Below are 141,546 nucleotides of genomic sequence, written 5' to 3'. Positions count from 1 at the left end.
TTGTGCCCTTTTTCTGGCCACCCACACACCATAGAAGGTAATTATAATTATCTTAAAACTACCATACACAATGAAAGAATATGCACAGTTTAATGACTGAAGAGATTGTTTGACTTTTCTAAAAACTCCACACTGCACATAAAACATATTTATACAATTAACAAAGTTACCTTTTCAGTCAGTTATTTTGATTTTATATTTCAATTGCACTATATGTTTTTGCACCTAGAACCGATTGTTCACTTGTTTAATATGTAAACACTCATCAGCTTCTACACTCCCTCACACTCAAAATAATGTACATGGAACCATTTATGCAACCTCGCACTAATAGGGAGCACTTATACATATTACAATATACAGTGTTTTACACAATAAAACAGAAGTAGAAGATTGCAGAATGCTATTTTCTCTTCTAAATTATATAATCTTTACAATACTACCTCTCCATTTATTTAGTACTGTTTTTAAAAAGCATCCTAGTAACAAACCATGTCATACTTTACATAAACCACTTATTAGCCTATTTTTCTATTTCAAATTTTCATTTTGTATGTTTATATTCAATACGAATTTTACACATATATTTTAAAACTTTGCTTCTAACAACATTAAGTAAGCATTCTTTGAACCCTTTGGCAATCTAGCTTGGTGTGTGACTATAGAGTCTTTACAAACAAGCCAATCTACTTCTGTACGCACTCATGTCGTTAAATGTCCAGATTAAATGGATGTCTCCTCAGGAAAAATAATAGCTCACTTTTTAAAAATGTTCTTACTAACAGAAACTTGACTATTTACAAAATTAATTATTGATGTGTCAATTTTCCTACTATCTACATTGTATCTTTGAAACATAATCAATACATACTTATTAAAAACTAGATTTAGCAGTGTTGATTGGAGTTTACAACCACAGTCATTGCATTGCATGTCATGGAATGATTTAGTTACAAGATTTTTCACTTTTCTGATCAGGCACATGCAGATACACAAATGGTTCACAAAGATCTAGAGTAGAATACCCTTTCTTGTATTTTGGACACATATGATTCCACTCGTAACAAATTCCTCCATACCTATCTACATTAACAGTGTCTTTAACTAATATCTCAAAGACATTTATTAAAAATGATTAACTATCCTCCTGTGTATTTTGAGAAAATTGTTGATTTCCACTTGCAACAGCTACTACATTTCGGATTGACATTGCTGAATGTAAACTGTGTGGATTTTCATCTACAGACATTTTAAGAAATTAAAGTTCAACACATAGCTGCTTCTCTGCTGTTAAAGCTATTTCTTGAATCAATGGTGTCATTTGAAACAACATACACAAAGCTGCATTAAATTGCTTTCAACTCCTATTTCATTACTTAAGCTGCAATGAGAGCATGTTACAGTTGAACGACTCTCCAACTCCATTAAATTCCATTGTTTTTTAGTCTTACAAGTACTGATTTCATTTGAATGTGCTTTCACTGACTCCTTACGTTTCCCGGATGAGTGCTTCACAGGTGCAGGTATAAGGTTCAGGTGAGGAGCATACAGTACACGCAACCTATTATATTCTTCAATGCAAGAAATGTCAGCTGTCACTTTGCTTTCATCAAAATGTATTAAAAATAAACCTATATTTTTCAGACGTGACAAAGCTACATATGACATTCCTTCTTTAAACACTGTAGGACCAATGTCAATAAGTGTTGCTTCTAATGACAACCCTTGTGGTTTATGAATAGTTATTGCATAAGCAGAGCACAATGGAAACTGTGCTCTTTTCACAAAGGTATCCTTAAAAAGCATGAAATGCGCAGAGCTCAGAGAAATCAAGTGAGTTCCTTCTACATGATCAAACTTAACTTCAACATGTTCAATACTTGTACTGTGAGGAAACGTGAAATGCAATCACTCTTCTCATCGCTCAATTGACTAGACTAATTCCTACATTCAAATTCCTCTTCAACATTACTCGTGCATTGATGCACAGTTTTAAAACTTCGAGACCTGCTGTTTTAGAAATGGAATTCTCTAGTTGACCTAATCAAGCTTTTGCTCTCTTATCCAACTCTAAAGGCATAACATGACCATCTAAAACATCACATGATTTTGGGGCCGATTCATGGAACAAATGTGCGCCAAAAATCGTGGCGCAAGCTGGTGCAAGCGTGAAAAAGCAAGCGCATGTTTTCCCCGGGATGTGCGCCAAATCCGTGCGTGGTGCACATGGGCGCACACGTCACTGCAACATCCAGAACGTCATGCACGACGTGCACAGCGAAAGCGCACACCGTTGGCGCACACACCAAAAAGGGGGCGGAACACGGGCGGAACGTACGGAATGGGTAACAATGCGTGAAAAAGAAGGCTTAAGTGGGGAAGTACTGCAGGGAAATACACGGAACGCCCACACGCATGCGAACAACACGTATTCATGGGATCGCATACGGGAACCCCGCGCACAGCAAAAGATGTGCACAGGCCTAAACACGTCCGCCACATGAAGACAGGCGGTAGCCTCCCTGCGCAGTACAAAAGTGTGCACAAACCACAAACACGTATATACAGCTAGGATGAATGTCCCATTCTGTGTCCCCCTAGGAGAAATGACATGTCCCGCAACGCACAGGCATCCCATAAAAGCAAGAAAAAGAGATAAGCGACCCCTGTAGCCCATGTGCATGTAAAAAAACACACGCAGTACGCTGTGGCAGCCAGGAACCCAAAAAATATGTACGTGATCAACACGCAGGCTAGTATGGCCGGAAAAAAAGGGGTACGTGACAAACCGCATTGGGAAAAATAGCGTGTGCGACTTTCCGCCTGCCTTGCATGTAGCAGAAGAACGCGTAGCCAACACCCAAATGCCAAAAGATGAAGTACACACTATAGCCGCTGTGAAGTAATCGCGTGTGAACCGCAGCGCCTGGAAAAAACACACCGCTTTCCACGAAAAGCACGTACAGAGCGATGGAAACCCAGGTGGGACCATCAACCCATGCCAGGGGAATGCCCACGTGTGTCACGTCGCAGACGCGCTTAGGGGCCTTTCCTCAAATTACACGCTGACGTGCAGTTTTTTCACATGCCAAATCACTCCGTATCAAGCTGGCCACGCGACAACACATGGAAAACCACGCTCCTGCCCAGAAAGACGATTTACTGCCCCCCTAGAGCCCCGAGCCCGCTCCCACCTGCCATCTGCTGCTGCCTGCCTGCCTGCTGGCCACGTTCCCTGCAATTTGGTGCCTGCACGTCAGCCATCTGCAGGGGTACAGTTGCTGTGACCACCCCTGCTGGAACAGTAGACTCCCGACTGAAGTTCCATCATTCCACAGCCCAGCACCAGGACCTAGTTGCCCACCCACACCTGCCTAAGGGTTGCCATGTCGGGGGAAACGCCATCAGAGACCACTGGCAACCCCCAGCCAGAGAGGCAGAGGGCTACCAGCTTCAGTGCCGCAGAAGTTGGTATCCTCGTGGAGCAAGTCTTGGTGCATTATGATGCCCTCTTCGGAAGAGCACGCGCCGACAATGAAGGACGGAAGAGGATCTGGAAGGACATTGTGGCTGCCATTCAGAGGCAGACCCGTCTGGAGTCGAGCGGTAAGTGTCCATGGGTACTGATTGGACGCAGTGCATGTTGAGGTGTGCCAGGAGTGTGCAGCTTGGACATATGTCTGGAAAGCCCCATGTATGGATGTGTATGTGCAGGGACATGAGCCTGCCGCATTTGAGTCCAGTCATGTGTGAGTCCCAACATGCATGTGTTCAAATGCATGATGCACTGATGCATGTGGGGATGCACACCTGTTTGCATTTCTGTGTATGTACTGTGGCTTGGTTGTGGTGTGACACATGGATGCTGGTTCCATCTTCATGTACGTGCATGGCATACATGTGTATGTTTTACATGTGTGCAAATGTGATACACCATGGATGCATGTGACACATACATGTAGGAGTCTGATTGGCAGATGTGACATAGTTGACGATGATTTCACTGTGACAGGTAGTGGAGATGTACAGATGCATGTATGTCTGGTGGCATGTCTGCATGTATTCGGCACTCCCCGTGTTGTATGTGACGTCAGGCTAATCTTCAGATGCTCATGCTGTTGTATGTGTATGGATGTTGCTGCCTGCTGCAACATTCCTGTTAATTTGCGCATGTGTGTGGGTTCAAATGATATGTGTGTTGGGGAGTGTGATGCCATCTGTGAAGTTTGACACTGCCACTCATGTGCAACTGTTGTGTGTATCAGACCATTGCACAGTGCCCTGATGCCTGTGTTCTGTCTCTCCCTGTCTACAGCGTCAACTGATGAAGAGGGCAGAGATGGTGCTGTGGAGAACAGCGGCAGGGATCCTACCGCCAGCCGGAGACACAATGCCCAGCTCCCCTCCTGGGTTGTCAGCTCTTCGGGGAGTGAGGAGTCAGTTGCCGCGTCAGGCCGCAGCTGCCGAGGGTAGGTCCAAGAGGCGGAGGTTGGAGGTGGACTCCTCGGCAGCAGAAGGGGCAGCTGAGACCCCACAGGGGCCTATGGAGGAAGATGGCATGGAGTCATCCAGGTTGGTGGGTGGTTTGGTTGAGGAGGGGGCCGTGAAGGGCCCATGCACGGGGCCTGGAGGGGGGATTCCACTTGTGCTAGTGGTGCAGTCCAGGGGCAGGGACAGGAGGCAGCACAGGCGGCCACGGAGGTGCCTGTGTATAATCCTGTCCCCGATCCTGTGACTGCGTCATCCGGCACCAGCAGGATGCCTTCGTCCAGACCGGTTTTCAGGTAGGGGATGCGCACACAACTGGCCTTCCTCTCCCTGCGGACGTGGCAATCCGGGACCGTGTGCAGCCTGTCCTGGCTGGGGTGGTGTTGCGTCAACATGGCATTCGGGATGACGTGCAGGGTTCCCGTGTGGAAAATGCATATTATTTTGGATGCCTCGTTGACCGCATCAACCTACTAGGATGGGTCACCAGTGCTGGGTTCCTCCGTGTGCTGGACCTTCTACCGGCCCTCTCCTCAACTGACCCCCCTATGCACCAGTTGTCCTCCGTGCCATCTTCCTGCCCACGTATCACCTGGGAACCCTGTGGAGCTGCCCCTGACCCAACGGCCAGGCTGGTGGAGGACACATCCCTGCCACCGTCGGGAGTCGGAGGTCCAGCAGGGGTGGCCACCCCAACAACTGGACCCCAGCAGGAGGAGGACGTGCAGGCATGGACAGGCAGGGCACATGCACGGCAGCAGCATGCTCGAGGTGGGAGCGATGATGGCTCGGGCCATCAATATCACAGGGGCAGGCATCGATCAGAGGGCAGGAGGACCCTGGATTGGGAGTGTCTTCCGTGTGGCAGCGGTTGGGCCGGCAAATAGATGCGGAACGGCGGCGGACGGAAGAGGCACGGCTCACTATGGTCATGGCGGAGAACTACATGCGCAGGGCGTTGAGGCGGGCTGAGTGCCTCGAGGCAACTCGCAGGGAGTTGGAGGAGGCCATGGCTGCATCCCTGTGAGACCTCGGGGCCAGGGAAGAGGCCCGCCTCCAGGACGTTGAAGAGGAGTTCGATGATGCCCTGGCCTGGGACATCAACAAGTGAGCCGTTGGACTTGCCCGCCGCCTTTGTACATAGTTCTTTAGGGTTAGGTTTCCTTTGTTTTTTCGTTATTTTGGAGTCCATGGACTTTGCTCCAATTTATGTACATAGTTATTTTTACAGGATTTTTGGTAAGTTTAATTTTGTTTGGGCATCATGGACCCTTCTGACTTTCACAGACTTGTACATACTTTAGTTATTTTGTCATCCCATGGATCAATGTTTTATTTTTATTTTTTCATGTACTTTATTTGGACATTTGAAATGGATCACTTCCCTTTTTTCCTTTTGTGGATTTTTGGCTTACATTGGATTTTTTTTTTTTGGATTCAATCGTTTCTTAATTTACAAGTTTGATATTTCTTTGTTTTTTCATTACGTATTTTAATACAAATCATATTTCTTCATTATTGGTGTTGTTTACTCTCATTGGTTTTGTGCATGTCTCAATGAGCATTGCCTCAGTCATATGTTGCCACTGTGTGGCTCTGTTGTACATTTATGCATGGCCATGGTGGTTCTTTTGAGGCTCTCATGGCATGTGTAATTTGGGAGTGGGGGCAGTGGATGCTTGCGTGCTTGTACTGGGGGGCAGGGGGGATTTGTGTAGGCATTAGGCTCATGGGTCTCTTTTGTTAGAACATGGTGTTTGGTGGCCACGTATCGGGGCCTGCTGGCAGGTGCCTGTCAATGGTGGGTGGGTCTGGGACATGAGTGGGGGCCTGCTGGCAGGTGCCTGTCAAGGGTGGGTGGGTGGCAGGGGGACATGGGTCGGGGCCTGCTGGCAGGTTCCCGTCAATGGTGGGTGGGTGGCAGGGGGGACATGAGTCGGGGCCTGCTTGCAGGTGCCCGTCATTGGTGGGTGGGGGACATGAGTCACATGAGTCGGGGCTCACAGGTGCATGGTGCCATGTGGGCTGCCTACAGGGCATGGTCAGGGGTGTAGGGTACTCCCCTGTGGTGTGGGCTGCCTACAGGGCATGGTCAGGGGTGTAGGGTAGTCCCCTGTGGTGTGGGCTGCCTACAGGGCATGGTCAGAGGTATAGGGTACTCCCCTGTGGTGTGGGCTGCCTACAGAAAACCCCAAAACTAGGCCACTCCCTTGTGGCGTCGGTCTGCCCATGGGAAAATGTAACAGTCTGGGGCAGAAGTATATTATGTCACAGAAAAGGGGGGGAACTGTTAAATAGAAGGTTGGTCACTAGGTCAAATCATTCAAATCAAGTCTCCTAGTGCAACCCAATCGAATTGAATTCATATCCCCTCATATGAAGAACAACACAATGTCAGCCATTGAGGTGTAGAAACTATGTCATATCTTATTTTTGAACACAATGAAATACAAAAAGTCAAACAATGTGAAAATCAAACCAAGCAAATATGTGCGACAAATATCAACCCAAACTCATGTGGGCACTTGGACACATATACAAAAGCATAAAAGCAAAAGGAAACATTTTTGTGATTCAAGAAAATAATAACGTCATTCATAAGAAAAAGAAAAAAGAGAAGACATAATCATACATGTTGCTTGAAATCATCATCGGCTATAAATTGGCTGTTCTTGACAGAAAGATGCACGTAGCCTAAAGCTTATGTCTATGAAGTATGTTCAATTCCCAATTTAAACAGGAAGTTTCTTTAACCCAAACGTCGTTCTAAATTCAAATGAAAGAGGTTAAAAATGGAGAGAAAAAAATAAATCAGTCCTCTTTGATGTACCAGAGTCAAGATAATTCTTGACCTGTTAGCGGGTCTGCCAACGCAGGAGGGATGCCAAAAAAGGAAAATCCTTCAATTGTTTGGACCCGTTGTCATTAATGGCCCAAACTTATATTAAGGTCTAATCCAAGGATCTTCAGTCCCTTCTCATAACCATACGTTTCAGCGGTATGAACAAAAGAGTTCCTGTCCTTTGACAGGAAGATACGCCTTCATCAGGGCAGTGGTAAACAGGACCCTGTGAATGTGGAAAAAAGACAGAGAAAGAAGAAAAGCATGGTGAGAGGGTGTGGATAGCGGATGTAAATCACTGCTTACCTGGAAGCGGGTTAACCTGTGTGGGGGATATGAGAATGTACAAATTCAAGGATGTAAAAAAATCTCTATTTGTATCATGCTAGTTGGGACAACTGAAAAGCTATATGTAAATTCCCTGGGAAGTGATATACTAACAACATGCAATGAATACCACCCAGCGGGAAAACAATTCCTAGCTGATAGAGCCCTTGTCTAGTGCGACCACAGGAACTCCAGGTCGGCCCCCTTGACGGGTTGTCACATGTGGGTGGTTACCACATCAATTGTTGTGAACTAATCGAGTCGGCAGGTGCAAAAGGGCGAGTGGTATCTCACCTTCAAAGATATGAATATCCAAATGTCCGCATATGATGCAGCAAGGATTGCTGATATTGTGATAAGTGTTTCAAGGGCGTTGAAAAGTAGAGCCGTCAATCAAAGCCAGCAATTGTACACAGTCTAAGGTGCCTAAAATTGAATAATATCAATATAAATGGCCTATGAAGTAAAAAAACTGGGTGATACCCATATTTGGTGATGATAAAATGCCAAAGTACCTGTCTAACAGAGGAGAGGTTGTATCACGACGGTCGCCTGCTTTGTGTCGTGCGGCGTCACAATCGGGATCAGGTTTGGTGGTGGGCTCAGTCTGCTCTCAAAGAGATGTACCTGAGTGAAGGGGTTTAACACGAAAGATACGTTATAAAATGGTGGCCTGCAGTCTACCCCTGTCCCCGGCAAAGGGATGCAGGTATAATCATCATGTAAATGCGTCCGGATGTGCCAGATGCAAAATATGTACGTCTGTGCTCCTAAGCTATATGGTAACGAAAATAGCTGTGCGAGGGCAACCAATCGCAGAGCAAAGCCCAGAGGTCAGGTGTCTAGAGACCCGTACTCTGGAGCGATTCACTGCGAGACATAGTAACAGCTGAGAATGTCAACACACCACACGTAGAGCATGTACCTTCAAGTTCAAAGAAAGTCTCTGGCTGGAAAGACGCGCTGCCACGAAATTACGGCATATCCTGGTATGCGGAAGTAAATGAAGGGGTTGCTGAGGTGACGAGGTCACGTGTGGATGACGTGGTGCCAAGCGATTGATGGGCATAGGCAAGGATGCAGGCAGAGCCAGGGAAGCCCTGTGTCATCAAGTCATGGTGTCCCTACGAATGCGGAAGTGTACGGAGGGTTGCTGTGGTGACGAGATACAAAGGTGCAGGCAAAATGTAGAGCAATGGATGCATGTGGAAGAATGCCGGCATGTGGGCGTGTGCCCCTGCGGATTGAGCGCAATATAATGTATAATGCATATAGCATATAGCATCCGGGCCCGCCGAGCGGCCCTGAGGTCCGGCCGTGCCTCTAGTGGGGGGCCAGGGCACCAGTCTGAGTCTGTAGGGGAGTCGTACGACAGACCCTTGGTAAGGTGCTTGTGGCGGGTGAGCCCAAATAGGGCCCCTGATTGCCACAAGAAAACATGGGGCCATATCTCAAATTCTATGTGAGAAAGTGGCAGATTGAGAGAGTGAGCACCTGTAGAGTGTCTCAAGATGATGGTGTGTGATCGCCAGAGGTACCCAGTAATGGAGGTCAATGTCATACAGCGCAAAGTGCATTTTGGGCCACTTGATGGGTGATCTCAGGATACCTCCCCTGGGGGAGGGGCAACGTGGATGCTCTGGGGCACCAATGCATGTGGCACAGTCGGTGTAAAAACCAGCGCCCAGAAGCCCGTAACAATAGGGGCTGTTTGTGAATGAGTCACATGTTGGGCAGGTGAGCCCCTTGTCTGTTCCCAAAGGGAGAATTGTTCATTCAGTCCATTTTCAATAGAGTCTAGTCTGTGGATCCATCTCTTTTCCATATTGATTAATCTGTTCTGTATGTTGGGGCCCATTTGGATTTTATCCAGAACCTACCAAAATATATCATCCGGTGTGTGATGTTTGTTCAGGAAGTGTGTTACCAAGGGGGCTGTAGCTTTTTTGCATCGGATTCTGGGCTGTCTACAGGGCATGGTCAGGGGTGAAGGGTAGTCCCCTGTGGTGTGGGCTGCCTGCAGGGCATGGGGAGGGGGGAAAGGGCACACCCAGGAGAGCCCACAATGCCAAATCGCATGTTAATCTCCCTATGCACCCCCCAGAATACACGTACCACGCTCGCGCTAGGCCTATTGCATGTTAAACTCCACGCGCACCCCCGGAATATGCGCAGGCAGCCCATCCACCCTCCCCATGCCCCGCAGGCAGCCCACACCACAAGGGGGACTTTTTCCACGCAATTTACCTGGCGCGAGTGGGGATGTGTATTCCGAAGGCTGCGTGGGGAGTTTTACACACGATAGGCCTGGCGCAAGCAGGGTACGTGTATTCCGGGGGGTGCGCAGGGAGTTTTACATGCGATTTCGCTGGCGCGAGCGGGGTACGTGTATTCTGAGGGGTGCGTGGGGATTTTTACATGCGATTTTGTTGGTGCGAGTGGGGTACGTGTATTCCCGAGGGGTGCGCGGGGAGTTTACGCACGATAAGCCTGGCGCGTGCGGGGTACGTGTATTCTGGGGGGTGCTTGGGGAGTTCTACACGCGATAGGCCTGGCGTGAGCGGGGTATGTGTATTCTGGGGGGTGGGGGGAGTTTTACATGCGTTTTCGTGGTTGGTGGGCTGTATGCTGGTCCACTGGCCTTTGCGCCATGTACTGGATTTGTGCAATGTTTTTGGCGCATAGGGCAGGGTTGGGGGCGTAACTGGCGCTGCTGCAGGGTCGCTGCGCCCCTCTGCGCCACGGCTGCTTATGGATGTATAAATTCATGAATACGCTGTGCGCCTAAATGGGTTTTGGCGCACGCGGCTGGAACAGACTGCCTCATGCACACTCTGTGCGCCAGCCGCGTGCGCCACTTATGCGCCGAATTCTATGAATTACCCCCCATATCTCTACCATATTGTGCTTCTCTGATAGTATAATTGTAGAGTCAAACTTGTTACACTCTGCAAGTGTGCACATCAAAGCAACACAACATTTTTTCTTTCCTTAGGAGTCAACATAACATCAGCCGGACTGCAATCTACATGAAACATGTTAGAAATCAGTCTTCCCTTTAAGACTGCTTTCACATTTTTTTCAAGAACACCTATACGAATCTTATTAAGCATTTCTGCATACTCTAAGGGCCCGATTCATAGAATTCTGCGCAGAAAAGGTTCAAGCACTTCGCGCCGAGAAGGAGCGTGCACCAGCCGTGGCGCAGAGAAACAATTGCGCGGCACGTGTATTCATGGATTTCCCAAGGCATCAGTAGCTGTGGCGCAAGGAACACTAAGCTGCACCAGTAACGCCCCAACACGCCCCCACGTGCAGTAAAATACAAGTGAAATGCCTAACACAGGTCTAGCCCCCGTGCCTTCCCTAGACCAACATACAGCCGCTTCAGCGAAATCGCGTGAAATCTTCTCGCGTACTCCGGACGCACACCAGCCAAATCGCATGAAAACTAATTGAGTACTCCGGACGCGCTCCTGACAAATCGTGTGAAAGGTCAGCTCATACCCCTGCCGTACCCTAATTGCTCCAACAACCCACGATACCTGCACAAATCCACTGGAAGCAGACCCCTCCTGGGAAACCGACACCCCAGCCCCCATCACCCCAGCCTGCATGCATGCCCCTCCACATGGGACACCCCCAGCCCCCATCACCCGTGATGCCACCCTGCAGGCAGCCCACACCACATGGGATCCCCAAGCCTCCATCACCCGTGACACCACCCTGCAGGCAGCCCACACCACATGGGACCCCCCCTGAGTCCCCATCACCCGTGACGCCACCCTGCAGGCAGCCCACGCCACATGGGAGCACCCAGCCCCCATCACCCGTGACCTCACCCTGCCGGCAGACCCCACCACATGGGATTCCCCACCCCCATCACCCGTGACGCCAATCTGCAGGCAGCCCACACCACATGGAACCCCCCCAGCCCCATCACCCATAACACCACTCTGCAGACAGCCCACACCATATGGGAGCCCCCATCCCCCGTGACGCCACTCTGCCGGAAGCCTCCTCCACACCGGACATCACCTGCATGCTGGATGTTGACATTGTGACACATGTTCACTTCATCGATGGCGTGTCGAGCACCTTGACTGCCGTGTAGTGACACCACCCTGAACCTCCTGTTAAAAAAATACCCTACAAACAGATCCAAATGCATACACCTGGGCCACATCCTTGAGTGTGGCAGCTATTCAAATACAATTGCTGTCTGCAACCATCTCCCAACATACACATCACACAATTGAATGGTAAAGTGAGGCCCTGCAGTCCATGTGACAAAGTCATGTGAATAATCCCCATGTTGAAATAGTCAAACACTGACAGAATCCTAAGCACCCTCAATGTGTATCACATGAACAGACACTGCCCAGGCGTGTCACAGCCTGAGCCTCAATGAGGTGACATTACCAGAACAGATAACCTAATAACACATCTGTGAAGGACATGACATCTGATCAAATTACATGTCATTCATAATGCGCATATACACAAGTATAAGAAGTCGTTAAGAATCCGGGGATGTGGAACACAGTGACGACAGAGACACTGAAGTTGGTAGGGCAGGTGACATTGAGATGGGGCCAGTGCATAGGAAGTGTTGAAGGAGAAAATGGGTTTGGGGGAGGGTGCAGTGCCGTAAATGTGAAGGACATCATAACAAATAGAACAATGAAGAAAATAAAGAAACAGCCGCCAGATGGTGTCAAGTCCAATCCTAAGTGCAGACAGCAGGTGTGAAGTGCAGGTAGGTGGCTGTTGGCATACAGAAAAACAGTCCAGGTTTGGGGGATACTAGTGCGGGTGTGCAAGTGGCGTGCGAGGGGACCTTTGCCCAAGTTCAGAGGGCAGTCACGTGAGCATTGCTTGCAGATTCAGACAGTAGTTCAGCAGGGCAGTGGAGTACCAAAAGCACAAGCAAAGAGGAATGACTCAAGTTCTGAATGAGTACATAAGTGGCAATCATTGGTCTGCCGATTTGTAAAAACATAGAAATGGCAAAAGTGACTGCCAGTGCAAGATGCCCAACAACAGCAGAGACAATGACAGCACAAACAGATGCCGGTGAAGGGCAAAGCACAAAATATGTGCGTCACACTACATCAAGCTAATTCAGCAGCAATAACGTGACTGTTTTACACTCCCATCAGTCACCCCATCCACCACCCCACAAACACACTGTGGACCAATACACAGTGATGCTGCTCATGTGAAAGCCAATGACACTTGACCGTGCACACCCAAACTCCCCCTTCACACCCACCCACTGGTCATGTGCATATGCCCCACGCAAATGTATACCAAACATAACACATGCATGCAAGGAAGCACACACATGACCAACTATCGTCATTACCAGTGACACCAAACTGAGTAACAAAGACACAAACTGGATAAAAAATAGTCAGAGAAACAATGACTGTGCGTAAACCAAATTAAATATATTCTCCAGTTGTATTTTGGTCATACACGCTGCAAATGAATCAAAATATATACAAGAATAAATCAAAATAATGTTAAAATGTTCAAAACAAACTTCTGAATATGTACATGAAAAACTCAAAAGAAAGGAAAATAGTCTACGTCCATTAAAGTCTTTATCAAATACAAGGAAAAAGAGGAAAATAACCATTTCCGCATGGTCAACACAAAAATTACAAACTCAAGTAAACTATGTACAAATAAAAATGGAGCAAAGTCCAGTTTGTACTCCAAATCATAAAAAAATATAAAGGCAAAATCAAACATGAACTACTATGTACATAATTTGGAGTAAAGTCCAAAAACTCCAAATTAAAAAGAAAACAAACGGAAACCTATGCCTAATTAACTATTTACAAAGGCAGCAGGCTAGTCCTTCTCCTCACCATGCTCCCTAAATGTTTTGGCCAGGGCATCATCGAACACGGCGTCCAATTCCTCTAGGTGGGCCTCCGCTCTCTCCTCGAGGACTTGCAGGGACTCCAACATGGTCCTCCATCCCCTCCCACTCCCTGCAAGTCTCCTCGAGAACCTCAGTCCGCCTCTCTGCCTGAGACAGTGAAATCTCTGCCCTGGCCATGGTGAGTTTTGCCTCCTGTGCCCGCTGCCACTCTGCCCCGGTTTGCCACCCCATACGCTCCAACACGGAAGACATCCTTTGGCGAAGGTCCACGTTTGCATCCTGCCCGATACCTGCCTCCCTGAGATGGAATGCCCCGAGTACTGTAGCCTCCTACTCCGAGCCTGCTGCTGCCAAATCGCCCGGTGCCTGCTCCTTAAGGACAGCCTCCAGGCTGTTGACATCACCCGGGGCCGTCGTGCACTTGCCCTGCTACTTGGTACCTGCTCTCCCTCCATTGCCACAGCTCCTGGTGTCGGCTAGATCGGCGTGGTGACCACCTCAGCTGATCCTACTTCTACTGACTCTGGCAGGGATGTGATCTCCACCAGACAGGCCGCCAGGTGTGGGACAGGTACACAGGGGGCCCTGGTGCTATTTGGGCCAGAAGGTGCCAGGGAGGACGACTGGTGCACAGAGGAGGAAGACAAGGAGGGTGTTACAGAAGTGGCCAGCCCACGCACCCAATTCGAGACCAGGAACTGAGCTAGCCAGTTCAGGAGATGCCAGACCTCATTGTGATGATGCGCAAGCCCACCACCGTAAGCCTGCCCATCATCACGATTGGTGGCTGTAAGCCTCGTGACACCGGCTAGCACCGGTTCCACCCTGTCTCGAATGGTGAGATCCGCAGGCATTGGGGTTTCAGTTTGTGTGGAAACATCTGCCACCTGCGGATGGGTCCGGCCTGGGGCTTGCTTGGAGGTGCATACTGGTGCAGGCGCAGGCCCAGGGGCGGAATTAGGCACAGGCACCTCCATGGCGACCTGCACTGCCTCCTGCCCCTGAGTCTGGACTGCACCAGTCACACCCACCTCATCACCCCCGCCGGACTCCATGGATTGGGCTGATGCGGCCTCCTCCCCCACCAATCTCGATGCCTCCCCATCATCTTCCGTAGCGGATTGGCCTTGTGTGGCCTCACCTGTCGCTCCCGCTGCTGAGGAGTCCCCGTCCACCTTCGCCCTCTTGGACCTCCCCTCAGCAGCTGCGGCCGATGTATCTGATGTGGCACCAGTCTCCTCGCTCCCCGATGTTGAAATTACATGGGGGTGTGACTGGGCCTTGCGTCTCTGCCTGGTGGACCATCCCTGCTGCCTTGCTCCACAGCACCTTCTCCACCCTTTCTTCCAACGGCACTGTGGATAAGGAGACATAGAACACAAACATCAGGGTACTGTACCTATGTGTGTTTGAATCAAAACATATACACATAAAGTACACTGCCAAAGGTCACAACCTACATCACCCTCCACAACACACAGGTACATGCAATGTAAATACATGAACATACATGTCTGTCCTTCACAACAGACAATCACATCCTTGGACATGCCACTGTCAGCACCTACGAATTGTGAATGCTACACACACATGCGTCATGGCCCATACACGTCATTCACACACATCACCTGACAGTCCTGAAGTTGTGCACTAAGCTATCACATCAGAGTCCCCTCAACATCAATCAAGCAAAAAGAGCAGTGCACACATTCAAATGCACCAGTTACATCCATCCTGGAGTGTTGGCCAGTCACACCTCAGACACATACACATGTTCACCATGCCTTTTCATGATGTTGACGACAACACCCATATGTCACACCTCTCACATGGCCACGTATCAGACACATGTAAGCAACCATGTTCACGTTGTCATATGCTGCATCACAACACACGTTGCAAAAGTGAAACCATTGGAATCAAGCATGCTTCATAGAACACATGCAGCACTGTCTGGGACATGCACACAGACATCCGTAAAAGAGGCATACTTGCCACAAGGCCAAGGTGCACACTCCCACCACACATCAAAATGCACATGCACTGTGGAGGACAACAACACATGGACAGTTACCAGTCGACTTCAGACGTTGCTGCAAATCGATGATCTTGGCGTGCATGTTCATGGGGTTCAACCGGCTCCAGCACCCCCCTTAGTCTAGACCAGCCTTGAGGAAGCGCCAGGCCTTATTGCGGGTCCTGGATTTCAGGTCCTCCCAGCGCTTGTGCATGTGGTTGAAATCCCGGCGTGCCACCCCCTCTGCATTGATGGCACTCACGATCTGGTCCCAGATCACCTTCCGTCCTTCTGTGCCAACTTGCGTTGGTCCGTGGAAGAGGGCATCATAATGACTTGCTCCACCAGGATGTCAACTTCTTTGGCACTGAAGCTGACAGGCCTCTGCCTCGCTGCCGGGGGTTGCCACTTGCCTCAGAAGATGTTTGTCCAGATATGGCAACACCAGTGGCAGGTGTGGGTGGGCAAGGTGGTCCTGGGGCTGGGCTGTGGAGTGGTGGTCTGGCACGTTGGGAGTCTTCTGGATCAGCAGAGGTGGTCACAGATCCGACGGCAGAAGCACTGGCAATGGCTGTACAGCAGGCACTAAAATTGCAGGGCACGTGGGCAGCAGGCACACACAGTGGGCAGGCAGCAGCAGATAGCTCGTAGGTGGCAGCTCAGGGCAGTTGGAGGCAGGTAAATTGACTGGTAGGGAGGAGCGTAGGTCTTCCTTGTTACTCGCGCGGGCAGCCGGAAACAGTGTGACTCTGCATGTGCGAAAACAGTGCATTAGCATGAAATCAGAGGGAAGGGCCTAATCGCGTAAGTTACGTGACACGCGCTGAACGTTGGGTGTTGGCGTACAGTATACAGATAAAGCAGTGCATAGGAGACATCACACGCGTGTGCGAGTTACAGCGGGTGGACGTGTGGACTTCACCGATAATAGCGTTTCCACGCAATCTCTTCACTACTGCGACAGTGCAAGCTTTTTCTTTTGGTGGGGGATTTGCCTCAGCGCACAGGCACATGTACTTTTCCCTTTTTGGTGAGACTAACGGTGAGTCGTCTATGCATTTTGCATACTGTTGGTGCTCCTGTGTGTCGCTTACCCCTATTCTTAACATCACAGTACCTTACATGTTCTTTGCGTATTAATTTATTGGGTTGCTGTGTGCCACAGCGTACTGCGTAACATTTGTTCTTTTCACGTGGGCTACCAAGGGGTCGCGTACGTGTATTTTTCTTTTTTGGGATGCCTGTGCATTACGCGTCCCGTTTTTTTCCCCAAGGGGTTGCATTGAAACTTACTGGAGCACACTGGTACGTTTAACATCACGTACACTGCCCCCTCACTGAAATTGCCCAGGGAAATTGATAGCGGCGCCTCCCATTGCACCAATCCATCAGTGCCATGAGTGGGAGGGCAACCAGTGGGAAGGGTGGCAGAGGTGGCGGAGGTGGCTGAGGTGTCTGAGGTGTCAGAGGTACCTGGGACTGTGCAGGGAGAGACATGCCCCCCACCCAACAGGGTCAGGGAGATGCAGCTGATGCTGACGTCCCCAGCACCCGGGGTCCTGGAGCAGCAGGGTCATCTGCTGTCTACACCAGCCAGGGTCAGGAAGCTGCAGGGGCAGCTGCAGCACCCACCACCCAAGCTCAGGGTCACCCAGCCAAGCCTGTAGTGGTCACGGCCCTGGTCCAGCCAGACGCAGGGGCAGATGTTGTTACCAAGGGAAAGGGACGTGCAGTGAAACGACCTGATACCAGCACCCAGGTACGGCTACCTGCAATGCAAACTACTGTCCCAGCATCATTGTGTGATGCCATAGCCCCGTCCACCAGTGCTCCAGCCCCTACTGACCCAAGTGGTCCCAGTCACACAGGGTCTGCACGACCTTGCAAGAAGGTGAAGCATGCAGTAGCAGGACAGGCTCAAACCCAAGGCACGGCACAGAGACCCATACGTCAAGGAAGAGGAGCTTCAATGATGAAGAACTCCAGATCCTCGTGGACTACGTGCGGGAACACGAACTTGACCTGCTCGTGCAGGGAGCAAGCACACATACGCCTGCTCAGCGTATGGCCCACTGGCAGCGTGTCACAGATAGAATCAACATCTTGGGCAATGAGAGGCGCACCGCTCCTGAGGTAGTGAAGCATTGGAATGACCTCCGGTGCAGAGCTAAAGAGAACCTGGGTGCCATCTTCGCCTCTACTCTGGTGACTGGAGGTGGGTCACCATGAGAGGACGATGAACTCACTCCACATGAAGAGGCCATCAGTGATATGATTGATGTGTATCAGATCCAAGGTGTTGGAGACCTGCCAATTTATGAGGAACTGTCCAGTGAGTGGTGAAGTGTGTGCATTCAGGACATGTGTACGTTGATTGAATGAAGTGTTACGATTGTCTGGCACTTATGTCTGCATTTGCATGACTGCCATGGGTGAACCATGTCATGGTGGACTGACATGGCCTTGTTGTCCTGCAGACTGCATACAAACAATGTGCTACACACCGTGACAATCCTCATCACCACACCTGCTCCCTCCTTTCCTGCCACTCTCTGTCCAGCCTCTCGTGGTCCTCTTCTGGCTCCAACCTGTGATGGCAGATGGCCTGCGATAATCTTCCACTCCACACTCTCCTTCTCTCCTCACATCTCTGACCTCTCTAAGAGGTCACCCTACCAGCTGCACCTCCTTAGAGGTTTCCGCAAAGCAATGAAAACCATCCTCTTCTCATAAGGTCCTTCGTAGCGGCATGAATACCAACCATAGGACCCACTGCTTAATCTGTATTGACCAATCAAATAAGCTGTAATTATACCTATGTCTGTGTTTGTATGCAATGTGCCATTTACTGCTACCACGTCTGTACCCCTGTAACTAAGCTCATGCAAGTAACAGCGCCTCAATGCCCTTGGGCTGCTTGCGCGCTATATAAATATAAATAAATAAATAAATTAGAGGTATTCTTCCTTTCCTCTCCTTCGCCCAGCAGCTCACTGTCTCCAGAGGACTGGTCATTCATATGCCGGCCTACTGCAACGGCCTCTACCAAGATTTCTGTGCTTCTACTCTCTTCCCTCTGCAACTCATCCAGTACAGGCCTGTGAGAATTTTCCTTTTGTCTTTGGGCCAGGTATTGTATCTCCCCAGGACTGTGATGATGGCACTGGCACCCAGTGGCTACGACTGTTTAGTTCCAAACCCTGTGCATTGTCCACAAGGCCTTGTGGATCCTGGGGCCACAATTCCTTCTACTCTATCTTTCATATTCACTCCCTATTCATGGTCTTATATCATCCCTCTCCTACTCCCTCCGGGTCAGTAGCTTCTCCTCGCAGTGAGTTGGTGGTTAATGTCCATCTTCGGCTGGGGCCTCCCTGTAGTACAGCCTCCCTGTCTCAATGGAACTGGAGGTGAACGTTCTCCGGGTCTGTAGGCACATCTGATGCTTCCTCATGTGTTGTGCTTTCTCTCTTCCTTTCTCCTGCTGGAGTCCTGGATGACTGAGAGAATGCACTAGTCACCTGGCCACACTCTGATCTCTGACACGGTCCTCTGAGCCACCAGTTGAACCCATGCATTTCCTCCCGGGAATCCCCTGCACTTGGGGGCTCTTTACTGTATCCCTACAACCCACTACCAGCACTTGATACCTGATGTCTGCACTTACCCTTCCACTGCCATCTACCCGCAACATGTATATTACTGGTTAGATGGTTGTATTTTAATGTGAGGCTGTTGACTGTTCCCATGTACTGCACTGCCCCCTCACACTTCCAACCCCAGTTCTCCCCTTCAAGGTGCCTATTCACTTGCGTGATGTCAATGTGACCTGGCCTCATTGAATCGTTGTGTCTGGCTTCACTCTATTCCACCACCCTAGCATCGTTGCACCTTGGGACACTTGTGTGTTTTGAATTTGTGAATTCCATGTAATCTCATGTCACAACCATTGCACATGGCTCTGGGACAGTAGTCATCAAGTTCCATCTGATGCTGTTTGACAGTTCACGCATGGCTATGCTATGTGGCATCTGTGTATTTGCATCAGTGATGTTGGTGACTGAACTATGCCAGTCATGTGCTTGTTTGTGAAGCAGGTGCTATGCACCATGCACTACATGTGTTGTTGAACCCTTAAACACACATCCGTGGCTGCTTTCATGCTACCCATCCCTTCGATTGACACGGGAGTTTGTGCGGTGAGTGACAGGACATGTTAATGTGTTGCAGGACAACATTGTGATACCTATGTGTGTGGGCTATGCTATTTACATGTGTCTTCATGTTTTTTTCTGTCCGTGTGCAGGTGATGAGGCACTGGATGCAGAGGAGGAGGTGGAGGAGAAACAGGATACTGAGCCGCCACCGAGCATCAGTGGAGGACGTGGTGTGGCAGCCCATGAAGATCCACTGATGCTACAATCCATCCAGGCCCTGACTCCGTATGAGTCAACCTCTGATGAAACCTGTGGCTCTGGTGGTGAACCGAAATTTGATTCCTCTGTGTTGTCGCAGGTGAGTGCATCAACTGTGGGTGCTGTTGTATGACAAACTTCTCCAGGGGGGGAAGACCCCTCACAGGGCCAGTCAGTGTTGGTACGTCCGTCTGTGGTGGTTATGGGTGCAGTATCATGCTCCACAGTATTGGCCTCTGGTTCTGGGACAGCTGATCAAGGGAGGGATGCGGTCCTGCAGCCACAGACACCGGTAGTACATCAGGGGCCAGGTTTCCTTGGGCCAGGCAGGCGTGGGGTCCACCAACGCGGTGGCCGTGTGGCAGCTGGCGATACTGTGTGGGAGCAGTCCATATATATACTGTTGCACAACAACATGGGGCTTCATATGAGATGTTGGCTCAGGGCATGGATAGGATGGCCAATTCCATGATCTCCCCAGAAAGACAGGTGGAGCTCCAGCAGCAGGCATTGCGGTCCACATGCCGCTCACACAGGCTGCACATGGAGGCCAGCAAGAGGAGCCGACGGGCAGAACTGAGGGCTCTGCGCGCATCCATGGCTTGAGAGGGTCAGGCTCACAGGGACGCCCTGAGGGAAGAGTATAGGTCCCTCCGAACTACACTGGCTGCACTCGAGGCAGCCCACAGTAGATGGCCAGAGCAGCAGATGCAACAGTTTACTCATACCATCTCAGAAGAACTCTGTGCATCCCTTGAGGTGTTGCATGCGGACCTCAGAGCCATCATGTTGGCAATGCATTCATCTCAGTACCAAATTGCCACTGCCATGGAGAACCAGGCCAGGGCTATGCGTGGTGAACCTCCCTTACCACTACCACCTTCTGCTGCTACACCGGAAGGGGGCGACAGCTCTCCTGATCCATGCTAGCCGTGCGGCCCATGAACCCATGGAGGGGTTTTATTTTTTCTTCTCAACATCCACACATGTGGGTGTTCACATGCACCCTGCCCCTCCACCCTCCTGAGTGGGCACCCCCTGCCCCCGGTCCACCATGTGCATTTTTGATTTTTGTAAACTTTTTTTCACCTTGTGAACCTTGGTGACTTTACTGCCTATTTTACCCTGTTTATTTTGGTTGCCATTCTTGTGTCCTCACTTGTGCATATGTTAGTCCTTTGTTCCGAGTTAGACTGCCGGGGTTCCCAGCAGGCGAGCTCTGTACAGTCCCTTCGCTTGTCTTACCTGTGGTCTGTTGTGAATTTATGTGACAGTGTGTTGCTTTGTGTGGCATCCGAGGGCATCCACTGTAGGTTCCGGCTGGACCCATACCGGCTTGCCTCGTGTTTGTATACTCCTTGTTTGTGCCTTAGGGTCCAGACACATTAGCCACTCCTGCTTCCCCTTTCCATGGGCTTGCAAGGAGTGCAGCGTGTAAAACTAACTTACACAGGGGCATTGGGCTTCCATTATATCTGTGGGCAGTCTCAAGTCCAACCTGTGTATACACCCCTAGTGGGATTCATCATTGTTTGTCCACTGCATGGTTGCCATCCTTTTTTGGTCGGACATTGAGATCCATCCTTTGTTCATGTTGCTTCTTCATTTATTACCTTGGCTATGTCCAGTATTGTTTGCCTTCTTTATGTATGCGCTTACCTGACCCCTTTAGTTAGCAGAGCCGCACAAATACTGCAAGGGTGCCTTGTGCAAGATACGACACATTGAGGCACTTGTGCTAATATGATGATTCACTGTCAGACAGATAAACTGTTGGGATTCTGTGTTTGTGTTATGTTGTACTGGCCAATTGATGTTCCTGTGTACATTATTATTTTGATGTGTGAGTTTGTTCTTTCTGAACTAGTTCCATTGATTGTTCAGTGCTTTGGAACAGTAGTGCTATGTGTTGGCCATGTATTTGTCTCTTTTGACATTGCATGCCATGCCATGGTATGGCAGCCAGGTTCAATGAAGTGTGGGAGTGTTTAGGTGACATGACGGCATTAAGATGTGTACTTAGGCATTATGTTAGTGGCATACTCCATCTTCCATGTGTTTGTTTTGTGCCCAACTGATTGAATTGGTTTAAGTTCTAAGGGATGCACACAATGTGGCACTTCCAAGGACAGATTCTCAAGGTGGTAAATTTGCGACAGATGATTGTCCCTTTGTCATCATCGAATGTCACCTGGTATGTGCCAGGGCTGTGTGCATTCTGCAGGGTTTGAATTTTAGGTGAAAAATGGTGCCACAAGCTGGGTACTGGAAGCATCGCCACGTGCCCATTCCCCTCCCATGCGCAGCCACTGTGCATGTGGTTGGGGATGTGGGGGCACCATCATGTCCACCAGTACGCCACGCCATATTGCAACGTTGTGCAGGAAACACGCTGCCACAATGATCCTGCACACTACTGGTGGTGCATATAGTAGCTCACCACCATAGTGGTCAAGGAAGCAGAAGCGTGACTTGAGCACTCAGAATGTGCGCTCCACTATGGCGCGAGTTGCAATATGGGCTGCATTGTATCTTACCTGGGGTGGGGTTCCGTTTTGGCGTCATCATGTAGGTGCTCAGAGGGTAGGCACTGTCCCCTCTGGAGGTGACCTGGTTTGTCATTGGTATGGTTTTGTCTGTGTGTGACATGCATGCATTTGCAGGGCCATTTGTACTCACCAATGAGCCATGTGTTGCCGTGCCTCCTAGTTTCCAGAGCCCGGTGTAGGGGTGCCATTCTGAATATGAAACTATCATGGGTGGACCCTGGATAGTTGGCATATACAGAGGTAATGATTCCCTTGGCATCACATACAACCTGCACGTTGATGGAATGCCAGTGCTTGCGATTGCGATAGATGTGCTCTGTGGCCCTATCATTTGTGCAATCAATGGCACCAAGCACTTTGGGGAAGTGCGCCACCCTGTAAAAGTCCTGGACCACGGCCTGCCTTTCTGCGGGTGTTCTGGACATGTATATGTGCCTGCGGACTGAGGGGCGTGCAGTCATGATGGCCAACACCTGGTGTAGGCAGCGTGACTGCGTGGGCTGTGAAATGCCCCCACTTATGGCAGTTGGCTGCTGAAATGACCCAGTAGCCAAAAAATGCAGTACATTGGGAGCACGGGGTGGGTGATGTGAGGTCATCTTCCCACTCCCTGACCAGGTCTAGAGGAGGAGCCATGTAGCCCCACCTCAATCGACCCGCCCCTTTTACCTGTATGCTGGAAACTAGAGTATGTGACGTATACAGAACAGCTGAATCAACAAAGAGCAGAGAATGGACTCAGTCGAGTACCAGTGAAAGGGCCAGTACCCATTGAGAAAACCATATCTGCATACAAAGAAATATGATGGCCATTTCAATGAAATCCCTGAAGAAGCAGACCCAATAAGCGGCAAGGATGAATGGTAGTATCACTAACCATTTCTAGTATATTTTACATGGAGCTGAAGATGAAGTACATAAAAGAGATGTAATGAACAGAGAATGCAAATATTCTATAAAGCATCAAAAAAGTAATAAGGATAAGTGACATCTTGGGCTCAAGGTGAAGAAGCTTATGCCACAGAAACGGATGAAGATATCAATTCATCGAAAGTGCCAAGGCAAGACAGCAAATTCCAGGAGGATTGCATAATGCTGATGTATTAAAGATTACTTTTTTTTCCTTAGACAATAAAGATGGGCAGCACTAATAGTAATTTTGTGATACCTGATGTAGAAAGACATCCACGTTGTCCATGGAATAGATGTTGTACATAAACATACCTTTGCCTCATTTATGGTTGCATTTTGTTCATAATCATACTGCTTTCACTTACAGTTTGCACATCTTACTATTGTGATGTACCTGGAGCCAAGACTCCAGTGAATCATCCTGAGAAAGAGGAAGGAGCAATTGTGGCAACTACTAGGCACCCAAGACCCTATGTAGTTATTCCTGTTCCAAAGAAAGATGACCCATTACCTGAGTCTGAGATAAGTGCCTGTGGAAATCAGGACAGTAGCCGATGTGGAGTTTTTGCAGACCTTTATTACACACTGGTTAAATGTAATGTCTTAACCACGGTGATTGGACTCCAGGTTGTCCCACAGTTACTTCACTGTGAGTAAAAGGCACCAGGAGTTCCTCTCCCCTTGAAGTGTCTCCTGTTCTCACGGACCCGGATAGGCCCACCAGTTGCTCTCACTCTCCTCTCCTTCTCCCTGCAAAAAGCAACCAAACTGCCATTAGGCCAGTCCCCTTTATACCCGGTGCTTGGAGGGAAAGAGGGCCAATCAGGGACAACTTCCCTCCCCCCCTTTCTGATTGGTGGGGACCCTAGGCACCCACCCTCTATGAGTAGAGCTGCCTCCTTTCCCTTGGCTGCCTGGTCCCGGCCTCCCCTCCCTGTTGGCAGCCACTCCCTGGTCGCTATCCCACCTGGGTCGTGTCTGACACACGCCCTCTCCATAGGCCCCGCCCCCCCAACATGGTGTCTCTCTTGAGGCATGCTCCCCGGAGGCTCGTCCTGCTCGAGGCCCTATGTTGCTGCTAGGGGTCTGCCCTGCTCGAGGTAAGGAGGGGGTCTGGTTTGCCCCCACTGTCTGGTTCCTGACCACGTGCACGGCGCTCCTCCGACGCCAACCGGTCGGCACGAGCCGGGCTCTCGACTTCCCAAGCCCCGCCGCCGCTCGCCGCCGGAGGCCGCCGATGCACGCCGTGTTCCCGGGTTGCTCAGCCGCAGCGCTAGTGGCCCGGGCCGTCGTGGGCGTACGCGGCGCTGCGGCTGCAACGCCGGCACCGCCGCGGAACGCCGGCAAGGCGTTCCCGTCGACAGGGACACCTCCCCGGTGCCCCCCATCAGCGCGACTCCTGTCAGCATTTGCGCCGCACACGCCCGCGGTACAGCGGGCTCCTCTGCCCGGGCATCCCACATTCCGTCGGCCACCCTGCTCACATCCTCACAGTGCCATTAGCAATCATTCACATGCAAGAAAGGTTGTAGAAATTCTGTTTGGACACAAAAAGCAGGCTTGGCAAGATGGGCAAGATAAGAGGTTGCCAGACAATGTGCCTATACAGATAATGCATGCAAAAACACCTGATCCTGTTACAAATGACCCAAAGGTAATTCCCAGAAGACAGACACACACATGTAGATTTTGCGAGACGTTTTCATGCCCAAATGGTATGATGAGAGGATGAAACTTTCTGAACTTTCTCCTATCCAGGGAACACATGTAGATTTACCCCGTCCACTGATAGATGTATGATTAATCCCGAAAGAAGAAGTTATGCTGGTACACTTCATGATATGATTATAGAGGGCCACATGAGGAGAATGAGAACTAAAACAAACGCTCAAGAATATGATTTCGAGCTAAATGATTATTTGGACAGTACGGCACATTTGGGAAACAAAACATGGTACCAGCATATTAAAGAAGTAGGAAGAAGGACCTCGAATGAGGAATGCTTTGTGTGTGCACTCCTGCCATACAGTATGGGAAAGTCTAAAATCTTCATAGCTTTCGAAATAGATGTCCAGACAGCTCATTGTCTTTCACACATAGCGCTTTGCAAAACCAGAGGCCAGTCATGGGTCGAGATGCCAATCTCAAATGGGCAACTGAATGGACAGATCAGATGAAGATGACCATGTGCAGGATACCAAAACAAGAAACGGAGCCCATACTAAGAATCATGTGATCAGATATGAGAAGCCTGGAGTAAAAGGAGCTGGAATCAGATGGGAAGTTAACAAGAAATTGGAGGTTGCAGGAAAATCTGCAGAGGATATTCGAAGGTGGAAGAATAGAGGCAAAATGCAGATCTGGGGATCTGTGTTATCACCAGATGGATGGGAAGAAAGAGTGGTCATTTATAGAGCCTGGGTGATCATTGGATGTTATAAACCGGTCATTGACATTGTGCAGAATGGCTGCAAGCCATTATGGCCAAGACTTGCTAAACTACTGACTTGGGTCAAAGACAGAGGAGGACCCCTGCAGATAGTGCCATTGGAAAGTACAAAGCTGTGCTTCTGAAATAATGGCACAAGAAAAGTTGGAGAAAATAAGAATTGTGGTTGAATCCAGGAATCATACATGGTACAGCAGTGATCATGGATCATTATTGACTTGTGCAGCTAGAGCCTATATCAGATTGCCTGCAGATTGGGGAGCAATATGCACACTGGTGAATGTCGCTGTTCCAGCATTGGTGATTCCAAAGAGTGATTTGCACATTGACAATTTCCCGAAAGCAGATGAGCATCTGAGGAAGAATACATCTGTGGAGCTGATAAAGAGGATGAAGAGAGAGAACTATTTTTCAGCTAAATCAATAGAAGCTTTCGATGCCATACCATACAAGCATAGGCTGTTTAGCCAGACCTTCTCTGTGTTTACGTTGATCTTCATGCCAGCTATCCAGGTTGGAGCAAACACTAAGTGGCTACAAATCACCAGATGGGAATTGCTGCAGACAATTAACACTACAATAAAGGGATTCAATATGATCAGAGAAGAGATGAGAGACAGAAGATTGATGACTCTTCAGAACAGATGGGTTCTGGATATGATTACAGCAATGGATGGAGGTGTTTGTGCAAAAATCGGAGAAACATGTTGCACATTTATACCTTCTCATGATGACGAGAATGGAACATTGACAGAGGCCATAGACATGCTGACAAAACTCCATGGTGTTACGCTCACCTGGTCTCTGCGGGGACATTGGGGCACGGTTGCAGCCCTCCCTGGAAGTGGATCACACTTATCTGGCTTCTTCATGCAAATATGCTGTGGGCTGCGACAATTGGTGGCACTGCTCCTGCGTGGATATGAAAAAACGTGAGGATGCTGCTCTGTGAATGTTCTCTCTCTCAAACCCTTCTTCCCAAAGTGTGGTGAGCATATGCCGACCCATATAGGCTCACCTGTTGATTAATGATAATGAGCTCTCTGTCCTGCTACTCTCTGCAGTGGCACTTTTTGATGGGGCCGAGTTCCTTCACGTGGTAGCCCAGTCCAGCTGCGACTATGCCACTTCTTATGGTAAGTGTCTTTCAGTTTTATTGTCTCTTTTCGCTATTGAAACGTTTTGTACTGTTAATGCCTCTCTTCTGATTTCTTCCTGCATGTAGAATTGCGGCCCAGCAGCGGTCTTGAAGCTCGAGGCAAGCCGGGTGGAAGAGGAGAGGATCTGCGATGGTCCAGCAACAGGTAAGTGGAGATTTAAGGTTTAGCGTGAGGTTTTGATGGAGGCATGACCTTATACTGAATGTCTTTAATGTCTAACCTTGTCTTTCGTATCTCTTGCAGGTGCCGTCTTCATGGATGAGGATCACGTCGTGCTGCGGGCTGAAGCTGGAATACTGGATGCCAGGTTAGAAGAGACGCACGTGCAGGCGATAACAGGTAGGTAAGTATGAATCTGGAGTGTAAGAGGTGAATCTGCAGTCAGGTGGCGATGAGCGTTACGCTGCATGCAAGTGCAGAATAACACAAAGCGTTCGCATGAAGGCTGGCTGAGTTTATATAGTCGAGTTCTTAGCCACACCCACTAGCCCTGGCTTACCGGCCACACCCTGCCAATCCCAGAAGATGCTACATGTGTAACCCAGTTTCCAGCAGCCACGCCCAAACAGAATGCATGTGAAAGTTACTGTGATCCTGAATAAAGCACTCCTGCACCAAATCAACGTCTCAGTTTACATTTGTTCATGAGCCTGACACCAAAGGACTGAGTCCAGCTGGGCCCCCTGTGCTTGATTGTCCCCAGGGGATGAATAAAAGCTGTGTTTCTCCTTGCCCCCATTCCCTGATGATGCAGGATCTGTGTTCTTGGGCCAGTGGCCATGACACATGGCCAGATGATAGATGACGTAGAAGACATTGCTGATGACAGCTGGTTTGGATCACTCTTCTCTTGGGCTCCACAATGGATGGCAGACATTTTCAAGTTCCTTGGAGCCCTGATAGTGATGATATTGCTTGGATTCTGTGTTATCAAGATAATAATCTCACAATGCAAGAAGATAGCCAAGAAAGCCATAGGGATGAAGATTATGATCGATGTTGAATCAGGATGGAAGCCCAAAGACCTGACAGATGAAGAGATCAGAGACTTTGTGAAGGCATGTATTCATGCACCTGAGGGGACAAAGTTCCTGTATCCGAAGAATCATAAGAAATATGTGGGAAGATGGATCTACTGTAGTCCAAGTGGACAATGCCAGGTCATGACATGGAATAAAGATGAGCATGTGAAAACAGCAGGATGCCTGAAGGGAGTCATAAAGATATGGGTCCCAAAAAAATTGTTCTTCAGGCCAAGCTGCCTGGATGTGAAGGATGATGTGGGAGTGGTCAATGAATCGCCCAGAGGGGGTGAGTGTAGAGGAGGAGCCAAGTGCCCCCACCTCAATTGACACGCCACTTTTATATATATGCTGGAAACCAGAATATGTGACGTATACAGAACAGCTGAATCAACAAAGAGCAGAGTATGGACTCAGTCCAGTACCAGTAAAAGGGCCAGTACCTAAGAGAATTTGGGAGCCAAAGTACCCATTGAGAAAACCATATCTGCATACAAAGAAATATGATGGCCATTTGAATGAAATCCCTGAAGAAGCAGAGCGGCAAGGATGAATGGTAGTATCACTAACCATTGCTAGTATATGTTAAATGAAGATAAAGTACATAACATAAAAGAGATGCAGTGAACAGAGAATGCAAATATTCTATAAGGCATCAAGAAAGTAATAAGGATAAGTGACCTCTTGGGCTCAAGATGAAGAAGCTTATGCCACAGAAACAGATGAAGATATCAAGTCATTTTACATGTGTACAGTTGCAGAAGAAACGCAAGCAGCAAAGTAATCGTGAAGCTAGCTCTAAGCTTATAGTAAATAGACTGTGGAAAGCGCCAACGTATACATACATAGGATTGAGAAAATCATGGATGTTTCCACTATACGTATTATAGCAGGTTGGACAGTAGTAAAAGGCCTCATTTCAGTGTTTCACAGTAAAAAGCAAATTGAATTTCAAGCAGAATATCAGCAAAAGTGAGGCTGAGTGAGCCAAGAAGCCAAGGTCTTATCAAAACTGGAGTGAACTGACTTTGGATACAAAATCGTGTGACACTCCTGTTCAGAAGGCATGAATGTAACAAGGAAGACGTCAGAGGTCTATTAGAAAATAATATTAAATGCATGAAAAGGCTTGAATCCATGGTCTCTAGTCACATGGAAGCATGACGTTGGGTGAACGAGATGGTCACACTTACGCACAAAGGCAGACTATGCTTCTTACTCCCTAATTTTCTCAGAGCTAAGAAAACTCTCAAGGATGAATTTCAAAGGCCTAATTGACAGTAGACCACTGAGGTGATGATAGAGTGATATGCTAATTGGTGGGAAGCTAAAGTTAAGGCAACCTCACAGGCATCTGGATGGCCAGCCTGCAGGCTGCTAACGTAGGTGGAAAAGTACTGAAGAAGGATAGATGCCAAACAATTGTAGAGGACCTGCGTATTTAGGGGCCCTATAGTGTGTAAACCAATGGGACGTCGTGTATTTAGTGACGTTCATAGTGGTCATTTCTTAGGGAGAGCTTAGTTTCCCCAGCTGATGTTGAATAACCAATAACATAGTTACACTTTTTTAGACTAGTATGGATTATATACTTAGATGTTTACTCAGAACCAATAGCCCTTACTTATAAGTTTTTGTAGTTTGCCACGTAGGCTGACGTTAATACACATGTGATTTAGATGTCAATGATGACGCATTTTGCTTATAAAAGTACGGTTTAAAAAAAAAAAGTACTTTGAGTTTAAAGATCGAACGATTGCATTGATGTACGTTATGCTCCCTGTTTTAGATAATTGACATTAAAACAGTCTTCCTTTTGTCAACTTCCTGAGTCGGCTCCATTATTGATGTATGAGTAAGGTCTGCATCCCCATCCATCTCAAGGGTAATTGCTACTCATGAAAGGGGCTGGACTATCCAGTTCACTGGTCTAATATGATACGAGGTGGAAACCTATATCTGCCATAGATCTGGTCATCAGGCATCCCAAAAAGGCTGGTCCAGGTTAAAGAAATACGGGTCCCGGCTATCCTCCTCCTACGGTGTCCCACGATCACTGCTACGAAAAATAGTACATTCATCGTAGCTGTATACACACTTTGCTCTTCGTGTGGCCTTTTTATGCATTGTTTTTCGTGCGCGGTGACGCTTATGCCTACTTTCACGTGGCAGATGTGTTTCTGTATTTGCGCGTCTTTCTCCGTGCGCCGGTGAGCCCTGTTCGATTCCATGAATTTGTGTTGTTAGTGTGCGTGTGGGCGTTGTGAGTATTTTACTGTGGTACTTCCCACGTTATGCCCACATTTTCGCTTGTTGTTCCCCATTCCAACTGTTCCTCCCCCTTTTTGAGTAACTGCACAAGAAGGTACGCACCTTTGCTTGGAGTCACACGCAAGGCGTTCGTAGTGGCACAGTGACGTGTTGGACCCGCGCGGATTCCTCGCAAGTCTCCGGTAAGCCCCGCGCATTGTGTTCCATTAATCGACAAACGTGCGCTTGCGTGCGTTTTGCACGCAAGCACCCCTTTTTCGGTGCAATTGAATTCCATGAATCAGGCACTAAGTCTCCAGGTTGCCTTATATTAATGGTAAATTCCTGGAATTCAAAACAATTCCAAAGGTTTAAATGACCAATACTTCCTATACTTTTTTGAGCATCCTTAGATTGCAGCATTCTAAAAATGGGTTGACCTTTCAAAGGAGTTAATTGTAACAAGTCTCCAAAAACAAGTACATGTTTACCTCCAAACAAAATGTTGTAGTCAGTCTTCAAAACCTCTTACATTCGCAAGTGAATGAAAGATAGCATCAAGTTAGACACCATACGTACTTCATTTACAATCAAGATTTTTAATTTTCTAACACCTATTCCTACTTCTGGTGCTGCACTTGATACAAGTTTCCGATATTCTAGTTTGTTGTCATGCTCCACTGGTAACATTAACAAAAAGTCCTCATTACTTTCCAACCGTTATGGTTACAAACTGTAGCACGGTATTGGAGAACAATGTATCAACGATTCATCAATCGTGTACTGACCAAAATCTTTCACATACACACTCACTCCCTATCGGGAAAACACCCTGTCCCTGTCTTGCATTAAGCTGTTCTTAGGCATCAAGTCCGTAATATGTCTATTCACCAGGGATGTGGGAGAGAATAAAACTATCCCTGATACATCTTGATTCATACTTATAACATGTATGTAAAAATCAGATAAGGTCTACAAACTGCCTAGAGTGGCTCTTCAGAGATTCCAGTTGTACTATATACTGTATCTCTCACTAAGTACCTGTGGCTTAGTTTAACTACTGGATTTTGTAGTCTCTGTTTTAATAGCCAGCTAGTTAGACACCATGCCATGGACTTAATGCCTTTTTCTGATTGAGGATATACAAAATGGGCTCTGCAAAAACAGGGCACCATAGCTTTAAATTAGAGTTCAATAATTGTGGTTTCAAACAGTTTTTTTCTTTGCTGTAAGTGTCCTTATTGTCTCTTGGTGGAAATCTTGTAGGCATGAGACGACTCATGCCTTATGGGGTCGACCGGTTTCAACGATCAAGTAACTAGGATCGTCTTCTTCAGGACCAATTGTTGTATCTGGTGAAAGGTATTCAATCTGGAGAACATTGTCTTGATAGGTCTCCACTGGTTGCACACCTCCGCTTCCTATATAGGAAACCAAAAGGGTGGGTTCAAAGGAATGTACTTCTGTCCTAGATATCGGGTGTTCACATACCCCAGAGATCTTGTGTATGTATTTTAAAAAACCTTAATTCTTAGGGTCAGTGCAAAGCTAAAGAGACCCAAAGTGTGGATTCCTATATGGGCACTGTTCACATGCAGGACTGGGACGGTGGGAAAGGTTGGGAAGGGGCTGAGTAATCAGACAGTATTGTAACTGCACAGTGCATATTATCCAATAATCTGCCGTTAATCAATCGGGAATTGCTGCCCCTGTGTGTTTGCTGGTGATGATACCATATCTATGTATCGTGCTCATGTGCCCCACATATTGCTGTGAAGTATAAAAGAGTCCTAATACTGACCTTAGCTTTAGGAATCAAAAGAGAGAGGGAGAGAGAGACGATGGGGGGGGGATGTAGTTGGTCCTTATTCTGTCCCTATCATTCTGTCAGAACTATGTCTCTATGACGATAACAAGTATAAATGCAGAGTATTACTCCTTAAGCTCATTGTAACTTGTACGATATTATCATAATTTACACAATGTTATAATTATTATTATTTGAGAACTAAAGATGGTCTCCTACCTGCATGCACATCTCAGCACTGCTCGCTGCAAAGTGGAGCGCCGAAACACCCAGAAATGGCAACCGCTTCAATTTGTGATAATATCGTCTAGTCGTGAGCGTAATTTCTGTAACAAAAGGGCGCAAGCTGTAGTTGCTAGTCTAACTACTATGCAGGTAACTCACAATCCTCATGGGATTCACGTCTGATATTGCTTATGATCTAGCTTTACCTTGCACCTCGTATTCTAATCGCGTGCTCTCATCTGTGTGGCAGGTGTTGTGGGCAGCCTCTCTATGGTGATGGTTGACCAGAGTGTCTCCCTTAAGTATAGCGTCAGTTACAATACATGACAAAGAGGAATCTGTTACATTTTGGATCATAGCTCTTATTGCATTAATTAAAAAAAGTTTTCCTGTTCCTGCTCATCCACTAACATACAACAATACAGGTTTGTATTGCACACAAGAGCATTCACGCTTGTCTTGCAGTAAACCATGTAAGAACCTATCTTTAATTTTATCATAAACTTCTTTTTGCTCTATATTAAGTTTACGGACAATTTAATCACAATTCACATCTGCAACTTTACTTTGTTGCATTGCAATTTCTACTTCCTCCATTGCAAGCTCAACATCAGTTTGAATCATTGGCTCACCAAGAACATTTTGATTTCCTGCTGCAGAATCTTGACTGCCCTTGTGAAAACAGAAACAAAATATCGAGGCTGAGTACCCCAAAAGGAAATACACCAAACACAGGTTTCAGAGGAACATACAAAGTACTTTATTCTCAATCGAATACAAATACAAAACAGTCAGATAGCTATCGGCCCTCAGTACAACACAACAAACTCCAGCGTGGTTCAGTGTGTTCAGTGAGAGACTGTACATTAGAATGTATTCGCTTTTTATACATTTTGTGAACGCTATGGCCAACCCCTCTTCGGGTTAATATTCTACTTTATATGTTACCAATTCTAGGGTTCGTTGCCGAGTCTCAAATAACCGCATCTAACTGGTTCGTTCTTTATTACATGTAACAATAAGCGTATGCATTAACTGTGTATTCTAAGTTTTGTATTGCAGGTCTTCTTAAACATTAATACAATATAGTAAAACAGATGTTCTTTGTCCAATGTGTAAATATATTATCATAATACATACTCGTGGATTGGTTTACTTGCACAAGTAATCCTTTTGCACATAGGTCAACGTAGGACGAGGTCTCAGTTCATGACCTCAACAAGTAGCCTGCAGGCAGATTACACATTAGCGATGTACAGAGGTCAAGACGGCCATGTTGTATTTTGCAATGACATCGTCCACCATTTTAGCTCACAGGGTGACTATTCCACATAAATCCTAAAATGGCGGTTTGACCTAAAATGGCGGCCTACATAGATTAAAGGTCAGGACCTTGTAACACAGATCTCGCAAATGACTTTCGAGCAGCTTGGCGTAGGACAATATTAATTTATTTATTACAATAGGAGGCACGATATACTTTTTATTCCGACACCCTCAGGAGTCTCTTTTGTCAATTCAGCTGTCAAAAGTTCTGCTTGACGTAGTTCTTTCTACAGTAAGTCCAAATACTGCTTACATTTTGGATATGTAATTAAGCATTTTTAGCAAAACATTTTTTTTGAAAAGTTTCAAAACTTCTAAGTAAATCACTTGCTGCACGCCATGGGAAGAACAACTGCAAAATAAAAAAATTAAATAGTTCCTTTTTTTCTGCACTTTGGCAAGACAGTTTCATGTGGTTAATGAGACTTGCCTTTTCATGTCTCATTAGTCAACCACTACATCCATGTACTTTAAACCATCCTCTGTCACTGTTTGCTTAAATATTTCGATATGAGTAGCATTGTGCTACTTCATATAAACAAAGATCCTCCAACAATTCACATCGATTTGGATAATATGTATTAATTAAGGTGGTTTTCAAAATCTCTATACTGTCAGGTGCTGATTCAGCTAACTGCTCAATTTCAGTCAAAGGCTCCCATACCCAATTTCTAGTACTAGCTGGTTCAAGACTTAACTAAACTGCATTAACGCTACATCCATATAGAGGCAAACTAGTTTACCGATCTGCAGCTTCATAGCTACCACACTCTCTTTGTGAAAGCATCTTCAAACCAAAGCTTACAAGATCCTGACTGAGACTTTTATCTGATGATAAATCTGCCCATACTTCAGCTGCATTGCTCTTTTCTGCTTTTGTCATGTACGCTGTAACATAACGAGCAACAGCTGTGAATTATCAGCAAAAAACTGTACATCAGTATTTGCATTCCATACCTGAGCAATGACAGGATTGTAATCATTAATAAATTGGCATTCCTTATTTATTTTTAAATGATAGGTATTTCTCTGTGACTTACCAGCAACATGGCGTCGAACAGATGACATTAAACTATTCACTCGAGCAACTAGTGTCACAAGCCTTGGAAACCCAAATCTGCACCTAGTGTAGGACTTGTCTTTACATTTGTATTTTCTTTGACAGTACTTTCCACATGAATGCTTTTGAAACCTTTCCACCTTGTTCTGTAGATCAGCATTCACATGCTGAGCTGGAATAGAACAAGTAACATATTTTTCAATGAACTCCATCACACAGCCATCACTTTCCATACCAAACTGAGGAGCATCTTTAATCCGCAACAGCATATGTATATGTGGAACCCCAAGTGCCTGGTATTTATTCCTCCAAAAGAAATGTTCTACAGGGCCAAGTGGACCATTGTATTTATTACATATAAAGTGTAACATGGCAAAAAATCTTTGATGAAAAAACCGCGATACACTTACAGGGTCCATAGAACACAATTCTCCTGGTGTCTTGTGTTCTGTGTTGTCTTTCTCTGTATTAGTTGCCAGAATCCACTCTGCAAGATCATCCCAACCATACTCAGTGCAACTTAAAGTCACAAACCAGGTTAGAGATCCCAGGTTTCTGATCATGCATCTAACCTCGGAGTGTCTCTTATACCAATATTCTTTAGGTCCTCTCATTGTAGCAAGAATATTGATAGGTTTGCCCTCTAAAACTTAATTTTATACTTTTTTTACCTGTTGCAGAATCTCGCATGCAGAAAGATTTTTAAATCTAGTTCCGGTCTGAAGTGTATGAGCAATATAATGTTGAAAATTTACATTCATACAATAAGTGAAAAAATATATTCAACCATAGTGCTGAATCGTGAATCTTCTGAATACATTCTTGTACAACGATAATCTGAAGCAGAGATTCAAACCTTGCGATCCTCCAATCTCCCGCCAGCACCAGTTGGAAAAAGAATAGGAAAACAATAGGCTTCTAATGTCTTTTTCCAATTGGTGCACCTTTCGTTGCTTTCATTTGATTCCACTCTAAACTGTCGCCCATGACTTCACTTGAGTGTAGACAATGAATAGTGTAATTTTCATAAAAACGATTCCCTTCTACAACAGATAGACACTGAAACTGACCTTCACTGCTCTTGTTTGTTGACTCAATAGACAAGTATGGTACAGTCAGACTGCCTTTGTATAAATCATTGTGCTCCCATAGAACCACCAATGTGTTTTTCATTTTCTCAAGATCGATAAGCTGGTGCCAAATTCTCCTATCTTTAGTGGCAACACTATTTTTACTAAAACAAACAAAGAATCTGCCATGTCATGCTTCAGTCCTAGAGTATTAACCCTTTCTTCTAAATTCCGGGGTAAATACATAACGTTGCCTCTCACACCATGTACTAATGACTTCTTAGGCAGATTTGACATCTTAGTTTGCAATCTAAAAATAATTTGAAAAGGATGAACAGTTTGCAATGCAAACACTTCAAACATGTTACATTTTTGAAGCACAAGAGGGATAACAGGCACTACCATATCATTTATAACACTTCTCTGCGGAATATGTGTTTGATTATAAAATCCAACACACTGTCTGCAAACATAAAGTGCCTCACTTGTGTGAAATCGTTCTTCTACAAACAAACGTAGATAAAGTTATTTCCAAACATCTTCTACAGTGTGTTTCATTTTGTTCTCAATGCACACTAGTTGCACTTGAGACTTATAAAAAGTGTGTCAACAAGATACAAAAACAATGTCAGGTCTTTCAGTAGAAGACAACTCAAACATTGCAAAACTTCTTTTATACTGTTGAAAAATCTGATCCTTTGAAAGCATAGGATCATCACTTTCACTTCCTGTAAGTGTTTCATCTACGTACACATAGGGCCTCATCACAACTTTGGCGGTAACCCTTAAATCCGGTGGTTGCGCTATTACCGCCGGATTTAAGGGTCCGCCAAATCAGGACTTCGGCGGATTTCGCCCCAGCTCTTGGCTGGGGGGAAATACGCTGAAAATTCGTGCTACTACCGCCGGCAGGAAATCCGCCGACGGTAAGAGCGCACATTTTCCCATTGAGCCCAATGGGGAATGGGGCATTCCCGAATGGGCTCAATGGGGAATTACATTACCGCCGGCGTTACTGCCAAAGCCGTGATCAGGCCCATGCTCTTTTAAATGCATCATTATTACCATTTGCATCGTAGAAACTAAATTTTCTGCAGTTCCGGTCAAAAGTATTTGATTTAAAACTGCAAGAGACATACTTGGTGTTTTGCACTCATAACTAGAAGGTACCTCATTTTAGTATGATGTTTAGCCAGCATCCAAATATGATGAAACTGACTCTTACATCTACTTTTATCAAGACAAGCTAGAGAGTGGCCCAAAAGTCCTGTTTTTTCACGAACTTTACAGTCATTTATTCTTTGTAGCAGCTTCATATGTCTGTGAACATTATCATATTTGTGCAATACTTGCAAAAATCTTTTTAAAACTTTACAAGAAAACCTATCATTATTGCACGACAAATTGTAAGCCCATACCTCACAATCCTTTTTTAGTTTCATTTTTGACTGACCTACAGTTTCCATTTCCACATTATTACACTGTATGATTTCTTTTTTTTTAGAAATCACACCATTTCGGACTTCATGGCTTCGTCCACTCCCATCAATAGCTGGTGGAACATTCTTTCCTTGAATGTAACTCTCCTCATTAAATAATCTTTCAGTATGAGAAGTGTGTTTCCACTTGCCACCAAAGATGTCACAAAAGTCATGTGTAAGCACATGAAATTTTTGTATATTTGTATAGAATGGTATAGTCACTTTATGCAATTTCTTAAGTTTATTTAATACGAAAATGTAAAAAAAAAATAATTCATATGAAAAGCTTTCTTTATGATTACTTCTACTTTTTTCTTTTGCAAAAGACTTTTTACCGCATATCTAGATTTTGGTTTCACGCTTCTCCAAAGATTGGTAAAAATGCAGGTGTGATGCATTTTCCTATATATGCCCTTATTCCTCTGTTTCGAATTCATAGCACATTCGCTACCTTTTTTTCTAAAAAAATCTTTTTTTTTTACTAGCTACTAACACATTTGAATTTTTTTTTTTTACTTTCAATAAAAACATTATCGGTTCCAGCAAAACTTTGTGTTGGCATAACTCTTATTTCAACTTCAACATTTTAAAAACTATCCTCAACACTCGAAATTGTAACATTATCTACAGGATTTGTATCAACAGATTTAAAAACGCTACTTACAAATGATACTGTTTAACTCTACTTCCCCGCAGTCAACCCTTTCTTATAGCTCGTTGTTGTTTTCTTGATGGCATCTTACAAGGAAAGCAATATTAAAAACAATTGAAATTATTACGTTCAAGCGTTGTGTTTCTTTATATTTTCAATATAAAATATACGTTTCAAGCCCAGGCTAACAGGTGGAGATGAACTTTAACAGCCCCCAAACCAGGATTTGTAAGGCCAAGCGAAACAAGACACTCACTCAAAGCTGCAGAACAGAAAAGCCTGTGTCTGCCCAAGTGTAATAGTTATTCGCACCCTGGGAATTTTTCTGGGTGCAGATCATTTTCTTTTTTTTTTTATTCCTCACAAGATATATACTAAAGTGAGTATACCCCCCACCAGAAAAAAGTATACCACCACGATTTAAATTAAAAAGACACTTGTTCTCTTTTCAGGTGACAGCAAACATAAAACGTTTCAATGGCTAAGTCCCCTAGAAGCGCCATAAAATGCATCACAAACCTCTACTTAACAGCTAAACACCAACTCCAAGTACACAGCATTAAGTATATTAGTGTTCACATAACTAGGCCCTACCACATCCTTGCTTCTCCCAGCACCCATTTAATTATTCCTCCTTAGCAATACTCAACAAAAAACATGCACAATTAACTGTTTCCTGATTCCACCCATTTCAGCATAATAACACAATAGCCTATTGCACTATTCTGCCTTTTCCCCACAAACTAATAACTACTACTGCTAATCAACAAAAGATATCAGCATGTATGTCCTCCCTTCACTGGCCATCACCACGCTACTAAGGTTTCAATGGCCATATGCCCTAACTAGCCCCAGAAAGCTTTAACAAACCTCATCAATAATACTGTTTTCCCCAACTCATTATGCACCCCCTGTTAGGGAGAATTCTCATTTTATGGCTAATTTCCCTTACCTAGTGAGTCCCCCAGCAGCTTTGCTGGATTTCTGGAGTTAGTTTTTCCACTTGGTAAGAGTGTACCCCTTTTCTCCACTCTTACCTGTGTTTTGCCATGTGTATTTCATCTGTTTTTGTGATTGTGGACTCTGGAGTACACCACTTCAGTAGCCCATTCTTTTGCGTGTTACACAGCACCTTCAGTGCAGTGACACAGGGTTGTCTTTTAGACTTCCCACCGACTCCATTTCTGAGGCTGACTACTGTCCCCCGGAAAAGGGTAAAGTTGCCATTAACTTTACTAAGTCAAATTAACCACAGATCCAGTACACCCCATCTTACATGGAGTACTGGAAGGGTTAACTCTCAGCCCTTTTTAATCTGTACCTCCTAGAGCATTGTTTCGCTCTTTTCACATTTAGACTTGGCTGGTGGCAGTGGTATCTACCCTAATTTTCTACCGCCGTTATCTTATATTACCGTGGTAATATTGTAGGCTATTGTATTAGCCTCGAACTTAAACCCTCTTGACCAGATGCTTTTTCTTTTGGCTCCGGTGCGGTTTATTCGCCATTTCTTTTTGTTAAACTCCTTCTTGTGTTTTACTTTGCGCGGCAAACCAGGTTTGCCTTCTTTGTTCACTGTCTTTTGGCGGGCTTCTGCCAAGAAGCCCTCCTCCAGGCGCCTGGGTGTCTAGCCGGGCTGAATGTGAGGGAGGGGTGTAGTCGCCCCCTGCACAGGGTATCCTAGGAAACCCAAATCGCACTTTGCCATGACTGGCTGAGGTGGTTGTCCGGCCCGGGCAACCCCCCTGCTGGGTGATTGACAGCCAGGCTGTGTGAATGGGGGATTTTCGCATAAAAGGCAGGTCTCTTGGGCTGGAAGTCAGAGAGTCGCCACTGGAACTACAAGGAACCGAAGCGAAGCGGAGGAGAGGTCGACTACTGCAACTATCCACTCCCGGTGAAGCCCTGCTGCAGTCCTGAGCTATCTACCCTTCAACGACTAAGAGAAGATCCAGTCCGGAGTCTTCTTCCCTTGAGGCTGGTGGGGATAACCAGCTTGTCTTCTTCAGTCAGAGGAATCCCTTCATGGTCCAAATCACTGCACACTGCCGTAGTGGTCCGGATAGCCACCTGAAGAGCCTCTCCTGTTTTTAAGGAGTGCAACTTTTATTCATCGTAGCTGTGCCGGCCTCATCCCTGCGTGGTGCAGACCCCCTCATCGACCTTCTTCGTGCCGAAGCTCCAGGAATCGTGGGTCTGCAGGAAACTACCAGGAACAACTGCCTTGGCACCAGCTTCATCGTTTGAGAAAGGTACTGTGTCCTGTTTGAGGAATTTGGGTGAATCCCTATTTCTCTTCCTTAAGGCTTGTCCCTAATCTTCCCTCCTTCTTATAACTTTTGCTTCCGAACATTGACAATATCAAAGTACTCTTGGCTACGTTGAATCGTGAACTGTCCGACTGTGTGATCATCGACAACAGGAACCCGGTTCAACTTGACACTGGCTCCGGCCCTTTGACTCTTGAATTCCTGTCTATGAGTGTTCTTTGATTCTGTCTGCCTAACTAATTTATTGCCTATGATTTTTGCCCCCAACTCTCTCTGGGTATCTCAGGTGCTAAGTGTGTTTTTGCCCCGGTAGCATTTCTTGTCACGGATACACGTTTATTTAGTAGACTGAACTGTCAAAAAGTGATTGCAATCATATTAATGGTAATGTGTCTTGTTTCATAACACCGGTCCATTCAAACACAGGATACTTACCTTGATCTATACCATACAAAGTGAATTGGTTAGCTGTAGTGTATTTTACGTGTGGTTTTGAATTTAATAGAAGTGTCGTGTTTATAACACATGGTTTAAAAATAAATGTACTTATTTTTTTCTACCTGAAACCTTGAGTCAGTGTTTGCTTGAGTCACAGTCATTGTTGTCCCTTTGTGTAATCTCTGCTACTGCTCATATAGTCTTGCGATAAGCCTGGCTGCTCCGCTACTGCTACCACTCTAACATAGTAGTACAGGATTGTACCAAAGGTAAAACTTGTATTGCCACCTGTAGTCTTAATTGTGTGTAGTGGTCCCTAAGGGCACTGCACAGGATTCTGCCTAACACCCCCATTAGTATGACATCTTATACACCACATTACCCATTTCTTAGATACCATAATAATTCAACAGCCACACCACATCCATAAAAAAAGGATTAGATATATTGAAACCCAATACATGCCATAAGAGAGAAAACAGCATTTGGAAAAAACAGAATTTAGATAACTTGACACAACAGCTCCAGGAAAATCAGCCATTTAGCCTACCTGCAATGCCAAAATTAGCACATTAAACCACCAAAATAACCCCCACCACTAAGGAGGTGGGCATGACTGCCACATGCTCTGAAAGGAAGCGAAGATACATCCACTTGACCCGCTGTGGACATGACAAGCCTACCTGCACCTCAGAGAAGACTCAGAGTACAATACAACCCGGTAGAACCCTCCTGCTATGCCTACTGATTAAAGGCATAATACCATTCATCCAACAGATGGCCCTGCAAGTAAGGAAGAGAACATGATGGCCACACATACCCAGGGTCACACTGCCCCCATAGGGACAAACAGAGTAAAGAAATCAAGAAACCGTATTAGCTGTACCAGCCCACCATCATCTACATACTCCAACTCATTGAGAGCGAGACCTTGAATGCAAAGAAATATACACACTGCCATGTCACACCATTTGAAGTTGGTAGCTACACGCCATTGTTTTAAACTGACTCCTCCCAATACACTGTTGGCATGGTTCATGACCTGATACAGCCAAACAGCCCGAGTCATGGAATTATTTGTGTGAAAAAAGCAGATTTGCGCGCCTTTCTGCCTGAAAATCCCCATACTTCAAACAGGGATTTTCGATTTACACATACTGACAAAGGTGGTAATAGCTCCCCTACACCATGCAACAGCACACATGGCTACCCACAATCTCAGGGGCAACAGATGATATAAAAAGATGATTTCACATCATTGACCAGTTCCCAAACACCAATGGTTTCCTGAACTGCACACATGTGCGATATGCCCTGTGTGTCACCCATTGTGAGGAAGCATGTCTTCCAGAACTATAAACCATAGCAAACCCTAAATGTACAGATTACATGTGATGCAGACATGACCCGCACACCCTGTTTCACCAGGACCCAAGGTCCACACAGGACTTCATGGTACTGTGAAACAGTACCCTTTATGCATTTATGGCCAGACACATGGGCCAACTGGCATGTCTCCTTGGTAAGTGAAACATAGAGAGTGACAAGGGAGTGACTCAGAGGTTCAAGATGAGTGCCTGCTAAAGGTGGAGGGCTCACGTGGCACTGCCTGTGACAGCGGGAGTGATGGGACAAGTCTGATTGGAGGTGGACAGTTATCATATGACCCACAATTATCAAATGAATCCCAAAGTACAGCCCAAATGATATGATATAATAAGTCATTTATCACACACCTGTACACAAGTATTTCTAGGCGTGACAAGACAAGGGAGGGAAGACAGAGGGAAGACAAAACAAATGGTCTCACTAGGCCTTGTGTCATTCAGATCATACACGTGCAAGAATGAAAAGTGCAAACAGAAAAGGAGGGAGGAAGTGCAAAGGAGAGGGGAAAGGGAAACAGGGCACAAATGCTCTGAGCAAGTGCTGCCAGGGCAGTGCGGCTCTGTGTAGTGCAAGGAGACTACTGACTGCGTATCCTGTTTCAACTACGCTGGTATTATTCTCATGAATGCTGTCACCTGTTTATGAAGAGAGGTGAAAACAATGTACTCAGTGCTTTACTCAAAGATGATGGTGATAAAATATCTGTAGAAAATCAATCCGGTAAATACTAATACCATATGTGCTAAAGAGAGTTGTACTGGATGATTAGATCTTTGCCACCACACATGCAGTAACCGTAATTACTGGATGTAAAAACACAACAAAATTACATTTGAGAAAAACAGTAATGTATAATTGCTTCCAGTAATGCTCGTACCAGAAGCAGAAACACCACATATGCTGAAGTAGACACCTCAGAGGGCAGCCAGCAATCCATCAATAATAACAGCCAGGGAAAGCATCCATTTTTCAGGATGATCTGCTTAGATGCCTGTGATTAGCAAGTGTACATTAAACAAGAACTCTTTAGGGTGACAGTTATGGTTAAAGCCTCTATGCCCATCGTACGCACCCATGTTCCACACTGATAAATACAGTATAAAGAAGTTTTTGTTTGTACAACATATTAGGCCCTACCACACTCTTGCTTCTTCCAGCACCCATTTAATTACTCCCCCTTAGCCATCCTCAACAAAAAGCATACACAATTAACTACCTCACCTGATACCACCGATTTCAGCATAATAACACAATAGACTAATGCACCATCCTGCCTTTCCCCTACAAACAAAAACTATTACTGCTAATAAACAAAAGGAAATCAGCATGTATGTTCTCCCTTCACTGTCTATCCCCACTCTACTAAAGCCATATGCCCTAACAAGCCCCAGAAACCTTTCTCAACAACCCTCATCAATAATACTGTTTCCCCAACCCACTCTGCAACCCCATTAATTTGACATCTTATACACCACATTACCCATTTCTTTGATACCATAATAATTCGACATTCACACCACGTCCAGAAACAAAGGGTGTGATATGTTGAAATCCAATACATACCATAACAGAGAAAACAGTATGTAGATAGATAACCTGACACAAGAGATGCTGGAAATAAGCCATTTGGTCTACCTGCAATGCCAAATATAGCACATTGAACCACCAAAATAACCTCCAACACTAAGGAGGTGGGCATTACTGCCACATGCTCTGAAAGGAAACAGAGGTGCACCTAGCCATTAACTTTGCCATCTTCTAATATATCTGTGCTTGGGACCATACATTTTTCAATGATAAACCTAAATGAAAAGTGAGCTAATCTTATACACCACACTACCCATTTCCTACAGAACATAACAATTCTTAATAAAGCAAACATGTAATACAAGCAATACATACATACACCATTCATCACAAAGGTATCAGAGGAAAAAGCTGAAAAATAATGCACTAGCACGGAGTTACTCCACCCAGCTCCAATTTTCACACCTAACAACCCTTTGCTTAAGGACTGTAGGTCAACTCCAGATAGACAACATTCAGTCTAATGCTACTCACATAACTGTGCTCTGTCACAACCTTCACCCTCCTAACACCCATTTAATCAGTCCTTCTTAGTCATCCTCATTCAATAACATGTAAAGTCAAATGCCTCACCTGTTTCCATCTAGTCAACTATCATTGGGGTAATAGCCAGACCCACTATCCTAGATTTCACATACAAACCAATCATTAATACTACTAATCAACAAAACATATCATGTATGTCCTCCCTTCACTGCCCATCTCCACTGCACTAAACTTGCAATGGCCATGTGACCTAAGCAGACCCAGAAAACCTTGTCAGCAAACCTCATCCATACTACTGTTTTCCCCAACCCACTTTGCACCCCGATTCATTGTTTATCTCCCTATGTCAGTGCATTGCATAATAACATATTGCTTACATAGCATGAAACACAAATAGATTCCTGTACTTCCAAAGCACACCGTTTGCAGGCAAATTGGAAAAATGACAACTATGTTTGTTCATTATTACTTCTAAATTACTACCAACAATTACATGACAGTGAAAATCCTGCAGTAAAAAAAAAAAGTCCCATATACTATGAAACCCTACCCACTTAGCCACTATAACTTCACCTTCTTCACTTCGTAATTTCACACTTCAACAATTCTAACACAGTAGAAAATCATCAATATGGGGTCACTAAAAACAGCTTAATATCCAACTGCGAAGCACACACACAGCCCCATTAGTTGTCAAGGTTAGAGTTATGCTGCTTGGTTCACACTTGGATTTCTTATGCACCCACATTCATATCACATGTCACTGAGAAACAACCTTTATTTGCAAATATATTTTCTGGCAAACATAAGCATAGCATACCATGTCATACTGCTTCATCACTCTCCTAAAAACACTGAAGTAAAATATAGAAAACCCTACTTTGCAAACAATACTTATAAACTTGATCAAATGAGACACCTAAACATACTTCAATTATCTTACAAAATACAATAATTCAAACTGTACATAAAATATATAAAAACACACTATCACTCACCTTCAGCCGCTCCAAATAATGAATAGATCTTCACCAGAGCCAAACACAGAACATGTGCACACTCTGAGCTCTCGAATCATACTGTCAAAAGTTCACACAAATGTCACTTTCATAGCTTTCACAAATCAATAGCAAAAAAGGGGACTGTAGAAAGCAAACAAGTGAAATGACAAACACATTTCTATTACAAGCTATATCAATCAATAAACCCCAACACAATCCTTCAAAGAAAACTTTATACAGTATTTAGACACTACATTAAAAAAAACGTTTATTTATTTTCTAATTTTTCCCAATAAAATAACTGCCGAAAACCCACCTATAAGTGTGGCTACACAAACGTTTTCGTAATTTGCTCAAAACACATATTACAAAGATTTCAAAATCAATTCACATTAGCCTTCAGGTGAGAACATGCAAACAGAAACACATGTACAAATCTGAGCTAAAACATCCACAATATAACATGATCACTGCACAAAAATACAATGGCTATAGGCGCGGGTATAGTGACGGATCCATACTCATGGCTATCAAAGACCGGCAAAAGACCGCCAAAAAACAAGACGTGCAGTTGGCCCATTCATAGCCGCGAATCGTGTCAACTGCCAGTAGTCATGGCTACCCGTACCGTTTTTACAGATTCAAAAAGACATATTGCCAAGCTGTAACAATTCAAACAACATAAGGGTACATATGAGAGCATGGAATCAGAAACACGTGAAATTGTGTGGTGTAAAATCAGTGGAACAACATGATCAATGCATAGAAATTGGAATGGTTATACCCGCGACTAAAGTGCGATATTGATAGACGCGACTGCACCTGCCAAAAATACACAACGTGCCATTTGCTTACTCGTACCTGAAGCTATAACCTACATTGTGGTTCGTACCCACGGCTATCAAAGACTGCCAAAAAACACATCTGATTTGCCCATTCACAGCCGTGAAACGCATCAACCACCGTTCGTACCCGCGTCTATAACACACCTGACGGGACACGATGTTTCATTGGCTGCTATCGTAACCATGACTATTTAAAAACCAAAAAAAGGCATCAAAGGTATTTTCCTTTTCCAATATACTTTAAAAGTTCTCTGCGTGGTTCTTAAAAGAGCCTTTGGGTTCTTTCACCAACATATCACCAACGCTTTCAATCAGAGAAATACTCTTCACCTCTATGATGATTGAAAACATTTTGAAAAATTTGTCTGTGCTATTTCTTTAGATAATTAATTTTTTTTCCAAAGAGAAAAAAACCTGTGCTCCCCCCAAAAATATTTCTCCACAATCGCAGCCTATAACTCTCAGTTCAAACACTGCATCTAAAATAATATTATAAAACCAAAAAAACGTGTAAGCTAATGCTTTGAGAACTCATCACCTGTGTCCTCGGCCACACTATTAACTCCATTCTAAAAAAAAGAATTCCACAAACTTCTGAAAAAAGAGATTCCTTTCCTTCTGAAATTGGCTCCATGTTTCAAATATCAAATGAAACAATAAATATACTCCAAAAACAGCACTATTTCCGAAGGGTGCACCTCACCCTCAAAAAATGAAAATGTACTATGTACAAAAACTCCTAATATAATAATGCAATTTTATCTACAATTTTATTGGCAAATATAAAAATCACTCAAAAAGCATACATTATCTCAAAGGCTCAATACAATTGAACATCATCTGTGGTACTTGAAATCCTGTTGGCAGCCACCCACCACATACACACAATGAGCAACCAATCACAAAGCAAACACAAACATTCCACCTTCTCTCCTCATTAATCTTCTTGCATTCCAAATTCAAACTCTTAACTGACAAGAAGTGATTGTCCATACCAATATAACAATGGAACAATACATGGAATGGCTTGAGGAGAATTACCCTACAGAGGAAGAGATTAGAAAAGAAGACACTCAAAGCAATGCTCCAGAAGAAAATACACCACAATTAGGATTTTGTAAGTACATTCTGTATATTCAAGTAAAATGAGAATAATAATTCCATTTAACGCAACAAATATCTGTCATCAAACTATCAAATGTGTATACAACCAACACACATATTTTGAAAGTGTATTATATCTTCAATTGTTTAAAAGTATTTCAAATATTTTCAAACAGATAAAGAAGTGATTCAAGTCTCTAGAAAATTCGAAAAGGAAGCACCACAACAAGGACCCACAAATCTGAGTATGGATTCCTTGACAGAATTAAAAGAACTAATGATGAATATTCAAAAAGAGATGCAATCAATGAAAAAGGACATTGAACATTGAAAACTAATCATGGGAAGTAAAAATCCAGAAACTGTGGCTACAGAACAAGCTATATCATGTATTCTAACTAAAAATGAAAGAAAACCCACAACCACATTTCCTCCCAAATAAACCTGTTTTCAACAAACTGTGTTTGAATATTTATTTACCCTTTTCAAGTATGTACATATATATGCATTATTATTGATTTTAAAGTATTTCAAATGGTACACTGTTTGCAAACACTACAATCAATACATAATCCGGCTACCAAAAAATCAAATTTCACCCCAAATCTTAAAACTGTGTAAAACACAGTAAAAAGAGGGTGCGTCAAGAATGCACTTTTCACGCATTACGGTTATAGCCACGGGTATGCGTCATCAAAATAGCACCTAGGACACACCCGGTCGTTGCTGCTGTTACCTGCGTCTCCAAATGCCAATGGCTCATGCGGCTGGATGGTAGCCGCGGCCATACATCTATGTTTAAAAAATATATATAATATCCTTCTATCTGAAAAAAAGAAATAGAATCAGTTCATTGACCCACACACTTTAATAAACACAATTTAATACACACATTTTTATGACCCTCATATTTTATATGCAGTGCACCAAATGCACTACATAAAAGATACAACATTAGTGCATAGTACACTGTTGTTCTCTTTGCACATACTAATCATTTGGTCATTGGAAGAAATAAATCCAACCTGGATTAAAAAAAACCATACAAAATTATAAAAAACTGTAAGAAAATACCACTACTAAAAACTAACAGGGATATATAAACTGGGTGAAAATAAACAAAGATCATTATACTAGCTGCATGCAGGAAAAAGGATGGGAAGGTCAAGTAAACTTGTAGAACAAGAGAAGATAAGTTATAATAAGTATTTGGGGAACAAGAGAATATAGGGTATGATTACAAGTCACCAAACAGATCATTGGTCAAACTACTTTTCCTTTTTTTTAAAACTTCCATTTTTTACAGCATTGTCTTTTTTCACTTGTCTTTTTGAAAGTTTAACTTTTTCCTTCCTACTAAGACATTCCAACATGCCGGGACATGAGAGCTCAAGTAGTGACGACATCATCATTTGGGTCGACAATCCTTCACCACCAAGGAAGAAGTACAAAAAAATGAAAAAAAACAGCTGACAGTTGGCGCTTCTTCAAAATGAAAGAACACTGCTCCAGAAAAGAGCCACAGTAGGCACTGTGCACCTTCTGCAATAAAACTCTGTGGACCTTCAGATGTTCCATCTCAAAGCCTGGGGACATCTATTATGATTAACCATTTAGTGCAAATCCATTGGAGTGAGGTTGATGATGACTATCGCAAAGCACATGAACATCACAAAAGAAAAATGTATGGGGCCCATTCCTTGCATAGAAGGCGATCAGCGCCACCTACGTAACCTTCATCCACCAGTGCATCAACAACTCCAACTGCAAACGAAGCCTCTACATCAGCAGTGGTATCCAGTACACAAACTCCTCTCTTACCGACACCCAATCTAACCATGATGAAAGTCATTTGTACAAAATGCTGCGACTACGTAGTTAAGGAAGATGCCACATCTAGCGAATGCCAGAATGTAATCCCAGAACACCAGATTACCTGTCATAGTTAATTTTTTTTAAAGTGGCAATTTATTCCTCCCTCCTTTTTTCTGAACTTCAGCAGCGGTATTATAACCAAGTGCGCATTTACCAGGTGCACTGCCTCATAACTCTTCCCAGATTCAGTGATGAAAGTCCTGTGTGGGTGATGCCTCGAATAAGTAGCCAAGGGAGATGCCACATTTAAGGAATGGGAGAGATTCCACTCCATGTGAACAATCATGATAAATAATGCAAAGGTCACTAAGCAAGATTTCCATACATCTCCTGTTTCCATCTGAAGCAGTATATATATTCTACAAAAAGAAGGTATGCTAACAGGTGTCTAAAACCCGACAAATTACTATGACAATGGGTATATCTTTTACCCCAAAATCCACACATGAACGTTAAAACGTTTTTTAATTAAACATATAAATGCTAGTACTCATAAAATGATCACATTACATAAAGCTGCATAAAAACATATAACAAATATTACGCAAAAAAACACAAGAAGGTACAAACAATGTGGGCTAAATCTCTTGATCACTAGATCAACGCCATGTGATACTTCACATTGGAGTTGTTTTCCTTTTTTACAATAATCTTGTTATTGTTTTCTAGACCCAATTTACACAAGTTTCTGTCCCTAAAACACAGATAAATGTAGGACATTCATCAGGGGTATTTTGTTGCTTGTGTTGTATAATAGTGATTAGGTCTTCTTTCCTATCACTCCTTCTTTGTCAAGTACGTTCAATGATTTACGAACCCTGTGGGTTAAAGACACTCTATTAGAACTTTTCTTCACAAATATCTACTATCACCAAAATCTTATAATTGGACCTTTATAGTAGTGCCCCGGATCCACCAAGGGGGCTAGGTATGTCTCTCTCTTACATACCTTATGGACTGTGGTAGAAGTATTCCACAGTCGGTAATGTACCACCGAATGGTAAAAGGGAGAAGGATTTCCTTTTCTTGGGGAATATCTCTCCAAATATCTTCTATTCTAAAAGAGGTAAGTACAAAGGATACTGTTTTAGAATAGTATACATATGTTGCATTCTAGGAATTCTTTGGACAAAGAGGGTCCTCTTACCTGTGAGGAATAGAGGTAAATGCTGTATTCCCTTCAATGTAAACACTACACCCGTCGTGCAGTAAATTGGTCAGAGGGCAGCTAAAGAGAAAATGAGAGGACAAAAACCTAACTAAGTATATGGTTTCATGACCAATACATATAACATATATTGTACACATGGAAGTGTAGTAATAAAGGCCACACAACTTACTATAAAATTGCTCATTTGTTCAAGTCTCTGACCTGGATCTTCAATAATTCTGAGAACTTGCATTAGATGAAGGAAGGTATCTGTCCTGGTGTTAATCTATAGAGATAGGACATAGATTTCATTCAAAACAGGATATACACTGAAGCTGTACAGCTTAATACCATCACTGGGGCATTAAGACCCTAACAAGTTATTGAAAAAAACCTGCTGAAATTCCAAACTTACCCAAGTTTGCACAATCAGTTAATGGCAAATGTTCTGGGGCTGTGAAACACGTACTGGCTGCCAAAAAACCAAAATGGCCGCTATTAATGGATGCACGCACATTTGCGTTTATGCGATGACGTCATCACGTCACTACCCGATGACATCATCGCGTCACCACACGATGACATCATCACACCGCAACGTGGCGACGCCATGACATCATCACGCGCATTAATGCCGCATAGGGATATGGAAAATGTAGTTGCCTGAATTTGGGGCGTAAAGAGGAAAAAGTAGTTGCCTGAATTAGAGCACAAAGAGACAAAAGGCATGCATTTTTAAATAAGGTAATGATGGTAAACATGATGTCAGAAATTAAGCCTGCAAATTATTCAACCAAACTCAGGAAAACTAATGTATATCATATACATAGTGAAATCACATAGAAACCCATGTACTGCCACTGCCCACAAACTTAATCAAGTTGATACAATCAATGGTTGCCCATTATGGACATATTTCAAAACAGAGAAGACACTTTGTACAAATGTATTCAAAGGCAGGCATGTCGCACAGTCACTGAGATTTAACAGACAGTATCATGTCTAGTATGGATGGCTATCTCAACATCAGGGAAAACCATAACGGGTATGATATAGCATATTTAGACCAATGCTCTTAGTCCAACACAACAAAAGATCAAATATCAAATATGTCGCCCAGTATAGACGGTTAGATGGAATAAAGAAATACATCTTCCATGTGCTTATCTCTGGAGATACCATATTATGTGTCAAACAGTATGTTACATTTAGTAATATCAGAAATGCAGGCGGTTTTTTCTATCCCCTCTAGGCATTATATCATACAATACCTTTGTTGTGTCAACTTTGTTGTCAGTTACATTATGTGACATTAACGGGTAGATTGAGCAATGAAAGAATGCATCCCATCTAGGCATTGTGCCATTCGATATTCTCGTTGAGCCCATGGATATGGCTCTGGGTCAGGAAAATAAGTTTCTGTTCAAGGCTTAGTAATTTTTTATTTATTTGTTTTTGCGTTTTTCCTCTCACATGTTTCAAGATGGTCCAATTGAAATCACTATGTTTGTTTTCCAAAAAATGTTTAACTAATGGTGCTTGATCCACCTTGTTTTTTAGGCAACTTTTGTGCTCCATCATTCTCGTTTTACATTTTCTGATTGTTTTACCAATGTAAATATATTGACACAGACATCTGATTACATATACTACATTTTCCGTATTACAATTTGTGTGTTCTGTGATGTTCCATTCTCTTTCTAGACCTAAATCTACTGTTGTGGTTTTTCTGGTTTGTGCGCACATAGTACAATTTCCACACGGATGGTGCCCTGACACTGGTGGTAAACCCCATAATCTTGTCTGGCGGGATTTCTTTTCTTTGGTGCTCCCAATGTCATTTCTCATCAATAAATTGCTTATTGTGGTACTCTTTTCAAATGAGGGGTTTCTCACATTCTTTGCTCATGACTTTGTTCCAGTTCCTGTTTATAATACCCTTGATCTTATAGGATAAGTTACTAAAGGTATTCACAAATACCAGCGGAGTCTCCTTATTGTCTCGGTTTCTATGCAGTTGTTGATCTAAAAGAGCCTCCCTGTTATTATTGAATGCCCTTTTTGCTGCATCATTCACTAGACGTTTGGGATAACCTCGCTTAGTCAGTTTCTCGATTAGTTTATTGGCCCCATCCTCATAGGCTTCGTTTGTACTGCTGTTTTTCTTGATATGCAAAAACTGACCAAAAGGTAAATTAGTCTTGACATGTTGAGCATGGTGGCTATTAAAATGGAGGAGAGCATTTCTGTCAGTGTCTTTGGTGTAGGGTTTGATGAGCAAAATACCTTGATGATGATATATAGATATGTCTAAAAAATTCACTAAGGTGTTACTCATATTCATTGTAAATTTGAGATATCTATTTTCTTCATTCAGCCAGGTGTTAAATTGGTTAGCTTCATCCCTACTTCCCTTCCAAATTACGAAGATATCATCTATATCTTCTAACCAACATAGAATGTTATCTTGGTACGGATTTAAGTTGCGGTAGATGACAGTCTCTTCAAACATAGTGGGCCTCATTACGAGTTGCCCGGTAAAACTGGGTTCATTACCGGCATGCGGGAATGAGCGGGTCCGTGCTCGTATGAACCCGCTAATAGCGGGTGATTACGAGTGCGCGAGCACGTGCGTTACCCCATGCCGGTAGTGGCAAAACCGCCATGCCGGTAACGGGCCACCAACCCCCCTATACCGGCATTGCGGGTACCGCCCATTCCGTAACCGCGTCATAACAACCACTAAACACTGGCACAGTATTACCGTGGTCGCAAAAAAGGACCCGGAAATTACATCATCGCGCCGTAACGGGAAATGAGCCGGCGGCCATCTTTAAAAACACAATCCATTGCCATCCTCCATAACCACCACTACACTCATGTTGTTGTGTGCCACAACTGAAGCAGGATGTCGAAGGCCACCAGTAAATCCTCCCAAAGGAAGAGGAAGCAGCGTTTTTCTGATGCTGAACTGACTATGCTTGCTAACACCCTCGAACAGCATGCAGACACAATCAGGAGCACAGACCTCAAGCATGTGGCACAAACCAAAAAAAAAACAGGTCTGGCAGGAGGTCGCTCAGAGGGTGTCGGCAGTGGGGAGCACCCCAAGGAGTGTACGTGACTGCCGGAAGCGCTGGGACCACCTTCGCCTCCGGGTCAGGAAGATCCTGGCGGAGAACAGGAGGGCTGCAATGGCGACAGGCGGTGGCCCACACTCCCCTGTGAAGCTCACCGCATGGGAGGAGACCGCAAGTGCATTCATTGACCCGGAATCCATAGAGGGAATAGGAGACCAGGAGTTTGGCGCTGCAACTACCACAGAGGAAGGTGAGTGAACCATCACATCCACGTATACCAAAACATGATGTGGCACAAGTGATGTGGAAGTTAGACTAGGCAAGGCAATGCATGTTCCAAGGCTACATCAACACATCCATAGAATAATGAGTGCCACACCCTGCACCACACGCATGCTGAGTGAAAATCCAAATCCCAACAGAGGTGCAACATGACCCACCCATGCCCATGGGACCCACCACACAGACACCAAACCAATGCTATGCCACCAGCCATGCATTGATTGCCAACATGTCCCCTCAGTACACCCAATGCCACACACCAGAAATGAAATGATGCCTGAATGTATGAACATATCACACCACAATACATCATAGCTGCCATTTGACAACATCAATGATGACCTGCATCTCTTCTATCTCCCAGGCACCGATGAGGAAGGTGGAGCACAGGACAGGGGTGCGAGTACATCCAGTGCACGCAAAGGGACCAGGGCCATCGCCACCCCCCGTCCAAGAAAATGCCTGCAGCAACACCCAGTGTGCCACGCAAGGCATCAACCCTGCAGGGGGCACCTGCAGCGACAGAACAGCAGCAGGCACCCACAACAGTGGGAGCCATTCTGCCAGCCACCACGGACGTTGTGTCCACAGAGGTGGATGATGAGGCTGGAATCATGCCTGGAATACCCACCCCAAGCCCCATTGCCAGCCCCCACCCACCTGCGGAGTCTGAGAGCCTGGACGATCCGTGTCTCCATGGCTCGGACCTTGGAGAATCAGACATTGGGATCTTCCAGGACAGTGCCCAGGACGAGGAGCCCACGCAGGTGCCTTCCACCACCCTGCCAGCCACCACCCTGCCAGCCACCAGTACACCTGCGGCCGACACCTCTTTCGAGGCTCGCCTGGCAAGGGTAGAGGCCCGCCAAGAGTCAATGCTACAAATCATGCATCGACAGGTCGACGCTGGGAATGAGGCCATGAGGGCCATAGCCACGGCCATTGCAGCCAATACAGCTGCTGTGGAGGCATCTACGTGTGCATTCAGGGAGTGCATGGGGTCACTGACACAGGCCCTTCTTGCCAACATCCCGCAAATGCAGCGTCAACACCTTGGCCCAGCCATGGGACTGACAATAGACACCTCCACTACAACAACCCCTTCCACCTGGGTGCAATCGAGCCCTGTGCGGTTAATGCGCAGGAGCGCACAGCGCTCGGCCATGGCACCCCCAGACCCAAAAGTTTCAAAGAAATAACAGTATGGCCAATGACAATGTGAAGAACTACATTGGTGAAGGGAACACTGTTTGTTGCACACATGGGGACATTTGGGATCTGTGGGGTGGGTGAGGTAGTTTGTTGGGGTATTTTCTGGGGTTTGTGGGGTGGGTGAGGGAGTTTGTTGGGGGGGTCTGGGAGGGGGGAGTGGGCACATTTTTGCAGTTTTAAATAATACACAAGTTGTGAGAAGAAAAATCCATGGCTGGACATTGTTATGTTTCGTGTGCATCCATTTAATGTGTTACGGTGTTCAGTGCCCAACTCCCAACATTCCCTGTGTGCATGTTCATATTGGCCCAGTGTCTGACTGACACAAGTCTTTCCTAGTTCCTGTGTTTCAGAGGTATACTTGAATTTGTGCTTGCCGTACAGCATGGCCATCCCGTGCATCACGTACTGGCAGTGGGGTTACTTCACCTCCGTCTCCGTCCTCATCATCCTCACCCGGCCCATGTATGTCAATGTCAGGTGACAATGGTACATTTCTCCGGACGCATATGTCGTGCAGCATGACACAGGCCATGGTGATCTTTGCCACCTTCTCAGGCCTATATAGGAGTGCCCCACCAGACCTGCTGAGGCAGCGGAACCGCCACTTCGACAGGCCAAAGGTCTGCTCAATGACAACACGGGTACGGGTGTGCACACGATTGTACTCCTCCTCATGGCCATTCTGCGGGTTAGGCACAGGGGTGTGTAGCCACGGCCTCAAGGGATATCTTCCATCACCAGCAAGCAGATTCAAATAGGTGTGTGTCACTCTGAACTCCCGTAATTCAGGGAGCACAGTCATGCCGCCAGCTATTTGGTGTGGCCATGCACATGTCCCTGTAAGCATGAAAAAATGTTATCTAGGTGCAATCTGTACTGTCATGAGGTGTGGTAGTCTGGTTGGCATTCAATAGATGATGCAGGGTGTAATCATGCATGCGGAGGCAGATATGCTGTGGTAGTGCAACAATGTTTTGACTCCAATTCATGCTGTTCATTATTTACTATGCATGGTCACACTGCCCACATAGCCACACTTGCCGTCCTGTTCATTCATGCATTGCTTGCCATAACCATGGTGGCCTGGTTGTGCCTCTTACTTGTTCTCATTGATATGCATTATTTGTGATATGTGGCCCAGTGAAGTGTCATGTACTGTTTGACTGGTTCAGGTCAGGAGTGTTTGGCTCTGCATGCATTCTCCAATCACCAGCTATTCCGACCCAGGTGCAGTATTGCCCTCCTCATGCATCCCCACACATCAGTACCCCAAGGCACTGCCATGGGACGGTTGTGCAACTCACCAAGCAGCCAGGCACGTGGTCCGGCACGTCGCTCCATTTGATGGGGTACCGTGGATTTACCTAGTAACATGGCATCATGTGTTGATCCAGGAAATCGGGCGCAGCAATGGGTGATGGTCTTCCTGGAGTCACATACCATTTGCACATTGATGGAGTGGTGTTGTTTGCGATTGCGGTACAAGGCCTCTATGGCATGGGGGACTATAAATTCCATGTGGGTGCAGTCGATGGCACCAACACAATTGGGCATGCCTGCCAGTGCATGGGAGCCTACTTTGGTTTCGGCTATCTCCTGGGCAGTCCGTGGTAGGGATATGTGGGTGCTTGCGTGCTTCAGGAGGGCATCCAGCACTTGGTTCAGCATGCGTGAAAATAGTGGTTGTGAAATGCCATGCAGCTGGCCCACTGTGTGTTGGTAGGTGCCTGTGGCCAGGAAGTGTGGCACAGATACCACCTTTAATAGTGGGGGGATGGCAGTGCATATTTGTATGTGGCTGGCAATGTCGTTCTGTATCATGTGCACTATGGTGGTGATGGTGTCACGGTCTAACCGGTACAGGGTGTGGATCTGCTCAGGGGTAGGGTTGAATGGGCTGGGTCTGGTGCGAGGTATTGCTGGCTGCCTACGAGGCTCTGATGGCTGCGCTGGTGGTAATGGATGGGCCTGTCTCAACCTCCTTCTCCTCCGGTGTCTCCTCTGTGCTGCCTGTTCTTGCTGCTGTTGTTGTTGTTGTTGTTGTTGCAGTTGTTGTATCAGTATAGGCAGGTACTCCTGCGCCATGTTTGAAAATGCTAGTGGTGGCATTTTGGTGTAGGAAGGGGTGTGGTGTTTAGTTGTGCTCCTTTTATACTGGGCAACTCTGCATTGCCTACACTGGGGGGCGGGGTTGTGGTGTGTGGGTGTGCTCAGTTCATACTGGCACAGCCTCCTTTGACTCCACCTGTGGGGATTGTGTGCACCTGTGGCAGCTGCCTTGTATCTTGCTTGCTGTTTGCGGGTGGTCTGAGATGCCTGTATGGCCGGCATCGTGCAGGCCATGATGACCGGCTTCGCGATGCCGATATTTGCATGTATGCGTGGGTTGGAATTACCCCCTATTACCGGCATGCCGGTATTTGCTCCCTGAAGGGGTGCGTGTACGCTCCTATGCCGCTATTAGTGGCACCGTTGTTTGGTATGCCGCTAATACCGGGTTTGCGGGTTGGAATGCTACGGAACGGTAAATGATGCCGGTATTTACATACCAGCATCGTTTTTCCCTTACCGGCAGATCTCGTTATGAGGGCCATTGACATACAGGTTAGCTAAGTTGGGTGCCATAGCGGCTCCCATAGCTGTACCTTCCACTTGTATATCGAATTGGCCCATAAACTGAAACAAATTGTTTGTGAGTGCCATCTCTGTGCACCATTTGATGAATGAATTGGGGACAGGATGATCATCTTCCCTTCGCAAAAGTGTTTCTTCGACCACCTCCAGGGTGGTTCGTTGAGGTATATTTGTGTATAAGGCTTGTATGTCTAAGCACAACATTAAATTTACATCAGGATTAAAAATATTCCCCTTGATCCTGTTGATGGCATCAGTAGTGTCTTTGACGTAGCTCTTCATAGTGGGTATGAACGGTCTTAGATACAAGTCAACGTACTTAGATAGGGGCTCCAAAAGGGAGTTAATTCCCGAGACGATGGGTCTTCCCGGGGGATTTTCCAAACTCTTATGAATCTTAGGTAGAGTATAAAAAATTGGTACTCTGCCATTTCCTCTCATAAGGTATTCTCCTTCTGTTTTTAGAATAGAAGATATTTGGAGAGATATTCCCCAAGAAAAGGAAATCCTTCTCCCTTTTACCATTCGGTGGTGCATTACCGACTGTGGAACACTTCTACCACAGTCCATAAGGTATGTAAGAGAGAGACATACCTAGCCCCCTTGGTGGATCGGGGGCACTACTATAAAGGTCTAATTATAAGATTTTAGTGATAGTAGATATTTGTGAATAAAAGTTCTAATAGAGTGTCTTTAACCCACAGGGTTCGTAAATCATTGAACGTACTTGACAAAGAAGGAGTGATAGGAAAGAAGACCTAATCACTATTATACAACACAAGCAACAGAATACCCCTGATGAATGTCCTACATTTATCTGTGTTTTAGGGACAGAAACTTGTGCAAGTTGGGTCTAGAAAACAATAAAAAGATTACTGTAAAAAAGGAAAACAACTCCAATTTGAAGTATCACATGGCGTTGATCTAGTGATCAAGAGATTTAACCCACATTGTTTGTACCTTCTTGTGTTTTTTTGCGTAATATTTGTTATATGTTTTTATGGAGTTTTATGTAATGTGATCATTTTATGAGTACTAGCATTTATATGTTTAATAAAAAAACGTTTTAACGTTCATGTGTGAATTTTGGGGTAAAAGATATACCCATTGTCATAGTAATTTATTGGGTTTTAGACACCTGTTAGCATACCTTCTTTTTGTAGAATGTATCGCTTATCCGTGTGGTAAGAAGTGTATGACCCCCCTAATACATGGTTTATGCCGTTTGAGAAATGTGTCCATCTGAAGCAGTGCCACTTTTTTTTGCATATAGGTTGACCTTTCACAGGAGTTAACTGTACAACATCTAGTGCAAATCCACTGGGATGATGACAACAACGGAGCTGCGGGAAAATAGAAAAATAAGCACATTACAAACATGAACTTGCAAAACACCAGCAATTGAACTACCTCAAAAAACACTCCAAACACCTACAAGCACTGCATACCTCAAAATACATAAAATGTACAAGAACAGCAAATGAAGAAAATAATAATGAACACCATCTGATAGCAATGGTCACTACATTTAACACACACACACACACTGCAAATAAACCTTCAAATGTGTAAATAAAGACTAACACTTTCATATCAGCCACACTACTGCCATGTGTACAGTCAGAGTTCAGGAATGAAAAGGACAAAACTTCAGGAAATGGTGGCTTTTATACTTTCCAAAACAAACATTAAAAAAGAGGACTATATACCCATGAAACTATTGAGATGGCGGACACATTTTCACCACAACCTATCACTAAGCCCTACACAAATGCAAAAGTAACAACAGCCAATAACAAACAATGAAACTGACACAACCCCATTTTTACTCCACCTAGCATCTTTCATAGCCGCGGCTATTCGTTGCGGATACAGATCCTGATTTGTACCCATGGCTACACGCATATTTTCCTGCAGGCCCCAAATCAAACTAAATTGGCCATCAAACCCTCAAATCAACTAAGTGAACACCTAAGTACATAAAATAAGACCCAGAAATATAATTATAAACTATATCATCCACATGAACATTTGATTATTGCACAGAAAATGCATATTTATAGACACAACTTTAAATATACCCACGGCTCCAGCCGCAATGAAGGAAATGCAGAATAGTACTGACGCTTCTACGCACATGCTTTTTATAGACGCAGCAATATAAGAGCCCCATAGATGTCCACTGTAACCACGACTATTTGCAAAAACTGCGAATTCAAAATTGAATTTCCACTGCACCAAACTCCACAACTGTCCCCAACATGCCTACCAGCACCACCTCCACTCCTCGTGGTCCTCCTCCACTCCCCTAGTCTCGTACAATCCCCCAAAACACTAAATGCATATAAGATGCCACCCCACCCAAAATTTGGAAAGTTGCGCTGCCACACTTCCACAGACACACAACGTGTCACTTTCCGCAAATATAGCCGCGGCTACAATGGGGGAGGTGTGTGTATGTGTGAGAGGATCTACCCACGATTAGCAATGCTGCACGCTGAGCGGCTGTTGGTTAGCTGCGAATACTAACAATAGCACCATCGACCAATTAGAAAGTACAACACCCACACATCATACATACCCTGCTCATACAAACTACTAGAAATTAAACTAGGAATAATTTTCCTGGAAACAGAGAAATACTGTAGATATCATGACTAGTTTAAAAACTGTATGACTGATCAAAGACAGTTGGCTGTTTTGGTTGCTGGCTTTTTGTGAGAAACTAAATATTAACATGGACCTAGTTTTGAGAGATTTTACAATTAAATGGTTTGGATTGCGGGGAATGCGTTGGTTCCAGGTTTATCCAAAATGGTTTAGACTGAGTAGTACAGAGCACCCAGATGTCGTACTAATTCATTGTGGAGGCAATTATTTGGGAAATGTACGAGGGGGGACCCTTAGTTTAATGATGAAACAAGACATGGGAAAAATAATGGAACTATTTCCTCACACTATCTTTATCGTTTCCAATCTCACTCAGAGGTAAAAATGGAGATGGACCACCAGATTTAATGGTAAAATTGAGAAGGCTCTGAGCGCCCAGGGATACGACGTGGACAAGAACAACAGCAGAGTCAAGCTTGCCGTCAAGAGCCTGGTGAGCAAAGGAGCCCTAGCCCAGCTCAAGGGCACCGGTGCCTCTGGATCCTTCAAGCTCAACAAGAAGCAGTCGCAGGGCAAGGAGAAGGCGGCCAAGAAAGCGGCGGTGAAGAGCAAGACGCCCGCAGCAAAGAAGCCTGCCGGTGCTGCCAAGAAACCCAAAAAGGCTCCCGCCGGAGTCAAGAAGAGTCCCAAGAAGGTGAAGAAACCAGCAGGAGCCAAGAGCCCTAAAAAGCCCAAAGCTGCTCCAGCCAAGAAGGCCGCCAAGAGCCCCGCAAAAGCCAAAGCCGTGAAGGCGAAAGCGGCAAAGAAGAGCCCAGCCAAGGTCGTGAAGCCCAAGGCCGTCAAACCCAAAGCGGCAAAGCCCAAAAAGGCTGCACCCAAGAAGAAGTAGAGGCTTTCGCCGAGACCCTTCAAAAAACACACACAAAAAAACACAAAGGCTCTTTTAAGAGCCGCCCACAGCATCTGAAAAGCGAGCTAGCTCATGCCTCTTGCCAGACGCGTACTGCGATATACAACGGCATGTTTGAAAGCCAACATGTACCGGGCCCCGCGGCGAGAGTCTCCACTCGCTTCGGACGCCATGCGTGACCGTGGCCAGTGCGCCCCCACCTATAAGCCCCCACCAGTTGAGACATAAGGGCATCGTGTGCACAGATATTGAGGCATGTGATCTGGCACAACCCCCCCACCACCTCCTCCTCCTCCTCCTCCTCCTCCTCCTCCTCCTCCCCCCCCCCCCCGCCCCTCCCCTCATCATAACCGCAGTGTTTCGAGGCGCTGCCATTGGGCTGGCCGCCGGCAAAGATGATGATGGTAGTGTGAAATGTCAGCGCGGGGGGCGGGGGGGCAGACTTCAGAGGCTGATTTGCCACTCTCGCTTGCCACCGGTCTGAAGGCTGGTGGGAGGTTGAATTGGGGCACGCAAGGGCTGGGTGGTGGGGCTATTTTATCTGTCCACAGCGACTTATGAAAGGCTGAGCACAACCCACGGCAATCTCTTTTTGCTTCCTGTTTATTGTTGGGCCAGCCAGCCAATCGAAGGCTTCCCATTCCTGCGTCACCGCTTCATAGCCATACCTTCGGACAGCGACCAATCACAGCACAACGCGGGCTTTTTTCAAACCTGCGCCTGTTATCGCCTCAGCCAATGAGAGGAGAGCTTGGTCTTTATATACCAGCTCCCCGCCAGAGGAGCCCCATTGTATCTCGTAGAGAGAAAGCAGATCTAGCAGCGCTGCCATGGCCCGTACTAAGCAGACCGCCCGCAAGTCCACAGGAGGCAAGGCGCCTCGCAAGCAGCTGGCCACCAAGGCTGCCCGGAAGAGCGCCCCCGCCACTGGCGGCGTCAAGAAACCTCACCGCTACCGACCCGGCACTGTGGCTCTGAGGGAGATCCGCCGCTACCAGAAATCCACCGAGCTGCTCATCCGAAAGCTGCCCTTCCAGCGCCTGGTGCGAGAAATCGCCCAGGACTTCAAGACCGACCTGCGCTTCCAGAGCTCGGCCGTCATGGCCCTGCAGGAGGCCAGCGAGGCCTACCTGGTTGGGCTCTTTGAGGACACCAACCTCTGCGCCATCCACGCCAAGCGGGTCACCATCATGCCCAAGGACATCCAGCTGGCCCGCCGCATCCGGGGCGAGAGGGCTTGAGGCACACGGCAGCACCGCAACAACCGCAGAAAACACCACAAAGGCTCTTTTAAGAGCCGCCACATTGTCACAGACGAGCTGCTCCTATCCGCCCCTGCTCTTCGCTTGGCTACGCTCGTAGCTCGGGCGAGCTTTTGGCTTCAGAGGCAAAAGCCAAACATCCATTTGGCCCCATAGTTCACAGGGCTTTTCCGTGGCATGGAAGGTCCTCCAGTGTTGGGTGACGGAGGGGGGGATTTGAGGTATGCCCAAGATGCATTACTTATTCACCTGCCGGGCACACCCGGGGTCCCCCCCCCCACGGTAGCCGCAGGCCTTATTTACGCACCATGCCAGGTTTGCGCCCGTGGGCAGCGGTCCTCTTGAGTGCTCGGAAGAGAGTGCAGGGTGCCCTGACTCTGAAGCGCTTGGGAGCAGCTCCTTTTCTGATCAGTGTTTGCAACGCGCCGTGGGGGCAAGTGGGGAGGCGGGGGATGCCGCCGACGGCATGGTGCCTGCCCCTAAACCATCAGAAGCGGCAGCTGGCTGTGAGTTCTTTGTTTGGCAGGCTCTCCCACCTACGCTACCCCGCCCAGAGACCAACGGCTAGTAAGCGCGGTCATTTCGAAACGCTGCCGTCTCCCCGCCCACCCGGCCCTGCGCAGACCGTGCTGCGCACGACTGCCAGCAGCCCTCCCTCTGGTCCGCCATGGGTGCATATAAGGAGCGGCTCAGGCGCTGAACCCGTCATTCTCCGCTCGCTTGTGAAGAAGAGAAGAGTCAGCATGTCTGGACGCGGCAAAGGAGGGAAAGGGCTCGGCAAAGGCGGCGCCAAGAGGCACAGGAAAGTGCTGCGAGACAACATCCAGGGCATCACCAAGCCCGCCATCCGCCGCCTGGCCCGCCGTGGCGGAGTCAAGCGCATCTCCGGCCTCATCTACGAGGAGACCCGGGGCGTGCTGAAGGTCTTCCTGGAGAACGTGATCCGGGATGCCGTCACCTACACCGAGCACGCCAAGAGGAAGACGGTCACCGCCATGGATGTGGTCTATGCCCTGAAGCGCCAGGGACGCACCCTCTACGGATTCGGGGGCTGAGCAGACCCCCACCCCCCACCGGACCCCACCTCTCGTTCCGACACCACAACACCAAAGGCTCTTTTAAGAGCCGCCCACACCCTCCCCGACCGAGCTGCTCATCTGCACTCTGCTTAAGCACCATACTCTGGCCCGCCTGAGCCAAAGTAGAGGGGCGTGCAAGGTTTATGTTTTGACTAGCAAGCCAGCGCCTTGAAAAAAAACCTCAGGCGAGTCTTGCACACTGATTTTATGAATGTCGCTTGTGTGTGAATGAAGAAAGAGATCAGAGCAAGCACATGGCGTTTTTGTGTCCTACTTGACAATTCTTTCTTTGCGCCCAGAATGTACCTGCAGGAGAAGGCAAAATCCTATGCCGAAGGTAAGGTCTTTCACACGGCTGTGCCTTCTGCCCCCGTGGCTATGAGGAGCGCTGGCTCTTGCCTAGAATGGGCCTGGCTACCAGTCGCGCCTTGAAACACTTGTGTATAGGCGCCTTTATAAATGCCATATGTCCTATCATATCATATCGGGGTCGGGGCCAAGCCGGCCCGAATCCCCTCCAGTGCGCTAGGGCTTCTCGCTCTCGCCGAGGGGCAGGCTTTCCGATTGATTTACCCTTTGAACGCATTCGGGGTTGACCACAGCGCCGCCCTTTAACGCAAGGGGGCAACTGCACTCGGGGTTTGTGTATCCAGAAGGGAGAGCCAGGTGTCTGTGTCCTGCTCAGTTTGCCCCTCTACCCATTCTCCTGAGCGTGTGAATGGGGTGAGCGTTGCCGGAGGCCTCTGCGCGCGTCATGCTGGTCAGAGAGTTGCTGGTTAGTTAGTTAGTTAGTGAGGCACGCAAAGCGTCAAGGCCCACCATGGCCTCCTCCCCACACTCCTACCTACCACTGGCCTCTGCAGAGAGCTGCCCGTCTCACTTCCTTGCTTTGCCACTGCCAAGCCCTCTCACTGAGATAGATAGATACATTGTACACCATGTTGGGAGAGTGGCAGATGAGGGGAGGGACCTGTCTGGGGATTCCACTCATTACCCTAAGGGAAGTGCAAGGGTTCCTGGGAGGCATGCATGAACCGTTTGACTCCAAGAAAGGAAGGCCTGGCCGAGATATGAAACCCAGAGTGGCCCATTTCACCCTTTTTTTTTCCCTTTCTTTCCTTTTAGTGTTTTGGTGGGCAGGCGGAGGGCCCTCTCTCTCAAACCTCACTCTAACTTGCTCAGGTGCTGTGCCCAGTGGGGTCTGCTGGGAATTTTGCCCGTCAAGGGCAAAGCACAGTGGCGTTTGTCAGGCGTTCGTCAGGCTTTCGGGGCAGGGGCCAGAACGCCTGGCTGGCTGGCTGGCTGGCTGGCTGCTGCAGCTGCTGCTGCTGCTGCTGCTGCTGCTGCTGCTGCTGCTGCTGCTGCTTCTCCCAGAAACCCAGCCCAGTGTCCCCAAGGACAGGCCTCTCCTCCCAGCGATGAGAAGAGGAGAAAGGAAGATCAATGTGGGGCTGAGGCTTCCTCAGAAGGGTCAGGCCCTGTCGCGAACCAGAAGATGGACTCGGACTCAGAAGGGTCAGGCCCTGTGGCGAACCAGAAGATGGACTCGGACTACAGTGGGTCTTGGTGGAGACTTGTTTATTCAGATAAAAGAAACACGCCTATCGGCTCTCCCGCTATGAGGGAAGTTCCCTGCCTTCTAAAACAAAAACAAAGGGCGCCCGTCGAAGTCCAAGAATGAAAGAGCCCTGCCTGAGTCCACACTCCTAGTTGCTCACTGGCCCTCCCACGTTAGAAAACCTCGCTAAAAGGAAAAGGAGGCTTGCACAATAGCCTCGGAAGTGCGCGTCTGTCTGGCCCGAGTCGTAGAGGGCTCATTTGCACAGCCCACACTTCTCCAGATCCCACCTTTATGGCACCGGGACTCCCCAAAGTCAAGTCCTGTGGCTCTTTGGCAGGGTTATTGGCTCTCAGTCCAATTCATCTCGTATATTTGTCGGCTTTCCCAGCCTTGGCAACAAGCACGCGCATCCATTGCCCTCCTTTGTTCACAGGGCGGGTGCCCATTCGCTTCTCTTAGGATCTAGTACTGGGGCGGATACCCCAGCCTTGGTAGACCGTGTTTGGATCTCTTCCCCTCTGTTTAACTTGGCTCGCACGCCCGTTCCACCCCTTTCAGAATGTCGTACGTTGGGCGGCTTCTCCAGCCGTGATATGCAGTATTTGTATCTCTTTCACTCTCTTTTGCTTGGGTCGTGGGCCCGTTCCGCTCTTTCAGACTTTCACACGCTTGGCGGCTTCTCCAGCGGTGACATGCAGTATTCGAGCCCCTCTCACGCTCGGTCTTACCTGGGTCTTGTGCCCGTCCATTTTCCCAGCCTCTCCTGCCGTGGACGGCTTCTCCAGTCTTTGCCCCCAACGTTTACAGCCCTCCCTCCCGTCCTCACGTTGGGAGTGTTTGCATCGCTGTTTGTGCTCGTCTGGTCGGTACAGGCACTCGCCGGGTGGGGCTCGGGGACTCTGGCTCCTTCCTGTTCCCTAGTCTCGGCGTCGGTCGCTGGGCGCCGGGCCCACCACTGTTCTCTAGCCGTCGCGCCCCCGGGGAAGGCGGTTTTCTTCCCGTCTTGGCTCCGCTCCTGACCCGGGGCCTCTTTGATATTAATTTTGTTTAACTATTTTCTTCTACCATTCTCCAAAGTCTCACGTGCTCAAAAGTCTGAAAACACACATCCAAAATAAAAAAGACTCTCTAATACCTGCTCGGTCAGAGCTCCCGCCTTGTAGCCTCCAGCTAGCGGGTCTCGCTTTGGCTAGGCCAACCGCTGGCTCGGCCCCTCCAGGACGTATCCACAGCGGCTCGCCTCTGCGTGTGGAGGATTCTCCTCCCCTCTGCACGAGTCGCTCACGGCGTAGGAGGTGTCTCCCCATTCACAGTTCTTACTGTGTTTAAGCACGTCGGTACTTGCCCAGGCCCCTAGGCCGGAGGGTCTTGCCGAGCGGGCTCACCTCCCTAGCCCTAGGCGGGGCAGGGCCGTCCCTGCCAACGCTTCTCCCTGCGTGTGCCCCAAGCGCTGATTTCTGCCCTTCCTGTCCCGCATATTGGAGGTTCCACCTTTGGGTGGCACGCCCCCCCGTGTGCCCGGCCTGCCACGCCCGAGCATGCTCCTTCATGGTCGAGGCCAGTGTCTGTGTGAAAAGGACATGGACTGGGACGAGGGGGCAGAAGGCCCGAGATCATGTAGGGTAAAGTGACTGCAAGCAAACACGGCCCCTGCATGCATGTAGAATGCAAAGACAATCTGGTTTCAGAGGCTGGCTGCCAGCAAATGGGCCCAGCAATTGAACCCTGGAAGCAAGGATAACCCCACGAAACATGAAATCAGGCACTTGTGGATGTTTTGTCCCAGCACGGGAGCGGTCCTTTAGAGTGGGCTGGTCACGTGAAAAGCTATTTGGGTTTGCTGGGTTTGGGGGAGTGCTGGTCAAATCCCTCAGCGATTACATCTGTTTCCAAGGAAGTGATTAAGAGTGCAGCAGGGGCAAAGGCCCGGCAGGGGACATTTTGGGGAAATCCAGGGCCTCGGAACAGCTGGCCCGATATGTTAGAATTTAGAAACGGGCGGGTTGCGAAGAGTACCTGGATTACGCCTCCCTTGGGTGGGAAAGGGCTCTACACCTAAAGTTCCGTATTGGAATTCTGCCAATTGCCGCATTTCGGCATAGATGGAACAATGCCGTTTCAACATCATGTATTCTTTGAGGCGAGCCCGAGGAGACTGTTCAACATTACTTATTACTCTGTCCGGCCACTAAGCCACTGAGGAAGCGCTTTTTGAAGCCTTTGTTTCTAAGGCGCGGCCTGCAGGTCAGTAGGTGATGCCATGGCAATATGCCCGGACACTGCAGGCGTAGAGGCTGTTCTTGCTACTGCTAGTTATTTGAGTTGGGAAGGAAAAATACACACGAGAAAGGCTAAGGGAGTAGAATAATGCTTTGGGGTAGAGAAACCCATTTGCATTGGCTGTCAATTTTGGTAAAATGCTGATCCCGCTTTCATTTGCTTCCTCTGGCAACATGACGAATTTGTTTTCCGATTGGAAGTGATTCATGAGCTAAGTGATTACGATGTTGTTGCATTTGTGGTTTGGATATCTGTGTGTAGCTTTTATGACCTTTTTGTCGAATTAAAGCTAATAAAGTAAAAACAAAAAACAAAAAAAAGAAATCTCACACACACACAGGCGCGCGGGCGCGCGCCAGGATTGAACTCCAAAAACATAGAGCCGCTCTGGGCATGGAGCCCTGTGTCCATTTTCAAGGGGCGTTTCTAGCCTTGGCTAACACACACTCTCAGAGCTGTGTTATTTCCTTCCTCTTCGGTGCGCTTTTCCTTCGGTCCCCGGGCGGTGAGGGGAGCAGACTTGATCAGGCACCGTAGGGAAAGAAGGGAAAAAGGATATGCTCGCGCTGCTATGCGTGGGAGGTGAGCAAGAGAGGTCGAATATGAAGCGGAAAACAAAGTTTGCCCATGTTCCTGTCGCAGCTGAAGGCGGCATGCCGGCTTTACAAGACGCTTGCAAGGGAGCCGAGGCCCTGCCAAGGGGAAGCTACTTTTGTGTAAGAGCTGGGAGATGTTGCGGTCCTGGTGACACATGTAAAATGACATAAATGTATGCGTGTCGCTATTAAAAAATGGATCATTTAGGCGGAGGAAACACAGTGTGTCGTTCGCAGGGACGGTGCTGTGAGCTGGGACCTGCCTCCCCTTCTGTGGACCAATCAGAAGGAAGCTCCTCCCTATATATGCACGCCGCTTGCCGGGCCGCCCATTACTGATCTGATCTGATCTGTGAGCGCGCTGACCGAGTCCTCCTGCAGAACAATGGCTGAAACTGCTCCCGCTGCTGTGGCTCCGCCGGCGGAACCTGCCGCCGCCGCCGCACCCAAGAAGAAGACGACGCAGAAGAAAGCAGCCGGCGCTGCCAAGGCCAAAAAGCCCACGGGGCCCAGCGTGGCCGACCTCGTCGTCAAGGTCGTGCCTGCCTCCACTGAGAGGAAGGGACTCTCCCTGCCCGCCATCAAGAAGGCTCTGAGCGCCCAGGGATACGACGTGGACAAGAACAACAGCAGAGTCAAGCTTGCCGTCAAGAGCCTGGTGAGCAAAGGAGCCCTAGCCCAGCTCAAGGGCACCGGTGCCTCTGGATCCTTCAAGCTCAACAAGAAGCAGTCGCAGGGCAAGGAGAAGGCGGCCAAGAAAGCGGCGGTGAAGAGCAAGACGCCCGCAGCAAAGAAGCCTGCCGGTGCTGCCAAGAAACCCAAAAAGGCTCCCGCCGGAGTCAAGAAGAGTCCCAAGAAGGTGAAGAAACCAGCAGGAGCCAAGAGCCCTAAAAAGCCCAAAGCTGCTCCAGCCAAGAAGGCCGCCAAGAGCCCCGCAAAAGCCAAAGCTGTGAAGGCGAAAGCGGCAAAGAAGAGCCCAGCCAAGGTCGTGAAGCCCAAGGCCGTCAAACCCAAAGCGGCAAAGCCCAAAAAGGCTGCACCCAAGAAGAAGTAGAGGCTTTCGCCGAGACCCTTCAAAAAACACACAAAAAAACACAAAGGCTCTTTTAAGAGCCGCCCACAGCATCTGAAAAGCGAGCTAGCTCATGCCTCTTGCCAGACGCGTACTGCGATATACAACGGCATGTTTGAAAGCCAACATGTACCGGGCCCCGCGGCGAGAGTCTCCACTCGCTTCGGACGCCATGCGTGACCGTGGCCAGTGCGCCCCCACCTATAAGCCCCCACCAGTTGAGACATAAGGGCATCGTGTGCACAGATGTTGAGGCATGTGATCTGGCACAACCCCCCCGCCACCTCCTCCTCCTCCTCCTCCTCCTCCTCCTCCCCCCCCCCGCCCCTCCCCTCATCATAACCGCAGTGTTTCGAGGCGCTGCCATTGGGCTGGCCGCCGGCAAAGATGATGATGGTAGTGTGAAATGTCAGCGCGGGGGGGCAGACTTCAGAGGCTGATTTGCCACTCTCGCTTGCCACCGGTCTGAAGGCTGGTGGGAGGTTGAATTGGGGCACGCAAGGGCTGGGTGGTGGGGCTATTTTATCTGTCCACAGCGACTCATGAAAGGCTGAGCACAACCCACGGCAATCTCTTTTTGCTTCCTGTTTATTGTTGGGCCAGCCAGCCAATCGAAGGCTTCCCATTCCTGCGTCACCGCTTCATAGCCATACCTTCGGACAGCGACCAATCACAGCACAACGCGGGCTTTTTTCAAACCTGCGCCTGTTATCGCCTCAGCCAATGAGAGGAGAGCTTGGTCTTCATATACCAGCTCCCCGCCAGAGGAGCGCCATGCTGTTGCTGTTACTTGCTGTTTGAGTCGGGTCACAGCTGACAGTCGGATGCACATCGTGGACGGCAGCCGGAGTTGAGGTTGATTAGCGATTAGGCGGTAACAGCAACGGCTGTTAGGACCTAATTTTCTCCCGCTCCTCACAGCTGTTACCTTGTGTACCGAGATGCGGCATCGGGCGATGCTGCGGCAGCTGCAGTGAGCCGGGCCTTTTCTAAACAAAAAGGGCCGTTTAAGCGGTCTTTGCCTCCACCTTGTGGCGGCAAGTGGCGCTTGATTAGCCCGATTTCCCCACTGAAGAGCAATCTTCAGGAGTCGGTCTAACAATCTGCAAAGGAGCTTTTTGCACACCGTGTGCACCCCAAAACTGTCCTTTTTAGGGCACACCTGCTGAGCTGGTTCTTACAAAGAACTGTTTGGATTTAAAAAGAAACTGCTCTGATAAGAGCACTCTACATTTTCTCCCTCTTTTCTCCTATTCTTTCCTGTTTTCTCTCCAATTTTCTCCCCCCTTTTCTCCTAGATTGATCATCATGACGGCCCAGATGTCAGAAACATCCCACCTCCTGGACACCGAGGTCGAGATGGAAGGGTTCGAACCAGTCTCTCACAAGCGAAAGACCAGTGAAAGTGCGTCACCAGGTGCATCAAATCAGAAGTGGAAGAAGACGCTGACTGAACCATCTGCAACAGGTGTGAGCACCAGCAACAAGTATGACGTTCTGGAGCACGAACAGCTGGCCACAGAACCTGACAACACAGCGGACGAGCAGACCACCCCACCACCAAAGAAGATCCGGATCCCCCCAGTGTTTGTGAAGAGCTTGAAGACCCACAAGGACCTGGTTGACATGCTGAAACACCTGTGCGCCAAACCAACCTTCACCACCAAGCCTCATGGTGAGCATATGAAGATCTCGCTCACCACAGTAGAGGACTACAAGAGCGTGACAGATGCCTTCACCGTACAGAAACTGCAGTACTACACATTCCCACTGGAGCGAGTGAGGTCTCAGAGGTTTGTGGTCCGTGGCCTGCCGACTAACGCCAGCGTGGAAGACATCACAGATCAACTTGCAGAACAGGGTCTCCCAGTGAAGAGTGTTGTCCAGCTGACCTCGCCAGCCGACAAGAACAAGAAATTCCCGCTATTTGTTGCCACCCTTGCACAAACCAGCGATGGAAAACCAGCGGACCTGACAAAGATCACACGGCTGTGCAGCTGTACAGTTACCACTGAAGCACCGAAGGCCAGAAGAGGACCTATCATGTGTTTCAACTGCCAGCGGATCGGCCACACATCTGCCTTCTGCCACCAGGACCCACGCTGCGTGCGATGTGGAGAGAACCACACATCGAAAAACTGCACCCGAGCCCGAACAGATCCGGCAACCTGCGCCAACTGCAGGGGACCTCACCCTGCCAGCTACCGCGGATGCCCAGCCCTTATGAAAGCTAAACAGGATGAGCAGCAGAGGAGGGCACCACAACAACCACTGCAAGCTCCACGGAACCCACCAACTACTACAAATGACTCTCAGAGGAGCAGCGGACAAAGCCAACCAAACCAGAGACCTGCACATCGTCAGGAGCCAAAACCAACAGCGGCCGCACAGAGGACCCACCCTCCTCGCCCGCCACCAGGCCATGGCCCTGCGAAGACCCAGAAGACAACCACAACATCGGGGCTGAGCTACGCTGGAGTCCTAAATCCACCACCGAACCCGCCGCAAGCAACCACCTCAGCACAGGAAGAGGGAACAGCTAGCTCAATCGACTGGAAGACCATCATAGTGAAGATCGCAGCCTTTGTTGCAGAGCTGAATATCGACCCCACCATGACGATGGTGGCAGGGCTCGTCCTGAGCCTATTCGCGGGCGAAGGAAGAAAACAACATGGCATCTAGACCCAGCTGCGCCATCGTGATGTGGAATGCCAACGGTATTCAGAAGAAGACAGACGAACTCCTTCACCTGATGGAAACGAGAAAGGTGAGTGCTGCTTTGCTTTCAGAGACCCACCTGCAAGGAAACCAGAAGCTGAGCCTGGCAAACCACAGTGTGTACCGGACCGACCGACCTGCAGGAGCCAAAGGAGGGGGGACCGCAGTGATAGTGAAGACGACGATCGACCACCATGAGATTGCACTCCCACCCCTCAGAAGCATTGAAGCCACTGGAGTACAAGTCAAGACTGCTACAGGACCACTCCGACTGATTGCAACCTACTGCCCCCCGAAAGCAAAGCTGGATCTCCGAGACCTGGATGCTTTGCTGGATTCGACGGTTCCAACACTCATCGGCGGAGACCTCAACGCCAAGCACCGATGCTGGAACTCCAGGACTGCCAACCAGAGGGGACGGACACTGCTGGCGTATTCCAGGAAGAACGACTGTGTGGTAGCAGGCCCGACTGAGCCCACGCACTACCCAGGTGTAGCAAGCCACAACCCAGATGTGCTGGACATCGTGCTACTGAAGAACCTGCAACACTCTGTGGAGCTGGAAACACTGGTGGAGCTGACCTCGGACCACAATCCAGTAGCAATCACTGTGGGAGATGAGATGGAACCCTACCAGCAGGCCGAGAAGTACAACTTCAGAAGAGCTGACTGGAGCCGCTTCAAAGAAGAGCTGAACAGAATGGTCACTCCAACCCCGCTGAGCACCATGGATGATATCAACAGGGCCGTGGAAGACTTCACGACAGCAGTCCAGGAGGCAATCAAGAGCAGTGTTCCGAAGCAGAAGACAACCAGATGTTCCATCTACGACCTACCGAGAGGCATCCAACAGTCAATCGCCGACAAGAACCGCGCCCGACGCCAGTGGCAGAAGCTCCGCACACCTGATCTCCTGCAGAAGTACAACACGCTTGCAAGACTCCTGCGGGAACAGATCCGACAGCACCGTGGAGAGAAGTGGGAGTCTGCAACAGCCAAGCTGAAGGAGGCTGACAACTCGGTGTGGAGAATGACTCGTCGACTGACTGGGAAGAAGGAGCCAAGCCCACCAATCCAGGGACGAACCCACCTTGCATGCAGCAACAAGGACAAGGCAGAGGTCCTTGCCGAGACACTGGAGGCTTCGTTCACCCCGAACAAGGTAAGTAGGCTCTCAGACGGAGTGGAGGAAGCAGTTGAGAAGTACCTCGCAGATCACGGAACCGGGCTGGGAGCAGAAGACATCAAGGAGTGCACAAGCTCTGAGGTAGCAGGACTTGCAGAAAAGCTGGCGAACGGCAAGGCACCGGGGAGCGACGGAATAACCAACCTGGCAATCAAGAACCTCCCACCAGCATCAATGGAACATCTCACAGAGATCTTCAATGCATGCATGAGGCTCCAGCACTTCCCGAGTTCCTGGAAAGAAGCAAGGGTCATCGTTTTTCCAAAGGCCGGCAAACCACTGAGGGATCCAGCAAACTACCGCCCCATCAGCCTGCTTTCTGGATTATCGAAGCTCCTGGAGAAGGTCCTCCTTGCTCGACTCAGCGACTTCACCTCCGAAAGAAATCTACTAGCAAAGGAACAGTTTGGATTTCGAAAGGAGCATGCAACGACTCATCAGCTACTGAGAGTGGTGGACACCATCAGCCACGGATTCAACATCAAGAAGTCCACAGGAATCGTCTTCCTGGATGTAGCCAAAGCATTCGACCGAGTCTGGCACAAGGGACTGCTGCACAAGATGATTGGCCTGGGATTTCCGAACTACCTGGTGAAGACGATTGCAAGCTACCTGGGAGGCCGCACCTTCCATGTCGCCATGCGGTCTGAGATGTCCTCTTCACATCCCATCCGAGCAGGCGTGCCACAGGGATCGAACCTCGGACCTTTCCTGTTCAACCTCTTCACCAACGACATCCCGACAGATCTCCACAAGACGAACCTGGCACTGTATGCAGACGATGTTGCAGTAATCTCCCAGTCTTTCAGCGAAAAGGAAGTGGCGAAGAACCTGCAAGCTTCATTGGATACCATCGCAAAGTGGTACAGCGACTGGCGGATAGAACTCAACACCAGCAAGACAACTGCAACGCTGTTCACCAGAAAGAAGATCAAGGAGCACCCACACATCAGCCTCAACGGGGAGACCATCAAATGGGAGAGCAGCAGCCGCTACCTCGGTGTGACCCTGGACAGCAAACTCAACTGGGAAAGCCACATCGAGAATACTCAGCAGAAGGCAACAGGAAAGATGGCAGCGCTGTACCCACTCCTGAAGAGCAAGTCCATGCCCCTCCGGACAAAGATCAACGTCTACAAGGCGATCATCAGACCAACCCTGACTTATGCCTCACCAGCATGGATGACCTGCCATGAGCGACACCGGAAGAGTCTTCAGATAGTCCAGAACAAGGCCCTGCGGATATCATCTGGAGCTCCAATCTTCACAAGGATAGCAGACCTTCACAGAGACCTGGACATCGAGATGTTGGATGAACATCTAGCAAAGCTGAGTAAGAACTTCTGCCAAGAACTGGATCAGAACCCGAACCCTCTGATCAGAAGACTCACTGCCACCACTGCAAACCCCTTCGACCGCTACCCGCGGCCCATCACTGCGAAGACCCAGTGAAACCAGCCCTACTGTGACAAGACCACACAGACCAAGAAGAATACAAACCCACGACTACACACTCAACCCGAGAAGATGGAGTAATGAGGCTCAAGCCTCGGTATCCAAAAAATCACCGCTGATGGATAAAAATCTATCAGCAAGAAGAAGAACAAGCGCAGAGGAGCGCCATTGTATCTCGTAGAGAGAAAGCAGATCTAGCAGCGCTGCCATGGCCCGTACTAAGCAGACCGCCCGCAAGTCCACAGGAGGCAAGGCGCCTCGCAAGCAGCTGGCCACCAAGGCTGCCCGGAAGAGCGCCCCCGCCACTGGCGGCGTCAAGAAACCTCACCGCTACCGACCCGGCACTGTGGCTCTGAGGGAGATCCGCCGCTACCAGAAATCCACCGAGCTGCTCATCCGAAAGCTGCCCTTCCAGCGCCTGGTGCGAGAAATCGCCCAGGACTTCAAGACCGACCTGCGCTTCCAGAGCTCGGCCGTCATGGCCCTGCAGGAGGCCAGCGAGGCCTACCTGGTTGGGCTCTTTGAGGACACCAACCTCTGCGCCATCCACGCCAAGCGGGTCACCATCATGCCCAAGGACATCCAGCTGGCCCGCCGCATCCGGGGCGAGAGGGCTTGAGGCACACGGCAGCACCGCAACAACCGCAGAAAACACCACAAAGGCTCTTTTAAGAGCCGCCACATTGTCACAGACGAGCTGCTCCTATCCGCCCCTGCTCTTCGCTTGGCTACGCTCGTAGCTCGGGCGAGCTTTTGGCTTCAGAGGCAAAAGCCAAACATCCATTTGGCCCCATAGTTCACAGGGCTTTTCCGTGGCATGGAAGGCCCTCCAGTGTTGGGTGACGGAGGGGGGGATTTGAGGTATGCCCAAGATGCATTACTTATTCACCTGCCGGGCACACCCGGGGTCCCCCCCCCCCCCCACGGTAGCCGCAGGCATTATTTACGCACCATGCCAGGTTTGCGCCCGTGGTCAGCGGTCCTCTTGAGTGCTCGGAAGAGAGTGCAGGGTGCCCTGACTCTGAAGCGCTTGGAAGCAGCTCCTTTTCTGATCAGTGTTTGCAACGCGCCGTGGGGGCAAGTGGGGAGGCGGGGGATGCCGCCGACGGCATGGTGCCTGCCCCTAAACCATCAGAAGCGGCAGCTGGCTGTGAGTTCTTTGTTTGGCAGGCTCTCCCACCTACGCTACCCCGCCCAGAGACCAACGGCTAGTAAGCGCGGTCATTTCGAAACGCTGCCGTCTCCCCGCCCACCCGGCCCTGCGCAGACCGTGCTACGCACGACCGCCAGCAGCCCTCCCTCTGGTCCGCCATGGGTGCATATAAGGAGCGGCTCAGGCGCTGAACCCGTCATTCTCCGCTCGCTTGTGAAGAAGAGAAGAGTCAGCATGTCTGGACGCGGCAAAGGAGGGAAAGGGCTCGGCAAAGGCGGCGCCAAGAGGCACAGGAAAGTGCTGCGAGACAACATCCAGGGCATCACCAAGCCCGCCATCCGCCGCCTGGCCCGCCGTGGCGGAGTCAAGCGCATCTCCGGCCTCATCTACGAGGAGACCCGGGGCGTGCTGAAGGTCTTCCTGGAGAACGTGATCCGGGATGCCGTCACCTACACCGAGCACGCCAAGAGGAAGACGGTCACCGCCATGGATGTGGTCTATGCCCTGAAGCGCCAGGGACGCACCCTCTACGGATTCGGGGGCTGAGCAGACCCCCACCGGACCCCACCTCTCGTTCCGACACCACAACACCAAAGGCTCTTTTAAGAGCCGCCCACACCCTCCCCGACCGAGCTGCTCATCTGCACTCTGCTTAAGCACCATACTCTGGCCCGCCTGAGCCAAAGTAGAGGGGCGTGCAAGGTTTATGTTTTGACTAGCAAGCCAGCGCCTTGAAAAAAAACCTCAGGCGAGTCTTGCACACTGATTTTATGAATGTCGCTTGTGTGTGAATGAAGAAAGAGATCAGAGCAAGCACATGGCGTTTTTGTGTCCTACTTGACAATTCTTTCTTTGCGCCCAGAATGTACCTGCAGGAGAAGGCAAAATCCTATGCCGAAGGTAAGGTCTTTCACACGGCTGTGCCTTCTGCCCCCGTGGCTATGAGGAGCGCTGGCTCTTGCCTAGAATGGGCCTGGCTACCAGTCGCGCCTTGAAACACTTGTGTATAGGCGCCTTTATAAATGCCATATGTCCTATCATATCATATCGGGGTCGGGGCCAAGCCGGCCCGAATCCCCTCCAGTGCGCTAGGGCTTCTCGCTCTCGCCGAGGGGCAGGCTTTCCGATTGATTTACCCTTTGAACGCATTCGGGGTTGACCACAGCGCCGCCCTTTAACGCAAGGGGGCAACTGCACTCGGGGTTTGTGTATCCAGAAGGGAGAGCCAGGTGTCTGTGTCCTGCTCAGTTTGCCCCTCTACCCATTCTCCTGAGCGTGTGAATGGGGTGAGCGTTGCCGGAGGCCTCTGCGCGCGTCATGCTGGTCAGAGTTGCTGGTTAGTTAGTTAGTTAGTGAGGCACGCAAAGCGTCAAGGCCCACCATGGCCTCCTCCCCACACTCCTACCTACCACTGGCCTCTGCAGAGAGCTGCCCGTCTCACTTCCTTGCTTTGCCACTGCCAAGCCCTCTCACTGAGATAGATAGATACATTGTACACCATGTTGGGAGAGTGGCAGATGAGGGGAGGGACCTGTCTGGGGATTCCACTCATTACCCTAAGGGAAGTGCAAGGGTTCCTGGGAGGCATGCATGAACCGTTTGACTCCAAGAAAGGAAGGCCTGGCCGAGATATGAAACCCAGAGTGGCCCATTTCACCCTTTTTTTTCCCTTTCTTTCCTTTTAGTGTTTTGGTGGGCAGGCGGAGGGCCCTCTCTCTCAAACCTCACTCTAACTTGCTCAGGTGCTGTGCCCAGTGGGGTCTGCTGGGAATTTTGCCCGTCAAGGGCAAAGCACAGTGGCGTTTGTCAGGTGTTCGTCAGGCTTTCGGGGCAGGGGCCAGAACGCCTGGCTGGCTGGCTGGCTGGCTGGCTGGCTGGCTGGCTGGCTGCTGCAGCTGCTGCTGCTGCTGCTGCTGCTGCTGCTGCTGCTGCTGCTGCTGCTGCTGCTTCTCCCAGAAACCCAGCCCAGTGTCCCCAAGGACAGGCCTCTCCTCCCAGCGATGAGAAGAGGAGAAAGGAAGATCAAAGTGGGGCTGAGGCTTCCTCAGAAGGGTCAGGCCCTGTCGCGAACCAGAAGATGGACTCGGACTCAGAAGGGTCAGGCCCTGTGGCGAACCAGAAGATGGACTCGGACTACAGTGGGTCTTGGTGGAGACTTGTTTATTCAGATAAAAGAAACACGCCTATCGGCTCTCCCGCTATGAGGGAAGTTCCCTGCCTTCTAAAACAAAAACAAAGGGCGCCCGTCGAAGTCCAAGAATGAAAGAGCCCTGCCTGAGTCCACACTCCTAGTTGCTGACTGGCCCTCCCACGTTAGAAAACCTCGCTAAAAGGAAAAGGAGGCTTGCACAATAGCCTCGGAAGTGCGCGTCTGTCTGGCCCGACTCGTAGAGGGCTCATTTGCACAGCCCACACTTCTCCAGATCCCACCTTTATGGCACCGGGACTCCCCAAAGTCAAGTCCTGTGGCTCTTTGGCAGGGTTATTGGCTCTCAGTCCAATTCATCTCGTATATTTGTCGGCTTTCCCAGCCTTGGCCACAAGCACGCGCATCCATTGCCCTCCTTTGTTCACAGGGCGGGTGCCCATTCGCTTCTCTTAGGATCTAGTACTGGGGCGGATACCCCAGCCTTGGTAGACCGTGTTTGGATCTCTTCCCCTCTGTTTAACTTGGCTCGCACGCCCGTTCCACCCCTTTCAGAATGTCGTACGTTGGGCGGCTTCTCCAGCCGTGATATGCAGTATTTGTATCTCTTTCACTCTCTTTTGCTTGGGTCGTGGGCCCGTTCCGCTCTTTCAGACTTTCACACGCTTGGCGGCTTCTCCAGCGGTGACATGCAGTATTCGAGCCCCTCTCACGCTCGGTCTTACCTGGGTCTTGTGGCCGTCCATTTTCCCAGCCTCTCCTGCCGTGGACGGCTTCTCCAGTCTTTGCCCCCAACGTTTACAGCCCTCCCTCCCGTCCTCACGTTGGGAGTGTTTGCATCGCTGTTTGTGCTCGTCTGGTCGGTACAGGCACTCGCCGGGTGGGGCTCGGGGACTCTGGCTCCTTCCTGTTCCCTAGTCTCGGCGTCGGTCGCTGGGCGCCGGGCCCACCACTGTTCTCTAGCCGTCGCGCCCCCGGGGAAGGCGGTTTTCTTCCCGTCTTGGCTCCGCTCCTGACCCGGGGCCTCTTTGATATTAATTTTGTTTAACTATTTTCTTCTACCATTCTCCAAAGTCTCACGTGCTCAAAAGTCTGAAAACACACATCCAAAATAAAAAAGACTCTCTAATACCTGCTCGGTCAGAGCTCCCGCCTTGTAGCCTCCAGCTAGCGGGTCTCGCTTTGGCTAGGCCAACCGCTGGCTCGGGCCCTCCAGGACGTATCCACAGCGGCTCGCCTCTGCGTGTGGAGGATTCTCCTCCCGTCTGCACGAGTCGGTCACGGCGTAGGAGGTGTCTCCCCATTCACAGTTCTTACTGTGTTTAAGCACGTCGGTACTTGCCCAGGCCCCTAGGCCGGAGGGTCTTGCCGAGCGGGCTCACCTCCCTAGCCCTAGGCGGGGCAGGGCCGTCCCTGCCAACGCTTCTCCCTGCGTGTGCCCCAAGCGCTGATTTCTGCCCTTCCTGTCCCGCATATTGGAGGTTCCACCTTTGGGTGGCACGCCCCCCCGTGTGCCCGGCCTGCCACGCCCGAGCATGCTCCTTCATGGTCGAGGCCAGTGTCTGTGTGAAAAGGACATGGACTGGGACGAGGGGGCAGAAGGCCCGAGATCATGTAGGGTAAAGTGACTGCAAGCAAACACGGCCCCTGCATGCATGTAGAATGCAAAGACAATCTGGTTTCAGAGGCTGGCTGCCAGCAAATGGGCCCAGCAATTGAACCCTGGAAGCAAGGATAACCCCACGAAACATGAAATCAGGCACTTGTGGATGTTTTGTCCCAGCACGGGAGCGGTCCTTTAGAGTGGGCTGGTCACGTGAAAAGCTATTTGGGTTTGCTGGGTTTGGGGGAGTGCTGGTCAAATCCCTCAGCGATTACATCTGTTTCCAAGGAAGTGATTAAGAGTGCAGCAGGGGCAAAGGCCCGGCAGGGGACATTTTGGGGAAATCCAGGGCCTCGGAACAGCTGGCCCGATATGTTAGAATTTAGAAACGGGCGGGTTGCGAAGAGTACCTGGATTACGCCTCCCTTGGGTGGGAAAGGGCTCTACACCTAAAGTTCCGTATTGGAATTCTGCCAATTGCCGCATTTCGGCATAGATGGAACAATGCCGTTTCAACATCATGTATTCTTTGAGGCGAGCCCGAGGAGACTGTTCAACATTACTTATTACTCTGTCCGGCCACTAAGCCACTGAGGAAGCGCTTTTTGAAGCCTTTGTTTCTAAGGCGCGGCCTGCAGGTCAGTAGGTGATGCCATGGCAATATGCCCGGACACTGCAGGCGTAGAGGCTGTTCTTGCTACTGCTAGTTATTTGAGTTGGGAAGGAAAAATACACACGAGAAAGGCTAAGGGAGTAGAATAATGCTTTGGGGTAGAGAAACCCATTTGCATTGGCTGTCAATTTTGGTAAAATGCTGATCCCGCTTTCATTTGCTTCCTCTGGCAACATGACGAATTTGTTTTCCGATTGGAAGTGATTCATGAGCTAAGTGATTACGATGTTGTTGCATTTGTGGTTTGGATATCTGTGTGTAGCTTTTATGACCTTTTTGTCGAATTAAAGCTAATAAAGTAAAAACAAAAAACAAAAAAAAGAAATCTCACACACACACAGGCGCGCGGGCGCGCGCCAGGATTGAACTCCAAAAACATAGAGCCGCTCTGGGCATGGAGCCCTGTGTCCATTTTCAAGGGGCGTTTCTAGCCTTGGCTAACACACACTCTCAGAGCTGTGTTATTTCCTTCCTCTTCGGTGCGCTTTTCCTTCGGTCCCCGGGCGGTGAGGGGAGCAGACTTGATCAGGCACCGTAGGGAAAGAAGGGAAAAAGGATATGCTCGCGCTGCTATGCGTGGGAGGTGAGCAAGAGAGGTCGAATATGAAGCGGAAAACAAAGTTTGCCCATGTTCCTGTCGCAGCTGAAGGCGGCATGCCGGCTTTACAAGACGCTTGCAAGGGAGCCGAGGCCCTGCCAAGGGGAAGCTACTTTTGTGTAAGAGCTGGGAGATGTTGCGGTCCTGGTGACACATGTAAAATGACATAAATGTATGCGTGTCGCTATTAAAAAATGGATCATTTAGGCGGAGGAAACACAGTGTGTCGTTCGCAGGGACGGTGCTGTGAGCTGGGACCTGCCTCCCCTTCTGTGGACCAATCAGAAGGAAGCTCCTCCCTATATATGCACGCCGCTTGCCGGGCCGCCCATTACTGATCTGATCTGATCTGTGAGCGCGCTGACCGAGTCCTCCTGCAGAACAATGGCTGAAACTGCTCCCGCTGCTGTGGCTCCGCCGGCGGAACCTGCCGCCGCCGCCGCACCCAAGAAGAAGACGACGCAGAAGAAAGCAGCCGGCGCTGCCAAGGCCAAAAAGCCCACGGGGCCCAGCGTGGCCGACCTCGTCGTCAAGGTCGTGGCTGCCTCCACTGAGAGGAAGGGACTCTCCCTGCCCGCCATCAAGAAGGCTCTGAGCGCCCAGGGATACGACGTGGACAAGAACAACAGCAGAGTCAAGCTTGCCGTCAAGAGCCTGGTGAGCAAAGGAGCCCTAGCCCAGCTCAAGGGCACCGGTGCCTCTGGATCCTTCAAGCTCAACAAGAAGCAGTCGCAGGGCAAGGAGAAGGCGGCCAAGAAAGCGGCGGTGAAGAGCAAGACGCCCGCAGCAAAGAAGCCTGCCGGTGCTGCCAAGAAACCCAAAAAGGCTCCCGCCGGAGTCAAGAAGAGTCCCAAGAAGGTGAAGAAACCAGCAGGAGCCAAGAGCCCTAAAAAGCCCAAAGCTGCTCCAGCCAAGAAGGCCGCCAAGAGCCCCGCAAAAGCCAAAGCCGTGAAGGCGAAAGCGGCAAAGAAGAGCCCAGCCAAGGTCGTGAAGCCCAAGGCCGTCAAACCCAAAGCGGCAAAGCCCAAAAAGGCTGCACCCAAGAAGAAGTAGAGGCTTTCGCCGAGACCCTTCAAAAAACACACACAAAAAAACACAAAGGCTCTTTTAAGAGCCGCCCACAGCATCTGAAAAGCGAGCTAGCTCATGCCTCTTGCCAGACGCGTACTGCGATATACAACGGCATGTTTGAAAGCCAACATGTACCGGGCCCCGCGGCGAGAGTCTCCACTCGCTTCGGACGCCATGCGTGACCGTGGCCAGTGCGCCCCCACCTATAAGCCCCCACCAGTTGAGACATAAGGGCATCGTGTGCACAGATGTTGAGGCATGTGATCTGGCACAACCCCCCCGCCACCTCCTCCTCCTCCTCCCCCCCCCCGCCCCTCCCCTCATCATAACCGCAGTGTTTCGAGGCGCTGCCATTGGGCTGGCCGCCGGCAAAGATGATGATGGTAGTGTGAAATGTCAGCGCGGGGGGCGGGGGGGCAGACTTCAGAGGCTGATTTGCCACTCTCGCTTGCCACCGGTCTGAAGGCTGGTGGGAGGTTGAATTGGGGCACGCAAGGGCTGGGTGGTGGGGCTATTTTATCTGTCCACAGCGACTCATGAAAGGCTGAGCACAACCCACGGCAATCTCTTTTTGCTTCCTGTTTATTGTTGGGCCAGCCAGCCAATCGAAGGCTTCCCATTCCTGCGTCACCGCTTCATAGCCATACCTTCGGACAGCGACCAATCACAGCACAACGCGGGCTTTTTTCAAACCTGCGCCTGTTATCGCCTCAGCCAATGAGAGGAGAGCTTGGTCTTCATATACCAGCTCCCCGCCAGAGGAGCGCCATTGTATCTCGTAGAGAGAAAGCAGATCTAGCAGCGCTGCCATGGCCCGTACTAAGCAGACCGCCCGCAAGTCCACAGGAGGCAAGGCGCCTCGCAAGCAGCTGGCCACCAAGGCTGCCCGGAAGAGCGCCCCCGCCACTGGCGGCGTCAAGAAACCTCACCGCTACCGACCCGGCACTGTGGCTCTGAGGGAGATCCGCCGCTACCAGAAATCCACCGAGCTGCTCATCCGAAAGCTGCCCTTCCAGCGCCTGGTGCGAGAAATCGCCCAGGACTTCAAGACCGACCTGCGCTTCCAGAGCTCGGCCGTCATGGCCCTGCAGGAGGCCAGCGAGGCCTACCTGGTTGGGCTCTTTGAGGACACCAACCTCTGCGCCATCCACGCCAAGCGGGTCACCATCATGCCCAAGGACATCCAGCTGGCCCGCCGCATCCGGGGCGAGAGGGCTTGAGGCACACGGCAGCACCGCAACAACCGCAGAAAACACCACAAAGGCTCTTTTAAGAGCCGCCACATTGTCACAGACGAGCTGCTCCTATCCGCCCCTGCTCTTCGCTTGGCTACGCTCGTAGCTCGGGCGAGCTTTTGGCTTCAGAGGCAAAAGCCAAACATCCATTTGGCCCCATAGTTCACAGGGCTTTTCCGTGGCATGGAAGGCCCTCCAGTGTTGGGTGACGGAGGGGGGGATTTGAGGTATGCCCAAGATGCATTACTTATTCACCTGCCGGGCACACCCGGGGTCCCCCCCCCCCCCCACGGTAGCCGCAGGCATTATTTACGCACCATGCCAGGTTTGCGCCCGTGGTCAGCGGTCCTCTTGAGTGCTCGGAAGAGAGTGCAGGGTGCCCTGACTCTGAAGCGCTTGGAAGCAGCTCCTTTTCTGATCAGTGTTTGCAACGCGCCGTGGGGGCAAGTGGGGAGGCGGGGGATGCCGCCGACGGCATGGTGCCTGCCCCTAAACCATCAGAAGCGGCAGCTGGCTGTGAGTTCTTTGTTTGGCAGGCTCTCCCACCTACGCTACCCCGCCCAGAGACCAACGGCTAGTAAGCGCGGTCATTTCGAAACGCTGCCGTCTCCCCGCCCACCCGGCCCTGCGCACGACCGCCAGCAGCCCTCCCTCTGGTCCGCCATGGGTGCATATAAGGAGCGGCTCAGGCGCTGAACCCGTCATTCTCCGCTCGCTTGTGAAGAAGAGAAGAGTCAGCATGTCTGGACGCGGCAAAGGAGGGAAAGGGCTCGGCAAAGGCGGCGCCAAGAGGCACAGGAAAGTGCTGCGAGACAACATCCAGGGCATCACCAAGCCCGCCATCCGCCGCCTGGCCCGCCGTGGCGGAGTCAAGCGCATCTCCGGCCTCATCTACGAGGAGACCCGGGGCGTGCTGAAGGTCTTCCTGGAGAACGTGATCCGGGATGCCGTCACCTACACCGAGCACGCCAAGAGGAAGACGGTCACCGCCATGGATGTGGTCTATGCCCTGAAGCGCCAGGGACGCACCCTCTACGGATTCGGGGGCTGAGCAGACCCCCACCCCCCACCGGACCCCACCTCTCGTTCCGACACCACAACACCAAAGGCTCTTTTAAGAGCCGCCCACACCCTCCCCGACCGAGCTGCTCATCTGCACTCTGCTTAAGCACCATACTCTGGCCCGCCTGAGCCAAAGTAGAGGGGCGTGCAAGGTTTATGTTTTGACTAGCAAGCCAGCGCCTTGAAAAAAAACCTCAGGCGAGTCTTGCACACTGATTTTATGAATGTCGCTTGTGTGTGAATGAAGAAAGAGATCAGAGCAAGCACATGGCGTTTTTGTGTCCTACTTGACAATTCTTTCTTTGCGCCCAGAATGTACCTGCAGGAGAAGGCAAAATCCTATGCCGAAGGTAAGGTCTTTCACACGGCTGTGCCTTCTGCCCCCGTGGCTATGAGGAGCGCTGGCTCTTGCCTAGAATGGGCCTGGCTACCAGTCGCGCCTTGAAACACTTGTGTATAGGCGCCTTTATAAATGCCATATGTCCTATCATATCATATCGGGGTCGGGGCCAAGCCGGCCCGAATCCCCTCCAGTGCGCTAGGGCTTCTCGCTCTCGCCGAGGGGCAGGCTTTCCGATTGATTTACCCTTTGAACGCATTCGGGGTTGACCACAGCGCCGCCCTTTAACGCAAGGGGGCAACTGCACTCGGGGTTTGTGTATCCAGAAGGGAGAGCCAGGTGTCTGTGTCCTGCTCAGTTTGCCCCTCTACCCATTCTCCTGAGCGTGTGAATGGGGTGAGCGTTGCCGGAGGCCTCTGCGCGCGTCATGCTGGTCAGAGAGTTGCTGGTTAGTTAGTTAGTTAGTGAGGCACGCAAAGCGTCAAGGCCCACCATGGCCTCCTCCCCACACTCCTACCTACCACTGGCCTCTGCAGAGAGCTGCCCGTCTCACTTCCTTGCTTTGCCACTGCCAAGCCCTCTCACTGAGATAGATAGATACATTGTACACCATGTTGGGAGAGTGGCAGATGAGGGGAGGGACCTGTCTGGGGATTCCACTCATTACCCTAAGGGAAGTGCAAGGGTTCCTGGGAGGCATGCATGAACCGTTTGACTCCAAGAAAGGAAGGCCTGGCCGAGATATGAAACCCAGAGTGGCCCATTTCACCCTTTTTTTTCCCTTTCTTTCCTTTTAGTGTTTTGGTGGGCAGGCGGAGGGCCCTCTCTCTCAAACCTCACTCTAACTTGCTCAGGTGCTGTGCCCAGTGGGGTCTGCTGGGAATTTTGCCCGTCAAGGGCAAAGCACAGTGGCGTTTGTCAGGCGTTCGTCAGGCTTTCGGGGCAGGGGCCAGAACGCCTGGCTGGCTGGCTGCTGCAGCTGCTGCTGCTGCTGCTGCTGCTGCTGCTTCTCCCAGAAACCCAGCCCAGTGTCCCCAAGGACAGGCCTCTCCTCCCAGCGATGAGAAGAGGAGAAAGGAAGATCAAAGTGGGGCTGAGGCTTCCTCAGAAGGGTCAGGCCCTGTGGCGAACCAGAAGATGGACTCGGACTACAGTGGGTCTTGGTGGAGACTTGTTTATTCAGATAAAAGAAACACGCCTATCGGCTCTCCCGCTATGAGGGAAGTTCCCTGCCTTCTAAAACAAAAACAAAGGGCGCCCGTCGAAGTCCAAGAATGAAAGAGCCCTGCCTGAGTCCACACTCCTAGTTGCTGACTGGCCCTCCCACGTTAGAAAACCTCGCTAAAAGGAAAAGGAGGCTTGCACAATAGCCTCGGAAGTGCGCGTCTGTCTGGCCCGACTCGTAGAGGGCTCATTTGCACAGCCCACACTTCTCCAGATCCCACCTTTATGGCACCGGGACTCCCCAAAGTCAAGTCCTGTGGCTCTTTGGCAGGGTTATTGGCTCTCAGTCCAATTCATCTCGTATATTTGTCGGCTTTCCCAGCCTTGGCCACAAGCACGCGCATCCATTGCCCTCCTTTGTTCACAGGGCGGGTGCCCATTCGCTTCTCTTAGGATCTAGTACTGGGGCGGATACCCCAGCCTTGGTAGACCGTGTTTGGATCTCTTCCCCTCTGTTTAACTTGGCTCGCACGCCCGTTCCACCCCTTTCAGAATGTCGTACGTTGGGCGGCTTCTCCAGCCGTGATATGCAGTATTTGTATCTCTTTCACTCTCTTTTGCTTGGGTCGTGGGCCCGTTCCGCTCTTTCAGACTTTCACACGCTTGGCGGCTTCTCCAGCGGTGACATGCAGTATTCGAGCCCCTCTCACGCTCGGTCTTACCTGGGTCTTGTGGCCGTCCATTTTCCCAGCCTCTCCTGCCGTGGACGGCTTCTCCAGTCTTTGCCCCCAACGTTTACAGCCCTCCCTCCCGTCCTCACGTTGGGAGTGTTTGCATCGCTGTTTGTGCTCGTCTGGTCGGTACAGGCACTCGCCGGGTGGGGCTCGGGGACTCTGGCTCCTTCCTGTTCCCTAGTCTCGGCGTCGGTCGCTGGGCGCCGGGCCCACCACTGTTCTCTAGCCGTCGCGCCCCCGGGGAAGGCGGTTTTCTTCCCGTCTTGGCTCCGCTCCTGACCCGGGGCCTCTTTGATATTAATTTTGTTTAACTATTTTCTTCTACCATTCTCCAAAGTCTCACGTGCTCAAAAGTCTGAAAACACACATCCAAAATAAAAAAGACTCTCTAATACCTGCTCGGTCAGAGCTCCCGCCTTGTAGCCTCCAGCTAGCGGGTCTCGCTTTGGCTAGGCCAACCGCTGGCTCGGGCCCTCCAGGACGTATCCACAGCGGCTCGCCTCTGCGTGTGGAGGATTCTCCTCCCGTCTGCACGAGTCGGTCACGGCGTAGGAGGTGTCTCCCCATTCACAGTTCTTACTGTGTTTAAGCACGTCGGTACTTGCCCAGGCCCCTAGGCCGGAGGGTCTTGCCGAGCGGGCTCACCTCCCTAGCCCTAGGCGGGGCAGGGCCGTCCCTGCCAACGCTTCTCCCTGCGTGTGCCCCAAGCGCTGATTTCTGCCCTTCCTGTCCCGCATATTGGAGGTTCCACCTTTGGGTGGCACGCCCCCCCGTGTGCCCGGCCTGCCACGCCCGAGCATGCTCCTTCATGGTCGAGGCCAGTGTCTGTGTGAAAAGGACATGGACTGGGACGAGGGGGCAGAAGGCCCGAGATCATGTAGGGTAAAGTGACTGCAAGCAAACACGGCCCCTGCATGCATGTAGAATGCAAAGACAATCTGGTTTCAGAGGCTGGCTGCCAGCAAATGGGCCCAGCAATTGAACCCTGGAAGCAAGGATAACCCCACGAAACATGAAATCAGGCACTTGTGGATGTTTTGTCCCAGCACGGGAGCGGTCCTTTAGAGTGGGCTGGTCACGTGAAAAGCTATTTGGGTTTGCTGGGTTTGGGGGAGTGCTGGTCAAATCCCTCAGCGATTACATCTGTTTCCAAGGAAGTGATTAAGAGTGCAGCAGGGGCAAAGGCCCGGCAGGGGACATTTTGGGGAAATCCAGGGCCTCGGAACAGCTGGCCCGATATGTTAGAATTTAGAAACGGGCGGGTTGCGAAGAGTACCTGGATTACGCCTCCCTTGGGTGGGAAAGGGCTCTACACCTAAAGTTCCGTATTGGAATTCTGCCAATTGCCGCATTTCGGCATAGATGGAACAATGCCGTTTCAACATCATGTATTCTTTGAGGCGAGCCCGAGGAGACTGTTCAACATTACTTATTACTCTGTCCGGCCACTAAGCCACTGAGGAAGCGCTTTTTGAAGCCTTTGTTTCTAAGGCGCGGCCTGCAGGTCAGTAGGTGATGCCATGGCAATATGCCCGGACACTGCAGGCGTAGAGGCTGTTCTTGCTACTGCTAGTTATTTGAGTTGGGAAGGAAAAATACACACGAGAAAGGCTAAGGGAGTAGAATAATGCTTTGGGGTAGAGAAACCCATTTGCATTGGCTGTCAATTTTGGTAAAATGCTGATCCCGCTTTCATTTGCTTCCTCTGGCAACATGACGAATTTGTTTTCCGATTGGAAGTGATTCATGAGCTAAGTGATTACGATGTTGTTGCATTTGTGGTTTGGATATCTGTGTGTAGCTTTTATGACCTTTTTGTCGAATTAAAGCTAATAAAGTAAAAACAAAAAACAAAAAAAAGAAATCTCACACACACACAGGCGCGCGGGCGCGCGCCAGGATTGAACTCCAAAAACATAGAGCCGCTCTGGGCATGGAGCCCTGTGTCCATTTTCAAGGGGCGTTTCTAGCCTTGGCTAACACACACTCTCAGAGCTGTGTTATTTCCTTCCTCTTCGGTGCGCTTTTCCTTCGGTCCCCGGGCGGTGAGGGGAGCAGACTTGATCAGGCACCGTAGGGAAAGAAGGGAAAAAGGATATGCTCGCGCTGCTATGCGTGGGAGGTGAGCAAGAGAGGTCGAATATGAAGCGGAAAACAAAGTTTGCCCATGTTCCTGTCGCAGCTGAAGGCGGCATGCCGGCTTTACAAGACGCTTGCAAGGGAGCCGAGGCCCTGCCAAGGGGAAGCTACTTTTGTGTAAGAGCTGGGAGATGTTGCGGTCCTGGTGACACATGTAAAATGACATAAATGTATGCGTGTCGCTATTAAAAAATGGATCATTTAGGCGGAGGAAACACAGTGTGTCGTTCGCAGGGACGGTGCTGTGAGCTGGGACCTGCCTCCCCTTCTGTGGACCAATCAGAAGGAAGCTCCTCCCTATATATGCACGCCGCTTGCCGGGCCGCCCATTACTGATCTGATCTGATCTGTGAGCGCGCTGACCGAGTCCTCCTGCAGAACAATGGCTGAAACTGCTCCCGCTGCTGTGGCTCCGCCGGCGGAACCTGCCGCCGCCGCCGCACCCAAGAAGAAGACGACGCAGAAGAAAGCAGCCGGCGCTGCCAAGGCCAAAAAGCCCACGGGGCCCAGCGTGGCCGACCTCGTCGTCAAGGTCGTGGCTGCCTCCACTGAGAGGAAGGGACTCTCCCTGCCCGCCATCAAGAAGGCTCTGAGCGCCCAGGGATACGACGTGGACAAGAACAACAGCAGAGTCAAGCTTGCCGTCAAGAGCCTGGTGAGCAAAGGAGCCCTAGCCCAGCTCAAGGGCACCGGTGCCTCTGGATCCTTCAAGCTCAACAAGAAGCAGTCGCAGGGCAAGGAGAAGGCGGCCAAGAAAGCGGCGGTGAAGAGCAAGACGCCCGCAGCAAAGAAGCCTGCCGGTGCTGCCAAGAAACCCAAAAAGGCTCCCGCCGGAGTCAAGAAGAGTCCCAAGAAGGTGAAGAAACCAGCAGGAGCCAAGAGCCCTAAAAAGCCCAAAGCTGCTCCAGCCAAGAAGGCCGCCAAGAGCCCCGCAAAAGCCAAAGCCGTGAAGGCGAAAGCGGCAAAGAAGAGCCCAGCCAAGGTCGTGAAGCCCAAGGCCGTCAAACCCAAAGCGGCAAAGCCCAAAAAGGCTGCACCCAAGAAGAAGTAGAGGCTTTCGCCGAGACCCTTCAAAAAACACACACAAAAAAACACAAAGGCTCTTTTAAGAGCCGCCCACAGCATCTGAAAAGCGAGCTAGCTCATGCCTCTTGCCAGACGCGTACTGCGATATACAACGGCATGTTTGAAAGCCAACATGTACCGGGCCCCGCGGCGAGAGTCTCCACTCGCTTCGGACGCCATGCGTGACCGTGGCCAGTGCGCCCCCACCTATAAGCCCCCACCAGTTGAGACATAAGGGCATCGTGTGCACAGATGTTGAGGCATGTGATCTGGCACAACCCCCCCGCCACCTCCTCCTCCTCCTCCCCCCCCCCGCCCCTCCCCTCATCATAACCGCAGTGTTTCGAGGCGCTGCCATTGGGCTGGCCGCCGGCAAAGATGATGATGGTAGTGTGAAATGTCAGCGCGGGGGGCGGGGGGGCAGACTTCAGAGGCTGATTTGCCACTCTCGCTTGCCACCGGTCTGAAGGCTGGTGGGAGGTTGAATTGGGGCACGCAAGGGCTGGGTGGTGGGGCTATTTTATCTGTCCACAGCGACTCATGAAAGGCTGAGCACAACCCACGGCAATCTCTTTTTGCTTCCTGTTTATTGTTGGGCCAGCCAGCCAATCGAAGGCTTCCCATTCCTGCGTCACCGCTTCATAGCCATACCTTCGGACAGCGACCAATCACAGCACAACGCGGGCTTTTTTCAAACCTGCGCCTGTTATCGCCTCAGCCAATGAGAGGAGAGCTTGGTCTTCATATACCAGCTCCCCGCCAGAGGAGCGCCATTGTATCTCGTAGAGAGAAAGCAGATCTAGCAGCGCTGCCATGGCCCGTACTAAGCAGACCGCCCGCAAGTCCACAGGAGGCAAGGCGCCTCGCAAGCAGCTGGCCACCAAGGCTGCCCGGAAGAGCGCCCCCGCCACTGGCGGCGTCAAGAAACCTCACCGCTACCGACCCGGCACTGTGGCTCTGAGGGAGATCCGCCGCTACCAGAAATCCACCGAGCTGCTCATCCGAAAGCTGCCCTTCCAGCGCCTGGTGCGAGAAATCGCCCAGGACTTCAAGACCGACCTGCGCTTCCAGAGCTCGGCCGTCATGGCCCTGCAGGAGGCCAGCGAGGCCTACCTGGTTGGGCTCTTTGAGGACACCAACCTCTGCGCCATCCACGCCAAGCGGGTCACCATCATGCCCAAGGACATCCAGCTGGCCCGCCGCATCCGGGGCGAGAGGGCTTGAGGCACACGGCAGCACCGCAACAACCGCAGAAAACACCACAAAGGCTCTTTTAAGAGCCGCCACATTGTCACAGACGAGCTGCTCCTATCCGCCCCTGCTCTTCGCTTGGCTACGCTCGTAGCTCGGGCGAGCTTTTGGCTTCAGAGGCAAAAGCCAAACATCCATTTGGCCCCATAGTTCACAGGGCTTTTCCGTGGCATGGAAGGCCCTCCAGTGTTGGGTGACGGAGGGGGGGATTTGAGGTATGCCCAAGATGCATTACTTATTCACCTGCCGGGCACACCCGGGGTCCCCCCCCCCCACGGTAGCCGCAGGCATTATTTACGCACCATGCCAGGTTTGCGCCCGTGGTCAGCGGTCCTCTTGAGTGCTCGGAAGAGAGTGCAGGGTGCCCTGACTCTGAAGCGCTTGGAAGCAGCTCCTTTTCTGATCAGTGTTTGCAACGCGCCGTGGGGGCAAGTGGGGAGGCGGGGGATGCCGCCGACGGCATGGTGCCTGCCCCTAAACCATCAGAAGCGGCAGCTGGCTGTGAGTTCTTTGTTTGGCAGGCTCTCCCACCTACGCTACCCCGCCCAGAGACCAACGGCTAGTAAGCGCGGTCATTTCGAAACGCTGCCGTCTCCCCGCCCACCCGGCCCTGCGCACGACCGCCAGCAGCCCTCCCTCTGGTCCGCCATGGGTGCATATAAGGAGCGGCTCAGGCGCTGAACCCGTCATTCTCCGCTCGCTTGTGAAGAAGAGAAGAGTCAGCATGTCTGGACGCGGCAAAGGAGGGAAAGGGCTCGGCAAAGGCGGCGCCAAGAGGCACAGGAAAGTGCTGCGAGACAACATCCAGGGCATCACCAAGCCCGCCATCCGCCGCCTGGCCCGCCGTGGCGGAGTCAAGCGCATCTCCGGCCTCATCTACGAGGAGACCCGGGGCGTGCTGAAGGTCTTCCTGGAGAACGTGATCCGGGATGCCGTCACCTACACCGAGCACGCCAAGAGGAAGACGGTCACCGCCATGGATGTGGTCTATGCCCTGAAGCGCCAGGGACGCACCCTCTACGGATTCGGGGGCTGAGCAGACCCCCACCCCCCACCGGACCCCACCTCTCGTTCCGACACCACAACACCAAAGGCTCTTTTAAGAGCCGCCCACACCCTCCCCGACCGAGCTGCTCATCTGCACTCTGCTTAAGCACCATACTCTGGCCCGCCTGAGCCAAAGTAGAGGGGCGTGCAAGGTTTATGTTTTGACTAGCAAGCCAGCGCCTTGAAAAAAAACCTCAGGCGAGTCTTGCACACTGATTTTATGAATGTCGCTTGTGTGTGAATGAAGAAAGAGATCAGAGCAAGCACATGGCGTTTTTGTGTCCTACTTGACAATTCTTTCTTTGCGCCCAGAATGTACCTGCAGGAGAAGGCAAAATCCTATGCCGAAGGTAAGGTCTTTCACACGGCTGTGCCTTCTGCCCCCGTGGCTATGAGGAGCGCTGGCTCTTGCCTAGAATGGGCCTGGCTACCAGTCGCGCCTTGAAACACTTGTGTATAGGCGCCTTTATAAATGCCATATGTCCTATCATATCATATCGGGGTCGGGGCCAAGCCGGCCCGAATCCCCTCCAGTGCGCTAGGGCTTCTCGCTCTCGCCGAGGGGCAGGCTTTCCGATTGATTTACCCTTTGAACGCATTCGGGGTTGACCACAGCGCCGCCCTTTAACGCAAGGGGGCAACTGCACTCGGGGTTTGTGTATCCAGAAGGGAGAGCCAGGTGTCTGTGTCCTGCTCAGTTTGCCCCTCTACCCATTCTCCTGAGCGTGTGAATGGGGTGAGCGTTGCCGGAGGCCTCTGCGCGCGTCATGCTGGTCAGAGAGTTGCTGGTTAGTTAGTTAGTTAGTGAGGCACGCAAAGCGTCAAGGCCCACCATGGCCTCCTCCCCACACTCCTACCTACCACTGGCCTCTGCAGAGAGCTGCCCGTCTCACTTCCTTGCTTTGCCACTGCCAAGCCCTCTCACTGAGATAGATAGATACATTGTACACCATGTTGGGAGAGTGGCAGATGAGGGGAGGGACCTGTCTGGGGATTCCACTCATTACCCTAAGGGAAGTGCAAGGGTTCCTGGGAGGCATGCATGAACCGTTTGACTCCAAGAAAGGAAGGCCTGGCCGAGATATGAAACCCAGAGTGGCCCATTTCACCCTTTTTTTTCCCTTTCTTTCCTTTTAGTGTTTTGGTGGGCAGGCGGAGGGCCCTCTCTCTCAAACCTCACTCTAACTTGCTCAGGTGCTGTGCCCAGTGGGGTCTGCTGGGAATTTTGCCCGTCAAGGGCAAAGCACAGTGGCGTTTGTCAGGCGTTCGTCAGGCTTTCGGGGCAGGGGCCAGAACGCCTGGCTGGCTGGCTGCTGCAGCTGCTGCTGCTGCTGCTGCTGCTGCTGCTTCTCCCAGAAACCCAGCCCAGTGTCCCCAAGGACAGGCCTCTCCTCCCAGCGATGAGAAGAGGAGAAAGGAAGATCAAAGTGGGGCTGAGGCTTCCTCAGAAGGGTCAGGCCCTGTGGCGAACCAGAAGATGGACTCGGACTACAGTGGGTCTTGGTGGAGACTTGTTTATTCAGATAAAAGAAACACGCCTATCGGCTCTCCCGCTATGAGGGAAGTTCCCTGCCTTCTAAAACAAAAACAAAGGGCGCCCGTCGAAGTCCAAGAATGAAAGAGCCCTGCCTGAGTCCACACTCCTAGTTGCTGACTGGCCCTCCCACGTTAGAAAACCTCGCTAAAAGGAAAAGGAGGCTTGCACAATAGCCTCGGAAGTGCGCGTCTGTCTGGCCCGACTCGTAGAGGGCTCATTTGCACAGCCCACACTTCTCCAGATCCCACCTTTATGGCACCGGGACTCCCCAAAGTCAAGTCCTGTGGCTCTTTGGCAGGGTTATTGGCTCTCAGTCCAATTCATCTCGTATATTTGTCGGCTTTCCCAGCCTTGGCCACAAGCACGCGCATCCATTGCCCTCCTTTGTTCACAGGGCGGGTGCCCATTCGCTTCTCTTAGGATCTAGTACTGGGGCGGATACCCCAGCCTTGGTAGACCGTGTTTGGATCTCTTCCCCTCTGTTTAACTTGGCTCGCACGCCCGTTCCACCCCTTTCAGAATGTCGTACGTTGGGCGGCTTCTCCAGCCGTGATATGCAGTATTTGTATCTCTTTCACTCTCTTTTGCTTGGGTCGTGGGCCCGTTCCGCTCTTTCAGACTTTCACACGCTTGGCGGCTTCTCCAGCGGTGACATGCAGTATTCGAGCCCCTCTCACGCTCGGTCTTACCTGGGTCTTGTGGCCGTCCATTTTCCCAGCCTCTCCTGCCGTGGACGGCTTCTCCAGTCTTTGCCCCCAACGTTTACAGCCCTCCCTCCCGTCCTCACGTTGGGAGTGTTTGCATCGCTGTTTGTGCTCGTCTGGTCGGTACAGGCACTCGCCGGGTGGGGCTCGGGGACTCTGGCTCCTTCCTGTTCCCTAGTCTCGGCGTCGGTCGCTGGGCGCCGGGCCCACCACTGTTCTCTAGCCGTCGCGCCCCCGGGGAAGGCGGTTTTCTTCCCGTCTTGGCTCCGCTCCTGACCCGGGGCCTCTTTGATATTAATTTTGTTTAACTATTTTCTTCTACCATTCTCCAAAGTCTCACGTGCTCAAAAGTCTGAAAACACACATCCAAAATAAAAAAGACTCTCTAATACCTGCTCGGTCAGAGCTCCCGCCTTGTAGCCTCCAGCTAGCGGGTCTCGCTTTGGCTAGGCCAACCGCTGGCTCGGGCCCTCCAGGACGTATCCACAGCGGCTCGCCTCTGCGTGTGGAGGATTCTCCTCCCGTCTGCACGAGTCGGTCACGGCGTAGGAGGTGTCTCCCCATTCACAGTTCTTACTGTGTTTAAGCACGTCGGTACTTGCCCAGGCCCCTAGGCCGGAGGGTCTTGCCGAGCGGGCTCACCTCCCTAGCCCTAGGCGGGGCAGGGCCGTCCCTGCCAACGCTTCTCCCTGCGTGTGCCCCAAGCGCTGATTTCTGCCCTTCCTGTCCCGCATATTGGAGGTTCCACCTTTGGGTGGCACGCCCCCCCGTGTGCCCGGCCTGCCACGCCCGAGCATGCTCCTTCATGGTCGAGGCCAGTGTCTGTGTGAAAAGGACATGGACTGGGACGAGGGGGCAGAAGGCCCGAGATCATGTAGGGTAAAGTGACTGCAAGCAAACACGGCCCCTGCATGCATGTAGAATGCAAAGACAATCTGGTTTCAGAGGCTGGCTGCCAGCAAATGGGCCCAGCAATTGAACCCTGGAAGCAAGGATAACCCCACGAAACATGAAATCAGGCACTTGTGGATGTTTTGTCCCAGCACGGGAGCGGTCCTTTAGAGTGGGCTGGTCACGTGAAAAGCTATTTGGGTTTGCTGGGTTTGGGGGAGTGCTGGTCAAATCCCTCAGCGATTACATCTGTTTCCAAGGAAGTGATTAAGAGTGCAGCAGGGGCAAAGGCCCGGCAGGGGACATTTTGGGGAAATCCAGGGCCTCGGAACAGCTGGCCCGATATGTTAGAATTTAGAAACGGGCGGGTTGCGAAGAGTACCTGGATTACGCCTCCCTTGGGTGGGAAAGGGCTCTACACCTAAAGTTCCGTATTGGAATTCTGCCAATTGCCGCATTTCGGCATAGATGGAACAATGCCGTTTCAACATCATGTATTCTTTGAGGCGAGCCCGAGGAGACTGTTCAACATTACTTATTACTCTGTCCGGCCACTAAGCCACTGAGGAAGCGCTTTTTGAAGCCTTTGTTTCTAAGGCGCGGCCTGCAGGTCAGTAGGTGATGCCATGGCAATATGCCCGGACACTGCAGGCGTAGAGGCTGTTCTTGCTACTGCTAGTTATTTGAGTTGGGAAGGAAAAATACACACGAGAAAGGCTAAGGGAGTAGAATAATGCTTTGGGGTAGAGAAACCCATTTGCATTGGCTGTCAATTTTGGTAAAATGCTGATCCCGCTTTCATTTGCTTCCTCTGGCAACATGACGAATTTGTTTTCCGATTGGAAGTGATTCATGAGCTAAGTGATTACGATGTTGTTGCATTTGTGGTTTGGATATCTGTGTGTAGCTTTTATGACCTTTTTGTCGAATTAAAGCTAATAAAGTAAAAACAAAAAACAAAAAAAAGAAATCTCACACACACACAGGCGCGCGGGCGCGCGCCAGGATTGAACTCCAAAAACATAGAGCCGCTCTGGGCATGGAGCCCTGTGTCCATTTTCAAGGGGCGTTTCTAGCCTTGGCTAACACACACTCTCAGAGCTGTGTTATTTCCTTCCTCTTCGGTGCGCTTTTCCTTCGGTCCCCGGGCGGTGAGGGGAGCAGACTTGATCAGGCACCGTAGGGAAAGAAGGGAAAAAGGATATGCTCGCGCTGCTATGCGTGGGAGGTGAGCAAGAGAGGTCGAATATGAAGCGGAAAACAAAGTTTGCCCATGTTCCTGTCGCAGCTGAAGGCGGCATGCCGGCTTTACAAGACGCTTGCAAGGGAGCCGAGGCCCTGCCAAGGGGAAGCTACTTTTGTGTAAGAGCTGGGAGATGTTGCGGTCCTGGTGACACATGTAAAATGACATAAATGTATGCGTGTCGCTATTAAAAAATGGATCATTTAGGCGGAGGAAACACAGTGTGTCGTTCGCAGGGACGGTGCTGTGAGCTGGGACCTGCCTCCCCTTCTGTGGACCAATCAGAAGGAAGCTCCTCCCTATATATGCACGCCGCTTGCCGGGCCGCCCATTACTGATCTGATCTGATCTGTGAGCGCGCTGACCGAGTCCTCCTGCAGAACAATGGCTGAAACTGCTCCCGCTGCTGTGGCTCCGCCGGCGGAACCTGCCGCCGCCGCCGCACCCAAGAAGAAGACGACGCAGAAGAAAGCAGCCGGCGCTGCCAAGGCCAAAAAGCCCACGGGGCCCAGCGTGGCCGACCTCGTCGTCAAGGTCGTGGCTGCCTCCACTGAGAGGAAGGGACTCTCCCTGCCCGCCATCAAGAAGGCTCTGAGCGCCCAGGGATACGACGTGGACAAGAACAACAGCAGAGTCAAGCTTGCCGTCAAGAGCCTGGTGAGCAAAGGAGCCCTAGCCCAGCTCAAGGGCACCGGTGCCTCTGGATCCTTCAAGCTCAACAAGAAGCAGTCGCAGGGCAAGGAGAAGGCGGCCAAGAAAGCGGCGGTGAAGAGCAAGACGCCCGCAGCAAAGAAGCCTGCCGGTGCTGCCAAGAAACCCAAAAAGGCTCCCGCCGGAGTCAAGAAGAGTCCCAAGAAGGTGAAGAAACCAGCAGGAGCCAAGAGCCCTAAAAAGCCCAAAGCTGCTCCAGCCAAGAAGGCCGCCAAGAGCCCCGCAAAAGCCAAAGCCGTGAAGGCGAAAGCGGCAAAGAAGAGCCCAGCCAAGGTCGTGAAGCCCAAGGCCGTCAAACCCAAAGCGGCAAAGCCCAAAAAGGCTGCACCCAAGAAGAAGTAGAGGCTTTCGCCGAGACCCTTCAAAAAACACACACAAAAAAACACAAAGGCTCTTTTAAGAGCCGCCCACAGCATCTGAAAAGCGAGCTAGCTCATGCCTCTTGCCAGACGCGTACTGCGATATACAACGGCATGTTTGAAAGCCAACATGTACCGGGCCCCGCGGCGAGAGTCTCCACTCGCTTCGGACGCCATGCGTGACCGTGGCCAGTGCGCCCCCACCTATAAGCCCCCACCAGTTGAGACATAAGGGCATCGTGTGCACAGATGTTGAGGCATGTGATCTGGCACAACCCCCCCGCCACCTCCTCCTCCTCCTCCCCCCCCCCGCCCCTCCCCTCATCATAACCGCAGTGTTTCGAGGCGCTGCCATTGGGCTGGCCGCCGGCAAAGATGATGATGGTAGTGTGAAATGTCAGCGCGGGGGGCGGGGGGGCAGACTTCAGAGGCTGATTTGCCACTCTCGCTTGCCACCGGTCTGAAGGCTGGTGGGAGGTTGAATTGGGGCACGCAAGGGCTGGGTGGTGGGGCTATTTTATCTGTCCACAGCGACTCATGAAAGGCTGAGCACAACCCACGGCAATCTCTTTTTGCTTCCTGTTTATTGTTGGGCCAGCCAGCCAATCGAAGGCTTCCCATTCCTGCGTCACCGCTTCATAGCCATACCTTCGGACAGCGACCAATCACAGCACAACGCGGGCTTTTTTCAAACCTGCGCCTGTTATCGCCTCAGCCAATGAGAGGAGAGCTTGGTCTTCATATACCAGCTCCCCGCCAGAGGAGCGCCATTGTATCTCGTAGAGAGAAAGCAGATCTAGCAGCGCTGCCATGGCCCGTACTAAGCAGACCGCCCGCAAGTCCACAGGAGGCAAGGCGCCTCGCAAGCAGCTGGCCACCAAGGCTGCCCGGAAGAGCGCCCCCGCCACTGGCGGCGTCAAGAAACCTCACCGCTACCGACCCGGCACTGTGGCTCTGAGGGAGATCCGCCGCTACCAGAAATCCACCGAGCTGCTCATCCGAAAGCTGCCCTTCCAGCGCCTGGTGCGAGAAATCGCCCAGGACTTCAAGACCGACCTGCGCTTCCAGAGCTCGGCCGTCATGGCCCTGCAGGAGGCCAGCGAGGCCTACCTGGTTGGGCTCTTTGAGGACACCAACCTCTGCGCCATCCACGCCAAGCGGGTCACCATCATGCCCAAGGACATCCAGCTGGCCCGCCGCATCCGGGGCGAGAGGGCTTGAGGCACACGGCAGCACCGCAACAACCGCAGAAAACACCACAAAGGCTCTTTTAAGAGCCGCCACATTGTCACAGACGAGCTGCTCCTATCCGCCCCTGCTCTTCGCTTGGCTACGCTCGTAGCTCGGGCGAGCTTTTGGCTTCAGAGGCAAAAGCCAAACATCCATTTGGCCCCATAGTTCACAGGGCTTTTCCGTGGCATGGAAGGCCCTCCAGTGTTGGGTGACGGAGGGGGGGATTTGAGGTATGCCCAAGATGCATTACTTATTCACCTGCCGGGCACACCCGGGGTCCCCCCCCCCCACGGTAGCCGCAGGCATTATTTACGCACCATGCCAGGTTTGCGCCCGTGGTCAGCGGTCCTCTTGAGTGCTCGGAAGAGAGTGCAGGGTGCCCTGACTCTGAAGCGCTTGGAAGCAGCTCCTTTTCTGATCAGTGTTTGCAACGCGCCGTGGGGGCAAGTGGGGAGGCGGGGGATGCCGCCGACGGCATGGTGCCTGCCCCTAAACCATCAGAAGCGGCAGCTGGCTGTGAGTTCTTTGTTTGGCAGGCTCTCCCACCTACGCTACCCCGCCCAGAGACCAACGGCTAGTAAGCGCGGTCATTTCGAAACGCTGCCGTCTCCCCGCCCACCCGGCCCTGCGCACGACCGCCAGCAGCCCTCCCTCTGGTCCGCCATGGGTGCATATAAGGAGCGGCTCAGGCGCTGAACCCGTCATTCTCCGCTCGCTTGTGAAGAAGAGAAGAGTCAGCATGTCTGGACGCGGCAAAGGAGGGAAAGGGCTCGGCAAAGGCGGCGCCAAGAGGCACAGGAAAGTGCTGCGAGACAACATCCAGGGCATCACCAAGCCCGCCATCCGCCGCCTGGCCCGCCGTGGCGGAGTCAAGCGCATCTCCGGCCTCATCTACGAGGAGACCCGGGGCGTGCTGAAGGTCTTCCTGGAGAACGTGATCCGGGATGCCGTCACCTACACCGAGCACGCCAAGAGGAAGACGGTCACCGCCATGGATGTGGTCTATGCCCTGAAGCGCCAGGGACGCACCCTCTACGGATTCGGGGGCTGAGCAGACCCCCACCCCCCACCGGACCCCACCTCTCGTTCGGACACCACAACACCAAAGGCTCTTTTAAGAGCCGCCCACACCCTCCCCGACCGAGCTGCTCATCTGCACTCTGCTTAAGCACCATACTCTGGCCCGCCTGAGCCAAAGTAGAGGGGCGTGCAAGGTTTATGTTTTGACTAGCAAGCCAGCGCCTTGAAAAAAAACCTCAGGCGAGTCTTGCACACTGATTTTATGAATGTCGCTTGTGTGTGAATGAAGAAAGAGATCAGAGCAAGCACATGGCGTTTTTGTGTCCTACTTGACAATTCTTTCTTTGCGCCCAGAATGTACCTGCAGGAGAAGGCAAAATCCTATGCCGAAGGTAAGGTCTTTCACACGGCTGTGCCTTCTGCCCCCGTGGCTATGAGGAGCGCTGGCTCTTGCCTAGAATGGGCCTGGCTACCAGTCGCGCCTTGAAACACTTGTGTATAGGCGCCTTTATAAATGCCATATGTCCTATCATATCATATCGGGGTCGGGGCCAAGCCGGCCCGAATCCCCTCCAGTGCGCTAGGGCTTCTCGCTCTCGCCGAGGGGCAGGCTTTCCGATTGATTTACCCTTTGAACGCATTCGGGGTTGACCACAGCGCCGCCCTTTAACGCAAGGGGGCAACTGCACTCGGGGTTTGTGTATCCAGAAGGGAGAGCCAGGTGTCTGTGTCCTGCTCAGTTTGCCCCTCTACCCATTCTCCTGAGCGTGTGAATGGGGTGAGCGTTGCCGGAGGCCTCTGCGCGCGTCATGCTGGTCAGAGAGTTGCTGGTTAGTTAGTTAGTTAGTGAGGCACGCAAAGCGTCAAGGCCCACCATGGCCTCCTCCCCACACTCCTACCTACCACTGGCCTCTGCAGAGAGCTGCCCGTCTCACTTCCTTGCTTTGCCACTGCCAAGCCCTCTCACTGAGATAGATAGATACATTGTACACCATGTTGGGAGAGTGGCAGATGAGGGGAGGGACCTGTCTGGGGATTCCACTCATTACCCTAAGGGAAGTGCAAGGGTTCCTGGGAGGCATGCATGAACCGTTTGACTCCAAGAAAGGAAGGCCTGGCCGAGATATGAAACCCAGAGTGGCCCATTTCACCCTTTTTTTTCCCTTTCTTTCCTTTTAGTGTTTTGGTGGGCAGGCGGAGGGCCCTCTCTCTCAAACCTCACTCTAACTTGCTCAGGTGCTGTGCCCAGTGGGGTCTGCTGGGAATTTTGCCCGTCAAGGGCAAAGCACAGTGGCGTTTGTCAGGCGTTCGTCAGGCTTTCGGGGCAGGGGCCAGAACGCCTGGCTGGCTGGCTGCTGCAGCTGCTGCTGCTGCTGCTGCTGCTGCTTCTCCCAGAAACCCAGCCCAGTGTCCCCAAGGACAGGCCTCTCCTCCCAGCGATGAGAAGAGGAGAAAGGAAGATCAAAGTGGGGCTGAGGCTTCCTCAGAAGGGTCAGGCCCTGTGGCGAACCAGAAGATGGACTCGGACTACAGTGGGTCTTGGTGGAGACTTGTTTATTCAGATAAAAGAAACACGCCTATCGGCTCTCCCGCTATGAGGGAAGTTCCCTGCCTTCTAAAACAAAAACAAAGGGCGCCCGTCGAAGTCCAAGAATGAAAGAGCCCTGCCTGAGTCCACACTCCTAGTTGCTGACTGGCCCTCCCACGTTAGAAAACCTCGCTAAAAGGAAAAGGAGGCTTGCACAATAGCCTCGGAAGTGCGCGTCTGTCTGGCCCGACTCGTAGAGGGCTCATTTGCACAGCCCACACTTCTCCAGATCCCACCTTTATGGCACCGGGACTCCCCAAAGTCAAGTCCTGTGGCTCTTTGGCAGGGTTATTGGCTCTCAGTCCAATTCATCTCGTATATTTGTCGGCTTTCCCAGCCTTGGCAACAAGCACGCGCATCCATTGCCCTCCTTTGTTCACAGGGCGGGTGCCCATTCGCTTCTCTTAGGATCTAGTACTGGGGCGGATACCCCAGCCTTGGTAGACCGTGTTTGGATCTCTTCCCCTCTGTTTAACTTGGCTCGCACGCCCGTTCCACCCCTTTCAGAATGTCGTACGTTGGGCGGCTTCTCCAGCCGTGATATGCAGTATTTGTATCTCTTTCACTCTCTTTTGCTTGGGTCGTGGGCCCGTTCCGCTCTTTCAGACTTTCACACGCTTGGCGGCTTCTCCAGCGGTGACATGCAGTATTCGAGCCCCTCTCACGCTCGGTCTTACCTGGGTCTTGTGGCCGTCCATTTTCCCAGCCTCTCCTGCCGTGGACGGCTTCTCCAGTCTTTGCCCCCAACGTTTACAGCCCTCCCTCCCGTCCTCACGTTGGGAGTGTTTGCATCGCTGTTTGTGCTCGTCTGGTCGGTACAGGCACTCGCCGGGTGGGGCTCGGGGACTCTGGCTCCTTCCTGTTCCCTAGTCTCGGCGTCGGTCGCTGGGCGCCGGGCCCACCACTGTTCTCTAGCCGTCGCGCCCCCGGGGAAGGCGGTTTTCTTCCCGTCTTGGCTCCGCTCCTGACCCGGGGCCTCTTTGATATTAATTTTGTTTAACTATTTTCTTCTACCATTCTCCAAAGTCTCACGTGCTCAAAAGTCTGAAAACACACATCCAAAATAAAAAAGACTCTCTAATACCTGCTCGGTCAGAGCTCCCGCCTTGTAGCCTCCAGCTAGCGGGTCTCGCTTTGGCTAGGCCAACCGCTGGCTCGGGCCCTCCAGGACGTATCCACAGCGGCTCGCCTCTGCGTGTGGAGGATTCTCCTCCCGTCTGCACGAGTCGGTCACGGCGTAGGAGGTGTCTCCCCATTCACAGTTCTTACTGTGTTTAAGCACGTCGGTACTTGCCCAGGCCCCTAGGCCGGAGGGTCTTGCCGAGCGGGCTCACCTCCCTAGCCCTAGGCGGGGCAGGGCCGTCCCTGCCAACGCTTCTCCCTGCGTGTGCCCCAAGCGCTGATTTCTGCCCTTCCTGTCCCGCATATTGGAGGTTCCACCTTTGGGTGGCACGCCCCCCCGTGTGCCCGGCCTGCCACGCCCGAGCATGCTCCTTCATGGTCGAGGCCAGTGTCTGTGTGAAAAGGACATGGACTGGGACGAGGGGGCAGAAGGCCCGAGATCATGTAGGGTAAAGTGACTGCAAGCAAACACGGCCCCTGCATGCATGTAGAATGCAAAGACAATCTGGTTTCAGAGGCTGGCTGCCAGCAAATGGGCCCAGCAATTGAACCCTGGAAGCAAGGATAACCCCACGAAACATGAAATCAGGCACTTGTGGATGTTTTGTCCCAGCACGGGAGCGGTCCTTTAGAGTGGGCTGGTCACGTGAAAAGCTATTTGGGTTTGCTGGGTTTGGGGGAGTGCTGGTCAAATCCCTCAGCGATTACATCTGTTTCCAAGGAAGTGATTAAGAGTGCAGCAGGGGCAAAGGCCCGGCAGGGGACATTTTGGGGAAATCCAGGGCCTCGGAACAGCTGGCCCGATATGTTAGAATTTAGAAACGGGCGGGTTGCGAAGAGTACCTGGATTACGCCTCCCTTGGGTGGGAAAGGGCTCTACACCTAAAGTTCCGTATTGGAATTCTGCCAATTGCCGCATTTCGGCATAGATGGAACAATGCCGTTTCAACATCATGTATTCTTTGAGGCGAGCCCGAGGAGACTGTTCAACATTACTTATTACTCTGTCCGGCCACTAAGCCACTGAGGAAGCGCTTTTTGAAGCCTTTGTTTCTAAGGCGCGGCCTGCAGGTCAGTAGGTGATGCCATGGCAATATGCCCGGACACTGCAGGCGTAGAGGCTGTTCTTGCTACTGCTAGTTATTTGAGTTGGGAAGGAAAAATACACACGAGAAAGGCTAAGGGAGTAGAATAATGCTTTGGGGTAGAGAAACCCATTTGCATTGGCTGTCAATTTTGGTAAAATGCTGATCCCGCTTTCATTTGCTTCCTCTGGCAACATGACGAATTTGTTTTCCGATTGGAAGTGATTCATGAGCTAAGTGATTACGATGTTGTTGCATTTGTGGTTTGGATATCTGTGTGTAGCTTTTATGACCTTTTTGTCGAATTAAAGCTAATAAAGTAAAAACAAAAAACAAAAAAAAGAAATCTCACACACACACAGGCGCGCGGGCGCGCGCCAGGATTGAACTCCAAAAACATAGAGCCGCTCTGGGCATGGAGCCCTGTGTCCATTTTCAAGGGGCGTTTCTAGCCTTGGCTAACACACACTCTCAGAGCTGTGTTATTTCCTTCCTCTTCGGTGCGCTTTTCCTTCGGTCCCCGGGCGGTGAGGGGAGCAGACTTGATCAGGCACCGTAGGGAAAGAAGGGAAAAAGGATATGCTCGCGCTGCTATGCGTGGGAGGTGAGCAAGAGAGGTCGAATATGAAGCGGAAAACAAAGTTTGCCCATGTTCCTGTCGCAGCTGAAGGCGGCATGCCGGCTTTACAAGACGCTTGCAAGGGAGCCGAGGCCCTGCCAAGGGGAAGCTACTTTTGTGTAAGAGCTGGGAGATGTTGCGGTCCTGGTGACACATGTAAAATGACATAAATGTATGCGTGTCGCTATTAAAAAATGGATCATTTAGGCGGAGGAAACACAGTGTGTCGTTCGCAGGGACGGTGCTGTGAGCTGGGACCTGCCTCCCCTTCTGTGGACCAATCAGAAGGAAGCTCCTCCCTATATATGCACGCCGCTTGCCGGGCCGCCCATTACTGATCTGATCTGATCTGTGAGCGCGCTGACCGAGTCCTCCTGCAGAACAATGGCTGAAACTGCTCCCGCTGCTGTGGCTCCGCCGGCGGAACCTGCCGCCGCCGCCGCACCCAAGAAGAAGACGACGCAGAAGAAAGCAGCCGGCGCTGCCAAGGCCAAAAAGCCCACGGGGCCCAGCGTGGCCGACCTCGTCGTCAAGGTCGTGGCTGCCTCCACTGAGAGGAAGGGACTCTCCCTGCCCGCCATCAAGAAGGCTCTGAGCGCCCAGGGATACGACGTGGACAAGAACAACAGCAGAGTCAAGCTTGCCGTCAAGAGCCTGGTGAGCAAAGGAGCCCTAGCCCAGCTCAAGGGCACCGGTGCCTCTGGATCCTTCAAGCTCAACAAGAAGCAGTCGCAGGGCAAGGAGAAGGCGGCCAAGAAAGCGGCGGTGAAGAGCAAGACGCCCGCAGCAAAGAAGCCTGCCGGTGCTGCCAAGAAACCCAAAAAGGCTCCCGCCGGAGTCAAGAAGAGTCCCAAGAAGGTGAAGAAACCAGCAGGAGCCAAGAGCCCTAAAAAGCCCAAAGCTGCTCCAGCCAAGAAGGCCGCCAAGAGCCCCGCAAAAGCCAAAGCCGTGAAGGCGAAAGCGGCAAAGAAGAGCCCAGCCAAGGTCGTGAAGCCCAAGGCCGTCAAACCCAAAGCGGCAAAGCCCAAAAAGGCTGCACCCAAGAAGAAGTAGAGGCTTTCGCCGAGACCCTTCAAAAAACACACACAAAAAAACACAAAGGCTCTTTTAAGAGCCGCCCACAGCATCTGAAAAGCGAGCTAGCTCATGCCTCTTGCCAGACGCGTACTGCGATATACAACGGCATGTTTGAAAGCCAACATGTACCGGGCCCCGCGGCGAGAGTCTCCACTCGCTTCGGACGCCATGCGTGACCGTGGCCAGTGCGCCCCCACCTATAAGCCCCCACCAGTTGAGACATAAGGGCATCGTGTGCACAGATGTTGAGGCATGTGATCTGGCACAACCCCCCCGCCACCTCCTCCTCCTCCTCCCCCCCCCCGCCCCTCCCCTCATCATAACCGCAGTGTTTCGAGGCGCTGCCATTGGGCTGGCCGCCGGCAAAGATGATGATGGTAGTGTGAAATGTCAGCGCGGGGGGCGGGGGGGCAGACTTCAGAGGCTGATTTGCCACTCTCGCTTGCCACCGGTCTGAAGGCTGGTGGGAGGTTGAATTGGGGCACGCAAGGGCTGGGTGGTGGGGCTATTTTATCTGTCCACAGCGACTCATGAAAGGCTGAGCACAACCCACGGCAATCTCTTTTTGCTTCCTGTTTATTGTTGGGCCAGCCAGCCAATCGAAGGCTTCCCATTCCTGCGTCACCGCTTCATAGCCATACCTTCGGACAGCGACCAATCACAGCACAACGCGGGCTTTTTTCAAACCTGCGCCTGTTATCGCCTCAGCCAATGAGAGGAGAGCTTGGTCTTCATATACCAGCTCCCCGCCAGAGGAGCGCCATTGTATCTCGTAGAGAGAAAGCAGATCTAGCAGCGCTGCCATGGCCCGTACTAAGCAGACCGCCCGCAAGTCCACAGGAGGCAAGGCGCCTCGCAAGCAGCTGGCCACCAAGGCTGCCCGGAAGAGCGCCCCCGCCACTGGCGGCGTCAAGAAACCTCACCGCTACCGACCCGGCACTGTGGCTCTGAGGGAGATCCGCCGCTACCAGAAATCCACCGAGCTGCTCATCCGAAAGCTGCCCTTCCAGCGCCTGGTGCGAGAAATCGCCCAGGACTTCAAGACCGACCTGCGCTTCCAGAGCTCGGCCGTCATGGCCCTGCAGGAGGCCAGCGAGGCCTACCTGGTTGGGCTCTTTGAGGACACCAACCTCTGCGCCATCCACGCCAAGCGGGTCACCATCATGCCCAAGGACATCCAGCTGGCCCGCCGCATCCGGGGCGAGAGGGCTTGAGGCACACGGCAGCACCGCAACAACCGCAGAAAACACCACAAAGGCTCTTTTAAGAGCCGCCACATTGTCACAGACGAGCTGCTCCTATCCGCCCCTGCTCTTCGCTTGGCTACGCTCGTAGCTCGGGCGAGCTTTTGGCTTCAGAGGCAAAAGCCAAACATCCATTTGGCCCCATAGTTCACAGGGCTTTTCCGTGGCATGGAAGGCCCTCCAGTGTTGGGTGACGGAGGGGGGGATTTGAGGTATGCCCAAGATGCATTACTTATTCACCTGCCGGGCACACCCGGGGTCCCCCCCCCCCCCCCCACGGTAGCCGCAGGCATTATTTACGCACCATGCCAGGTTTGCGCCCGTGGTCAGCGGTCCTCTTGAGTGCTCGGAAGAGAGTGCAGGGTGCCCTGACTCTGAAGCGCTTGGAAGCAGCTCCTTTTCTGATCAGTGTTTGCAACGCGCCGTGGGGGCAAGTGGGGAGGCGGGGGATGCCGCCGACGGCATGGTGCCTGCCCCTAAACCATCAGAAGCGGCAGCTGGCTGTGAGTTCTTTGTTTGGCAGGCTCTCCCACCTACGCTACCCCGCCCAGAGACCAACGGCTAGTAAGCGCGGTCATTTCGAAACGCTGCCGTCTCCCCGCCCACCCGGCCCTGCGCACGACCGCGCTGCGCACGACCGCCAGCAGCCCTCCCTCTGGTCCGCCATGGGTGCATATAAGGAGCGGCTCAGGCGCTGAACCCGTCATTCTCCGCTCGCTTGTGAAGAAGAGAAGAGTCAGCATGTCTGGACGCGGCAAAGGAGGGAAAGGGCTCGGCAAAGGCGGCGCCAAGAGGCACAGGAAAGTGCTGCGAGACAACATCCAGGGCATCACCAAGCCCGCCATCCGCCGCCTGGCCCGCCGTGGCGGAGTCAAGCGCATCTCCGGCCTCATCTACGAGGAGACCCGGGGCGTGCTGAAGGTCTTCCTGGAGAACGTGATCCGGGATGCCGTCACCTACACCGAGCACGCCAAGAGGAAGACGGTCACCGCCATGGATGTGGTCTATGCCCTGAAGCGCCAGGGACGCACCCTCTACGGATTCGGGGGCTGAGCAGACCCCCACCCCCCACCGGACCCCACCTCTCGTTCCGACACCACAACACCAAAGGCTCTTTTAAGAGCCGCCCACACCCTCCCCGACCGAGCTGCTCATCTGCACTCTGCTTAAGCACCATACTCTGGCCCGCCTGAGCCAAAGTAGAGGGGCGTGCAAGGTTTATGTTTTGACTAGCAAGCCAGCGCCTTGAAAAAAAACCTCAGGCGAGTCTTGCACACTGATTTTATGAATGTCGCTTGTGTGTGAATGAAGAAAGAGATCAGAGCAAGCACATGGCGTTTTTGTGTCCTACTTGACAATTCTTTCTTTGCGCCCAGAATGTACCTGCAGGAGAAGGCAAAATCCTATGCCGAAGGTAAGGTCTTTCACACGGCTGTGCCTTCTGCCCCCGTGGCTATGAGGAGCGCTGGCTCTTGCCTAGAATGGGCCTGGCTACCAGTCGCGCCTTGAAACACTTGTGTATAGGCGCCTTTATAAATGCCATATGTCCTATCATATCATATCGGGGTCGGGGCCAAGCCGGCCCGAATCCCCTCCAGTGCGCTAGGGCTTCTCGCTCTCGCCGAGGGGCAGGCTTTCCGATTGATTTACCCTTTGAACGCATTCGGGGTTGACCACAGCGCCGCCCTTTAACGCAAGGGGGCAACTGCACTCGGGGTTTGTGTATCCAGAAGGGAGAGCCAGGTGTCTGTGTCCTGCTCAGTTTGCCCCTCTACCCATTCTCCTGAGCGTGTGAATGGGGTGAGCGTTGCCGGAGGCCTCTGCGCGCGTCATGCTGGTCAGAGAGTTGCTGGTTAGTTAGTTAGTTAGTGAGGCACGCAAAGCGTCAAGGCCCACCATGGCCTCCTCCCCACACTCCTACCTACCACTGGCCTCTGCAGAGAGCTGCCCGTCTCACTTCCTTGCTTTGCCACTGCCAAGCCCTCTCACTGAGATAGATAGATACATTGTACACCGTGTTGGGAGAGTGGCAGATGAGGGGAGGGACCTGTCTGGGGATTCCACTCATTACCCTAAGGGAAGTGCAAGGGTTCCTGGGAGGCATGCATGAACCGTTTGACTCCAAGAAAGGAAGGCCTGGCCGAGATATGAAACCCAGAGTGGCCCATTTCACCCTTTTTTTTCCCTTTCTTTCCTTTTAGTGTTTTGGTGGGCAGGCGGAGGGCCCTCTCTCTCAAACCTCACTCTAACTTGCTCAGGTGCTGTGCCCAGTGGGGTCTGCTGGGAATTTTGCCCGTCAAGGGCAAAGCCCGTCAAGGGCAAAGCACAGTGGCGTTTGTCAGGCGTTCGTCAGGCTTTCGGGGCAGGGGCCAGAACGCCTGGCTGGCTGGCTGGCTGGCTGGCTGCTGCAGCTGCTGCTGCTGCTGCTGCTGCTGCTGCTGCTGCTGCTGCTGCTTCTCCCAGAAACCCAGCCCAGTGTCCCCAAGGACAGGCCTCTCCTCCCAGCGATGAGAAGAGGAGAAAGGAAGATCAAAGTGGGGCTGAGGCTTCCTCAGAAGGGTCAGGCCCTGTCGCGAACCAGAAGATGGACTCGGACTCAGAAGGGTCAGGCCCTGTGGCGAACCAGAAGATGGACTCGGACTACAGTGGGTCTTGGTGGAGACTTGTTTATTCAGATAAAAGAAACACGCCTATCGGCTCTCCCGCTATGAGGGAAGTTCCCTGCCTTCTAAAACAAAAACAAAGGGCGCCCGTCGAAGTCCAAGAATGAAAGAGCCCTGCCTGAGTCCACACTCCTAGTTGCTGACTGGCCCTCCCACGTTAGAAAACCTCGCTAAAAGGAAAAGGAGGCTTGCACAATAGCCTCGGAAGTGCGCGTCTGTCTGGCCCGACTCGTAGAGGGCTCATTTGCACAGCCCACACTTCTCCAGATCCCACCTTTATGGCACCGGGACTCCCCAAAGTCAAGTCCTGTGGCTCTTTGGCAGGGTTATTGGCTCTCAGTCCAATTCATCTCGTATATTTGTCGGCTTTCCCAGCCTTGGCAACAAGCACGCGCATCCATTGCCCTCCTTTGTTCACAGGGCGGGTGCCCATTCGCTTCTCTTAGGATCTAGTACTGGGGCGGATACCCCAGCCTTGGTAGACCGTGTTTGGATCTCTTCCCCTCTGTTTAACTTGGCTCGCACGCCCGTTCCACCCCTTTCAGAATGTCGTACGTTGGGCGGCTTCTCCAGCCGTGATATGCAGTATTTGTATCTCTTTCACTCTCTTTTGCTTGGGTCGTGGGCCCGTTCCGCTCTTTCAGACTTTCACACGCTTGGCGGCTTCTCCAGCGGTGACATGCAGTATTCGAGCCCCTCTCACGCTCGGTCTTACCTGGGTCTTGTGGCCGTCCATTTTCCCAGCCTCTCCTGCCGTGGACGGCTTCTCCAGTCTTTGCCCCCAACGTTTACAGCCCTCCCTCCCGTCCTCACGTTGGGAGTGTTTGCATCGCTGTTTGTGCTCGTCTGGTCGGTACAGGCACTCGCCGGGTGGGGCTCGGGGACTCTGGCTCCTTCCTGTTCCCTAGTCTCGGCGTCGGTCGCTGGGCGCCGGGCCCACCACTGTTCTCTAGCCGTCGCGCCCCCGGGGAAGGCGGTTTTCTTCCCGTCTTGGCTCCGCTCCTGACCCGGGGCCTCTTTGATATTAATTTTGTTTAACTATTTTCTTCTACCATTCTCCAAAGTCTCACGTGCTCAAAAGTCTGAAAACACACATCCAAAATAAAAAAGACTCTCTAATACCTGCTCGGTCAGAGCTCCCGCCTTGTAGCCTCCAGCTAGCGGGTCTCGCTTTGGCTAGGCCAACCGCTGGCTCGGGCCCTCCAGGACGTATCCACAGCGGCTCGCCTCTGCGTGTGGAGGATTCTCCTCCCGTCTGCACGAGTCGGTCACGGCGTAGGAGGTGTCTCCCCATTCACAGTTCTTACTGTGTTTAAGCACGTCGGTACTTGCCCAGGCCCCTAGGCCGGAGGGTCTTGCCGAGCGGGCTCACCTCCCTAGCCCTAGGCGGGGCAGGGCCGTCCCTGCCAACGCTTCTCCCTGCGTGTGCCCCAAGCGCTGATTTCTGCCCTTCCTGTCCCGCATATTGGAGGTTCCACCTTTGGGTGGCACGCCCCCCCGTGTGCCCGGCCTGCCACGCCCGAGCATGCTCCTTCATGGTCGAGGCCAGTGTCTGTGTGAAAAGGACATGGACTGGGACGAGGGGGCAGAAGGCCCGAGATCATGTAGGGTAAAGTGACTGCAAGCAAACACGGCCCCTGCATGCATGTAGAATGCAAAGACAATCTGGTTTCAGAGGCTGGCTGCCAGCAAATGGGCCCAGCAATTGAACCCTGGAAGCAAGGATAACCCCACGAAACATGAAATCAGGCACTTGTGGATGTTTTGTCCCAGCACGGGAGCGGTCCTTTAGAGTGGGCTGGTCACGTGAAAAGCTATTTGGGTTTGCTGGGTTTGGGGGAGTGCTGGTCAAATCCCTCAGCGATTACATCTGTTTCCAAGGAAGTGATTAAGAGTGCAGCAGGGGCAAAGGCCCGGCAGGGGACATTTTGGGGAAATCCAGGGCCTCGGAACAGCTGGCCCGATATGTTAGAATTTAGAAACGGGCGGGTTGCGAAGAGTACCTGGATTACGCCTCCCTTGGGTGGGAAAGGGCTCTACACCTAAAGTTCCGTATTGGAATTCTGCCAATTGCCGCATTTCGGCATAGATGGAACAATGCCGTTTCAACATCATGTATTCTTTGAGGCGAGCCCGAGGAGACTGTTCAACATTACTTATTACTCTGTCCGGCCACTAAGCCACTGAGGAAGCGCTTTTTGAAGCCTTTGTTTCTAAGGCGCGGCCTGCAGGTCAGTAGGTGATGCCATGGCAATATGCCCGGACACTGCAGGCGTAGAGGCTGTTCTTGCTACTGCTAGTTATTTGAGTTGGGAAGGAAAAATACACACGAGAAAGGCTAAGGGAGTAGAATAATGCTTTGGGGTAGAGAAACCCATTTGCATTGGCTGTCAATTTTGGTAAAATGCTGATCCCGCTTTCATTTGCTTCCTCTGGCAACATGACGAATTTGTTTTCCGATTGGAAGTGATTCATGAGCTAAGTGATTACGATGTTGTTGCATTTGTGGTTTGGATATCTGTGTGTAGCTTTTATGACCTTTTTGTCGAATTAAAGCTAATAAAGTAAAAACAAAAAACAAAAAAAAGAAATCTCACACACACACAGGCGCGCGGGCGCGCGCCAGGATTGAACTCCAAAAACATAGAGCCGCTCTGGGCATGGAGCCCTGTGTCCATTTTCAAGGGGCGTTTCTAGCCTTGGCTAACACACACTCTCAGAGCTGTGTTATTTCCTTCCTCTTCGGTGCGCTTTTCCTTCGGTCCCCGGGCGGTGAGGGGAGCAGACTTGATCAGGCACCGTAGGGAAAGAAGGGAAAAAGGATATGCTCGCGCTGCTATGCGTGGGAGGTGAGCAAGAGAGGTCGAATATGAAGCGGAAAACAAAGTTTGCCCATGTTCCTGTCGCAGCTGAAGGCGGCATGCCGGCTTTACAAGACGCTTGCAAGGGAGCCGAGGCCCTGCCAAGGGGAAGCTACTTTTGTGTAAGAGCTGGGAGATGTTGCGGTCCTGGTGACACATGTAAAATGACATAAATGTATGCGTGTCGCTATTAAAAAATGGATCATTTAGGCGGAGGAAACACAGTGTGTCGTTCGCAGGGACGGTGCTGTGAGCTGGGACCTGCCTCCCCTTCTGTGGACCAATCAGAAGGAAGCTCCTCCCTATATATGCACGCCGCTTGCCGGGCCGCCCATTACTGATCTGATCTGATCTGTGAGCGCGCTGACCGAGTCCTCCTGCAGAACAATGGCTGAAACTGCTCCCGCTGCTGTGGCTCCGCCGGCGGAACCTGCCGCCGCCGCCGCACCCAAGAAGAAGACGACGCAGAAGAAAGCAGCCGGCGCTGCCAAGGCCAAAAAGCCCACGGGGCCCAGCGTGGCCGACCTCGTCGTCAAGGTCGTGGCTGCCTCCACTGAGAGGAAGGGACTCTCCCTGCCCGCCATCAAGAAGGCTCTGAGCGCCCAGGGATACGACGTGGACAAGAACAACAGCAGAGTCAAGCTTGCCGTCAAGAGCCTGGTGAGCAAAGGAGCCCTAGCCCAGCTCAAGGGCACCGGTGCCTCTGGATCCTTCAAGCTCAACAAGAAGCAGTCGCAGGGCAAGGAGAAGGCGGCCAAGAAAGCGGCGGTGAAGAGCAAGACGCCCGCAGCAAAGAAGCCTGCCGGTGCTGCCAAGAAACCCAAAAAGGCTCCCGCCGGAGTCAAGAAGAGTCCCAAGAAGGTGAAGAAACCAGCAGGAGCCAAGAGCCCTAAAAAGCCCAAAGCTGCTCCAGCCAAGAAGGCCGCCAAGAGCCCCGCAAAAGCCAAAGCCGTGAAGGCGAAAGCGGCAAAGAAGAGCCCAGCCAAGGTCGTGAAGCCCAAGGCCGTCAAACCCAAAGCGGCAAAGCCCAAAAAGGCTGCACCCAAGAAGAAGTAGAGGCTTTCGCCGAGACCCTTCAAAAAACACACACAAAAAAACACAAAGGCTCTTTTAAGAGCCGCCCACAGCATCTGAAAAGCGAGCTAGCTCATGCCTCTTGCCAGACGCGTACTGCGATATACAACGGCATGTTTGAAAGCCAACATGTACCGGGCCCCGCGGCGAGAGTCTCCACTCGCTTCGGACGCCATGCGTGACCGTGGCCAGTGCGCCCCCACCTATAAGCCCCCACCAGTTGAGACATAAGGGCATCGTGTGCACAGATGTTGAGGCATGTGATCTGGCACAACCCCCCCGCCACCTCCTCCTCCTCCTCCCCCCCCCCGCCCCTCCCCTCATCATAACCGCAGTGTTTCGAGGCGCTGCCATTGGGCTGGCCGCCGGCAAAGATGATGATGGTAGTGTGAAATGTCAGCGCGGGGGGCGGGGGGGCAGACTTCAGAGGCTGATTTGCCACTCTCGCTTGCCACCGGTCTGAAGGCTGGTGGGAGGTTGAATTGGGGCACGCAAGGGCTGGGTGGTGGGGCTATTTTATCTGTCCACAGCGACTCATGAAAGGCTGAGCACAACCCACGGCAATCTCTTTTTGCTTCCTGTTTATTGTTGGGCCAGCCAGCCAATCGAAGGCTTCCCATTCCTGCGTCACCGCTTCATAGCCATACCTTCGGACAGCGACCAATCACAGCACAACGCGGGCTTTTTTCAAACCTGCGCCTGTTATCGCCTCAGCCAATGAGAGGAGAGCTTGGTCTTCATATACCAGCTCCCCGCCAGAGGAGCGCCATTGTATCTCGTAGAGAGAAAGCAGATCTAGCAGCGCTGCCATGGCCCGTACTAAGCAGACCGCCCGCAAGTCCACAGGAGGCAAGGCGCCTCGCAAGCAGCTGGCCACCAAGGCTGCCCGGAAGAGCGCCCCCGCCACTGGCGGCGTCAAGAAACCTCACCGCTACCGACCCGGCACTGTGGCTCTGAGGGAGATCCGCCGCTACCAGAAATCCACCGAGCTGCTCATCCGAAAGCTGCCCTTCCAGCGCCTGGTGCGAGAAATCGCCCAGGACTTCAAGACCGACCTGCGCTTCCAGAGCTCGGCCGTCATGGCCCTGCAGGAGGCCAGCGAGGCCTACCTGGTTGGGCTCTTTGAGGACACCAACCTCTGCGCCATCCACGCCAAGCGGGTCACCATCATGCCCAAGGACATCCAGCTGGCCCGCCGCATCCGGGGCGAGAGGGCTTGAGGCACACGGCAGCACCGCAACAACCGCAGAAAACACCACAAAGGCTCTTTTAAGAGCCGCCACATTGTCACAGACGAGCTGCTCCTATCCGCCCCTGCTCTTCGCTTGGCTACGCTCGTAGCTCGGGCGAGCTTTTGGCTTCAGAGGCAAAAGCCAAACATCCATTTGGCCCCATAGTTCACAGGGCTTTTCCGTGGCATGGAAGGCCCTCCAGTGTTGGGTGACGGAGGGGGGGATTTGAGGTATGCCCAAGATGCATTACTTATTCACCTGCCGGGCACACCCGGGGTCCCCCCCCCCCACGGTAGCCGCAGGCATTATTTACGCACCATGCCAGGTTTGCGCCCGTGGTCAGCGGTCCTCTTGAGTGCTCGGAAGAGAGTGCAGGGTGCCCTGACTCTGAAGCGCTTGGAAGCAGCTCCTTTTCTGATCAGTGTTTGCAACGCGCCGTGGGGGCAAGTGGGGAGGCGGGGGATGCCGCCGACGGCATGGTGCCTGCCCCTAAACCATCAGAAGCGGCAGCTGGCTGTGAGTTCTTTGTTTGGCAGGCTCTCCCACCTACGCTACCCCGCCCAGAGACCAACGGCTAGTAAGCGCGGTCATTTCGAAACGCTGCCGTCTCCCCGCCCGCCCACCCGGCCCTGCGCACGACCGCCAGCAGCCCTCCCTCTGGTCCGCCATGGGTGCATATAAGGAGCGGCTCAGGCGCTGAACCCGTCATTCTCCGCTCGCTTGTGAAGAAGAGAAGAGTCAGCATGTCTGGACGCGGCAAAGGAGGGAAAGGGCTCGGCAAAGGCGGCGCCAAGAGGCACAGGAAAGTGCTGCGAGACAACATCCAGGGCATCACCAAGCCCGCCATCCGCCGCCTGGCCCGCCGTGGCGGAGTCAAGCGCATCTCCGGCCTCATCTACGAGGAGACCCGGGGCGTGCTGAAGGTCTTCCTGGAGAACGTGATCCGGGATGCCGTCACCTACACCGAGCACGCCAAGAGGAAGACGGTCACCGCCATGGATGTGGTCTATGCCCTGAAGCGCCAGGGACGCACCCTCTACGGATTCGGGGGCTGAGCAGACCCCCACCCCCCACCGGACCCCACCTCTCGTTCCGACACCACAACACCAAAGGCTCTTTTAAGAGCCGCCCACACCCTCCCCGACCGAGCTGCTCATCTGCACTCTGCTTAAGCACCATACTCTGGCCCGCCTGAGCCAAAGTAGAGGGGCGTGCAAGGTTTATGTTTTGACTAGCAAGCCAGCGCCTTGAAAAAAAACCTCAGGCGAGTCTTGCACACTGATTTTATGAATGTCGCTTGTGTGTGAATGAAGAAAGAGATCAGAGCAAGCACATGGCGTTTTTGTGTCCTACTTGACAATTCTTTCTTTGCGCCCAGAATGTACCTGCAGGAGAAGGCAAAATCCTATGCCGAAGGTAAGGTCTTTCACACGGCTGTGCCTTCTGCCCCCGTGGCTATGAGGAGCGCTGGCTCTTGCCTAGAATGGGCCTGGCTACCAGTCGCGCCTTGAAACACTTGTGTATAGGCGCCTTTATAAATGCCATATGTCCTATCATATCATATCGGGGTCGGGGCCAAGCCGGCCCGAATCCCCTCCAGTGCGCTAGGGCTTCTCGCTCTCGCCGAGGGGCAGGCTTTCCGATTGATTTACCCTTTGAACGCATTCGGGGTTGACCACAGCGCCGCCCTTTAACGCAAGGGGGCAACTGCACTCGGGGTTTGTGTATCCAGAAGGGAGAGCCAGGTGTCTGTGTCCTGCTCAGTTTGCCCCTCTACCCATTCTCCTGAGCGTGTGAATGGGGTGAGCGTTGCCGGAGGCCTCTGCGCGCGTCATGCTGGTCAGAGAGTTGCTGGTTAGTTAGTTAGTTAGTGAGGCACGCAAAGCGTCAAGGCCCACCATGGCCTCCTCCCCACACTCCTACCTACCACTGGCCTCTGCAGAGAGCTGCCCGTCTCACTTCCTTGCTTTGCCACTGCCAAGCCCTCTCACTGAGATAGATAGATACATTGTACACCATGTTGGGAGAGTGGCAGATGAGGGGAGGGACCTGTCTGGGGATTCCACTCATTACCCTAAGGGAAGTGCAAGGGTTCCTGGGAGGCATGCATGAACCGTTTGACTCCAAGAAAGGAAGGCCTGGCCGAGATATGAAACCCAGAGTGGCCCATTTCACCCTTTTTTTTCCCTTTCTTTCCTTTTAGTGTTTTGGTGGGCAGGCGGAGGGCCCTCTCTCTCAAACCTCACTCTAACTTGCTCAGGTGCTGTGCCCAGTGGGGTCTGCTGGGAATTTTGCCCGTCAAGGGCAAAGCACAGTGGCGTTTGTCAGGCGTTCGTCAGGCTTTCGGGGCAGGGGCCAGAACGCCTGGCTGGCTGGCTGCTGCAGCTGCTGCTGCTGCTGCTGCTGCTGCTGCTTCTCCCAGAAACCCAGCCCAGTGTCCCCAAGGACAGGCCTCTCCTCCCAGCGATGAGAAGAGGAGAAAGGAAGATCAAAGTGGGGCTGAGGCTTCCTCAGAAGGGTCAGGCCCTGTGGCGAACCAGAAGATGGACTCGGACTACAGTGGGTCTTGGTGGAGACTTGTTTATTCAGATAAAAGAAACACGCCTATCGGCTCTCCCGCTATGAGGGAAGTTCCCTGCCTTCTAAAACAAAAACAAAGGGCGCCCGTCGAAGTCCAAGAATGAAAGAGCCCTGCCTGAGTCCACACTCCTAGTTGCTGACTGGCCCTCCCACGTTAGAAAACCTCGCTAAAAGGAAAAGGAGGCTTGCACAATAGCCTCGGAAGTGCGCGTCTGTCTGGCCCGACTCGTAGAGGGCTCATTTGCACAGCCCACACTTCTCCAGATCCCACCTTTATGGCACCGGGACTCCCCAAAGTCAAGTCCTGTGGCTCTTTGGCAGGGTTATTGGCTCTCAGTCCAATTCATCTCGTATATTTGTCGGCTTTCCCAGCCTTGGCCACAAGCACGCGCATCCATTGCCCTCCTTTGTTCACAGGGCGGGTGCCCATTCGCTTCTCTTAGGATCTAGTACTGGGGCGGATACCCCAGCCTTGGTAGACCGTGTTTGGATCTCTTCCCCTCTGTTTAACTTGGCTCGCACGCCCGTTCCACCCCTTTCAGAATGTCGTACGTTGGGCGGCTTCTCCAGCCGTGATATGCAGTATTTGTATCTCTTTCACTCTCTTTTGCTTGGGTCGTGGGCCCGTTCCGCTCTTTCAGACTTTCACACGCTTGGCGGCTTCTCCAGCGGTGACATGCAGTATTCGAGCCCCTCTCACGCTCGGTCTTACCTGGGTCTTGTGGCCGTCCATTTTCCCAGCCTCTCCTGCCGTGGACGGCTTCTCCAGTCTTTGCCCCCAACGTTTACAGCCCTCCCTCCCGTCCTCACGTTGGGAGTGTTTGCATCGCTGTTTGTGCTCGTCTGGTCGGTACAGGCACTCGCCGGGTGGGGCTCGGGGACTCTGGCTCCTTCCTGTTCCCTAGTCTCGGCGTCGGTCGCTGGGCGCCGGGCCCACCACTGTTCTCTAGCCGTCGCGCCCCCGGGGAAGGCGGTTTTCTTCCCGTCTTGGCTCCGCTCCTGACCCGGGGCCTCTTTGATATTAATTTTGTTTAACTATTTTCTTCTACCATTCTCCAAAGTCTCACGTGCTCAAAAGTCTGAAAACACACATCCAAAATAAAAAAGACTCTCTAATACCTGCTCGGTCAGAGCTCCCGCCTTGTAGCCTCCAGCTAGCGGGTCTCGCTTTGGCTAGGCCAACCGCTGGCTCGGGCCCTCCAGGACGTATCCACAGCGGCTCGCCTCTGCGTGTGGAGGATTCTCCTCCCGTCTGCACGAGTCGGTCACGGCGTAGGAGGTGTCTCCCCATTCACAGTTCTTACTGTGTTTAAGCACGTCGGTACTTGCCCAGGCCCCTAGGCCGGAGGGTCTTGCCGAGCGGGCTCACCTCCCTAGCCCTAGGCGGGGCAGGGCCGTCCCTGCCAACGCTTCTCCCTGCGTGTGCCCCAAGCGCTGATTTCTGCCCTTCCTGTCCCGCATATTGGAGGTTCCACCTTTGGGTGGCACGCCCCCCCGTGTGCCCGGCCTGCCACGCCCGAGCATGCTCCTTCATGGTCGAGGCCAGTGTCTGTGTGAAAAGGACATGGACTGGGACGAGGGGGCAGAAGGCCCGAGATCATGTAGGGTAAAGTGACTGCAAGCAAACACGGCCCCTGCATGCATGTAGAATGCAAAGACAATCTGGTTTCAGAGGCTGGCTGCCAGCAAATGGGCCCAGCAATTGAACCCTGGAAGCAAGGATAACCCCACGAAACATGAAATCAGGCACTTGTGGATGTTTTGTCCCAGCACGGGAGCGGTCCTTTAGAGTGGGCTGGTCACGTGAAAAGCTATTTGGGTTTGCTGGGTTTGGGGGAGTGCTGGTCAAATCCCTCAGCGATTACATCTGTTTCCAAGGAAGTGATTAAGAGTGCAGCAGGGGCAAAGGCCCGGCAGGGGACATTTTGGGGAAATCCAGGGCCTCGGAACAGCTGGCCCGATATGTTAGAATTTAGAAACGGGCGGGTTGCGAAGAGTACCTGGATTACGCCTCCCTTGGGTGGGAAAGGGCTCTACACCTAAAGTTCCGTATTGGAATTCTGCCAATTGCCGCATTTCGGCATAGATGGAACAATGCCGTTTCAACATCATGTATTCTTTGAGGCGAGCCCGAGGAGACTGTTCAACATTACTTATTACTCTGTCCGGCCACTAAGCCACTGAGGAAGCGCTTTTTGAAGCCTTTGTTTCTAAGGCGCGGCCTGCAGGTCAGTAGGTGATGCCATGGCAATATGCCCGGACACTGCAGGCGTAGAGGCTGTTCTTGCTACTGCTAGTTATTTGAGTTGGGAAGGAAAAATACACACGAGAAAGGCTAAGGGAGTAGAATAATGCTTTGGGGTAGAGAAACCCATTTGCATTGGCTGTCAATTTTGGTAAAATGCTGATCCCGCTTTCATTTGCTTCCTCTGGCAACATGACGAATTTGTTTTCCGATTGGAAGTGATTCATGAGCTAAGTGATTACGATGTTGTTGCATTTGTGGTTTGGATATCTGTGTGTAGCTTTTATGACCTTTTTGTCGAATTAAAGCTAATAAAGTAAAAACAAAAAACAAAAAAAAGAAATCTCACACACACACAGGCGCGCGGGCGCGCGCCAGGATTGAACTCCAAAAACATAGAGCCGCTCTGGGCATGGAGCCCTGTGTCCATTTTCAAGGGGCGTTTCTAGCCTTGGCTAACACACACTCTCAGAGCTGTGTTATTTCCTTCCTCTTCGGTGCGCTTTTCCTTCGGTCCCCGGGCGGTGAGGGGAGCAGACTTGATCAGGCACCGTAGGGAAAGAAGGGAAAAAGGATATGCTCGCGCTGCTATGCGTGGGAGGTGAGCAAGAGAGGTCGAATATGAAGCGGAAAACAAAGTTTGCCCATGTTCCTGTCGCAGCTGAAGGCGGCATGCCGGCTTTACAAGACGCTTGCAAGGGAGCCGAGGCCCTGCCAAGGGGAAGCTACTTTTGTGTAAGAGCTGGGAGATGTTGCGGTCCTGGTGACACATGTAAAATGACATAAATGTATGCGTGTCGCTATTAAAAAATGGATCATTTAGGCGGAGGAAACACAGTGTGTCGTTCGCAGGGACGGTGCTGTGAGCTGGGACCTGCCTCCCCTTCTGTGGACCAATCAGAAGGAAGCTCCTCCCTATATATGCACGCCGCTTGCCGGGCCGCCCATTACTGATCTGATCTGATCTGTGAGCGCGCTGACCGAGTCCTCCTGCAGAACAATGGCTGAAACTGCTCCCGCTGCTGTGGCTCCGCCGGCGGAACCTGCCGCCGCCGCCGCACCCAAGAAGAAGACGACGCAGAAGAAAGCAGCCGGCGCTGCCAAGGCCAAAAAGCCCACGGGGCCCAGCGTGGCCGACCTCGTCGTCAAGGTCGTGGCTGCCTCCACTGAGAGGAAGGGACTCTCCCTGCCCGCCATCAAGAAGGCTCTGAGCGCCCAGGGATACGACGTGGACAAGAACAACAGCAGAGTCAAGCTTGCCGTCAAGAGCCTGGTGAGCAAAGGAGCCCTAGCCCAGCTCAAGGGCACCGGTGCCTCTGGATCCTTCAAGCTCAACAAGAAGCAGTCGCAGGGCAAGGAGAAGGCGGCCAAGAAAGCGGCGGTGAAGAGCAAGACGCCCGCAGCAAAGAAGCCTGCCGGTGCTGCCAAGAAACCCAAAAAGGCTCCCGCCGGAGTCAAGAAGAGTCCCAAGAAGGTGAAGAAACCAGCAGGAGCCAAGAGCCCTAAAAAGCCCAAAGCTGCTCCAGCCAAGAAGGCCGCCAAGAGCCCCGCAAAAGCCAAAGCCGTGAAGGCGAAAGCGGCAAAGAAGAGCCCAGCCAAGGTCGTGAAGCCCAAGGCCGTCAAACCCAAAGCGGCAAAGCCCAAAAAGGCTGCACCCAAGAAGAAGTAGAGGCTTTCGCCGAGACCCTTCAAAAAACACACACAAAAAAACACAAAGGCTCTTTTAAGAGCCGCCCACAGCATCTGAAAAGCGAGCTAGCTCATGCCTCTTGCCAGACGCGTACTGCGATATACAACGGCATGTTTGAAAGCCAACATGTACCGGGCCCCGCGGCGAGAGTCTCCACTCGCTTCGGACGCCATGCGTGACCGTGGCCAGTGCGCCCCCACCTATAAGCCCCCACCAGTTGAGACATAAGGGCATCGTGTGCACAGATGTTGAGGCATGTGATCTGGCACAACCCCCCCGCCACCTCCTCCTCCTCCTCCCCCCCCCCGCCCCTCCCCTCATCATAACCGCAGTGTTTCGAGGCGCTGCCATTGGGCTGGCCGCCGGCAAAGATGATGATGGTAGTGTGAAATGTCAGCGCGGGGGGCGGGGGGGCAGACTTCAGAGGCTGATTTGCCACTCTCGCTTGCCACCGGTCTGAAGGCTGGTGGGAGGTTGAATTGGGGCACGCAAGGGCTGGGTGGTGGGGCTATTTTATCTGTCCACAGCGACTCATGAAAGGCTGAGCACAACCCACGGCAATCTCTTTTTGCTTCCTGTTTATTGTTGGGCCAGCCAGCCAATCGAAGGCTTCCCATTCCTGCGTCACCGCTTCATAGCCATACCTTCGGACAGCGACCAATCACAGCACAACGCGGGCTTTTTTCAAACCTGCGCCTGTTATCGCCTCAGCCAATGAGAGGAGAGCTTGGTCTTCATATACCAGCTCCCCGCCAGAGGAGCGCCATTGTATCTCGTAGAGAGAAAGCAGATCTAGCAGCGCTGCCATGGCCCGTACTAAGCAGACCGCCCGCAAGTCCACAGGAGGCAAGGCGCCTCGCAAGCAGCTGGCCACCAAGGCTGCCCGGAAGAGCGCCCCCGCCACTGGCGGCGTCAAGAAACCTCACCGCTACCGACCCGGCACTGTGGCTCTGAGGGAGATCCGCCGCTACCAGAAATCCACCGAGCTGCTCATCCGAAAGCTGCCCTTCCAGCGCCTGGTGCGAGAAATCGCCCAGGACTTCAAGACCGACCTGCGCTTCCAGAGCTCGGCCGTCATGGCCCTGCAGGAGGCCAGCGAGGCCTACCTGGTTGGGCTCTTTGAGGACACCAACCTCTGCGCCATCCACGCCAAGCGGGTCACCATCATGCCCAAGGACATCCAGCTGGCCCGCCGCATCCGGGGCGAGAGGGCTTGAGGCACACGGCAGCACCGCAACAACCGCAGAAAACACCACAAAGGCTCTTTTAAGAGCCGCCACATTGTCACAGACGAGCTGCTCCTATCCGCCCCTGCTCTTCGCTTGGCTACGCTCGTAGCTCGGGCGAGCTTTTGGCTTCAGAGGCAAAAGCCAAACATCCATTTGGCCCCATAGTTCACAGGGCTTTTCCGTGGCATGGAAGGCCCTCCAGTGTTGGGTGACGGAGGGGGGGATTTGAGGTATGCCCAAGATGCATTACTTATTCACCTGCCGGGCACACCCGGGGTCCCCCCCCCCCACGGTAGCCGCAGGCATTATTTACGCACCATGCCAGGTTTGCGCCCGTGGTCAGCGGTCCTCTTGAGTGCTCGGAAGAGAGTGCAGGGTGCCCTGACTCTGAAGCGCTTGGAAGCAGCTCCTTTTCTGATCAGTGTTTGCAACGCGCCGTGGGGGCAAGTGGGGAGGCGGGGGATGCCGCCGACGGCATGGTGCCTGCCCCTAAACCATCAGAAGCGGCAGCTGGCTGTGAGTTCTTTGTTTGGCAGGCTCTCCCACCTACGCTACCCCGCCCAGAGACCAACGGCTAGTAAGCGCGGTCATTTCGAAACGCTGCCGTCTCCCCGCCCACCCGGCCCTGCGCACGACCGCCAGCAGCCCTCCCTCTGGTCCGCCATGGGTGCATATAAGGAGCGGCTCAGGCGCTGAACCCGTCATTCTCCGCTCGCTTGTGAAGAAGAGAAGAGTCAGCATGTCTGGACGCGGCAAAGGAGGGAAAGGGCTCGGCAAAGGCGGCGCCAAGAGGCACAGGAAAGTGCTGCGAGACAACATCCAGGGCATCACCAAGCCCGCCATCCGCCGCCTGGCCCGCCGTGGCGGAGTCAAGCGCATCTCCGGCCTCATCTACGAGGAGACCCGGGGCGTGCTGAAGGTCTTCCTGGAGAACGTGATCCGGGATGCCGTCACCTACACCGAGCACGCCAAGAGGAAGACGGTCACCGCCATGGATGTGGTCTATGCCCTGAAGCGCCAGGGACGCACCCTCTACGGATTCGGGGGCTGAGCAGACCCCCACCCCCCACCGGACCCCACCTCTCGTTCGGACACCACAACACCAAAGGCTCTTTTAAGAGCCGCCCACACCCTCCCCGACCGAGCTGCTCATCTGCACTCTGCTTAAGCACCATACTCTGGCCCGCCTGAGCCAAAGTAGAGGGGCGTGCAAGGTTTATGTTTTGACTAGCAAGCCAGCGCCTTGAAAAAAAACCTCAGGCGAGTCTTGCACACTGATTTTATGAATGTCGCTTGTGTGTGAATGAAGAAAGAGATCAGAGCAAGCACATGGCGTTTTTGTGTCCTACTTGACAATTCTTTCTTTGCGCCCAGAATGTACCTGCAGGAGAAGGCAAAATCCTATGCCGAAGGTAAGGTCTTTCACACGGCTGTGCCTTCTGCCCCCGTGGCTATGAGGAGCGCTGGCTCTTGCCTAGAATGGGCCTGGCTACCAGTCGCGCCTTGAAACACTTGTGTATAGGCGCCTTTATAAATGCCATATGTCCTATCATATCATATCGGGGTCGGGGCCAAGCCGGCCCGAATCCCCTCCAGTGCGCTAGGGCTTCTCGCTCTCGCCGAGGGGCAGGCTTTCCGATTGATTTACCCTTTGAACGCATTCGGGGTTGACCACAGCGCCGCCCTTTAACGCAAGGGGGCAACTGCACTCGGGGTTTGTGTATCCAGAAGGGAGAGCCAGGTGTCTGTGTCCTGCTCAGTTTGCCCCTCTACCCATTCTCCTGAGCGTGTGAATGGGGTGAGCGTTGCCGGAGGCCTCTGCGCGCGTCATGCTGGTCAGAGAGTTGCTGGTTAGTTAGTTAGTTAGTGAGGCACGCAAAGCGTCAAGGCCCACCATGGCCTCCTCCCCACACTCCTACCTACCACTGGCCTCTGCAGAGAGCTGCCCGTCTCACTTCCTTGCTTTGCCACTGCCAAGCCCTCTCACTGAGATAGATAGATACATTGTACACCATGTTGGGAGAGTGGCAGATGAGGGGAGGGACCTGTCTGGGGATTCCACTCATTACCCTAAGGGAAGTGCAAGGGTTCCTGGGAGGCATGCATGAACCGTTTGACTCCAAGAAAGGAAGGCCTGGCCGAGATATGAAACCCAGAGTGGCCCATTTCACCCTTTTTTTTCCCTTTCTTTCCTTTTAGTGTTTTGGTGGGCAGGCGGAGGGCCCTCTCTCTCAAACCTCACTCTAACTTGCTCAGGTGCTGTGCCCAGTGGGGTCTGCTGGGAATTTTGCCCGTCAAGGGCAAAGCACAGTGGCGTTTGTCAGGCGTTCGTCAGGCTTTCGGGGCAGGGGCCAGAACGCCTGGCTGGCTGGCTGCTGCAGCTGCTGCTGCTGCTGCTGCTGCTGCTTCTCCCAGAAACCCAGCCCAGTGTCCCCAAGGACAGGCCTCTCCTCCCAGCGATGAGAAGAGGAGAAAGGAAGATCAAAGTGGGGCTGAGGCTTCCTCAGAAGGGTCAGGCCCTGTGGCGAACCAGAAGATGGACTCGGACTACAGTGGGTCTTGGTGGAGACTTGTTTATTCAGATAAAAGAAACACGCCTATCGGCTCTCCCGCTATGAGGGAAGTTCCCTGCCTTCTAAAACAAAAACAAAGGGCGCCCGTCGAAGTCCAAGAATGAAAGAGCCCTGCCTGAGTCCACACTCCTAGTTGCTGACTGGCCCTCCCACGTTAGAAAACCTCGCTAAAAGGAAAAGGAGGCTTGCACAATAGCCTCGGAAGTGCGCGTCTGTCTGGCCCGACTCGTAGAGGGCTCATTTGCACAGCCCACACTTCTCCAGATCCCACCTTTATGGCACCGGGACTCCCCAAAGTCAAGTCCTGTGGCTCTTTGGCAGGGTTATTGGCTCTCAGTCCAATTCATCTCGTATATTTGTCGGCTTTCCCAGCCTTGGCAACAAGCACGCGCATCCATTGCCCTCCTTTGTTCACAGGGCGGGTGCCCATTCGCTTCTCTTAGGATCTAGTACTGGGGCGGATACCCCAGCCTTGGTAGACCGTGTTTGGATCTCTTCCCCTCTGTTTAACTTGGCTCGCACGCCCGTTCCACCCCTTTCAGAATGTCGTACGTTGGGCGGCTTCTCCAGCCGTGATATGCAGTATTTGTATCTCTTTCACTCTCTTTTGCTTGGGTCGTGGGCCCGTTCCGCTCTTTCAGACTTTCACACGCTTGGCGGCTTCTCCAGCGGTGACATGCAGTATTCGAGCCCCTCTCACGCTCGGTCTTACCTGGGTCTTGTGGCCGTCCATTTTCCCAGCCTCTCCTGCCGTGGACGGCTTCTCCAGTCTTTGCCCCCAACGTTTACAGCCCTCCCTCCCGTCCTCACGTTGGGAGTGTTTGCATCGCTGTTTGTGCTCGTCTGGTCGGTACAGGCACTCGCCGGGTGGGGCTCGGGGACTCTGGCTCCTTCCTGTTCCCTAGTCTCGGCGTCGGTCGCTGGGCGCCGGGCCCACCACTGTTCTCTAGCCGTCGCGCCCCCGGGGAAGGCGGTTTTCTTCCCGTCTTGGCTCCGCTCCTGACCCGGGGCCTCTTTGATATTAATTTTGTTTAACTATTTTCTTCTACCATTCTCCAAAGTCTCACGTGCTCAAAAGTCTGAAAACACACATCCAAAATAAAAAAGACTCTCTAATACCTGCTCGGTCAGAGCTCCCGCCTTGTAGCCTCCAGCTAGCGGGTCTCGCTTTGGCTAGGCCAACCGCTGGCTCGGGCCCTCCAGGACGTATCCACAGCGGCTCGCCTCTGCGTGTGGAGGATTCTCCTCCCGTCTGCACGAGTCGGTCACGGCGTAGGAGGTGTCTCCCCATTCACAGTTCTTACTGTGTTTAAGCACGTCGGTACTTGCCCAGGCCCCTAGGCCGGAGGGTCTTGCCGAGCGGGCTCACCTCCCTAGCCCTAGGCGGGGCAGGGCCGTCCCTGCCAACGCTTCTCCCTGCGTGTGCCCCAAGCGCTGATTTCTGCCCTTCCTGTCCCGCATATTGGAGGTTCCACCTTTGGGTGGCACGCCCCCCCGTGTGCCCGGCCTGCCACGCCCGAGCATGCTCCTTCATGGTCGAGGCCAGTGTCTGTGTGAAAAGGACATGGACTGGGACGAGGGGGCAGAAGGCCCGAGATCATGTAGGGTAAAGTGACTGCAAGCAAACACGGCCCCTGCATGCATGTAGAATGCAAAGACAATCTGGTTTCAGAGGCTGGCTGCCAGCAAATGGGCCCAGCAATTGAACCCTGGAAGCAAGGATAACCCCACGAAACATGAAATCAGGCACTTGTGGATGTTTTGTCCCAGCACGGGAGCGGTCCTTTAGAGTGGGCTGGTCACGTGAAAAGCTATTTGGGTTTGCTGGGTTTGGGGGAGTGCTGGTCAAATCCCTCAGCGATTACATCTGTTTCCAAGGAAGTGATTAAGAGTGCAGCAGGGGCAAAGGCCCGGCAGGGGACATTTTGGGGAAATCCAGGGCCTCGGAACAGCTGGCCCGATATGTTAGAATTTAGAAACGGGCGGGTTGCGAAGAGTACCTGGATTACGCCTCCCTTGGGTGGGAAAGGGCTCTACACCTAAAGTTCCGTATTGGAATTCTGCCAATTGCCGCATTTCGGCATAGATGGAACAATGCCGTTTCAACATCATGTATTCTTTGAGGCGAGCCCGAGGAGACTGTTCAACATTACTTATTACTCTGTCCGGCCACTAAGCCACTGAGGAAGCGCTTTTTGAAGCCTTTGTTTCTAAGGCGCGGCCTGCAGGTCAGTAGGTGATGCCATGGCAATATGCCCGGACACTGCAGGCGTAGAGGCTGTTCTTGCTACTGCTAGTTATTTGAGTTGGGAAGGAAAAATACACACGAGAAAGGCTAAGGGAGTAGAATAATGCTTTGGGGTAGAGAAACCCATTTGCATTGGCTGTCAATTTTGGTAAAATGCTGATCCCGCTTTCATTTGCTTCCTCTGGCAACATGACGAATTTGTTTTCCGATTGGAAGTGATTCATGAGCTAAGTGATTACGATGTTGTTGCATTTGTGGTTTGGATATCTGTGTGTAGCTTTTATGACCTTTTTGTCGAATTAAAGCTAATAAAGTAAAAACAAAAAACAAAAAAAAGAAATCTCACACACACACAGGCGCGCGGGCGCGCGCCAGGATTGAACTCCAAAAACATAGAGCCGCTCTGGGCATGGAGCCCTGTGTCCATTTTCAAGGGGCGTTTCTAGCCTTGGCTAACACACACTCTCAGAGCTGTGTTATTTCCTTCCTCTTCGGTGCGCTTTTCCTTCGGTCCCCGGGCGGTGAGGGGAGCAGACTTGATCAGGCACCGTAGGGAAAGAAGGGAAAAAGGATATGCTCGCGCTGCTATGCGTGGGAGGTGAGCAAGAGAGGTCGAATATGAAGCGGAAAACAAAGTTTGCCCATGTTCCTGTCGCAGCTGAAGGCGGCATGCCGGCTTTACAAGACGCTTGCAAGGGAGCCGAGGCCCTGCCAAGGGGAAGCTACTTTTGTGTAAGAGCTGGGAGATGTTGCGGTCCTGGTGACACATGTAAAATGACATAAATGTATGCGTGTCGCTATTAAAAAATGGATCATTTAGGCGGAGGAAACACAGTGTGTCGTTCGCAGGGACGGTGCTGTGAGCTGGGACCTGCCTCCCCTTCTGTGGACCAATCAGAAGGAAGCTCCTCCCTATATATGCACGCCGCTTGCCGGGCCGCCCATTACTGATCTGATCTGATCTGTGAGCGCGCTGACCGAGTCCTCCTGCAGAACAATGGCTGAAACTGCTCCCGCTGCTGTGGCTCCGCCGGCGGAACCTGCCGCCGCCGCCGCACCCAAGAAGAAGACGACGCAGAAGAAAGCAGCCGGCGCTGCCAAGGCCAAAAAGCCCACGGGGCCCAGCGTGGCCGACCTCGTCGTCAAGGTCGTGGCTGCCTCCACTGAGAGGAAGGGACTCTCCCTGCCCGCCATCAAGAAGGCTCTGAGCGCCCAGGGATACGACGTGGACAAGAACAACAGCAGAGTCAAGCTTGCCGTCAAGAGCCTGGTGAGCAAAGGAGCCCTAGCCCAGCTCAAGGGCACCGGTGCCTCTGGATCCTTCAAGCTCAACAAGAAGCAGTCGCAGGGCAAGGAGAAGGCGGCCAAGAAAGCGGCGGTGAAGAGCAAGACGCCCGCAGCAAAGAAGCCTGCCGGTGCTGCCAAGAAACCCAAAAAGGCTCCCGCCGGAGTCAAGAAGAGTCCCAAGAAGGTGAAGAAACCAGCAGGAGCCAAGAGCCCTAAAAAGCCCAAAGCTGCTCCAGCCAAGAAGGCCGCCAAGAGCCCCGCAAAAGCCAAAGCCGTGAAGGCGAAAGCGGCAAAGAAGAGCCCAGCCAAGGTCGTGAAGCCCAAGGCCGTCAAACCCAAAGCGGCAAAGCCCAAAAAGGCTGCACCCAAGAAGAAGTAGAGGCTTTCGCCGAGACCCTTCAAAAAACACACACAAAAAAACACAAAGGCTCTTTTAAGAGCCGCCCACAGCATCTGAAAAGCGAGCTAGCTCATGCCTCTTGCCAGACGCGTACTGCGATATACAACGGCATGTTTGAAAGCCAACATGTACCGGGCCCCGCGGCGAGAGTCTCCACTCGCTTCGGACGCCATGCGTGACCGTGGCCAGTGCGCCCCCACCTATAAGCCCCCACCAGTTGAGACATAAGGGCATCGTGTGCACAGATGTTGAGGCATGTGATCTGGCACAACCCCCCCGCCACCTCCTCCTCCTCCTCCTCCTCCCCCCCCCCGCCCCTCCCCTCATCATAACCGCAGTGTTTCGAGGCGCTGCCATTGGGCTGGCCGCCGGCAAAGATGATGATGGTAGTGTGAAATGTCAGCGCGGGGGGCGGGGGGGCAGACTTCAGAGGCTGATTTGCCACTCTCGCTTGCCACCGGTCTGAAGGCTGGTGGGAGGTTGAATTGGGGCACGCAAGGGCTGGGTGGTGGGGCTATTTTATCTGTCCACAGCGACTCATGAAAGGCTGAGCACAACCCACGGCAATCTCTTTTTGCTTCCTGTTTATTGTTGGGCCAGCCAGCCAATCGAAGGCTTCCCATTCCTGCGTCACCGCTTCATAGCCATACCTTCGGACAGCGACCAATCACAGCACAACGCGGGCTTTTTTCAAACCTGCGCCTGTTATCGCCTCAGCCAATGAGAGGAGAGCTTGGTCTTCATATACCAGCTCCCCGCCAGAGGAGCGCCATTGTATCTCGTAGAGAGAAAGCAGATCTAGCAGCGCTGCCATGGCCCGTACTAAGCAGACCGCCCGCAAGTCCACAGGAGGCAAGGCGCCTCGCAAGCAGCTGGCCACCAAGGCTGCCCGGAAGAGCGCCCCCGCCACTGGCGGCGTCAAGAAACCTCACCGCTACCGACCCGGCACTGTGGCTCTGAGGGAGATCCGCCGCTACCAGAAATCCACCGAGCTGCTCATCCGAAAGCTGCCCTTCCAGCGCCTGGTGCGAGAAATCGCCCAGGACTTCAAGACCGACCTGCGCTTCCAGAGCTCGGCCGTCATGGCCCTGCAGGAGGCCAGCGAGGCCTACCTGGTTGGGCTCTTTGAGGACACCAACCTCTGCGCCATCCACGCCAAGCGGGTCACCATCATGCCCAAGGACATCCAGCTGGCCCGCCGCATCCGGGGCGAGAGGGCTTGAGGCACACGGCAGCACCGCAACAACCGCAGAAAACACCACAAAGGCTCTTTTAAGAGCCGCCACATTGTCACAGACGAGCTGCTCCTATCCGCCCCTGCTCTTCGCTTGGCTACGCTCGTAGCTCGGGCGAGCTTTTGGCTTCAGAGGCAAAAGCCAAACATCCATTTGGCCCCATAGTTCACAGGGCTTTTCCGTGGCATGGAAGGCCCTCCAGTGTTGGGTGACGGAGGGGGGGATTTGAGGTATGCCCAAGATGCATTACTTATTCACCTGCCGGGCACACCCGGGGTCCCCCCCCCCCCCCCCCCACGGTAGCCGCAGGCATTATTTACGCACCATGCCAGGTTTGCGCCCGTGGTCAGCGGTCCTCTTGAGTGCTCGGAAGAGAGTGCAGGGTGCCCTGACTCTGAAGCGCTTGGAAGCAGCTCCTTTTCTGATCAGTGTTTGCAACGCGCCGTGGGGGCAAGTGGGGAGGCGGGGGATGCCGCCGACGGCATGGTGCCTGCCCCTAAACCATCAGAAGCGGCAGCTGGCTGTGAGTTCTTTGTTTGGCAGGCTCTCCCACCTACGCTACCCCGCCCAGAGACCAACGGCTAGTAAGCGCGGTCATTTCGAAACGCTGCCGTCTCCCCGCCCACCCGGCCCTGCGCACGACCGCCAGCAGCCCTCCCTCTGGTCCGCCATGGGTGCATATAAGGAGCGGCTCAGGCGCTGAACCCGTCATTCTCCGCTCGCTTGTGAAGAAGAGAAGAGTCAGCATGTCTGGACGCGGCAAAGGAGGGAAAGGGCTCGGCAAAGGCGGCGCCAAGAGGCACAGGAAAGTGCTGCGAGACAACATCCAGGGCATCACCAAGCCCGCCATCCGCCGCCTGGCCCGCCGTGGCGGAGTCAAGCGCATCTCCGGCCTCATCTACGAGGAGACCCGGGGCGTGCTGAAGGTCTTCCTGGAGAACGTGATCCGGGATGCCGTCACCTACACCGAGCACGCCAAGAGGAAGACGGTCACCGCCATGGATGTGGTCTATGCCCTGAAGCGCCAGGGACGCACCCTCTACGGATTCGGGGGCTGAGCAGACCCCCACCCCCCACCGGACCCCACCTCTCGTTCCGACACCACAACACCAAAGGCTCTTTTAAGAGCCGCCCACACCCTCCCCGACCGAGCTGCTCATCTGCACTCTGCTTAAGCACCATACTCTGGCCCGCCTGAGCCAAAGTAGAGGGGCGTGCAAGGTTTATGTTTTGACTAGCAAGCCAGCGCCTTGAAAAAAAACCTCAGGCGAGTCTTGCACACTGATTTTATGAATGTCGCTTGTGTGTGAATGAAGAAAGAGATCAGAGCAAGCACATGGCGTTTTTGTGTCCTACTTGACAATTCTTTCTTTGCGCCCAGAATGTACCTGCAGGAGAAGGCAAAATCCTATGCCGAAGGTAAGGTCTTTCACACGGCTGTGCCTTCTGCCCCCGTGGCTATGAGGAGCGCTGGCTCTTGCCTAGAATGGGCCTGGCTACCAGTCGCGCCTTGAAACACTTGTGTATAGGCGCCTTTATAAATGCCATATGTCCTATCATATCATATCGGGGTCGGGGCCAAGCCGGCCCGAATCCCCTCCAGTGCGCTAGGGCTTCTCGCTCTCGCCGAGGGGCAGGCTTTCCGATTGATTTACCCTTTGAACGCATTCGGGGTTGACCACAGCGCCGCCCTTTAACGCAAGGGGGCAACTGCACTCGGGGTTTGTGTATCCAGAAGGGAGAGCCAGGTGTCTGTGTCCTGCTCAGTTTGCCCCTCTACCCATTCTCCTGAGCGTGTGAATGGGGTGAGCGTTGCCGGAGGCCTCTGCGCGCGTCATGCTGGTCAGAGAGTTGCTGGTTAGTTAGTTAGTTAGTGAGGCACGCAAAGCGTCAAGGCCCACCATGGCCTCCTCCCCACACTCCTACCTACCACTGGCCTCTGCAGAGAGCTGCCCGTCTCACTTCCTTGCTTTGCCACTGCCAAGCCCTCTCACTGAGATAGATAGATACATTGTACACCGTGTTGGGAGAGTGGCAGATGAGGGGAGGGACCTGTCTGGGGATTCCACTCATTACCCTAAGGGAAGTGCAAGGGTTCCTGGGAGGCATGCATGAACCGTTTGACTCCAAGAAAGGAAGGCCTGGCCGAGATATGAAACCCAGAGTGGCCCATTTCACCCTTTTTTTTCCCTTTCTTTCCTTTTAGTGTTTTGGTGGGCAGGCGGAGGGCCCTCTCTCTCAAACCTCACTCTAACTTGCTCAGGTGCTGTGCCCAGTGGGGTCTGCTGGGAATTTTGCCCGTCAAGGGCAAAGCCCGTCAAGGGCAAAGCACAGTGGCGTTTGTCAGGCGTTCGTCAGGCTTTCGGGGCAGGGGCCAGAACGCCTGGCTGGCTGGCTGGCTGGCTGGCTGCTGCAGCTGCTGCTGCTGCTGCTGCTGCTGCTTCTCCCAGAAACCCAGCCCAGTGTCCCCAAGGACAGGCCTCTCCTCCCAGCGATGAGAAGAGGAGAAAGGAAGATCAAAGTGGGGCTGAGGCTTCCTCAGAAGGGTCAGGCCCTGTCGCGAACCAGAAGATGGACTCGGACTCAGAAGGGTCAGGCCCTGTGGCGAACCAGAAGATGGACTCGGACTACAGTGGGTCTTGGTGGAGACTTGTTTATTCAGATAAAAGAAACACGCCTATCGGCTCTCCCGCTATGAGGGAAGTTCCCTGCCTTCTAAAACAAAAACAAAGGGCGCCCGTCGAAGTCCAAGAATGAAAGAGCCCTGCCTGAGTCCACACTCCTAGTTGCTGACTGGCCCTCCCACGTTAGAAAACCTCGCTAAAAGGAAAAGGAGGCTTGCACAATAGCCTCGGAAGTGCGCGTCTGTCTGGCCCGACTCGTAGAGGGCTCATTTGCACAGCCCACACTTCTCCAGATCCCACCTTTATGGCACCGGGACTCCCCAAAGTCAAGTCCTGTGGCTCTTTGGCAGGGTTATTGGCTCTCAGTCCAATTCATCTCGTATATTTGTCGGCTTTCCCAGCCTTGGCAACAAGCACGCGCATCCATTGCCCTCCTTTGTTCACAGGGCGGGTGCCCATTCGCTTCTCTTAGGATCTAGTACTGGGGCGGATACCCCAGCCTTGGTAGACCGTGTTTGGATCTCTTCCCCTCTGTTTAACTTGGCTCGCACGCCCGTTCCACCCCTTTCAGAATGTCGTACGTTGGGCGGCTTCTCCAGCCGTGATATGCAGTATTTGTATCTCTTTCACTCTCTTTTGCTTGGGTCGTGGGCCCGTTCCGCTCTTTCAGACTTTCACACGCTTGGCGGCTTCTCCAGCGGTGACATGCAGTATTCGAGCCCCTCTCACGCTCGGTCTTACCTGGGTCTTGTGGCCGTCCATTTTCCCAGCCTCTCCTGCCGTGGACGGCTTCTCCAGTCTTTGCCCCCAACGTTTACAGCCCTCCCTCCCGTCCTCACGTTGGGAGTGTTTGCATCGCTGTTTGTGCTCGTCTGGTCGGTACAGGCACTCGCCGGGTGGGGCTCGGGGACTCTGGCTCCTTCCTGTTCCCTAGTCTCGGCGTCGGTCGCTGGGCGCCGGGCCCACCACTGTTCTCTAGCCGTCGCGCCCCCGGGGAAGGCGGTTTTCTTCCCGTCTTGGCTCCGCTCCTGACCCGGGGCCTCTTTGATATTAATTTTGTTTAACTATTTTCTTCTACCATTCTCCAAAGTCTCACGTGCTCAAAAGTCTGAAAACACACATCCAAAATAAAAAAGACTCTCTAATACCTGCTCGGTCAGAGCTCCCGCCTTGTAGCCTCCAGCTAGCGGGTCTCGCTTTGGCTAGGCCAACCGCTGGCTCGGGCCCTCCAGGACGTATCCACAGCGGCTCGCCTCTGCGTGTGGAGGATTCTCCTCCCGTCTGCACGAGTCGGTCACGGCGTAGGAGGTGTCTCCCCATTCACAGTTCTTACTGTGTTTAAGCACGTCGGTACTTGCCCAGGCCCCTAGGCCGGAGGGTCTTGCCGAGCGGGCTCACCTCCCTAGCCCTAGGCGGGGCAGGGCCGTCCCTGCCAACGCTTCTCCCTGCGTGTGCCCCAAGCGCTGATTTCTGCCCTTCCTGTCCCGCATATTGGAGGTTCCACCTTTGGGTGGCACGCCCCCCCGTGTGCCCGGCCTGCCACGCCCGAGCATGCTCCTTCATGGTCGAGGCCAGTGTCTGTGTGAAAAGGACATGGACTGGGACGAGGGGGCAGAAGGCCCGAGATCATGTAGGGTAAAGTGACTGCAAGCAAACACGGCCCCTGCATGCATGTAGAATGCAAAGACAATCTGGTTTCAGAGGCTGGCTGCCAGCAAATGGGCCCAGCAATTGAACCCTGGAAGCAAGGATAACCCCACGAAACATGAAATCAGGCACTTGTGGATGTTTTGTCCCAGCACGGGAGCGGTCCTTTAGAGTGGGCTGGTCACGTGAAAAGCTATTTGGGTTTGCTGGGTTTGGGGGAGTGCTGGTCAAATCCCTCAGCGATTACATCTGTTTCCAAGGAAGTGATTAAGAGTGCAGCAGGGGCAAAGGCCCGGCAGGGGACATTTTGGGGAAATCCAGGGCCTCGGAACAGCTGGCCCGATATGTTAGAATTTAGAAACGGGCGGGTTGCGAAGAGTACCTGGATTACGCCTCCCTTGGGTGGGAAAGGGCTCTACACCTAAAGTTCCGTATTGGAATTCTGCCAATTGCCGCATTTCGGCATAGATGGAACAATGCCGTTTCAACATCATGTATTCTTTGAGGCGAGCCCGAGGAGACTGTTCAACATTACTTATTACTCTGTCCGGCCACTAAGCCACTGAGGAAGCGCTTTTTGAAGCCTTTGTTTCTAAGGCGCGGCCTGCAGGTCAGTAGGTGATGCCATGGCAATATGCCCGGACACTGCAGGCGTAGAGGCTGTTCTTGCTACTGCTAGTTATTTGAGTTGGGAAGGAAAAATACACACGAGAAAGGCTAAGGGAGTAGAATAATGCTTTGGGGTAGAGAAACCCATTTGCATTGGCTGTCAATTTTGGTAAAATGCTGATCCCGCTTTCATTTGCTTCCTCTGGCAACATGACGAATTTGTTTTCCGATTGGAAGTGATTCATGAGCTAAGTGATTACGATGTTGTTGCATTTGTGGTTTGGATATCTGTGTGTAGCTTTTATGACCTTTTTGTCGAATTAAAGCTAATAAAGTAAAAACAAAAAACAAAAAAAAGAAATCTCACACACACACAGGCGCGCGGGCGCGCGCCAGGATTGAACTCCAAAAACATAGAGCCGCTCTGGGCATGGAGCCCTGTGTCCATTTTCAAGGGGCGTTTCTAGCCTTGGCTAACACACACTCTCAGAGCTGTGTTATTTCCTTCCTCTTCGGTGCGCTTTTCCTTCGGTCCCCGGGCGGTGAGGGGAGCAGACTTGATCAGGCACCGTAGGGAAAGAAGGGAAAAAGGATATGCTCGCGCTGCTATGCGTGGGAGGTGAGCAAGAGAGGTCGAATATGAAGCGGAAAACAAAGTTTGCCCATGTTCCTGTCGCAGCTGAAGGCGGCATGCCGGCTTTACAAGACGCTTGCAAGGGAGCCGAGGCCCTGCCAAGGGGAAGCTACTTTTGTGTAAGAGCTGGGAGATGTTGCGGTCCTGGTGACACATGTAAAATGACATAAATGTATGCGTGTCGCTATTAAAAAATGGATCATTTAGGCGGAGGAAACACAGTGTGTCGTTCGCAGGGACGGTGCTGTGAGCTGGGACCTGCCTCCCCTTCTGTGGACCAATCAGAAGGAAGCTCCTCCCTATATATGCACGCCGCTTGCCGGGCCGCCCATTACTGATCTGATCTGATCTGTGAGCGCGCTGACCGAGTCCTCCTGCAGAACAATGGCTGAAACTGCTCCCGCTGCTGTGGCTCCGCCGGCGGAACCTGCCGCCGCCGCCGCACCCAAGAAGAAGACGACGCAGAAGAAAGCAGCCGGCGCTGCCAAGGCCAAAAAGCCCACGGGGCCCAGCGTGGCCGACCTCGTCGTCAAGGTCGTGGCTGCCTCCACTGAGAGGAAGGGACTCTCCCTGCCCGCCATCAAGAAGGCTCTGAGCGCCCAGGGATACGACGTGGACAAGAACAACAGCAGAGTCAAGCTTGCCGTCAAGAGCCTGGTGAGCAAAGGAGCCCTAGCCCAGCTCAAGGGCACCGGTGCCTCTGGATCCTTCAAGCTCAACAAGAAGCAGTCGCAGGGCAAGGAGAAGGCGGCCAAGAAAGCGGCGGTGAAGAGCAAGACGCCCGCAGCAAAGAAGCCTGCCGGTGCTGCCAAGAAACCCAAAAAGGCTCCCGCCGGAGTCAAGAAGAGTCCCAAGAAGGTGAAGAAACCAGCAGGAGCCAAGAGCCCTAAAAAGCCCAAAGCTGCTCCAGCCAAGAAGGCCGCCAAGAGCCCCGCAAAAGCCAAAGCCGTGAAGGCGAAAGCGGCAAAGAAGAGCCCAGCCAAGGTCGTGAAGCCCAAGGCCGTCAAACCCAAAGCGGCAAAGCCCAAAAAGGCTGCACCCAAGAAGAAGTAGAGGCTTTCGCCGAGACCCTTCAAAAAACACACACAAAAAAACACAAAGGCTCTTTTAAGAGCCGCCCACAGCATCTGAAAAGCGAGCTAGCTCATGCCTCTTGCCAGACGCGTACTGCGATATACAACGGCATGTTTGAAAGCCAACATGTACCGGGCCCCGCGGCGAGAGTCTCCACTCGCTTCGGACGCCATGCGTGACCGTGGCCAGTGCGCCCCCACCTATAAGCCCCCACCAGTTGAGACATAAGGGCATCGTGTGCACAGATGTTGAGGCATGTGATCTGGCACAACCCCCCCGCCACCTCCTCCTCCTCCTCCTCCTCCTCCCCCCCCCCGCCCCTCCCCTCATCATAACCGCAGTGTTTCGAGGCGCTGCCATTGGGCTGGCCGCCGGCAAAGATGATGATGGTAGTGTGAAATGTCAGCGCGGGGGGCGGGGGGGCAGACTTCAGAGGCTGATTTGCCACTCTCGCTTGCCACCGGTCTGAAGGCTGGTGGGAGGTTGAATTGGGGCACGCAAGGGCTGGGTGGTGGGGCTATTTTATCTGTCCACAGCGACTCATGAAAGGCTGAGCACAACCCACGGCAATCTCTTTTTGCTTCCTGTTTATTGTTGGGCCAGCCAGCCAATCGAAGGCTTCCCATTCCTGCGTCACCGCTTCATAGCCATACCTTCGGACAGCGACCAATCACAGCACAACGCGGGCTTTTTTCAAACCTGCGCCTGTTATCGCCTCAGCCAATGAGAGGAGAGCTTGGTCTTCATATACCAGCTCCCCGCCAGAGGAGCGCCATTGTATCTCGTAGAGAGAAAGCAGATCTAGCAGCGCTGCCATGGCCCGTACTAAGCAGACCGCCCGCAAGTCCACAGGAGGCAAGGCGCCTCGCAAGCAGCTGGCCACCAAGGCTGCCCGGAAGAGCGCCCCCGCCACTGGCGGCGTCAAGAAACCTCACCGCTACCGACCCGGCACTGTGGCTCTGAGGGAGATCCGCCGCTACCAGAAATCCACCGAGCTGCTCATCCGAAAGCTGCCCTTCCAGCGCCTGGTGCGAGAAATCGCCCAGGACTTCAAGACCGACCTGCGCTTCCAGAGCTCGGCCGTCATGGCCCTGCAGGAGGCCAGCGAGGCCTACCTGGTTGGGCTCTTTGAGGACACCAACCTCTGCGCCATCCACGCCAAGCGGGTCACCATCATGCCCAAGGACATCCAGCTGGCCCGCCGCATCCGGGGCGAGAGGGCTTGAGGCACACGGCAGCACCGCAACAACCGCAGAAAACACCACAAAGGCTCTTTTAAGAGCCGCCACATTGTCACAGACGAGCTGCTCCTATCCGCCCCTGCTCTTCGCTTGGCTACGCTCGTAGCTCGGGCGAGCTTTTGGCTTCAGAGGCAAAAGCCAAACATCCATTTGGCCCCATAGTTCACAGGGCTTTTCCGTGGCATGGAAGGCCCTCCAGTGTTGGGTGACGGAGGGGGGGATTTGAGGTATGCCCAAGATGCATTACTTATTCACCTGCCGGGCACACCCGGGGTCCCCCCCCCCCCCCCCCCACGGTAGCCGCAGGCATTATTTACGCACCATGCCAGGTTTGCGCCCGTGGTCAGCGGTCCTCTTGAGTGCTCGGAAGAGAGTGCAGGGTGCCCTGACTCTGAAGCGCTTGGAAGCAGCTCCTTTTCTGATCAGTGTTTGCAACGCGCCGTGGGGGCAAGTGGGGAGGCGGGGGATGCCGCCGACGGCATGGTGCCTGCCCCTAAACCATCAGAAGCGGCAGCTGGCTGTGAGTTCTTTGTTTGGCAGGCTCTCCCACCTACGCTACCCCGCCCAGAGACCAACGGCTAGTAAGCGCGGTCATTTCGAAACGCTGCCGTCTCCCCGCCCACCCGGCCCTGCGCACGACCGCCAGCAGCCCTCCCTCTGGTCCGCCATGGGTGCATATAAGGAGCGGCTCAGGCGCTGAACCCGTCATTCTCCGCTCGCTTGTGAAGAAGAGAAGAGTCAGCATGTCTGGACGCGGCAAAGGAGGGAAAGGGCTCGGCAAAGGCGGCGCCAAGAGGCACAGGAAAGTGCTGCGAGACAACATCCAGGGCATCACCAAGCCCGCCATCCGCCGCCTGGCCCGCCGTGGCGGAGTCAAGCGCATCTCCGGCCTCATCTACGAGGAGACCCGGGGCGTGCTGAAGGTCTTCCTGGAGAACGTGATCCGGGATGCCGTCACCTACACCGAGCACGCCAAGAGGAAGACGGTCACCGCCATGGATGTGGTCTATGCCCTGAAGCGCCAGGGACGCACCCTCTACGGATTCGGGGGCTGAGCAGACCCCCACCCCCCACCGGACCCCACCTCTCGTTCCGACACCACAACACCAAAGGCTCTTTTAAGAGCCGCCCACACCCTCCCCGACCGAGCTGCTCATCTGCACTCTGCTTAAGCACCATACTCTGGCCCGCCTGAGCCAAAGTAGAGGGGCGTGCAAGGTTTATGTTTTGACTAGCAAGCCAGCGCCTTGAAAAAAAACCTCAGGCGAGTCTTGCACACTGATTTTATGAATGTCGCTTGTGTGTGAATGAAGAAAGAGATCAGAGCAAGCACATGGCGTTTTTGTGTCCTACTTGACAATTCTTTCTTTGCGCCCAGAATGTACCTGCAGGAGAAGGCAAAATCCTATGCCGAAGGTAAGGTCTTTCACACGGCTGTGCCTTCTGCCCCCGTGGCTATGAGGAGCGCTGGCTCTTGCCTAGAATGGGCCTGGCTACCAGTCGCGCCTTGAAACACTTGTGTATAGGCGCCTTTATAAATGCCATATGTCCTATCATATCATATCGGGGTCGGGGCCAAGCCGGCCCGAATCCCCTCCAGTGCGCTAGGGCTTCTCGCTCTCGCCGAGGGGCAGGCTTTCCGATTGATTTACCCTTTGAACGCATTCGGGGTTGACCACAGCGCCGCCCTTTAACGCAAGGGGGCAACTGCACTCGGGGTTTGTGTATCCAGAAGGGAGAGCCAGGTGTCTGTGTCCTGCTCAGTTTGCCCCTCTACCCATTCTCCTGAGCGTGTGAATGGGGTGAGCGTTGCCGGAGGCCTCTGCGCGCGTCATGCTGGTCAGAGAGTTGCTGGTTAGTTAGTTAGTTAGTGAGGCACGCAAAGCGTCAAGGCCCACCATGGCCTCCTCCCCACACTCCTACCTACCACTGGCCTCTGCAGAGAGCTGCCCGTCTCACTTCCTTGCTTTGCCACTGCCAAGCCCTCTCACTGAGATAGATAGATACATTGTACACCGTGTTGGGAGAGTGGCAGATGAGGGGAGGGACCTGTCTGGGGATTCCACTCATTACCCTAAGGGAAGTGCAAGGGTTCCTGGGAGGCATGCATGAACCGTTTGACTCCAAGAAAGGAAGGCCTGGCCGAGATATGAAACCCAGAGTGGCCCATTTCACCCTTTTTTTTCCCTTTCTTTCCTTTTAGTGTTTTGGTGGGCAGGCGGAGGGCCCTCTCTCTCAAACCTCACTCTAACTTGCTCAGGTGCTGTGCCCAGTGGGGTCTGCTGGGAATTTTGCCCGTCAAGGGCAAAGCCCGTCAAGGGCAAAGCACAGTGGCGTTTGTCAGGCGTTCGTCAGGCTTTCGGGGCAGGGGCCAGAACGCCTGGCTGGCTGGCTGGCTGGCTGGCTGCTGCAGCTGCTGCTGCTGCTGCTGCTGCTGCTTCTCCCAGAAACCCAGCCCAGTGTCCCCAAGGACAGGCCTCTCCTCCCAGCGATGAGAAGAGGAGAAAGGAAGATCAAAGTGGGGCTGAGGCTTCCTCAGAAGGGTCAGGCCCTGTCGCGAACCAGAAGATGGACTCGGACTCAGAAGGGTCAGGCCCTGTGGCGAACCAGAAGATGGACTCGGACTACAGTGGGTCTTGGTGGAGACTTGTTTATTCAGATAAAAGAAACACGCCTATCGGCTCTCCCGCTATGAGGGAAGTTCCCTGCCTTCTAAAACAAAAACAAAGGGCGCCCGTCGAAGTCCAAGAATGAAAGAGCCCTGCCTGAGTCCACACTCCTAGTTGCTGACTGGCCCTCCCACGTTAGAAAACCTCGCTAAAAGGAAAAGGAGGCTTGCACAATAGCCTCGGAAGTGCGCGTCTGTCTGGCCCGACTCGTAGAGGGCTCATTTGCACAGCCCACACTTCTCCAGATCCCACCTTTATGGCACCGGGACTCCCCAAAGTCAAGTCCTGTGGCTCTTTGGCAGGGTTATTGGCTCTCAGTCCAATTCATCTCGTATATTTGTCGGCTTTCCCAGCCTTGGCAACAAGCACGCGCATCCATTGCCCTCCTTTGTTCACAGGGCGGGTGCCCATTCGCTTCTCTTAGGATCTAGTACTGGGGCGGATACCCCAGCCTTGGTAGACCGTGTTTGGATCTCTTCCCCTCTGTTTAACTTGGCTCGCACGCCCGTTCCACCCCTTTCAGAATGTCGTACGTTGGGCGGCTTCTCCAGCCGTGATATGCAGTATTTGTATCTCTTTCACTCTCTTTTGCTTGGGTCGTGGGCCCGTTCCGCTCTTTCAGACTTTCACACGCTTGGCGGCTTCTCCAGCGGTGACATGCAGTATTCGAGCCCCTCTCACGCTCGGTCTTACCTGGGTCTTGTGGCCGTCCATTTTCCCAGCCTCTCCTGCCGTGGACGGCTTCTCCAGTCTTTGCCCCCAACGTTTACAGCCCTCCCTCCCGTCCTCACGTTGGGAGTGTTTGCATCGCTGTTTGTGCTCGTCTGGTCGGTACAGGCACTCGCCGGGTGGGGCTCGGGGACTCTGGCTCCTTCCTGTTCCCTAGTCTCGGCGTCGGTCGCTGGGCGCCGGGCCCACCACTGTTCTCTAGCCGTCGCGCCCCCGGGGAAGGCGGTTTTCTTCCCGTCTTGGCTCCGCTCCTGACCCGGGGCCTCTTTGATATTAATTTTGTTTAACTATTTTCTTCTACCATTCTCCAAAGTCTCACGTGCTCAAAAGTCTGAAAACACACATCCAAAATAAAAAAGACTCTCTAATACCTGCTCGGTCAGAGCTCCCGCCTTGTAGCCTCCAGCTAGCGGGTCTCGCTTTGGCTAGGCCAACCGCTGGCTCGGGCCCTCCAGGACGTATCCACAGCGGCTCGCCTCTGCGTGTGGAGGATTCTCCTCCCGTCTGCACGAGTCGGTCACGGCGTAGGAGGTGTCTCCCCATTCACAGTTCTTACTGTGTTTAAGCACGTCGGTACTTGCCCAGGCCCCTAGGCCGGAGGGTCTTGCCGAGCGGGCTCACCTCCCTAGCCCTAGGCGGGGCAGGGCCGTCCCTGCCAACGCTTCTCCCTGCGTGTGCCCCAAGCGCTGATTTCTGCCCTTCCTGTCCCGCATATTGGAGGTTCCACCTTTGGGTGGCACGCCCCCCCGTGTGCCCGGCCTGCCACGCCCGAGCATGCTCCTTCATGGTCGAGGCCAGTGTCTGTGTGAAAAGGACATGGACTGGGACGAGGGGGCAGAAGGCCCGAGATCATGTAGGGTAAAGTGACTGCAAGCAAACACGGCCCCTGCATGCATGTAGAATGCAAAGACAATCTGGTTTCAGAGGCTGGCTGCCAGCAAATGGGCCCAGCAATTGAACCCTGGAAGCAAGGATAACCCCACGAAACATGAAATCAGGCACTTGTGGATGTTTTGTCCCAGCACGGGAGCGGTCCTTTAGAGTGGGCTGGTCACGTGAAAAGCTATTTGGGTTTGCTGGGTTTGGGGGAGTGCTGGTCAAATCCCTCAGCGATTACATCTGTTTCCAAGGAAGTGATTAAGAGTGCAGCAGGGGCAAAGGCCCGGCAGGGGACATTTTGGGGAAATCCAGGGCCTCGGAACAGCTGGCCCGATATGTTAGAATTTAGAAACGGGCGGGTTGCGAAGAGTACCTG

At 51.9% G+C, this 141,546-nt stretch overlaps 10 protein-coding genes across 10 annotated transcripts; all 10 read left to right on the top strand.

Annotated features, from left to right (window-relative positions):
• Window positions 1-57,409: 57,409 nt before the first annotated feature.
• Window positions 57,410-60,803, top strand: LOC138559166 (histone H1-like). The gene is made up of 3 exons (XM_069642732.1): window positions 57,410-57,468; window positions 57,770-57,877; window positions 60,317-60,803. The coding sequence occupies exons 1-3, from the start codon at window positions 57,410-57,412 to the stop codon at window positions 60,801-60,803; spliced, it is 654 nt and encodes a 217-aa protein (XP_069498833.1).
• A 7,184-nt stretch (window positions 60,804-67,987) lies between these two features.
• LOC138559136 (histone H1-like) lies at window positions 67,988-68,656 on the top strand. Its single transcript, XM_069642701.1, has one exon. It carries the CDS (start codon window positions 67,988-67,990, stop codon window positions 68,654-68,656), a length of 669 nt encoding a protein of 222 aa, XP_069498802.1.
• Window positions 68,657-80,590: 11,934 nt separating this feature from the next.
• Window positions 80,591-81,259, top strand: LOC138559132 (histone H1-like). Its single transcript, XM_069642696.1, has one exon. It carries the CDS (start codon window positions 80,591-80,593, stop codon window positions 81,257-81,259), a length of 669 nt encoding a protein of 222 aa, XP_069498797.1.
• Window positions 81,260-88,333: 7,074 nt separating this feature from the next.
• Window positions 88,334-89,002, top strand: LOC138559129 (histone H1-like). The gene has a single exon (XM_069642694.1). The coding sequence runs from the start codon at window positions 88,334-88,336 to the stop codon at window positions 89,000-89,002; it is 669 nt and encodes a 222-aa protein (XP_069498795.1).
• A 7,071-nt stretch (window positions 89,003-96,073) lies between these two features.
• On the top strand, window positions 96,074-96,742 carry LOC138559131 (histone H1-like). The gene has a single exon (XM_069642695.1). The coding sequence runs from the start codon at window positions 96,074-96,076 to the stop codon at window positions 96,740-96,742; it is 669 nt and encodes a 222-aa protein (XP_069498796.1).
• A 7,068-nt stretch (window positions 96,743-103,810) lies between these two features.
• Window positions 103,811-104,479, top strand: LOC138559127 (histone H1-like). The gene has a single exon (XM_069642692.1). The coding sequence runs from the start codon at window positions 103,811-103,813 to the stop codon at window positions 104,477-104,479; it is 669 nt and encodes a 222-aa protein (XP_069498793.1).
• Window positions 104,480-111,658: 7,179 nt separating this feature from the next.
• On the top strand, window positions 111,659-112,327 carry LOC138559140 (histone H1-like). The gene has a single exon (XM_069642705.1). The coding sequence runs from the start codon at window positions 111,659-111,661 to the stop codon at window positions 112,325-112,327; it is 669 nt and encodes a 222-aa protein (XP_069498806.1).
• A 7,075-nt stretch (window positions 112,328-119,402) lies between these two features.
• Window positions 119,403-120,071, top strand: LOC138559139 (histone H1-like). The gene has a single exon (XM_069642704.1). It carries the CDS (start codon window positions 119,403-119,405, stop codon window positions 120,069-120,071), a length of 669 nt encoding a protein of 222 aa, XP_069498805.1.
• Window positions 120,072-127,139: 7,068 nt separating this feature from the next.
• On the top strand, window positions 127,140-127,808 carry LOC138559154 (histone H1-like). The gene has a single exon (XM_069642719.1). It carries the CDS (start codon window positions 127,140-127,142, stop codon window positions 127,806-127,808), a length of 669 nt encoding a protein of 222 aa, XP_069498820.1.
• A 7,106-nt stretch (window positions 127,809-134,914) lies between these two features.
• On the top strand, window positions 134,915-135,692 carry LOC138559158 (histone H1-like). The gene has a single exon (XM_069642723.1). It carries the CDS (start codon window positions 134,963-134,965, stop codon window positions 135,629-135,631), a length of 669 nt encoding a protein of 222 aa, XP_069498824.1. The 5' UTR covers window positions 134,915-134,962; the 3' UTR covers window positions 135,632-135,692.
• The last annotated feature ends 5,854 nt before the right edge of the window (window positions 135,693-141,546 follow it).

The sequence above is a fragment of the Ambystoma mexicanum genome, unplaced genomic scaffold, assembly GCF_040938575.1.
Source record: "Ambystoma mexicanum isolate Mex_15411 unplaced genomic scaffold, UKY_AmexF1_1 Mex_scaf45, whole genome shotgun sequence".
NCBI lineage: Eukaryota > Metazoa > Chordata > Amphibia > Caudata > Ambystomatidae > Ambystoma > Ambystoma mexicanum.
The sequence above is the reverse complement of the archived record's forward strand: the minus strand, read 5'-3'. Positions and strand labels throughout refer to the sequence as shown.

What these genes read in the sequence shown, in the direction of transcription:
- LOC138559166 (XM_069642732.1), top strand. Translation starts at nt 57,410, where the DNA reads ATGATCATCTTCCCTTCGCAAAAGTGTTTCTTCGACCACCTCCAGGGT. An exon ending in CTCCAGGGTGGTTCGTTGAG is followed by an intron (nt 57,469 to 57,769) that starts GTATATTTGTGT and finishes TTCTGTTTTTAG; the next exon opens with AATAGAAGATATTTGGAGAG. An exon ending in CTTCTACCACAGTCCATAAG is followed by an intron (nt 57,878 to 60,316) that starts GTATGTAAGAGA and finishes ATGGACCACCAG; the next exon opens with ATTTAATGGTAAAATTGAGA.
- LOC138559136 (XM_069642701.1), top strand. Translation starts at nt 67,988, where the DNA reads ATGGCTGAAACTGCTCCCGCTGCTGTGGCTCCGCCGGCGGAACCTGCC.
- LOC138559132 (XM_069642696.1), top strand. Translation starts at nt 80,591, where the DNA reads ATGGCTGAAACTGCTCCCGCTGCTGTGGCTCCGCCGGCGGAACCTGCC.
- LOC138559129 (XM_069642694.1), top strand. Translation starts at nt 88,334, where the DNA reads ATGGCTGAAACTGCTCCCGCTGCTGTGGCTCCGCCGGCGGAACCTGCC.
- LOC138559131 (XM_069642695.1), top strand. Translation starts at nt 96,074, where the DNA reads ATGGCTGAAACTGCTCCCGCTGCTGTGGCTCCGCCGGCGGAACCTGCC.
- LOC138559127 (XM_069642692.1), top strand. Translation starts at nt 103,811, where the DNA reads ATGGCTGAAACTGCTCCCGCTGCTGTGGCTCCGCCGGCGGAACCTGCC.
- LOC138559140 (XM_069642705.1), top strand. Translation starts at nt 111,659, where the DNA reads ATGGCTGAAACTGCTCCCGCTGCTGTGGCTCCGCCGGCGGAACCTGCC.
- LOC138559139 (XM_069642704.1), top strand. Translation starts at nt 119,403, where the DNA reads ATGGCTGAAACTGCTCCCGCTGCTGTGGCTCCGCCGGCGGAACCTGCC.
- LOC138559154 (XM_069642719.1), top strand. Translation starts at nt 127,140, where the DNA reads ATGGCTGAAACTGCTCCCGCTGCTGTGGCTCCGCCGGCGGAACCTGCC.
- LOC138559158 (XM_069642723.1), top strand. Translation starts at nt 134,963, where the DNA reads ATGGCTGAAACTGCTCCCGCTGCTGTGGCTCCGCCGGCGGAACCTGCC.